Below are 137,937 nucleotides of genomic sequence, written 5' to 3'. Positions count from 1 at the left end.
CGGTCCAGCTGTTCCAGAGATATCCCAGGAGCTCAGAGCTGCACAGCTGAGCTTCTAGTCATGACCAGGAGTGGGACAGCCCCCCTCGTCCTGATGGGTGAGATTGGGCCCTGAAGAGGAGGTACTAGGGCCACCCAGGCCCACGGGAGCCAGGGCCCCGGACTGGGTGTCCGGCCGAGGGACCAGGGTGTGGGTAGGGAGAGACTCAGACATGAGGAGGAGGCTGGTGCACAGGGTTTGGGATCTGGACTTTGTGGAGGAGAGGATATTGAAGAACCAATTTGGGGGGAATTCAAGAGGTGCTGGAAGAGAGGTCAATTTTGTTTGCAATCCAGAGATTCCTAAAGTCCAGAGAACAAGTCAAACTTTTTTTTTTTAGGCAAGCATGAAAATGAGGTTTATTGAGGAGAGAAAGCGCTATGGGGCAAGAGCAAGATACAGGTTTACAGAGCATGGCACATACGCCACAGATGACGACCGGACCCATTGCTGCAGTGAAGGGAGAGCAAAAGGAAGGGTGGACAAAAGGGGCTGCTCATGGTCTGCATCTTGTTTTATAGTGCCTGGATTGGGACCTCCCTTGTGGTTCAGAGGTCACCATGGAACCACTTTGATTGGACAGTTGGGGGTCACATGACTGGAGTCTTACTGCACATGCAGGCTGTTCTAGTTCAATTTCCAGACTCTACGGTACCTATGCCGCTTGGCCCGTGGCCTAGAGAGTCCTCTGCATTCTTTTGCAGCTGGCGCACTGAGTTATGATTGGCAGATTCATAGGGTGTTCCCTCCTCCCCAGGTATGGCAGCCGCTCGGGGGATTAGGGTGGGGCAGGACCAAGATGGGGGCCACAGCACCCACTTTCATCACTAGCAGACCTGGAATCGCTCGCTGTCTAGCTGACATTCCCCACTCTCTGTTCTAGAGCCCAAACCACTGGATAGGGGGTCGACTTGTCTGGCTGCTTCGTGCTGAGGAGGGACGATGACCCCTATGAGGGTGGCCTCTTGTAGGTTCTCCAGGGATCTCTCCAGGGGACTTCGGTACATGTTTCTGGTAGGTTGTTGTGGTTGTAGGTGTGAGGAGGAGGTAGGCGCCAGGGCTGGCAAAGAACATAGGACCATTTGTAGCTTGATGGCCTCTAGATGGGATGAAATAAATTTAGTTAGAAAATTTATGAAGATCTGTCCCAATATAAGAATTCCCAGACTGCAGAGTAATGGGGTGACCAAGGGGATTATTAAGGACATCCACCAGGGCCTAGAGGTCTCGCCTGTGTCTGGGTCTGGAGGTGGACTCTAGGATGGCGTTGGTGTGGCCCTGAACCTGTCCTGACCTGTTAACAGAGAAGCAGCCCTGTTCGTTTAAGAGCAAGCAGGTGCCCCCTTCTGCTGTAGTTAGAAGACCGAGGGCCCCCTGTTTTGCAAGCGACCCCCGGCGATTCCAGCTGTTCCTGTAGGAGGACGAGCACGAGGCTAGTTTGCGGCAGGGCCTCACGGACGTGCAGGGCCCGGGACGCGCCTCCCGTGGCTGCTCCAGCAGTGGCCACTGTGCCCACACAGGCAAAAAGGGGCGGTTTGGGTTCCAGGGCCAAGTGTCTTGCCCATGGACAGTTTCGCTGCTCACCCGAGGGAGCCACAGCAGGAGGAGTCCGCTGAACAGGCCCGGAGATCCCCCAAGGGAGGGCACGAGTATTTGTCTCCGGTGTTGGAGTCCTTTTGTCTGCAGGGGCCGGATAAGATTCATTTTGGTCCTTCCATGGCTTCAGCTGGGAATGATGGCTCCAAGGAGGTATTCTGGGATCTTAGTAGTGGTTGGGGTAGAAAGTAAGACTGGATGAGGACCGTTGCTCACCAGGGCCTGCTGCGATGTGAGGCATCCCTCCTTCTATGGTGTGATAAGCACTAAGTTCCTGGCTAACAGAAAGGACCAGGGGAAGAAGGGGCTCTAGGCAGTAGCTTGTGTTCTTGCAACGCCTGCAAGAACTGAGCCACTTGAGGGGTGTGTTGGCATCCAGCCATTTCCTGGGAAGCAAAGGCAGGACCGTTGTCACTCTGTAAGGACCGGGGGAGGTGCAAACCAGATACCATGTGCTCCAGAAGTCTTTGGGAAAGCTCAGGAGCCTTTTCATTCCTGCAAGGAAAAGCTTCAATCCAATGAGTAAAGTGTCAATAAACACTAATAGGTGGCCTCCGGCAAGAGTGTAAATACATGGCTGCCATCGCCCCCAAACAGGCAGGCCATTGGGAATTACAAGAAATAAATGTCCAATGATCACGTCCTCCCACAAACAAAGCAAGGGGAGAGTAAAGAACTGTTTGGACCCCAGAGACTCTGGTGACCACACAGGATTGAGTGCCCAGTTTTCTGGAGTAGGAGAGGAGGACAGAGTAGGCAGCCCCAGTAGTAAGAGAATTTACTGGCCTGCTGCCACCAGGAGGGTCACCCCGGCTCCAGTCTGGTGATCGTCATTTGCCAAGGGGCTGACGGGAGTGGGCTCCTTTGTTGTTGTACCATGATCCGGAATGGGGACTGACTCCTCTCCTGGGAGGATCCCATAGGACAGAGTGCAGTCCGGTGACCTGTTTGATGACACTGATGACAAGGGGCCTTGGGTGGCCTGCTCCTGTTGGAACAGTTCTTGGCCCAGTGCCCTTCCTGCTGGCAGATGGGGCACTGGGGGTTCCTTCCTTTGGTGGAGGCTGTGGCCGTTGGTCCAAATGTGGGCGCTAATGCTGCCATTAACGGGGCATGCCGGGCCTCCTTCCTCCACCCCTTGCCCCGAGCCTGAGACTTGAGCTCAGAAGTCCTGTTATAGAGAACAGAATTAGCAGCAGCCACCACGTCGTCCAGGGAGGTGTTAGGGTTCTGGACAAGCTCCCAGGGCTTTCCTAATATCTGGTGCTGGTTGACTCAAGAGTTTGTCTTTTAACATCACTCCTCCCTCATAGGAGTTAAGATCGAGAGTGGTGTCTCCCCATTGCCTCCCAGAGCGGATCCAGGAAGGCTGTGGGGTTTTCCTCCGGTCCCTGGGTTACGGCGGTGACCTCAGAATAATTGACCGCCTTTTGCCTGGTGGCCTTGAGGCCGGCCTGGACGCATGCTAGAAAATGTCCTCTCTCCCACCTCTCTTTTGAGGAACTATTATTCCATCCTGGGCCAGTCACAGGCCCCGCTGCTTCACCCGCTGGATATCTGCATCTGAAAGATGTAATCTGATGGCAAACTTTTGTGCCTCCACTAACACTCTGGGTTTCTCAAAATCATTTAAAGTTTGTCTTAGAGTAACATGAACATCTTTTGATGCCAAGTTGCAGGCTAGACCAAAAGCCGGAATGCCTCTACATTCTTATCAGGGTGACTGGTGCAGCTTCTCAGATCCTGTTTTATTTGTTTTAGCTCTACTAAAGGGCTTATGGACCAGGGTGGGTCCAAACTCCCAAGCTGTTTCCACCAAGGGCAGGAGTGGAGCTGCATTTCCTCCTGGCAGGACAGAGGTGGAGGCGGCACTACCTTCCCTGTGTAGGGCCCCCTGCAGGCCTCCCTGAGTGTGGGGGCAGCTTGGAACAGGTGGGAACTGAGGAGGGTCTCTCTACACCATAGTCTCACTTGGCTCTGTACATACCTTGCACCACTGAGGAGTTTCCCATAAATAAAAGAAAGCTTATACATACGGTATTTCGGCCCATTCTCCTTTCCTCTTGCAAAAGAGGTCCAAGACGGTGGGGTGATTTAGAGTCCCATGTGGTGGCCACTGTTTTCTGCTGTCCAGCTTGTACTGTGGCCAGGTGGTTGTGCAGAAGGTTTAGCATTGGATCAAACCTGTGTCTGGATCAAATTTGTCCCAGTTTGAAGGAAAAAATGGGGGAAGGGGCCGGGCGCGGTGGCTCATGCCTGTAATCCTAGCACTCTGGGAGGCCGAGGCGGGTGGATCGCTCAAGGTCAGGAGTTTGAGACCAGCCTGAGCAAGAGAAAGACCCTGTCTCTACTAAAAATAGAAAGAAATTAGCTGGCCAACTAAAAATACATATAGAAAAAATTAGCCGGGCATGGTGGCACATGCCTGTAGTCCCAGCTACTTGGGAGGCTGAGGCAGTAGGATCGCTTAAGCCCAGGAGTCTGAGGTTGCTGTGAGCTAGGCTGACACCACGGCACTCACTCTAGCCAGGCAACAGAGTGAGACTCTGTCTCAAAAAAAAAAAAAAATTGGGGGAAGGGAAAGGGTAGCAACTGGGGTGAGTCGGGGCTGGGTCTCCCCAGGTGTCTACCTGGACCATGCAGCTAGCTGCAGTACCAGTCCAGATGTCTCTTTCCTGATTCATAGGAAGAGGGGCTGAGCACGACCCCTCCAACCTAGGAGCCTCTCATTGTTAAGGGCCAGAACAAAGATATCTATTGGTAAAACAACCTGGTTCATTTGTAAAGCACCAGTGATTGGGTGGCCATTCACAATCAGGAAGACACTTTATGGGACAGAATGAAAGAGGCAGCTTGAAGGTGAAGGAGAAAGGCCCGATGAAACCAGGGGTGTAGGTATTTAACTGTGCCCCACGTGGGAGAGACGTGGTGGGCATAGACGCAGGAGAGATGCCCCAAGGTAACCCAGATCTCTTCGTGCGCAGCCATGGCCAGGGGCTGCATAAACCCTCAGCTCCTAAAAGGACCCTGACAAAGTAGGCGCAGAGTCCCGCTTTGCTTATTAGCAGGTGTGCAAGTTCACTCCGAGCTTGAACCAGGCAGCGCTGATAAAACCAGGGGTGGGAACATCATTAGCCTTAACACAGGAAGGGGACTTTTCTTTCCCATCAGATTGGAGAGAGAAGTCCATTGCCAGAACCAACGGAAAGCCCGTAAATGCAAAAGTTACAGCACAAAGCCCTCTTCCCTAAAGAGAAACAGAATGAAAGACTTCTCCCCTACCACGAGGGATGAGTTCCCAAACTCCTCATCACGCACCCAGGGTTAGCCAAGAACTCAACTGTGAAGTCTGAGAAATGGCGATTGTGGAAAAGTGAAAGTGAGGGTGGCAAATCCCAAAGTAAGAGCCTCACGGAGAAAGCTTGCCTAGGCAGAAAGATCGAGTCACGGAAATGGCGGGACTGGAAAAGCAAGAGCAAAGGGCAGGAAGACGCAGAGCAATGTTTGCGTTTAGAGAAACATCTGAGTCACGGCACCAAATATGCCAGGTTTTAGTCTGAAATGTTGGTTCTTAGTGTGCTCATGGCCAAAGAATGACCAGACGCACCAAAGTAAGGCAAGCATGAGGTGAAGTTTATAGAGGGGGAGCAAGATGGGATTATAGAGCAAGAGCAAGACATAGGTTTGCAAAGCATGATGCGTACACCACAGATGACGGCCGGACCCATTTTAGCAGCAAAGGGAGAGCAAAAGGAAGGGCCCCAAAAGGGCAGAACAAGTCAAACTTGTGGTCTGCCCAGAGCATTGTCTTCACCCCCAGGTTTTCCTGGACTCTCTCTTGTAGGAGCCTTGGGGCGGGGGTGAGGATGGATCACTTTTATTATTTGTTTATTTATTTATTTTTTATTTCAGAGTATTATGGGTGTTCAAACACTTGGGTTACATAAATTGCCTTTGCACCACCTGACAAGCATGCCCATGGCCCTGTCAGCGCACACTGCATCCGTTAGGTGTGGATTTACCCATCCCTTCCTCCCCCTCCCCCCTGCCCAACACTCTATGAATGTTACTTCCCATGTGTGTACATTAATGTTGATCAATTAGTACCAATTTAACACTGAGTGCATGTAGTGTTTGTTTTTCCATTCTTGTGATACTTCACTTAGAAGAATGGGCTGCAGCTCCATCCAGGATAATAAAATAGGTAGTTCATCATTTTTTTTATGACTGAGTAGTACTCCATGGTATATACATACACACACACACATACATATATATATATATATATATACCACATTTTATTAATCCACTTATTGATGAGCACTTGGGTCATTTCCACATCTTTGCAATTGTGATTGTGTTGATATAAACATTTGGGTGCAGATGTCTTTTTAATAAAATGTCTTTTTTCCTTTGGCTATATACCAAGTAGTAGGATTGCTGGATCAAATGGTAGTTCTACTTCTATTTCTTTGAGGTATCTCCATACTGCTTTCCATAGAGGTTGCAGTCTCACCAGTAGTGTATGAGTGTTCCTATCTCTTTGCATTCACGCCAACATTTGTTGTTTTGGGGCTTTCTGATAAAAGCCATTCTCAATGGAGTTAAGTGATATCTCATTGTGGTTTTGATTTGCACTTCCCTGATGATTTGAGATGTTGAGCATTTTTTCATATATTTTTTGGCCACTAGTCTATCTTCTTTTGAAAAGTTTCTGTTCATGTCCTTTGCCCACATTTTAATGGGGTTGTTTGATTTTTTTCTTGCTGATTTTCCTGAGTTCTATATAGATTCTAGTTATACATTGGATGTATAGCATGCGAATATTTTCTCCTCTTCTGTATGTTGTCTATTCGCTCTAGTGATAGTTTCTTTGGATGTGCAGAAGCTTTTTAATTTGATCATGTCCCATCACTTATTTCTGTTGATGCTGTGATTACTTTTGGGGTCTTCTTCATAAATTCTTTCCAACATTTTCTTCTAGAATTCTATGGTTTTATGCCTTAGGTTTAAGTCTGTTATCCATTGTGAATTAATTTTTGTAAGTGGTGAGAGATGTGGATCCTATTTCAGTCTTCTACATGTGGCTATCCAATTTTCCCAGCACCATTTATTGAATAGGGCTTCTTTTCCCCAGTGTATGTTTTTGTCTGCTTTGTCAAAGATTACATGGCTGTATGAGGATGGTTTTATATCTGGGTTCTCAGCCCTGTTTCATTGGTCTATGTCGCTGTTCTTGTGCCAGTACCATGCTGTTTTGGTTATAGCCTTGCAGTATAGCTGGAAGTCTGGTAAATTGATGTCTCCCAATTTGTTCTTTTTGCTTAAGGTTGCTTTTGCTATACTGGATGTTCTCTGTTTACATATGAAGCATGGAATTATTTTTTCTAGATATGTAAAAAATGATTTTGATATTTTAATAGGGATTACATTGAATCTGTAGATCACTTTGGGTAGTATAGACATTTTAACAATGTTGATTCTGCCAATCCATGAGCATGGTATGGTTTCCCATCTGTTTATGTCCTTTGCTATTTCCTTCCTCAGTGTTTCATAGTTCTCTCTGTAGAGGTCTTTCACCTCCTTAGTTAAATATATTACTAGGTATTTTATTTTCTTTGTTGCTATTGTGAAGGGTATTGAGTCTTTGATTTGGTTCTTGCTTTGACTGTTGTTGGCATATAGGAATGCTACCGATTTCTGTACATTGATTTTGTACTCTGAGACTTTGCTGATTTTGTTTCTTAATTCCAGTAGTCTCATGGCAGAATCTTTGGGGTTTTCTAGCTATAAGATCATACCATCAGCAATTGCGATAGTTTGCCCTTTTCTGCCCTCATTTGGACGCCCTTGATTTCCTTCTCTTGCCTGATTGCTCTGGCTAGGAGTTCCAGCACTATGTTAAACAGAAGTGGTGATAAAGGGCAACCTTGTCTGGTTCTGGTTCTAAGCAGAAATGCCTTCAATTTTTCCCCATTCAGTGTGATGTTGGCTGTGGGTTTGTCATATACGGCTTTTATCATTTTGAGGTAAGTCTTGTCTATACCTATTTTGTTGAGTATTCTTATCATAAAAGGGTGCTGAATTTTGTCAAATGCTTTTTCTGCATCTATTGAGAGGTTCATATGGTGTTTGTTTTTACTTCAGTTTATGTTGTGAATTACATTTATAGATTTGCATATGTTGAACCATCCCTGCATCTCTGAGATGGAGCCCACTTAGTTGTGACGGACTTTTTTTGATGAGCAGCTGAATGCAATTTGCTAGGATTTTATTGAGAATTTTTTCAACTATATTCATAAGGGATTTTGGTCTGTAGTTTTCTTTTTTTGTTAAGTCCTTCCTGGATTTTGTATCAGGATGATATTGGCTTCGTAAAATGTGTTAGGGAAGATTCTTTCCTTCTCAATGTTGTGGAATAATTTCTGCAGGATAGGCACCAGTTCTTATTTGTAAGTCTGGTAGAATTCAGGTGTGAAACCATCTGGTCCAGGACTTTTTTTTTTTTTTTGGAAGGCTTTTGATTACTGTTTCAATTTTGGTGCTTGATATTGGTCTGTTCAGGAATTCTATTTCTTCCTGATTTAGCCTAGGGAGGCTGTGTGTTTCTAAGAATTTGTCCATTTCCTCCACACTTTCAAGTTTATGTACATAGAGATTTTTATAATGTTCAGAGATGATATTTTGTATTTCTGTGGTATCAGTTGTAATTTCTCCTTTTTCATTCCTGATTGAGCTTATTAGAGTTCTTTCTTTTCTGCTTCTGGTTAATCTAGTGAGAGGCATGGCCATTTTGTTTATCTTTTCAAAGAACCAGTTTTTGTTTTGTTAATCTTCTGTATAGTTGTTTTGTTATTGATTTCATTTATTTCTGCTCTGATCTTGGTTATTTCTTTTCTTCTTCTGGGTTTGGCATTAGTTTGCTCTTCCTTTTCCAGTTCTTTGAGTAGATTCATTAGATTGTTGATTTGTGATCTTTCTGTCTTTTGGATGTAGGCATTTATGGCTATAAATTTTCCTCTCAGGACTGCTTTAGCTTGTCCCACAGATTTTGATAACTTGTGTCCCCTTTATTATTAAGTTCAAAGAATCTTTTGATTTCCATCTTAATTTCCTCATTGACCTGAGTATCATTCAGCAGTAGGTTCTTTAGTTTCCATGACTTTGTGCATAGATTAGTGTTTCTGTTAGCATTGATTTCTAATTTTATTCCACTGTGGTCTGAGAAGATGCATGGAATAATTTCTATTTTTTAAAATTTGTGGAGACATGTTTTGTGGCCTAGGATGTGGTCAATCTTAGAGAATGCCTCATGAGCTGATGGGAAGAATGTATAGTCAGTGGTTTTTGCATAGAATGTTCCGTAAATGTCTATTAGGCCCATTTGTTCTAGAGTTCTGTTTAAATCCCTTATTTCTTTATTTTCTTTTTGGAGGATCTGCCCTGTTCTGTCAAAGGAGTGTTGAAGTCCCTGGCTATTATGGTGCTGCTGTTTATCATTTTGTTTAGATCGAGTAGGATTTGCTTTATGAATCTGGGCACACCTGTGTTGGGTGTGTAAATATTTAGAATTATTATGTCTTCTTGTTGAATTGTTCCCTTTACCATTACATAATGACCATCTTTGTCTTCATTACTTTTGTAGAGTAAGTTATCTGACATGAAAACTGCTACTCCAGCTTTCTTTTGGTTTCTATTAGTATTCCATTGTGGAATATTGATTTCCATCCCTTCACCTTGAGTCTGAATGAGTCCTTATGGGTTAGATGTCTTTCCTAAATACAGCACATACTTCCCTTGTGTATATTTATCCATTCAGCCAGCCTATATCTCTTCAGTGCGGAGTTCAAGCCATTCACATTTATTGAAAGAATTGATAAGTGGAGTGGATTTCTGTTCATTCTTTTGAGCAGGACTTTATTGCTTTGTTTTATCTCTTGAGCCATTGTAGTATCTGGCCTTTGATCTTTAGCTTTTGGGTGATTTTACCCGTGAATAATGCAGCTCTGAGTACTTCCTGCAAAGCAGGTCTTGTCTTGACAAATTCTTTCAGTGTTTCCTTATCTGCAAAAGACTTTATTTCCCCCTCATATATGAAACTTAGTTTTGCAGGATACAGAATTCTAGGCAGAGCATTATTCTCTTTGAGGAGGCTGAGAATGGGATCCCAATCCCTTCTGGCATGTAAGGTCTCAGTTGAGAAGTCTGCAGTTAGTCTGATGCGTTTTCTTTTGTAAGTTACCTGCTGCTTTCACGTTATGAATCATAGGAGTGTCTTTCACATTTATTTTTACCAGTCTGATAACTATGTGTTATGGTGTTTGCCTCTTTGTGATGAATCTTGCAGGAGTCCTTTGAGCTTCTTGTACCTGGATATCTAGATTTCTAGCAAGGCCAGGGAAAATTTTCTCAATTATTCCCTCAAATAAATTATCCAACCCGTGTGTATTTTCTTCTTTACTCTCAGGGATTCTTATGATTCTTACATTAGGCCTCTTTACATAATCAATGTTTCTTGTAAGCTTTGCTTGTTCCTCTTATTTCTCTGCTCTATCTCCATGACTAACTTTTTAAATTGATAGGTGTTGTCTTCAAGCTTCGAGATTCTTTCTTCTGCCTCATCTAACCTGTTCTTAAGGCTTTCCGTCTTTTGTAATTCCTTGAATAAGTTTTTCATTTCCACAAGTTCTGTTTGATTTTCTTTAATAATTCAATTTCTCTAGTGAATTTTTCATTCATTTCCAACACTGTTTTTATGGTTTCTTTGTGTTGGGTTTCTATTTTATCTTGTATTTCATTAAGCTTCCTTACAATCCATGTTCGAAATTCTTCATTTGTCATTTCAATATTCTGCTTTTGATTGGTATCTGTTGCTAGGGAGCTGGTGTTCCCTTTTGGGAGTGATCTTTTGCTCCAATTCTTCTTATTTCCAGAGTTCTTTCACTGATTCCTTCTCATCTGGAGCAGCTGTTACTTCTTACTTTTGGATATTCTTTTGTTTAGTTAATGACATGCCCAGTTTAATCTCTGAATCAGTATGTGGTGCTTGTGGGTGTGCAAGGGTCAAAAGTCTGTTCCCTGCATCTGGGCAAGGCTGCCCGGGAGGGGCTGAAGTGGCCCCACTCAATCAGAAAGTCTGGGTGTGGAGGTGGGGCTGTCTGAGACCCGCAATCCAGCAGTTTTGAGCAGGCCTCAGTCCTTTCAGCCCTCCCCTATTCCTCGGTTTCTCCCAGGCCTCTGCTAGTGGGAAGGACCTCAAGACAGCCAAGCTCCCCCATGATTGTGATACAGGCAGAGAGGTTCCCTGCCCAGGGTCCTGGCCTGAACTGGGAGTGTGGTCCTCCCATGGGAGGAGGAGTGCCCCACAAGCACACTGCAGCTAGGACCCACACTGTGCTCTCCCCCTTGATCTGCCCCCGCAGGCACCCACACCTCCTGAGACTAAATCACAAATATCCTCTCTGTGCTCCCAGGCTCTGCAATCGAGGCCTGGGTGCACGGGATCTGGCCTGCAGGCTTGTACCTGGGGCCCCAGAGATCAATCCCTGACCATGCCAGAGGTAAGGATGCTGGTCCTGTGTCACCCACAGGGTGCCCAAGGTGGTTCAATGTCCTTCTGCCTTGAGGCCTGTTTTGCTGTAATGGGGCTGCCAGGCAAGCAGCACCAGGGAGGGCTCATGGGCAGGGAGCTCACAGTCTGAGCACCCCTCAGTCTACTGCAGGATCCGGAAAGGAAACATCTGAGTCATGCTCACTATGGGAACCTCTGTGTGGTGGCTCCATTGTCGCTCTCTGCAGCTGTGGGTGGGGAAAGGGCAGGGGAGAAAAAGAGACTGGGTAGAGGAAAGCCAGCAATCAGCTCTTCTCCAGTTCTCTCTCTGGCAGGCAGTCCACCCAGAATGAGCCGGCTCTGGAGTCACGCAAAACACCCCAGGACCCACGGGACCCCTGTGGCTGCTGCATTCTGGGTAGCAGTTGAGAAATGTCTGTGTGGGGATAAGACAGAGCCTGAAGAGTTGAAGCCCCCTGGGGAGGACAGAGTCCGGGGTGGGTTGAGAAGCAATATGATGCCTGCTGTTTTGCTTGGGTCTGTAGCGTGGGAGGCCCCCTGAGGGGGCAAGAAGCTCCCCACTCACCGGTGGCAGCAGTCTCTGGACTTGTGGGGGTAGAAGGACTCTGCAGCTGCTCGGAGCGTGCGGATGGTGGGCGAACCCAACCTGGAGGGCGAGGTCAGGGCCACGCAGGCAAGACGCAGCGAGGGCCTGGAGGGCGGGCGCAGGTGAACACGCTGCAGTCTGCGTCTTCGGCACAAGGTTTCCCCGGATGCCAGGTCAGATGAGTGGAGAATGCAGCTCTCTCAGCCTGCCCAGAGCCCGCTGCAGCTGCTGCCTGAGGCCTCTCGGGGCAGAGCCTGCTGCACCCAGTGCCAGAGGCCCCAAGCCGGGACTGGGGTGAAGCTAGGAGCAAAGGCTCTGCCTGAGAGCCCTGAGGCCGGGGCCATGCGGATGCGGTGCAACCCAACCTGGAGTGCAGGCTCGGGCCAAGCAGGCTGCAGGCTGCCTCCCAGGCACACGGGTCCCGTGGATGCCACGTCAGATGTGCAGAGGTTGCAGCCCTCCCCTCCCCACCCAGAACCCGCCGAAGTGGTCGCCCAGAGCCCTTCAGGTGAGCGCGCGCTGGTCTCCCGTCAATTCCCGTGCCCAGGTCCCACTGAACGCTAGGGGCAAAGCTTCTGGGGTATGGCTCAGGGAAGCCGCCAATCAGTCCAGTCCCTCCCAGCCGGTGTGGTCCCGGCGCGTGCACCCGAGAGTTCAGGATGGCCCCGCTGTTGCCTCTTCCCCACGGAGGCTGCTGTCTAGTGCAACGCTCTGCGCTGACCCCAGGCACATCGAGTCTGAGCGGCAGGAGGGCTGGTGGGCGTTCTCTTGCGGGGGGATCGCGCTGCCCGGCGCTCTGCTCTCTGTTGCTCTCCTGGCGCTCTCCAAGCTCCGTACATATGCGTATCTCCCCGTCGCCCTTATTTCCGCACTGAGCGACCCACGTTGCTCCTCTGTGCATTCACAGTGCTGCTTAGAGCGTCCGCACGCCGGCAGCTGCCCGCACTCTTCCCCTCTTCCCTGCCCGCGGTGAGCGGGCTGGCCCCTCTAGTCCGCCAGCTTCTCCTCGGAAGGGTCGCTTTTGGAGCTTAGACACTGCTCTGCAGAAATGGAGAATTGACACTCGACAGCGGTGGGTGGAGAGTCTCTCTGCACCACAGGGAGGAGAAGAGCGGCATGAGTCTGGGAGTCCGGAAGGCCGGGCACTGCCAGGCCTGGGGCCTGCGGGGGCGGGGGGCTCGGGTCGGGACAGGGAGCCACGCTGCAGGGCGTGGGGCGGCTAGGCAGGAGGAAGCCCCTTCTCCAAAGCACCTCTCTCGCTCCTCCCCAGGCTTAGCATCTTCCCCCTGCTTCAACTTGGACGCAGAGCAGCCGACAACCTTCCGCATGGACAGTGCTGGGTTTGGACACGGTGAGGTCCAGTCCGCCCACTCCTGGTGGGGGCTCCCATCACTCCCCTACCTGCGCATGGCTGTCTTCCCCGCAATGCCCCCGTTATTTGCAAACCTTCTTCTCTGTCTGGTGCGGCAACTGTCCCCAGGTTATGAATATATGGACTGAAGGTAGGCACTGTCTTGCCGTCACAATAATTGCAGCTAACATTTATTGAGCACCGAGTGACAGACACAGTGCCAAGCACGTTGTATGTGGACGCTGATTAGTCCTCAAGACAACCTGGTGACATAGCAATCAGCCGTTCAGCAAATATTTACTGAGCACCTACTATATGTCTCAGGAGCTGGGTGCACACCAGAGAATAAAACAGACAAAAATCCCTCCCATGCAGAATTTAAATTGTCATTAATCTCCATTTTACAGATGAGGAAACTGAGGCTCAGAGAGGTAATGCCAACTTGCTGCGGTGGCAATGGGCTCTGCATCCACACTCTTAACTGCAGTGTTCTTTGCTCCCCACAGGGTTGTGGTTGGAGCCCCCCAGGAGATAAAGGCTGCCGGCCAAACAGGCGGCCTCTACCAGTGTGACTACAGCGAGCCCACCCGCCTGCAGGGCGAGTCATTGCCCCACCCGGCTTCATGCTCTGGGGCCTGTAGGGTTCACAGGAGCTTCACTTCCCAGCTCAGCTCTGTCTGCAGACCCTCACCTTCCGACAGGCCTCCCCGCCTGTCACACCCCTGCTGCCCTGAAGCTCTGTCAAGACCTGGAAGCCCACTCACCTGTCAGACCTCCTGGTCTCCCAGGTTGAGGCAACCCCTGCCCAGCTCTTACACAGCCTTCTCTGTCCCTGGGGCTAACCATGCACATATCTGTCCCCTCAGTCCCCCCAGAGGCTGTGAACATGTCCCTGGGCCTGTCCCTGGCAGCTGCCACCAGCCCCTCCCAGATGCTGGTGAGTTGCCCCGGGTCACAGGAGGGCCCTGAGGGGAGGAGTGGGGACCGGGGCTGTTGGGGCTGGGGTCTTGTGGGAGTGGAGGTGCTGGAATGGGAGGTGAGAGGGAGCAGGGGCAGTCTCCCCACCAGCCCCCTCTGTCCCCAGGCCTGTGGCCCACCATGTACTGTGCATGCAGGGACAGCGTGCACTTGACTGGGTTCTGCTTCTTGCTGGCTCCCGGCTCCCGGCTGCCCTGCAGGGTGAGCGTTCTGGGCCTCCAGGTCGTTTGAGGAGCTCACACATCTCACCGGGGCAGGAGCGGGGCCAGAGGCGCGCTTGCCAGAGCAGACAAGAAACAGGGGGTCTGGAAACAATAGTTACCGGATGGGCTAGTGGTTCCAAACATGGCTGGAGACTCGCCGCCGGCTTTCACGCCCTGGCCCATCGCCATGATGCCGCATGCCCTGTCCTATGACTGTACCTTCTCGAGCCTCAGTTTCCTCGTCTGTTCGATGGGGATAATAGCACACCCAACACTGAAGTAACATAAGGCGATCCGTGGCCAGGGTTTAGCACAGCGCCTGGCATGAAATGAGGGCTCAGTTAATGCCAGCTACTATTATTTTTGGAGAGAAAGGGATTCATTTTCATCCAGCGGGCCCTGGGATATAAGCACTGGTTTGTGCAGTCTGAGCAGCGTGCACAGGCACCTGTGTGTACATGTGCATGTGTGTGCGTGTGTGTGTGCACTGTGGGTGCGGCTCCCCTTGTGCTGATGGGGCCGAAAGAAAAGGAGGCGGAACAGTGGGCGTTCAGACAAGCCCATGGCGGATGGAGGCCAGTTTGGTTGCACATTTGCTCTTAAGCCCTTGGGGAGACTGACATCTGGCCGCTGATGGGGTGCCCCTTCCAGCACCTCCATGGGCCTAGACTCCACCCCAGGGCCTACGCACCCAAGAGAACACCCAGGACCACTCTTTCTGGTGGGGGCCCCTGGGGCAGAAAGGGGAAGCTGGGAGGGAGGAATGGAAGGGGTCTCCCCTCCACGAGCTGGAAGAGCTTCCTTTTCTGAGGACAGTTTGTGCCATCACCCAGACAGGGAGTGGGGCCCATATTTAAGCAGAGAATAGAATATGCTCAGTGTAGCTGTTGCCCAGGGTGACATTAAAACTAAACCTGAAGTACCATTCATCACTGAACAATGACGACACACACTGGCCAGGGGCTAGAGCCGGGTCCTGTCACTGCTGGATGGTGGGATGTTGGGAGTGGAGGAGGGGGTGGGTCCAGGGGAGGGGCACAGAAGGCCAAGGTGGGAGGAGGAGGCCCTCAGCTTCCCATCTAGCCCGGGGGAACTTTCGCTTTTTTATCAGCTAGGCTGTCTGCCCCAGGGAGCACAGCTTGGTCACAGCTGTAGGCTGTTTGTGAGGCCTTAAGGCACGGAAGGGCCTGTTCTAGGCAGGGGTTAGAGAAGGAGAGGGCCCAGGGTACAGGCCAGGACTCTGATCGCCAGACTAGGGGCTTAGGGGGAGGAAGTAAATTGGGGGAGTGACTTCTCGTGGCCCGGAGGCTAAGGTCCTGGAACAATGCTATCTCCATCCCCAGAGTGTCCAAGACAGAAGCATGACATTGTATTCCTGATCGGTGGCTCGGGAAGCATCTCCTCTGACAATTGTCATGAATAACTTCCTGACGAGCCAGTTCCAGAGGCCCAGCGCCCAGGTGTGCCCTTGGGGGAGGCAGCCGGGCACTGTGGGGGAGGCTGTCGGGGGAGGCTGGGGATGCTGGTGCAGGAGCCTCAGCCCCCAGCCCCCTGTGGTCCCGCAGTTCTCCCTGATGCAGTTCTCCAGCACATTCCGGACACGCTTCACGTTCAACGACTTCATGCACAGTTTACACCCCCTAAGCCTGCTGGATTCCGCACGCCCGCTGGGAGGGAGCCCTCACAGCCACAGCCATCCAGTCCTGTGAGTCCCCGCTTCTCCCAGGTGCTTTCCTTTGGGGCTCATCTGTCTCCACGAGGAAGGGATAGGCAGGGACTGGAGTCCAGCCGGTGGGACCCTTGCCAACGGGGAGCCTCTGGTGGGGACTGGAGGCTCCAAGAGGAGCCAGGGCCTAGTGTGGCTTTGCTCGCAGGCTCTGGGTCCTCTTTTCTCCCAACAGAAACCAACCGTTCACTGCTTCAAGTGGGGGCCACAAGGGTGCCACCAAGGTCCTCATCTTCATCACCAACGGCAGAAACTGGGCGACCGCCTGGATCACAGGGATGTCATCGCTGAGGCTGAGGCGGCAGGTGTCATCCGCTTCGCGATTGGGATGACACCCCCCCCACTCTCATCGCCTCCTGTCAAGGCAACTGCCCCCAAGCACAGAAAGCCCAGCCTCTCAGCCTTTCCCTGAACTCCCTGATGCTGTCTGAGCCTCGTTTTTCTCATCTGTACACTGCGTGTTCTAATATAGACCCTGGGGGTTGCTGGAGGGTGTCGGCACCCTGGACACACACGGGCATTTAATATATTATTTTTACTGAGTTGATCTTTGTTGGAGACAGGTCGGATCGGCTTTTCAAAATATGCATGCCCGGAAAGAATGAACCAACATTGCTTCGAAGCCGTCCCACGAACACATACTTGAGGTGGAGAACTTCGCTGCTCGGAGAGATGTTCAGAAGCAGCTGAAGGAGAAGATCTTTGCCACGGACGGTAAGTCGGGGCAGAGCTACTCGCTTCCGAATCCCTCAGCCGAGTCCCCCATGTCACAGGCACCGCCCCTCCCTGTAGATACTGCTCCCCAATCTCATAGTCTCCCAAAGCTGAGGTGTCCTTCCTGGTCCTGCCAAGCCCACCGTCCCCCCTGGATCCCCAGTGTCGCCTCCCCCAGGCCCGGAGACCACAAGCAGTAGTTCTTTGCAATTGGAGATGTCCCAGGAGGGCTTCGGCTCTGCGTTCACACCCGTGAGTGGGGCCTCCTTAGGCTGATGATGTAGGATGGGGGGAGGAAGGGAGGCAAGAGTGGGGGCTGGGTGGACGTGTGGGGCCGGTGGCGGTGGCAGGCATTCCTCTGCAGCAGGCTGTCTTCCTCCTCTGACTGCTCAGCCCTGGAACCCTTCCCTCCCAGGATGGACCGGTTCTGGGGGCTGTGGGGAGCTTCAGCTGGGCCGGAGGTGCCTTCCTGTACTCCCCAAACATGAATCCCACCTTCATCAACATGTCTCAGGAGAATGTGAACATGACGGACTCTTACCTGGGTGAGAACAGGCCGGGGGTGGGGGGCAGCCGGAGAGGAGCTGCCTGGGCAGGGCAGGAGCCTGGGGGGCTTCGTGCTGAGGCCTGGCCCCCTCAGGTTACTCCAGCGAGCTGGCCCTGTGGAAGGGGGTGCAGAGCCTGGTCCTGGGGCCCCCCCGCCATCAGCACACCGGGAAGGTTGTCATCTTCACCCAGGAGTCCGGGCAGTGGAGGCCGAAGGCCGAAGTCGCAGGGGCCCAGGTTGGGCATGGAGGCAGCCAGAGGGGAACCCGAGGGTGGACTCGGTGGCCAGGGGCAGGGAAGGAAGGAATGGAGGGGATGGGGCCCTTGGGGGAGGTCCTGGTGCCTGGGGAGAGGCAGGACCTGGCCCAGAAGGGGGTCCCTCTGGCGGGGCGGGCAGGATGACCTGAGGCTCTGCCCTCCAGATCGGCTCCTACTTCGGGGCCTCCCTCTGCTCCGTGGACGTGGACGGAGACGGCGGCACCGACCTGGTCCTCATCGGGGCCCCCCACTACTACGAGCAGACCCGGGGGGGCCAGGTGTCTGTGTGCCCCCTGCCCCAGGGGGTGAGGGGCTGGTGGCCCTGGGCTGGGTGGGGTCCGGGTGTGGGGTGAGGGGTTGCCCAGGTAGGGGCCTGGCACTGGTTTTGTCGTGCAGCCGAGCAGGTGGCAGTGTGAAGTCATTCTCCACGGGCAGCAGGGCCACCCCTGGGGCTGTTTTGGGGTGGCTCTGACAGTGCTGGGGGATGTGAATGGGGACAAGCTGACGGACGTGGCCATCGGGGCCCCGGGAGAGCAGGAGAAGCGGGGTGCTGTCTACCTGTTTCATGGCGCCCCAGGACTCGGCATCAGCTCCTCCCACAGCCAGGTGAGGCCTGCTCACTGTTCCTGTCACTGCAACAGCCTCCTCCTTGCTTCTCCCCCTCTTTCACGCGCCACCCGGAAAGCCTTCCGTTTTGCTCCTCTGACCTCCCCTGCCCAGCTCTGGGCACCTCGTAGGCAGCAAGAAAAATCTTGGAATTTGAGGAATGGGAACATCGAGGGGCACATACCCTGCTTCGTACCGGGACTTGACGCTTGGGTGGCTTCTCCCACCCGGGACTTTTAATCCCCCACTGGCCAGAGAGGGACGGGAGAAGTGAAAGTAAAAGGGAGGGGGCGGGACAGGTTTGAGAAGAGAGCTTTGGAAAGGAGACTGTAGCGGAAGCAGATCTGAACAGAAAAATCGGAAAGGAGAGACGAGGGGCAGGGAGCGAAGGCAAGCAGAGGCGAGGATCTCGGGGACGCCAGACAGAGAGAAGGGAGCTCTTTGTGTCCAGCTCACCACGAGGGCGCAGGTTAACGACGAAATAAGAGCATAGCACTGGGAATATCGTAGATGCATTTATTTGCTGGAGTCCTTCATAAATATTTGATGAGCGGAATGCTTGGTGCTGCCCTGCTATCTGTACAAGGAGCTGCTGGAGTTGGTTTTATCATTTCCATGTTTTGTAGAAAGAAACTGAGGCTCACAGGGGCTGCCAGTCCCTGCCTAAGGCCCCACAGCTAGTGGTGGCCAGGCCAGGCCGGGGGTGACCTGGGGTCTGGCCTCAAAGCCTGATCTGTCAGCCACTGAGCTGCCCACGGCAGCGTGAAGGCTGCCTGGAACCCAAGAGGAGAAGAAAGACGATCTGTGCTTCGCTGGGGTTTGCTGGGGAGCTACGAAAAGGAAGGGACAGGTAACTGCCAAGGCGAGTGACAGGGGACTGCCGCTGGTGAGCCCCAGGCATGGAAAGGGAGCGGGAACCAGAAGAGGCTGGAGACAGGGGCCTCACCTGGCTGTGGGAGGAGCTGATGCCGAGTCCTGGGGCGCCATGAAACAGGTAGACAGCACCCCGCTTCTCCTGCGTGGGTCCCAGCTGTGTGATCCTGGTCAGGTTCCTCACGTCTCTGTGCTCAGTGTCCTCATCTGCAAAATGGTGATAATAATAGAAGCAGCCTCCTTGAGCTGCTACTGTGAGGATCAATGGATTAGTGCACCAGATGCTTAGACCAGCGCTGGGCACACAGTGGGTGTTATACTATTAAATCTGTGATTGTTATAATTATTGTCAATATGACTTAGCCACTGAAGGGGATCTAAAGAAGAGGGTAAAAGATTTTGCTGTGAATGACGAGGGCTCGCATGTCATGAAACTGCAGGACGGCCACACCAACTTGCCACAGTGGCTTAGAGGTGCAGGTGCACAGACCCTGGTTACAGATTCCAGCTGGGTTATGCCTGCAAGGCCCGACTCCAGGAGGACGGCTTCTTGAATTTGCTGCCCCACTATGGTGTTCCCCTTCTTTCTCCTGCACCCCACTACACACAGGCATGCCTTGTTTTATTGTGTTTCACCTGATGGTGCTTTGCAGATATTGCATTTTGTTTTCTTTTTTTACAAATTGAAGGTTTGCGGCTGCCCTGTGTCGAGTGAGTTTATCAGTGCCATTTTTTCAACAGCATGTGCTTATTTCACGCCTCTTTGTCACATGTTGAGAGTTCTCACAACATTTCAAACCTTTTCATTTTTATTACATTTGTCATGGTGATCTATAATCAGTGATCTTTGATGTTACTGTCATAATTGTTTTGGGGCGCCATGAACCATGTTCATATAAGATGGTGAACTTAATCGATAGGTGTTATGTGTGTTCCGACTGCTCTGCTGACTGGCTGTCTCCTGTCACTAGTCCTCTCCTTGGGCCTCCCCTATTCTCTGAGACACAACAATGTTGAAATTAAGCCAATTAATAACCCTGCAATGGCCTCTAGGTGGTCAAGTGAAAGGAAGAGCCTCTCACTTTAAAACAGGAGTTAGAAATGGTTAACCTTAGTGAGGAAGGCAGCCGAAAGCTGAGACAGGCTGAAAGCCAGGCCTCTTGTGCCAAACAGCCAAATACTGAATGCAAAGAGAAAGTTCTTGAAGGAGATTAAAAGTGCTACTCCAGTGAGCACGCGGTTGATAAGAAAGTGAAACTTTCTTACATGGCTGACATGAAGAAAGTTTGAGTGGTCTGGCCACAATATTCTCTTAAACCAAAGCCTAATCCAGAGCAAGGACTTAAATCTCTTCAATTTGTTTGTTTGTTGTTTTTTTTTTTTTGAGACAGAGTCTCACTCTATCACCTGGGCTAGAGTGCCGTGGCGTCAGCCTAGCTCACTGCAACCTCAGACTCCTGGGTTCAAGCCATCCGCCTGCCTCAGCCTCTTGAGTAGCTGGGACTACAGGGGAGTGCCACCACACCGGGCTGATTTCTTTTTATTTTTAGTAGAGACGGGCTCTCACTCTTGCTCAGGCTGGTCTTGAACTCCTGACCTCGAGCTATCCTCCCGCCTCGGCCTCCCAGAGTGCTAGGATTACAGGCGTGAGCTACTGTGCCCGGCCTGTTAGATATAACTTTAAGGTAGATTCCAGGAAACTTTGTCACTACTTCATGGAGTCTCTTTGGAACACTAACAAATGCTCACTTGCCTTTTTTCACCTGCCTTTGCCTAAAAACAGCTGTGCCCGACACACGTCAGCTCCCCAGCTGGGGGCCAGGGCGCCAGCTACAGCCTCAACCACTTCATCTTCCGTGGAGGCTCCCAGGTCAGCCTGGCTTCCCCCCACCCCACCCCGCCCTGTCCTACTCCCCTGTGACACCCCTCCCCACCCACCGGTTCCTGCCTGTCCCTCGGATCACCTTCCTGGCTGCTTCTGACGCCTCCCCACGCTGTGCTGGGAGACCGGCTGCTGCCGACAGCCAGCGTGGGCAGGTGAGCTGGGCAGGGCCAGGCAGTGCCCTCACCCCCAGCCTCGTACCCCATCCTCCTCCTCTGGGGCACCTGGCAACTGGGCCTCTCTTCTTTCTCCAGTGAGATTAACACCCCAGAACCAGCACGACCACCGCCCAGCTGGAGCTCTGGTGCAGCCCGCCATCGGCCATCTGTGCAGGTGCCCCGCTGCGGCTTCGAAAGGGTCCTTCTCCATCACCCCCTGGGGGCTGGGTCTCACCCCTGCCGCAGCATCTGGGGTGTTTCAGGTTTTATCATCATCCTTTCAAGTGGCAGATGATACTGCTAGCGCGCTTATTAGTCAACAAGTGTTTATCGTGGGTTAGTTATGATAATAATAATTGTGATAGTATTATCATTATATCCTACTTCTAGTAGAGGTTACAGGTCTCAGGAGACTTTTTCAAAGATGCCAAGATTCTCTTGTGTTCCCTAGATGTGAGACATGTTCCTATCTTCCATGTTCATTTAACCGCACTGAGGAGCAAAGTTACTGTGATCCAAGCCAGACTGTCACCAAGGGCCAGCGGAGCGCTGCGCCCTGGGCTGAGGCGGGTTTCCCAGAGGAAACCTCCCCCTGTAAGGGGAGGCCTCGGCTAAACACTGCAAGGCCCACAGCATCGGGCGAGGCCAACCGCGATCTCAAAGGGGCCCTTGGCATTCGGACAGGCAAATTCTTCTCTGGAAGGAGCGAGCCCCCGGCGCCCCCCACCCCCCGTCCCAGTACCCTCGGGGAAGGATAGGGGCAGACAACCCGCCAGATGCAGAGGCGGGGTGTCAAAGAGAAGCTGGATAGAAAGAGCCTTCAAATGCTGCCCAAGGAGGGTGAAATGAGGTGTCTGAAACTGAGCCACGTGTTTTAGTGGCCCCCCATCAACGACGCCTTCCTAGCGCTCGCTGGGTCAGGCACAGTGCGGTGGCTACTGTCCATAAACTCACCCGCTACTCAGCAAAGATTTATTGAGCCCCTATTATGTGTACTCAAAACAGACATAAACCCCTATTCTTGTGGGCTATGCCTTGTCAGATGTTCTTTTCCTGCCTAGAGTTTCCACTCTCACTCGCACCTGCGAGTTGGCGGTTTCCAGCCAGGTGCACACTCTGAACTCGTCTGCTGGAGCGCACGGTGGAGGGGGGAGGGTTCTCACACCTCCTTGCAGGGGACCCACAAGCAGGGCACCTCCTCTCTAGGCATGTGTGGCCCCACAGCTCAGCCACACTCTGCAGACGTGACTCTGTGGGGTAGGGGACACTTGGAGGGGGCCCCAGGGCCAGGCTGGGGCATTTCTCGGGGGTCTTTTGGCAGAGGAGTGATGAGACTTTGGAGTAGGAGTGGTTAGCTGGAATTTGGACTATGCAGGCAAACGGACAGGTACATGACGACTGGAGCAGTGAGGGGTGGAGGTGAGACCAGCCACCCATGTGAGTGTCCCTGCTGGCCACTGTGTCCCCACCCTTGGACCCAAGTAGGCCTCAGGAGGTGTTGTTAAACTGAGACCCAGTGAAGAGTCTGCTGTTGGGCCCTCCCTCCCCTCCAAGCCCCAGGCCCAGAAAAGCCAAGGAAACAGGAGAGAAGGGCCCCCAGGAGGCTTGTGGGGGACCAGAACGGGGCAGTGCTCAGTAGCTGCTGGCCGACAGCATCAGCCTGAGTCTCTCCAAGTCTGTGCTGTGTCCCATGTGCCCCCAGCATCCTGCCTACCCACGAAGGACTGAAAGGAAAGCAGAGGTGCAGAGAGGGCCGGCCCTGGTCCTGTTCCCCTGCGGGTCAGTGGTGGAGCCCACAGCTCCATTCGCTGCACCCCTGCACAGCCCCCAGCAGTCCTTTCTGCAGGCAGCTTCTGCAAGCACCTCGCACCCATCCTGAAGCCCAGCCCTACTCCCTAAACCCTCCTTTAACCCAGGTCAGCCGCAGACCTCATTCCAGGTCACCGCAAGGTCCCACTGACCACCTGTCCCCTCATGCTCCAGCCAGAGCCTCCTCAGGAGGCCCCTGTACAGTCAAGCCCACTCGTGCCTCTCCTCTCTCCAGCCACGAGCAACCCACCAGGCCCCTCGACTTCTCTGCCTCAGAGGAGGAAATCAGCGTGGCCAGGCACGTGGTGGAGGCCCAGGGGCTTCGGCTGGGGTGGGGGAGGGACGAGGGCTTTGCTGTGGGCTCTGCTCTCACTGGCCTCTGTGCAGGTGACCAACCTGGGACGGAGGGACCTACCTGTCAGCATCAACTGCTGGGTGCCCGTGGGGCTGAACTGAGTGGCTGTGTGGACAGAGGCGAGGTCTCCCCTCCGCAGGGGCCCAAGGGCCACGCGTGGCTCCTGCACGGTGCCCTTTGCCCGGGTCCTGTGTGCCCTGTGAAGCCCTGAAACAGCTGTGTCTTCTCCTGGAACCTGCCCGTCAGTGCTCTGTGGAGAGAACGGTTGCCCCGGAGTCTGACTTCCTGACTCACTTGCAGAACCCTGTGCTGGCGAGGAGGGCTCTGGGCTGCGCCCCGCATGAAGCCCACGACAGAGGAACTTAGTCTGGGAATCCACGTTCCCTGCCATCCTGCCGAGCCCGGCTTGCGTGCAGACGCGGCTGCTTCCCTCAAGTCGCACAGTTCACGCTGTCTTCTGCCTGCAGACTCGTCTGTCTCAGCCCAGTGCTACTTCTCTGTCCCTAGGACTGCTCCATTGCTGGCTGCCTGAGGTTCTGCTGTGACGTCCCCTCCTTCGGCATCCAGGAGGAGCTTGACTTCATCCTGAAGGGCAACCTCAGCTTCGGCTGGGTCAGCCAGGTGTGTAGGCCCCACGGCACAGCCCCTGCCCCAGACTCAGTGGTGCCTGATGTGCCTGTGCCCGTCCTCAGGCCAGGGCTTCCCTGGAACTCTGAGCACCCCCCAGAGCCAATTCCACAGGTTCCCCCCCCGCCCCTTTCTTTTGGAGACATTGCGGAAGAAGGTGTTGGTCGTGAGTGTGGCCGAAATCACGTTCGACAGGTCCGCGTATTCCCAGCTTCCAGGACAGGAGGCGTTTATGAGAGCCCAGGTAGTGACTGTGTGGCGGGCGGTGGCCAGGCTGGTGAGGGGCTGCCGGTGCCAAGTCTGCAATGCTGGGTGGGGGCCTGCAAGCCTGGAGGGAGGAGGGAGGAAGGTCTCCGGGCAGGACAGTTGTCCCTAAGCACATAAGTGCTTCTGCATTTCACCCCTGGGAGCAGGGCCTGGGGAAGGGTTAAAGGTTTGGGAACTCTGGGAGGAGTCTGTGACAGCAAGAAGCCTGGCAGTCTGTGACGGGGTCACCTCCACTCTAGATGAAGATGGTGCCGGAGGAGTATGAGGTCCACAAGCCCGTCCTGCTCACGGTGGGCAGCTCTGGGGGGTCTGCTGCTTCTGGCTCTCGTCACGCCGCACTGCACGAGGCGAGTGCTCGATCCCGCTGCTGACAACAGCCTTGGAGCCGCTTTCTGCAGTGGAAGGAAGCTCACCCGGCATTAGACTCCATTCTCGCCAGGTCGCAGCGGGAAACCCCTCCCCACTGCGATCTTGCCGGTCCTGAGTGTGTCCCGACTGTGCCTCCCGTGTGATTCTCAGGGCTCCTCTAACCTCTCTCCCTCCCTTTCCGCGCTCTCCACCTTTCTACGTTTCCCTTGGCAACAGATTGTAACACAAAAGCATGGACCTGGCTTTGAACCCGATACCAGCACAGATTCTGTCTTTCTTTGGCCGCAGGCAAGTGCCTGGTCCACTCTGGATCTTGCTCTCTCAGTGTGGAGGTGATTCTGCCCAGCTGGCAGGATCCTGGCTGAGCCTAAATGACACAATGTGTATAAACTTCCTAGCGCAGTGCTTTGAGCACAGTAGGGGTCCCCGCAATGGTGGTCCCTCCCGCTGTCCCAGTCAGCTCTATTCCTCTTTTCTGCTGGGCAGACTTCGTGATTGTCTCCTCTTTCCTCCCACGCAGCTTGGCTTCTTCAGGCGGCAGTACGAGGAACTGATGGAGGAAGCAGCAAAGAGACAGATTGCCCCGGAAACGGGACCTCGGACCCCCTGCTTGCTCAGTGAGAAACTCCCTCCTGTTCTCCTTTGGAGCTGCCCTACCCTGAGTGGTTTCCTGGCTTTCTTATTCTCACCTATGTCAGGCCCAAGAAAGAGGAGACATTCCACCCGAGGGGGGCTGGGGTCAGTCTGCTTTCTCTCTGTGGGAGAATGTAGTGTTTTTGCACAGGGTGTCTTGCATAGGAAGGGCCATTTGTCTTGTCAAGGCTCCAGATGGAAACCTTCAGGACAGGGTCCTTGCTGTGCCTCCTAGAGGACTGGACTTGGAATTTCTACCAGGTACACGGACAGCAGCACCAGGCCCTGGTCTCTCTCCCTCCACTAGCCACCAGTGGTCTTTCTAAAGTACAGTACTGAGCAAGCCACTCGTCCTCATCCATGACTCTCATGGTAATGTCTGAACTCTGCAGCTTGATGTTGGAAGCCCAGTCCCACCTCTAGAAGGTGGGCTCCAGAGCACACAGTGCAAGATGGCCTGTCCCTCCTTGTCATCCTCATTGCTAGTGAAATGCTGTCAGCATCAGCTCTCAGCTTGGGGCTTTCAGTCCAGGTTTCCCAAACCAAACTGGGGATGAAGCACCTGCACCTTGGCATTTGCAAGGCTGGCTTCCTGCACTGGTCAGCACTGGTGGCTGGGAGGGAGGAGCATCCCCTCGGGAGGGACAGTGCCCCATGCTACTGCAGCTCAACCAGCTCCAGGGTCAGAAGGGCTCAGGTCGCTTCCATTTTTCTGTGGCTTCCAATATAGTAAATGAAGAAATGCCAAAACATGGTTATTACAAAGTGTGTATTTTAAATGTTTGCCTTAATAAATTAAAACATGCACAAAAGGATGTATGTGCCTTTGTTGGGAAATATGTCAAAGGTCTAAAATTAAGGCCTTTTATGGATATGAGTCCTGGACAATGACACCCATGGGCTCCCCTTACCATGTTGGACCCTGGCCAGCCCTGAGGCCTGGGGCTCGGGGTAAGACACTTAACCAGAGCAGAGGTTATGAACATCCCTGTGTTGGGGGGACCTGACCTCTTAATCTACTCACTCCATTCTCAGGGCTGTCGCTGAGAGGAAGCTGACAGAGCTGTCAGGTGCAGGGACGAAGATAGAGAGGGGCAGCCCTCAGGGGCTACTCTTCCTCCTGGAAACGTCCTTGGAGTGAGCCAGTACCCAGGTGCTTCTTACAAATCCTAGGCTGTGTTGCGGGGCGCACTGGTTGCATGTGGTTAGTGACTGGAGAGCACTTTGGAGTCCCATATCAGGAGCCTGCTGCCTCCAGCAAGGTCATTCTTCTCATTATGCCACCATCCTCCATTGAGCTGGCGGTCACCACGTGGAAGGTATTGGAGAGGTCCCCCTGCTGCTGCCACCGGCAAGGCACTCGGGCCATGTGGATGTTGTAATTAGAACAGAAGGGGGAGGCAGGCGATCACGGGATTTGAAGGGAAGCTGAAAAGTGGCCGTTCACCTCCATCCAAAAATATCTCCCCCACATATCAGCATAGGGTCCAAAATCCCTTTAGATTTTGAAGCTTTTGAGTCCCCAGAAGGACCAATTATTATATCCTCAGGTAGGGCCTCAGGAGATGAAGCTTTTGTGAGAATTTGATCCTAGAGTGGTGTTTCTCGAAATATATTCCATGAACCACTGGTGGTCACTGATGATCTCCTAACTGGTAAATTTTAGAGAAAGAAAGCAAGAAAATATTTAAAACTGGTGATTTGCACAGAAACAGTGTTACATCCTTAATAATTGTGTTCTTAAATGTTGCACATGGACCCCAAGGACTACAGTGGGCTCTTGCCTAACATTCAGGCAATAAGGTGCTATTTTCATGTACTTTTCCTTTTGTTTGTTATTGTTTACATTCATTATATTTGCATTTTCAGTTGCTATTGCATTATATCCTCAAATCACAAAAATAGATCAATGGCTCAAAAGCATCAAGTTGTGATAAAATAATACAATTGCCACAATTTAGAATAATGTCATCAAAATCAATATTGATTTTTAAAAATTGAGTCTAGTGCACATGTAGCGTAGAAATGTATGAATGCTGGGATAAGTGATCACGAGCCAAAAAGCTAAACTATATGTAGAAAACATTGTAGCACTTGAAAATTGGATTGTGTTGGTGCCACTATGTATTTGTTTCTATTCTGTTGTTCAAATAGTAGCATGAAGCTATCAAAGCTTTTGTGTCATTTTCAAACAAAGCATAATGACCTCTCAGGTAAAGCAATAGAGACTTCTTAGTACAACTGCAGCATATAGCTTTCCCATCCAAAATCAATTAATGTTATCACTAAATACAGCAAAACTACAATGACATAAATCTAAGTTGCTCTTATAGCAAAAGAAAGTGCAAGTAACATAATTTCCAAGGGGCATGTAGAAACAGCAGTGAAGATAATACCTGACTGGAAGGCTGGTTTGTGCTACAAGTAACAGCAGGGAAAATAGTGCACGAGAGTATAAAAGGCCTTTACACAACAAGAGGTCTAGGCACAAGTGTTGTTTAAGTGGCTCAGCAGTGACATTAAGATGCAGATTCTTCAATTTAATTCTATGTTTGGTAAAATTATTTTTAGGGCCATATTTATTTATGTCTGATTACATGGTTCTACATCTCATTTTATCTGACTTCATTAGTGCAGTTTCAGAGTTTATTCAGGACAGTTTATCTCATATGTATAAGGGAACTGGTAATTCAGTGAGAATTGTATTATGTTGATGCTTTTACAGATATCTAGAAAATAGGGCTAATGTAACTTCAATCATATTTTATCATAATTCTTTTCTTCTGTCTGCCACTGAGGTTCAAAATCTTGGGTTCGATTCTTGCTACTGGAAATTTTTAAGATACTGCAAAGTTAAGGTATCGTCGTTTTCCTGAGATTTTTTTTTCTACAGTGTATAATACTTTAGAATAGATTTTTTCCTAAAGTATACTTTTTCAAAGTTATGAACTCTTTCCTGTCTTTAAAATTGGATTACTGTAATGCTGCCCTTAAAAGTTTCTAAAATAGATCTTATATAACTTCTTTTCTAGTCTGTATTAAATATCATTGTTTCCGGTGTGTGTGTGGGAAGATGCAGACTCTTTCCAACCTTCCAATCAGTCATACTTGAGTGACTTTTGTCCTTACCATTCCCTCGTGGTTGCAAGAGTGTTGCCATAGCTCCAGGCATTGTGTCCTCAGATAACTGCATCCAAAGACAGGAAGAGCAATTTCTCTTCATATCTCTCTGTTTCAGGGAGGTAAATCTTCCCCATAAATTCTCCTATTCCCCCTTAGGTCTCATTGACTAGGATTGAGTCAAATTTCGTCCCATTGGCTGCATGGACTGCTGAGAAAGTGAGCATTACTTTTTGCAGGCTTAATAACAAGAGGTAGCTCTGCCAGCCAGGAAGGTGGCAGGGCTGGGGGCTGTTGGACAGGCTACCTACAGCATCTGGCAAATGTTATGCTTGAAGAATAAGCTGTGGGCAAAATTCCTTTGTCAAGGAGCAGCTTGGACATTGTGTAATGTCAAAAGTATACACAGGAATAGCAGCGGTGGCTAACTCTCATGTGAGGGCAAGTAAATATGCCACTTTGTACTGGGAATAAGTCACTGATGTGCAAGGTCTGAGTCAGCTCTAGCCTCTGTGCAGTGCATGTGTGGGGGGATCGTATCACTGCACCCTGAGTAACGGAAGATGAGGTTTGGTTGGTTGCTGTAATTCATGTCAATCCTGCGAGCAGTAGGAAGGATGGGCAGGACCACCACTGAGGGTACGCCAGCCTCAAGAGGCCGGTCCTCGCGTGGCTTTATTCCCAGAGGACAGGCAGCTAACAATTTACCCCTCAGACTTGACTCTGCATTTAAGAAAAGAGAGAAAATTGTGACTCTGATCAAATCATGGCCATTGAGTGTTAATCTTTTCGGTGTTGTACGGAGAAGTAGGCAAGTACGAGACTGCTTTTCACATTAAAGGAATGTCAAAGGGAAAGATAGTCATTTGGGATTTTAAAAAACTAAAAAATGTTTAATTGTGATAAAATACACATAACAAAATTTACCATCTTAAACCATTTTTAAGTGTACGACTCAGTAGTGTATTCACACCGTTGTGTGACCAACCTCAAGAACTCTTTTCGTCTTCTAAAACTGAAACCCTATGCCCGTTAAACTACTCCTGATTTTCCCTGCTCCCTGGCTCCTGGCAGCCACCACTCCACTCTCTGTCTCTGTGAAGTTGGCTACTTTGGTACCTCATATAAGCAAGTGGAATCATACAGTGTTTGTCTTTTTGTGACTGGCTTATTTCACTTAGCGTAATGTCCTCTAGGTTCACTCATGTTGTAGCATGTGTCAGCATTTCCTTCCTTTGAAAGGCTGAATAATATTCCACTGTATATACATGTATATATCACATTTTGTTTATCCATTCACCTGTCAACGGACATGTGGGTTGCTTTCACCTTTTGGCTGTTGTGAATAAGGCTGGTATAAACATGGGTGTACAAATATACTTCGAGACCCTGCTTTCAATTCTTTTGGCTATATATGCAGAAGGAGAACTGCTAAATCATGTGGTAATTCTATTTTTATTTTTATTTTTTATTTTTTTATTTATTTATTTTTTTTGAGACAGAGTGTCACTTTGTTGCCCGGGCTAGAGTGAGTGCCGTGGCGTCAGCCTCGCTCACAGCAACCTCAAACTCCTGGGCTTAAGCGATCCTACTGCCTCAGCCTCCCGAGTAGCTGGGACTACAGGCATGTGCCACCATGCCCGGCTAATTTTTTCTATATATATTTTTAGTTGTCCAGATAGTTTATTTCTATTTTTAGTAGAGACGGGGTCTCGCTCAGGCTGGTCTCGAACTCCTGACCTCGAGCGATCCACCCACCTCGGCCTCCCAGAGGGCTAGGATTACAGGCGTGAGCCACCGCGCCCGGCCTGGTAATTCTATTTTTAATTTTTTGAGGAACAATCATACTGTTTTCCATAGTGGCTGTACCATTTTACATTTCCACCAACATTGTGCAAGTTCTCTGCTTTCTTCACATCGTCACCAACAGTTATTTTTTGATTTTTGTTGTTGTTTTTGTTTGTATTGATAGTAGCCATTGTCATGAGTGCGAGGTCATATCTCATTGTGGTTTTGATTTGCATTTTCCTAATGATTCCTGACACTGAGCATCTGTCCATGTGCTTGTTGGCTATTTGGATATCTTCCTCGGAGAAATGTCTAAGTTCTTTGCCCATTTTTCAATTGGGTTGTTTGTTTTTTCTTGTTGTGTTGTAGGAGTTAAAGTTCTTTAAATATTCTGGATATAAACTCCTTAACAGATATGTGATTTGCAAATATTTTTCCCATCCTATAGGTTGCCTTTCACTCTTGATTATACACTTTGATACACGGAAGTTTTTAATTTTGATATTGTCCAACTTACCTATTTTTTTCTTTTGTTGCTTATACTTTTGGCATTATATCTAAGAAATCGTTGCTAAATCTAGTGTTATGAAACCTTTGCCCTATGTTTTCTTCTAAGAGTTTTACAGTTTTAGCTATTATGTCTAGGTTTTTGATCCATTTTGAGTTGATTTTTGTATATAGTGTAAGGTAAGGGTCCAAATTCATTCTTTTGCGTGTGGATATTCAATTTTTCCAACCTCTTGGCTCTTTTTAATTCCTTCCCCTCTTCTACCCAGGCAACTACTGATCTGCTTTCTATCACTATATATTGGTTTGCATTTTCTAGATTTTATATTAGTGGAATCATGTAGCATTTGATCTTTTTTTATTTGGCTTCTTTCACACAGCATAGTTATTTTGAGATTCATTTATATTGTTGCATATGTGTATTTTGGGAAAATCCCTGAACAATATAGAAAAACTGCCCCCCAGACTGAGAGGGAGCCAAGAGACCAAAGAACGGCTCAGACAAGTCCAGCTTGATGAGTTAGATGAATACTGGAGGTTACTTACACGGGCACTTGCTCCTGGGCAGCCTAGGAATTTCTTCCACTGGAGTTGTCTTGCATGCAAAATCCACGCCTGCCCACCTGTGATGTTGCTTTAAATGTCTTTTCAAGAGTAATGTAAAGTTTTTACATTGTATCTTTGCTTGTTGGCAGTGAAACAAATCACATGGGAGCAGTAACAATATTACAATTTCCCACTGGGCTGGGGATTTTAGTATTACAATTAACTAAAGGGCACTATAGGACAACCAAAGCCACTCTAAAGCAGGCAGGGCCAGTTTGAACAGGCTGTTTCAGGGCAAGAAAGTGCTGAGGCATCAAGGAAAGTGCTGGGCGCTTTGTGGCCCACTCCCACCAAGCCCAGCAGTTATCTTGTTACCTGCCTGATCTACTTTGTAACAACTTTGCTGAGCACTCCAGGCTAGCACAGTGTTTCTGTTACGTGATAGAGAACTTGCATTTTCTCCTGGTGTGAATACTTCATTCCTTTTTATTGCTGAGGGGTACTCCGTTGTGACCACATGGGATTGAAAAATGACTAATGAGATTTAAGACATTTCACCAGGCCGTGATGATGACCACTAGTCTAGTTTTAAAATTCTAAGTGATTTGTTCAAGCTGCACATCTCAGCAATATATTGTTTAGTATCTTAGCCTACACTTGCCTCTCTAGGGCTCAAATATTATAATTTTAAATGTTAAGGAAAAACTGCTGAGATTTCTTAGCATTGAATTATGTTATGAAGGCTGGGTACGGTGGCTCATGCCTGTAATCCCAGCACTTTGGGAGGCTGAGGTGGGAGAATTGCTTGAGCCCAGAAGTCTAAAACTGGCCTGGTAACACTTTTTTTTTTTTTTTTTTTTTGAGACAGAGTCTCACTCTGTTGCCCGGCTAGAGTGCCGTGGTGTCAGCCTAGCTCACAGCAACCTCAAACTCCTGGGCTCAAGCAATCCTCCTGCCTCAGCCTCCTGAGTAGCTGGGACTACAGGCATGCGCCACCATGCCCGGCTAATTTTTCTGTATATGTATTTTTACCTGTCCATATAATTTCTTTCTATTTTTAGTAGAGACAGGGTCTCACTCTTGCTCAGGCTGGTCTCGAACTCCTGAGCTCAAACAATCCTCCCACCTTGGCCTCCCAGAGTGCTAGGATTACAGGCATGAGCCACTACGCCCGGGCATGGCCTGGTAACATAGCAAGACCTCATTTCTACAAAAAAATGGAAAAAAAATAGTCACATGTGGTGGCACATGCCTGTAGTCTTAGCTACATTGCTTGAGCCCAGGAGTTGGAGGTTGCTGTGAGCTGTGATTGAACCACTGCAGTCCAGCCTGGGTGACAGAGCAAGACCCTGTCTCTAAAAAAAAAATTAATAAAAAATATCTAAAAATTAAAAACTAAAAAATGGTGTTATGAACTTTTTCCTGACTAGAGGTTGTGTTTTTAATGTGCAAATATTAATATATCTGTGTGATACATTAAAATTTTTTTTTCATTTTTTAAAATTGACACATGATAATTGCACATATCTATGGGGTATGTAGTGATGTTTCAATATATACATTGTATAGTGATCAGATCAGGGTAATTAGCATACACATCACCTTAAACATTTATCATTTCTTTGTGTTTGTAACATTCAATATCGTCTCTTCTAGCTATTTGAAAATATATGTTACTGCTAACTATAGTCATCCTACATACAGTGCTATAGAACAATAGAACTTATTCCTCCTATCTGGCTGTAATTTTGTAACCTTTAAAAACTCTCTCCCTATAGGCCCCTTCTCCCTACCCTTCTCAGCCTCTAGTAATCTTTGTTCTACTCTTTACTTGAAGGTGTTCTTTACTCATCAGAGAAAAACAAATAATAACTGATGTGTTGTTAGGCATAATCAAATGCTACCAAAAACAGGATTAGGAATCCATTTGCCACTGTCCCTGAATGTTAGTATTGAACTCCCGCTGTGGAATGCTCATTGACTTGGCACCTGATGAAACTCTGAAAGTAATCTGAGAAGCTTCTGCACAACTTACGGGTTCATGTTTTATCTGAAAATCCAGACCTGTCATACACAGCCATCAACACATGCTGGTGACATCAACACGTTCCTGGTGACCTATGCTTGTGAATTAAAATTTTCTATTTTAGTCAAAATAAAGACTAGGAGGAATAAAACAAAACAAAATGCTGATGTGGCACTTAAGCTGTGGGGGCCTGTGAGCCTTGCTCTCCAGTCCTGAGCAGGCACAGATCATTCTGCAGACAGGTTGCAAAAGTCTCCTCCCTTGCGCTCATTAGAGAAGATTATTCAAATATGCTGTTTTATTATTTTTTAAGTAGACATTTTTAAAAAATTATTGAAGGATGGTGGTTCTTGTAAGCGTGGAGCCCCCAGTGAGTCCCCTGAGGGTGCCGGAACCCGAGGAGCGTCTTCTACCACCGCTGCAGGAGTCGGAGCCTTGGCAGCTGGGAAGGGCCTGGGAAGAAGACGCTTTGGTGGCAGTGAGTGGTGCTCACAAGCATTTGAATATCTTATTGCCTTTTGCCCTTGTTGTTCTCTAAAAATGAGTGCAAAACAAACTTTTGCTGAGATAAGGCATAATATAAGTAAGACAAAGTTGGAGATTTTTATAGTTGCTAAAATCAGCAAAATACTAGCCTCAAGCATGGAAGGAAGTCCAAAAGTAAAGATTGTGCATGAAACTTGATACCATTCAAAATCATATCTAAAAGATGAGGTATGGTGACTATGGAGGAAATGAAGAGATCTTTAAATTTTTGGATTAAGGAGATTCACTTAAAAATTACTTTGTGATTCCAAATGCAGAGAGACGTTCACAGATCCATGGAACTAATGATGGCCTTCTGCCTGCTACATTGCCCTCAGCACAAGAGGGAGAAGGCTGTCGCCCAACTTGACCTTGACAGTCTTTGCAGAGAAGTAGGTAATGCAGCTTCACAGTTAGCAATCACAGCCCTCGGCCCAGTTTCCTGCAAGGGCATTGTCAGTGCTTCACATTTAATTTCTTCTGTCAAGCTCAAAGTAAGTAGATATAAAATTTTTGTATGGAAAACTTTTATTAATATATTGTTTGCAGTTGAAATTTAATCTATATTTTATATGTTTTAAATAACTCTCACATATATACGCAAAATAATTTATGCTATAGGAAGGGATTTTTTTTTTATATTTTAAGCTTCAAAGTCTGTTCTTGGGCTTTACATTAACACATAGGACCCTTTTTTCATGTTTTTATGTTTAACTGTGAAATGTTTCAAATACACGGAAATTTACAGAAAATAAATGACAACCACCCACCCCCAGTTTAACAAATGGTAAAATATTGAGTGTTTTGTTTTGTTGTTAGAGACGGGATCTTGCTCTGCCACCCAGGCTGAAGTGCAGCAGCCCGGTCATAGCTCACTGTAACCCCGACCCTCCCACCTCACCCTCCCGAGTGGCTGGGTCTACAGGCATGAGCCACCAGGCCTGGCTAATATTTTTGTAGAAATGGTGGGAGGGTCTCTGTATGTTGCCAGACTGGTCTCAAACTCCTGGCCTCAAGTGATCCTCCATCTTCAGCCTCCCAAAGCACTGGGATCATAGGCATGAGCTACCGTGCCTGGCATTCAATGGTAAATTTAACAAATGTTAAAAGTTTCCCCCACCCCACTGGAGGCAATCACTCTTCTGATTGCTACCTTTATAGACTAATTTTGCCTGTTCTTTAACTTCACATGAAAGGAGTCAGACACTATACATTCTGATGTCTGGCTTCTTTCACTTGAGATAAAACATCTGTAGCCTGTTCTTTTCTTTTCTTTTCTTTTCTTTCTTTTTTTTTTTTTTGGAGACAGGTTTTCACTCTGTCACCTGGGCTAGAGTGCAGTGGCCTCATCGGAGCTCACTGCAACCTCAAACTCCTGGGCTCAAGTGATCCTTCTGCCTCAGCCTCCCAATAGCTGGGACTACAGGCATGCACCACCAAAACTGGCCAATTTTTCTATTTTTTGTAGAGATGGGGTCTACCTCTTTCTCAGGCTGGTCTCGAACTCTTGACTTCAAGTGAATCTCCCACCTCGTCCTCCCAGAGTGCTAGGATTACAGGCATGTGCTACTGCACCCGGCCTTGTAGCCTGTTCTTACTTATTTCTGAGTAGTAGTCCATTGTATGAATTTACCCTTCTGGTTATCCATTCTCCTATCTAGCGGGTCTGCTTTTTTAAACACCCTGACCTAGCCCTCTCCTCCCCCTTCTCCATCTCCGAGGCTCTGAGGGGGCTCTGCCTCTCTCACACCCACCTGCCAGGTCCTCTAGAGCTGTCGGTTCTGCTTCCTCCCTTTCCACTTGCAAGCAGCCCCAGAGAGACCCCCTGGGTAGCACCTGGCTCAAAGGCCTGGGGGAGGGTGGTCCTCGGGAGAAGGAAGGCAGATCTTTGCAGGTGGTGGGGGGAGAGCATGAGGCCTCTGCCCGCCCCCCGTTCTATGATTAACCAAGGCCCTCTTCCCCACTGTGCCCCTCCTCCTGCCACGCCGAGGCCCTGAGTCATTGTTTTAACTACCCCCCAGGATGCTGAGCACCCTCAGTGCTGCTGCCCAGGCTTCTGCTTCCCCCGCGACGTGCTGCTCAGCGATGGCCTTTGGCATGGTGCTCCTCCTGGCTGGTACGTGGGGACCCGCAGGACTGGGGAGAAGCTTTGTGGGGGTGTGGGGGTCTCTGTCTGGTAGAGCAGGCGGGGGCTGGTGGTCAGGAGGAGCTGAAGGCAGGGGAGTGGACTCGTGTCCAACAGCCTGGAATGGGAGGAAGATGGGCTCACTCAGGTGGAGAGTGAGCTGCCTACCCAGACGGCCATGTGGACCCAGGCCCCTCCCACACGTGTTCATGGGGGCCCTGGTAAGCGTGCTGTGTGGGTCAGAGGCGTCTGCCCCAGCACCCCCCGGAACAGAAGGCCCAGAAGCCATGGGGGGTGCGGAAGGTTGGACGCCACCTCCCTTGGCCTGGCTTTACCTCCAGTCCTGATTACAGGTAGGCTGTCCACTGCTGCCAAGAGACTAGCCCACAGGTTGAAAACTGTATAGGACCACATTCATGTGCCATTTAAAAATCAGATTTCACACAAAACCCCAGCTTTCTAGCTTATTTTGAGAAACAAGGTGGTCTGGCAGCTCTGGATACTGGTGCCTGGCAGTGGCTGCCCCCTTAGAAGGGGCAGGAGCTCCCTGGGTCCCCCGCTGCACTCACGGGCATCGCCTGCCTCGGCCAGGGGGCACTTGTGTCTGAGCCCCTCGGTCTCCTGCCCCCCCGTCAGACCACAGGGGCTGCTCTCAGGCTCAGAAACATGATTACTTGAGGAAGGACAGTAGAGGACCTAAGGCCCCCTTGCATGTGGCTGTAGTAGGGTCCCAGTTCCCTGCACGTCCGGCCTCTTTCCAGGACACCAGGGTACAGGTGTCTGGACCTCCCTGTCACTCACTACCTGGCCACACACCTGACCCCCTTAGGGCTTCCCCACTCTGGGAGGAGTTGACTCCTCAGCCGAGGGGCAGGTGGGGATTCTAGCAGAATGGGGAGGGGAGATGGCTGCCTGGGAGTGGAGGAGTCAGGAAAAGCCCATGAAATGTAGGGGGTCCCCCCTGAGGCTTTGGAGCTTGGCCACCAGTGAGGGGAGGGGAGTGTGACTTGTCAAGAATCAGGAAAGTGAGCTGGAGTCCTGGCTGTGCCCATGGCTTGCTGTGCAGTTCTGGGTCTGTCAACAAACAGCAGTCAGACACCTGCTGAGCCAGGCCCTGCCACGGGCAAGGAAGCACAGGGCGGATGGGGTCCTTCCCTCTTAGAGCCTGGTACCGAGAGGGGGACACGAGAAACACGCAGTGGCACATAGTCGTAGACTTGTATGTCTGTTCCCCGACTGGACCGTGTGTCTCTGTGTACCGAGAAGCTGGAGGAGGGCGTCTCTATAGGGCGCTCAGGTGCACTGGTTTGCCGGGGACAGTCCCCGCTGTAATTGTTAACGGTGCCCCTTTCACTCTCAGAAGGTCTCAGTTTAGACAATAAATGTTATGGTCACCTTGTCTTTAAGCGACATTCCTGATCTAACATACAGGAGACGACTGGCCTAATTTCATATCCTGGATGTCCCTAGCAGTGTCTTTGAGGGGGCATCTGCCTGGACTGCTGCCCTCTGTACTGTGGTTTGGTTACCTCTGAGGGAGGGAGAGGGATGGGGACCACACAGATGGCAACTCAGTCAACAAGGTAAAGGAGCGGGCTTGTCCTTCTGGGCAGACGGGAACAAAGGCCGACCCCTGCCCCCATGTTCCTCAGTGCTGGCTTCTTGTCATGGATTCAACCTGGATGTGGAGGAGCCCACCGTCTTCCGAGAGGACGCAGACAGCTTCGGACAGAGTGTGGTACAGTTTGGCGGATCTCGGTAGGCCCCCCTCCCCCTCCCCCCAGGTCCTGCAGGCAGATGGCACCTGAAGCACCTGGGGAGACGTCCTGAGGAAGGGCGGCCTGGGCGAGAAGGCTTTCCACGGCTCCTCGGGGGCCTCTGACACTGCTGCCTGTGACTCATGATCCCAGGAAGGGCCATAAAACTCTAGGCAAGATGCCGCCTCTGGAGGAGGCCTTGAACCTGCCCGCCAGGTGGGCCTCTTCCTGGCAAGTGACCTGTGCAGTCACAGAGGGTCCAAACTCATTAAACTTAGAGTTTGACGTTCTGCACTTGGTCTCTTCAAAGTCTGGATGATTTTATCTTTGCATCTGTTTTGTAAGTAAAGACTGGCGGGAGGATGGAGATACGCCAGGGGCTTGGAGGCTCAGTTCACAGGCAGCCCTGCCTCCCCCCTCCTCCCTGGGCAGGGGTCTCAGCTGCCTGTTCCCCACCAATGCACGATGCACGGTGACTGCTGCTGCCCTCTGCCCCAGCCCCAGCTGGTCAGGGTCTGGTGCATTCACCCTGGGAGTATCCCTGAGCCTAACAGGAGTGTGGCACTAAATTGCAAATAGAAAACACCAAGATAGGGAGAAAGAGAGAGAGGGAACACAGAAGAAAAGAGCAAGCTCCCTTTAACCCCAAGAGACCCCACATTTTCATTTTTGCATTGGGGCCCACAAATTATGTACCTGGCCCTCTCTAGGAGCTCACATTCTCATGTCCCAGAGAGTTCAAGTCACGATGTGATGCGGCGAAACCAAACTCCGGGAGGCACAGGAAGGGAGAGATCAAGCGGGGGAGGGGTAATTCCTGGAGGCTCCCCAGGGAGGTGGTGTTGGCAGTGAGCCCCAGAGCACAGACAGGTTCAGCTGGCCGACGAGGAGCTGCAGAGGTCGCAGTGCTCTGACTGCCTGTCCCTCCCCTTCCTCACCCAGCTGGCAGCTCGGGGTGATGGAGACAGTTGCCAGGCACCAGGGTTTTGTTTTTTCTTTGTTTTGAGATGTAGCAGACCGAAGCGCACAAATCTGAAGGGTCCAACTGCATGAGTTATGACATTGTGCACACCCAGGGAGCACCACCTACGGCAGGCTGATCCTAAGCAAAACTCACAGGCACCGGCTTCCCTTGTTGGGTCCCTCCTCATCACCCCACAAATACAAAGATAATCTCTCTTCTGACTTCTGTCACCATCAATTTGTTTTCAGGCTCCATTAAAAAAGAAAAGAATACGACACTATTTATTGATCACCATTCACCAGTCTCTATAATAAACTAATATATATAGTTGATATCATTCTGATTTCTACAAAGTTATTGTTTTGCCTGGATTCTGTTGAATCCTAGCCCAATATGGGAAAGATTGAGCCCATGTGGAAGGAACGGGTTGGGGTAAAGAAAAAACAAGCAGGTCGGTAGTTGAGACTCAAAGTCTGTCCAGTTTGGCTGGCAGGTCCCAGACTGCTGCTCTCTAGCCATTGTTCAGGTTTTCATCACCAAAGTCTTAGACTTTGTTTTAGATTTTTCTTAGAAGTCTTAGATTTTTCCATGAATCATGACACGCAGGGATAACATCTTTCTGTAAGGCAGTGGCTCTCTAGAAGGAACCCCCAAATGCCCACTTAACTACGCCTTGCTTGGCTAATTGAAGTACACCAGGATTTGTCTCCTTTTCTCTTCTGGGTGGGGAGATTGTTGGTAGTGATAAAATGTTTCCAAAGTTAAAAGATTTTTTTTTTCCCCATTCAGGAAATTTTGCAAATAAACTGCTGCATTTGTATAACTATAGATATAAACATGGATTCTGACCCAGCTGCTTTCAATTGTGCAATTTAACTGTTTACATCATATTTAAATTTATCCAACTAATTACAGAATCAACTGTTTATTTTGAAAGCCTCTGGCTTCAGGAAATTGTTCCCTTTAACTTGGGATGATCTGTTTCTTAGGCGGCTCACAATTACGGCATTTCAGAAGCACAATGCACTCACCCATGATTGGGAAATGCCATTTTTGTTTTTAAAGAGTTTTATTGTTGGTGAATGGTGAATGTTAAAAAAAGTACAAACCATTTATATGCATAAATACGCATATTCTTAGGTATGCACACTCGGAAACAAATGAGGCCACAGCATGGTCCTCAGGCTCATGTGGGTTAAACTCGGGGCCTGGGTTTTGGACAGCCTCCAAGTGGTAAAAGTCTCAGTTCCCCATCGCAAGAAGCTTCCTGTCCCCACAGTACCCCTGTTCCCACCTGTCCTGAGACTGTGTGCCACGGTTGTGCCTCCAGGCTCGTGGTGGGAGCCCCCCTGGAGGTGGTGGCAGCCAACCAGACAGGACGGCTGTACGACTGTGCGTCTTCCACCGGCATGTGCCAGCCCGTCCCCCTGCACAGTGAGTGACCCCACCCAGGAATCGGGACCCCTGACCCTCCTGGACCCAAGCGCTCCCCTTTCAGCTTCCAGCCTGGACTCTCCCCACAAATGAAGTTGTGCCCATGAGTGTGACCATGTGTGTCTGCCCTCTCAGTCCCCCCAGAGGCCGTAAACATATCCCTGGGCCTGTCCCTGGCAGCCTCCACCAACCACTCGTGGCTGCTGGTGAGTAGTCCTGGGCCACAGGAGGGCTGAGCAGGGAGGGGCAGGGGCTGGAGGTAGCTGGGGCTGGGCTCGAGGAGGAGGGGTGCCCTGGGGACCCCCTTGCTCACAGCCTCTGCCTCCAGGCCTGTGGCCCGACCATGCACAGAGCCTGTGGGGAGAACATGTATGCCAAAGGCTCCTGCCTCCTGCTGGGCTCCCACTTGCAGATCATCCGGACAGTCCCAGCTGCCCTGCCAGGTAGGTCCCTTGTAGACAGCGGTTCTCTGTGGGGCACATGTTGGCACTGAGGTGCGGGCAGAGCGGGAGGCCTGTGTCTCGGCCCCTTGTGCCCAGGTTCTCTTCCTGGAGGACTGAGTGTGGCCAAGAGCCTCCGTGAGCCCAAGAGGGATGTGAGCACCAGGGTGCCGGCTGGGGTGGACATGAGGGCCTTACAGTTGCCAGCAGGTGCATGGACACTTCTTGAGGCCATGACCAGAGGAAGGGCCTTGGGGTGGCGAAAACTCGTGGTGAGGATGAGAATCCATGAGGGAGGCGGTTCTGTGTGGTCACCATGGAGCTGCCAGGATCCCCCAGGCTCACTCTCCTCTGAGGGGGGCAAGCAACAGGGCTACAGAAAGCGTGAGGCAGTTTTGTCATGGCCAACGTCTTCCACAGAGAACGGGGCCTGGGGACACTGCAGTGGCGTCTCTCCGAGAGTCAGTCTGCATCATGGCGGGGCCCCAGTTTGTTTTCCGTGTCCATGGGCACACGGCTTCATTCCCTGAGCCTCAGTTTTCTCACTGGTAAAAGAGGCTTAATAACGGGGGTGGTTATGAAGATTAAAGGATTCAGTGTGTACGAAATGCTTAGAGCCCTGCCTGGACATGGTATGTGGTAGACATCCTGACTGGTCTTCCAGCTGAGGACCGTGCATTTGGCTGAGGAGGAAACACAGATAAACTGCCTCGTCTGTGGCATGAGCGGGAACACTGGGGCCACTCAGGCTGTGACTGAGAACAAGGCTTTAGACCCGAGGGGCCATGGCACCAGGCGTTGGGCTTTTAGCCAAAGGTGGGACAGCAGCAGAAACACCCCCAGACCAGACTGTGAGGACAGAGTTCATGGAGGGGCAGAGGGAGTGGAGAAGAGGCATCTGTGGCCCTTGGGGGTCCCACGCCCAGCCTGTGATGTCTGTGAGGCCAGGCTGGGTGATGTGGCACTCAACTGCAAGTAAGTAAATGTCTTCTCTTAGATGTCTCCAGAACTCACAAGGTAAAAACGGGACATGACAGCGTAAGCCTAGGGCAGGCGAGGCAAGCTTGGGTCAGAGTGGAGGGAACTGGGCAGCCAGTAGGAGTCACCTTGTGTCGTCTTCACGAGATCCTGGGTGGTGGTGCAGGACGACTGTCACCTGTCAGACGAGAGAACCGAAGTTTAGAGATACGAGTTCCCACATAGAGAAAGAGGCTGAGCCCAGAGCTTGAGCCAACCTTGCCTGATAGGTGTGGTCCCTTTTCAAGAGGACACATCCAAGGCACCTGCTGTCGGAAGCCCAGTGGCTGCAATAAAAGGAGCAAGAAACCGAAGGGCCGTGATGGGAGCGCCTGCCACAGCCCTGGGCAGGTAGAGGGTGGGGGTGGTTTCCTGATTAGGCTGGACGAGGGGGGACAGGGCAAGGTGTTGGCTGCCCCAGTGTGGTGGGCGCTTGGGCAGAAAGGGGCACCTGTGGGGTCCTCAGCCTGCCCTGGGGACAGCTGCATTCTCTGGGCACGGCAGAAGCAGGAAGGGAAGTGATCTTCTATTTCTTCTCAGCACCCGCGAAGCCCTGGCTGGTTGAGCTGGGGGATGGGGGCGAGAGGAAAAGGCACTTTTTTATTCAGTGGTGGACAGGCGGCAGCGAGCCGGCTGTGGGGTACGGGCATCGCACCTCTGCGCTGTGGTGGCCTGATCTCCCGCCGCCCTGAGAGAACACAGGATGTGGGTGCTGGTGGAGGCCCGACTGGGTCCTGCACACAGGCCCCCCCCCCACTAGCCTGGGGACAATCTGAAAGTCTCATTTGTTTATGCGCGTATGGTGTGTCTTTCCCACTGCAGTGTGAACTCCACAAGGGCAGGGGTGGTATCTTTTTTGAAGCTATGGTCTCAGGTCAGATTTCCCCAGAAACGGACTCCGAGCTGGTTAGGGAATGTTCTTGGGAGCAACACCCATGACAGCACGAGGCAAGCGGGCTGGAAGGCGGGCAGGATGGATGTGACATAACCATACAGAGGCCTCAGCTGGCCCTTCAGACACGAAACAGGCGTGGCACACGGGTTGCCTCCAGGTGCAGGACGCACCCCTGGGCGAGACAGCTCCCTTCTGCCCAGCGGGAAGGGACCCGGCCGAGAGCTGCCAGCAGCCAACTCCATTTAGCTGGAAACGAGCGAGCGCCTCAGACCTGGAAGGGGGTGGGTCTGGGTGGCCCCCCAGCACCCCCTAGTGGTGTATCTTACAGGCCTGGAAAATGCCTAGGACACGCATAATAGCTAACACTTGGAGGGACAGGCCCTGTCTTAAGCACCTATATACATATTAATTTGTTTTATGCTTGCAATAATCCCATGTGGAAGGCACTGTTCCTATCCTCATTTTACAGATGGGGAAACTGAGGCCCAGAGAAGTTAAGCAGCTTGCCTGAGTTCCCCAATTAGTGGGTGGCAGAGCTGGGATTTGAGCTTAGGCACTTGGGTTCCAGAATGCACACTCTGAACCACTTTGCTAAACTGCCTTCCTCGTGCTCTGTGACATCCCTAGAGTATGTGTTTCGTAAATATTTGTTGATCAAGTGAACGAGGAGCCCACCTGGTCCCTGTCCCCTGCTCCTCCCCTGCTTCCCAGGCCATGGGGGAGGGGAGGGGAACAACAGGGACTCCGCTAAGGCAACGGAACTGGGGCAGAAGACTTAGCCTCGTCCCTGGAGGGGTGGGAAACCAGGTGGGAATGCCAAGTCTGCCGCGACCCTGTTGAGCAGGAGGGTCTCTGTGCCCCAGGAGGTGCCTGGAACCCACAGTGCGTTTCTGATGTCCCCTCCCTCCCTGCAGAGTGTCCCGTTCCAGAGATGGACATTGTCTTCCTGATCGACGGCTCTGGCAGCATCGACCAGAGTGAATTTCTCCAGATGAAGGCCTTTGTCAGAGCTGTGATGGGCTGGTTCAAGGGCACCAACTCCTCGGTGGGGACTGGGCACCCGGGCCTGGGGCGGGCGGGGGCAGACCTGGCACGCGGCTTAGGGGGGCTTTGCTGGTCCAGGGTCAAAGGAAGGTCCCAGTGCAGGGCCGATCTGAGCTCTGACCTAGAAGGTTCCCCCATGGTGTGTAATATATGTAACCAAAGCCACAGGAAACACAATGATTTTGCTATTTAAAAACATTGAAAAATATTTAAAAATAATTTCGCTGTGAAATTTGACTGAAGGTAACTCAACCAAATGATGGATGATGTCTTTATTATGTTTTCTTGGTCACTCCTGGATCCTTTATCTTTCTATTTCCCAGCCACTAGTGTGTATGTGTGCACAAACTCCTAAAGAGTGAGCATATGAATTGAGTTCATGTGTTATAAAATTTTTAAAAAATTTAAGCATAACGAATATTGTGGTTGGTTGGCAGGTTTATTCTTTGCAAACTATGGCCCTGTCACCTTCTCCTTCACTCTGAATGTCCCCCATCACTTCTCCAGTGACTTACAACGCTCTTTCTAAGCAGGTCCATCCGTCTGTAGGTGGCATCCACCTGTGACTTCCGTTCTCCCCCTTGACAGCGGTGCCCTCGGGCTGCTCCCAGTCCACCATCCTGCCCCTCCCCCAAATCCTCATTCTTTGTAAACTATGAGGCAGCATTATCTGGTTTTGATTTTCCTGTTTTCTTTTTGTATTTTTGGGTGATTTTTTTTTCTGGGTCTCAGTATATTATCTGTAGGAGCACCAAAACATATGGGAAACGGTTTGCAAATTCAAATGCATTCCAAAATAAAAGGTTTATTAAAAATAACAACAACAATAACAACCTCTGAGCTACAGGGCCCTCCTTGGCCTTTGCAGTTCTCGCTGCTGCAGTACTCAAACCTCCTGAAGATCCATTTCACCTTCGCCGAATTCCACCGCAGCTCAAGCCCTCAGAGCCTGGTGGATCCCATCGTTCAGCTGAAGGGCCTGACCTACACGGCTACCGGCATCCTGAAAGTGGTGTAAGCTTCCCCTCCTGCTGCCTGCGGATGTGGCTGCCACAGGCCACCGGCCTCCCGCCCCGCTGAGTCAGCACAGCCCCCCTCAGAGGCCCAGGCAGGCTCTAGGGAAAGGCGCTAAAAGGGTAGTGTAGGGTCTGCGGGCAGAACCTTCCCTGGAGTGCTCCTGGCCCCCTCGCTGCTGGGTCTCCCCGATATAGGACTAGACTCCCCTCTGCCTGGTTCTGGAGGGTCTGGACCCTGGGAGCCAACCTGGGGTGGCCCAAGGCATGAGCTTTGGTTCACACACATCTGGGTTCCCATCCTGGCCCCCCACTTTCTACTGGAATAACCCTGGGAGTTACTGACTCTGAGCCTCGGTGCACTGTCAGATGAGGATGAGCTCACCACCAGGTTGTCAGGATTCAATGAGATCATGTGTGGGAGGTGCTCAGCCCGGGCCGTGCAGCAGGTGCCGGACACATGGACGTGAATGGTGCGGCCCCTCTTTACTTCCCTGGCAGGGACTCAGGAGTTGCTGCCAAGTGTCTGTGCTTTCTCCCCACTCACCCCACTCCACCCTCAGTCCTTACCCATGTACACCCTCTGTGTTAACCGGGTGCTCACCACGTGCCTGCCCGGCACTGGGGGCCAGGCGGTCCATGCAGACAATAGTTTCGGTCCTGGGCTAGAAAGAAGAGGACGTGGTTCTTGTGGGAAGGAGCTGGCTGAGTGTCTGGGATCCTTGGCTTCCTGCACACCTCCTGAATGCTGCCCTGGGGGCAGTGATAGGATTTGGTGGGAGCATACAGAACAAGAGATGTCCCCACCAAATGTACCTTCTTTATTTCTGGGTGGCTCTTCTGCCTTGAACACTGACCCCTTGGGACTTGGGCCTCTGTCCATAAGTTTAGAGTCACATAGGAGTACCCCCCCTGCAGTCCCTCACCTCCCAAGGTTCTTCCAGTGGTAGGGCCTGGGAGGAAAGGCAGGTGAGGCCAGGGTGCCCACGTGGTTCTCACCAGCTCCGCCCTGCTCCTGTAGCCCTGCAGCAGCTCCCTGCTCCGGAGCCACGCCCGGCTCAGGGTTAGATCGGCTGCTGCTTGGACCTCCCTGCCACTGACTAGCTTTCTTTCTTTCTTTCTTTAAGAAGTTCATTTAAAAAAAACCCAAAAATTACATTAGGGAAATTTTTTAAAAAAGGAGTATTACCCACAGGCCCTCTAGTCTACCACCTTACAGTATTTTAGCAAGAAGTGACATGTACACATGAATCAATAAATCCCACCAGCATAGGACAGTGCCATTTCCATCCTTGTCTTTTTCAGGCTTATTTGACATGGTCACATTCAGGGCAGAAAGTATTTTCATCCTCCTTTTTTTTTCCGTCTAGATCAGACAAACCTGTTGTTCCATGTTTCTCTACAGTTTGTATTGTTTTCCTTTGAAATGGCTAAGTACTTTCCCACCCAGCTAAGCCGTGATTTGCTAATCCCTTTCCCTAATGTTGGACATTTAGGTTATTTCCAGTATTGTATGTGGCATATGTGTGTTGTTTGGTATGTGTGTGTTCGTTCTGAGTTCATAGACTTGCATGAGCATGTGGTTACATTCGTAATCATTCATTACAGCTATTATCTGCTAGTGCTTGCTGTAGGCCGTTCGCTGTTGTAAAAGCTTGAACTCATTCAATCTTCAGAATAACCTGGTATTATTGTGCCAGTTATCCATCACTGCCTAACAAACCATCCCCAAATTTAGTGGCTTTCAGCTCTTTCATTATTTTTTATGATCCTGGGGCTCAGCTGGATGGTTCTTCTGCTGATCTTGCACAGGGTCTTTCGTGTAGCTGTGGTCCCACGTGTGAGGCTGGAACCCTGAGAACTTCGTTCGTATGTCTGGTGCCTAGGCAGGATCGGCTGGAAGGCTGGGCTCCGCTGGGGTGGCTGAGCCTCTCTCTCGGGGAGGCCAGTCCATTGAGTGCCTCCAGTAGGGTGGCTAGACTTCTTTCACTGTGGCTCAGGGCTCCCATGCAAAAGCAAAAGATACCAAGGCATCACCCATAAGTGTCATGATGTCACTTCCATTGTATGCTACTGGTGAAAGTAAGTCACAGGCCAGGCCAGGTTCAGTATTGGAGGGAAACTAGGTATGGTTCATTGAGGGCCGTCTTTAGAGACCAGCTCCAGCACAATTACTATCCTCAACTTGCATGGAGAGAAACTAAGGCTCAGGGAGGTTATGTAACTTGCCCAAAGCTGACTCCAAAGCTACTGCCTCCCGGGAATGAAGTTCCGTAGTGGATAGAATTTTAGAAACATAGAATATGAGTACCTTTATTATTATTGCCAGGATGGCTTCAAAAAAGGCTGAATTGATTTCTTAACATGTCTGATAGAGTCTGAAGTTTTCAAGACTCCCAGCCTCTCCAGATGATCTTCTAGAGCTGCAAATGATGTCTTTCCAGAATCAACCAGCCTCAGTAGAGTCATCTCCCCTTCTTACCTGACAGGACAGAGCTATTTCATAGTAAGAATGGAGCCCGTGAAAGTGCCAAGAAGATCCTCATTGTCATCACAGACGGGCAGAAGTACAAAGACCCCCTGGAATACAGTGCTGTCATCCCCCAGGCAGAGAAGGCCGGCATCATCCGCTATGCCATCGGGGTGCGGCCCCCTCTTCACTGCTGTCCCAGACTCAGCCTGCGCCTCACCCAGGCAAAGGGCTGGTGGGCTCCTCCTCCTCAGCGGCCTCTCTGCTGCAGGTGGGCGACGCTTTCCAGGAGCCTGCTGCCAGGGAGGAGCTCAACACCATTGGTTCAGTGCCTCCGCAGGACCACGTGTTCAAGGTGGACAACTTTGCAGCACTTGGCAGCATCCAGAAGAAGCTGCAGGATAAGATCTTTACAGTGGAGGGTAAATCGGGTAGCAAGGTTGGGCCTTCGAGTTAAAGGGGTCCTGACCCAATTGTCCCCCACAGTCCTGATTTGGTGCATCCCTTTTCACAACTCATCCAAAATTGCTCTGCAGAACCCAAGCCCCAGACCATGGTCTCCTCCCTCTGCTCTGAGTCCTCATGGTCTCATCGTTTCTGGGAACCTAAGTGACCTGTTTCCCACAGGAACCCAATCAAGGACAAGTAGCTCCTTTCAGCATGAGATGTCTCAGGAAGGCTTCAGTTCAGTGCTCACAATGGTGGGTGGAGCACGCACTTGATAAACAGGTCTAGAGGCCAGCCCTGGGCGGGGAGTTGGGACCCAGAAGTAAACAAGAAGCAAAGCCCATCCCCAAGTTCATGTCTGGTGGGGGAGAGACATCCAAGCAGTGTGTCGGGTGCTGGGAGCACAGTGGGGAAGAGGGTAGCCAAGGTTTCTGCTTTCACAGAGTGCATATTCAAGTGCAAGAAGTCAAGAAGCAAACAGACTTTCAGAGGGGGCCAAGCATTGGGATAGAGAAAAACAGCTAGTCAGTAAAGGCCCGGTGGTGAAAACGGGCCAGCCCTGGTAAAATCTGGGGAAAGATTGCTCCAGATAGAGGAAAGGCAAGTGCAAAGGTCCTGAGGCAGGAACAAGGTCACCATGCTACAGAGATGGAAGGCCTGGCACAGCTGTAGTGGAGTAAGCAAGGGGCAGCATGGAAGGAAAGGGGTGGAGAAGTGAGAAGGAGCAGACTGTGTAGACCAAAGAGACATGTTGGGAAGTCCATGTGTGTGCAAAGTATCCAGAGGGATTTGCTTCAAAATAATTTGGGGGTGCATGAGAGGTGGTAGAAATGAAACAAGCTGGTAGGTCATGGGTACTTGGAAGTTCATTATAGATTTCTTTCTACTTCTCTGTGTGTTCTAAATTATCCATATCAAAATTTTAAGAAGGCAATAAACAAAGTACACAGAGGAAATGCCTCTGGCTTCCTAAGGGAACCGAGGAAGACCTCAAAGAGGTGACTTTAAAGTTGACTCTTCCAGAGGGAAGAGCTGAGTCTCCGAAAGTGAGAAGGAGAGAGAGGTACCCAGGCCAAAGGCTTGACGTGTTCTGGAACAAAGCAAGACTCCACGGGTTAGGTTGGGAAGGGTCCTCGGAGCCATCCTGAGGGGCGTGGTGACAGTTTCCATGGTTTTCCAGCAGGGCAGTGGCTGCACATCTGGGTTTGAGGAAATCTAATGCCGGGTGGTAGAAGCGGGGCAGAGGAGAGCACTGGGAGGCAGAAAGGGTGGTGGGTGAAATGGGACAGGGCTGACCGGGACAGTGGCAGGGATGATAGGTGGAGAGACATTAGGGGTTGGGAACGCAGGGACTGCTGGCAAGGGCTGGTGGCAGGCATTCCTCTGCAGCAGGCTGTCTTCCTGATCCAGCTGCTCAGCCCTGGAACCCTTCCCTCCCAGGATGGACCGGTTCTGGGGGCTGTGGGGAGCTTCAGCTGGGCCGGAGGTGCCTTCCTGTACCCCCCAAACATGAATCCCACCTTCATCAACATGTCTCAGGAGAATGTGAACATGACGGACTCTTACCTGGGTGAGAACAGGCCGGGGGTGGGGGGCAGCTGGAGAGGAGCTGCCTGGGTAGGGCAGGAGCCTGGGGGGCTTCGTGCTGAGGCCTGGCCCCCTCAGGTTACTCCAGCGAGCTGGCCCTGTGGAAGGGGGTGCAGAGCCTGGTCCTGGGGGCCCCCCGCCATCAGCACACCGGGAAGGTTGTCATCTTCACCCAGGAGTCCGGGCAGTGGAGGCCGAAGGCCGAAGTCGCAGGGGCCCAGGTTGGGCATGGAGGCAGCCAGAGGGGAACCCGAGGGTGGACTCGGTGGCCAGGGGCAGGGAAGGAAGGAATGGAGGGGATGGGGCCCCTGGGGGAGGTCCTGGTGCCTGGGGAGAGGCAGGACCTGGCCCAGAAGGGGGTCCCTCTGGCGGGGCGGGCAGGATGACCTGAGGCTCTGCCCTCCAGATCGGCTCCTACTTCGGGGCCTCCCTCTGCTCCGTGGACGTGGACGGAGACGGCGGCACCGACCTGGTCCTCATCGGGGCCCCCCACTACTACGAGCAGACCCGGGGGGGCCAGGTGTCTGTGTGCCCCCTGCCCCAGGGGGTGAGGGGCTGGTGGCCCTGGGCTGGGTGGGGTCCGGGTGTGGGGTGAGGGGTTGCCCAGGTAGGGGCCTGGCACTGGTTTTGTCGTGCAGCCGAGCAGGTGGCAGTGTGAAGTCATTCTCCGCGGGCAGCAGGGCCACCCCTGGGGCCGCTTTGGGGCGGCTCTGACAGTGCTGGGGGATGTGAATGGGGACAAGCTGACGGACGTGGCCATCGGGGCCCCGGGAGAGCAGGAGAAGCGGGGTGCTGTCTACCTGTTTCATGGCGCCCCAGGACTCGGCATCAGCTCCTCCCACAGCCAGGTGAGGCCCCTGTCTCCAGCCTCTTCTGGTTCCCGCTCCCTTTCCATGCCTGGGGCTCACCAGCGGCAGTCCCCTGTCACTCGCCTTGGCAGTTACCTGTCCCTTCCTTTTCGTGGCTCCCCAGCAAACCCCAGCGAAGCACAGATCGTCTTTCTTCTCCTCTTGGGTTCCAGGCAGCCTTCACGCTGCCGTGGGCAGCTCAGTGGCTGACAGATCAGGCTTTGAGGCCAGACCCCAGGTCACCCCCGGCCTGGCCTGGCCACCACTAGCTGGGCATTAGGCAGGGACTGGCAGCCCCTGTGAGCCTCAGTTTCTTTCTACAAAACATGGAAATGACAAAACCAACTCCAGCAGCTCCTTGTACAGATAGCAGGGCAGCACCAAGCATTCCGCTCATCAAATATTTATGAAGGACTCCAGCAAATAAATGCATCTACGATATTCCCAGTGCTATGCTCTTATTTCATCGTTAACCTGCGCCCTCGTGGTGAGCTGGACACAAAGAGCTCCCTTCTCTCTGTCTGGGGTCCCCGAGGTCCTCGCCTCTGCTTGCCTTCGCTCCCTGCCCCTCGTCTCTCCTTTCCGATTTTTCTGTTCAGATCTGCTTCCGCTACAGTCTCCTTTCCAAAGCTCTCTTCTCAAACCTGTCCTGCCGCCTCCCTTTTACTTTCACTTCTCCTGTCCCTCTCTGGCCAGCGGATCGCAGGCTCCCAGCTGTCCCCCAGGCTGCAGTATTTTGGGCAGTCGCTGAGCGGAGGCCAGGACCTCACACAGGACGGACTGGTGGACCTCGCTGTGGGGGCCCAGGGCCACGTGCTGCTGCTCAGGTGACAATCCCCCCCTAATACCAGCCTTGCCCACTGTGTGTGATTCACCACTTCTGCCCTCCCCACCTTGTCCTCCTCCCAAAGACCAGTGTCCTGTCCTCTGTCCCTGCCCATGCCCTTCAGGAGCCTGCCGGTGCTGACAGTTGACGTGACCATGAGATTCACCCCTGGGGAGGTGGCGAAGGCCGTGTACCGGTGCTGGGAAGACGTGCCCACCACCCTGGAAGCTGGGGAGGCCACAGTCTGTCTCACTGTTCACAAAAGCTCACTTGACCAGTTAGGTGAGTTTCCTCCCTAAAAGTGTCCTCCGCCCTCACCCCATTAGAGGCCGCCAGCACCATCCTCAGGACAGAATGGGCCAGAGTCCAAATCTCACCTCCACACCCGCTCAGCTGCCCGGGTCAGAAACCTGGGCACCTTCTCTCCCCCTTCCTCCCACACCCAGGCCGACAGGTTCTGTTTCCAGGATGGATCTAGAGTCTGCCCACTTCTGTCCCTCAGCCCCAGCCCCTGCCTTCCTCTGGGCCCCCAAGTCTCTTTCCTCCCGACACCAAAGTAACGACACTGAGCGGTTCTTGTGTCTATTCCTGCACACTCGCACCCATTCTGCACAGAACTAGAGCTGATTGGTCCTAAAATCCAAACCCAGGCTCCTCACTCCGCTGCTTAATACCCCTCAGCGCTCTCCTCCCTTTCACAAAGACCCCTATCCTCCCTGAAACGCCTTCTCTGACTTGGCCTCCCTGCCTCTCTGGTCTCACGGCATCCCCCTTACTAGATACGCTTTTTATAAACATGCCAGCCTCCTTCTCCCTCCTGGTCTTAGCCTCTGTACCCACCGTCCGACGTTCTCCTCCCCACTCTTTGCCAGACTCCTGCTCATCCTCCGGGCCGCAGCACAGACATGGCCCGTCTAAGACGGCAGCCCTGCCAGGCGCGAGTCAGCCCGCCCTCCTTAGTGCCACCAGAAGATCCTCCCTTTGCTCTGATCATGCTGTGACATTAAGGCCCATGCACTTGGCTCCTTTCCTAGACTGTGAGCTTCCTGAGGGCAGGAGCCACATCTCCCCTTCTTCTCCGTGTGCATCCCAAGCACTGGGCACAGTTCACGGCCCATAAAAAGTGCCCAGCGAATATTTATTACACGAACAAATAAATGAAAGCAGAACATTCTAGGTTCTCTCAGCTTTTCCATTTTCCACTCCCTCTTCCTCTTCAGGTGATGTCCAGAGTTCTGTCAGGTACGATCTGGCACTGGACCCAGGACGTCTGATTTCTCGAGCCATTTTTGATGAGACCAAAAACTGGACTTTGACTCGAAGAATCACCTTGGGGCTGGGGGATCACTGTGAAACCATGAAGCTGCTTTTGCCAGTGAGGACTTTGGGTTCTGGGCAGGGGAGAGGGAGGAGGAGCCAAAGTCAGCCTCTAGCACCCCTGGTTTCTGCTGAGTGAGGTGGGAAGGGTGAAGATACCAGGGTTGGAGAAAGGAAAGTTGGGGCTGGAGACCCTGGCTGCAAGACAGCTTGGATGGGGAGCTGTCTGGACAGTGGGGAATGGACACAGTGGAGAAGCCCCAGTGGTGGGAAGTGAGGGGAATGAAAATGGGTTCTTGAAAGCCCATCCTCCCTCAGGACTGTGTGGAGGACATGATGAGCCCCATCATCCTGCGCCTCAACTTCTCCCTGGTGGGAGAGCCCATCCCCTCGCTCAGGAACCTTCGCCCTGTGCTGGCTGTAGACACACAGGACCTCTTCACAGCCTCTGTGAGTCTTTCAATGAAGTCTCAGGGATGTGCTGACTCTCACTGGGTCCCCACGTGCTTAAGGGCCCACAGTAGCACCCAATAGTCCACCAACCTCGTCAAGTGCAGAACGCCTCCACCCAGGCACCAAGGCCCTGCCTAGCTTGGCCCCCTGCACACACCCCGGCCGGCTCCCTGCTTTGCCCCAACATACACTCTCTGGTTCACATTCTGTAGATCCTCCCAACTTTTCCAATTCCCACCTCTGTGCCTTTGTCCATGCTGTAGCTCTCATTTGGAAACCACTTCCTTCTTCTCTCCACCTCAAGGATCTTCTCCAGTCCCCAAAGCTCCAATGTCTTTCGAAAACCACACTCAGCAGCTGCCACTTCTTTTCTGGCCTCCCATTGTGCCATGGTGATGCCAGACCAAATGTCACATGACTGGAATCATAACAGCCTGCATCTACGTTTGTGGCTCTCCTGGGATTGTAGGGTCCTTGAGCCTAAGGACCATGTCTAATTCACCTGTCGTTTTCACCTTCACCAAGCCCCCAGCCAACCCAGAACCTGTCAAATTATTGGCACTTAATAATGTTTGTTGAATATTGTTCCAGGATGAGTTGGATTTGACTCAACTGAACTTTATGCTCCTTGAATCCAAGGATCTTGTCTTATCTTTCTTTTATATTCCAACCCCCAAACCCCACCTGCACTCCAGGGTCTAGCAGAGTGCTGGGAGCAGAGGCTCGGTAATACTCAACATCGCTGAGTATTCCCAATGGGGGGGCTGGGGAAAGATTAAGACATGAAATGGGAAGGGAATATACTGTTTCACTACAGCTTCCCTTTGAGAAGAACTGTGGGCAAGATGGCCTCTGCGAAGGGGACCTGAGTGTCGACCTCAGCTTCTCAGGGTGAGCTCTGTCTCCTTTCGAGCTTCTAGGTCTCCCACTCTCATAGGATGAGGAGTGTTTGTGCTCCCTCTTGGCTCTCTGACAAAAATGATTTTGATTGGAGTGTTATTCACCCATAGCTCATGAGTTCCCATAATTCCGCCCCTGCCCCGATCCAATTCCAGCCTATTTCCAGAAGAGTCGCACTCTCATTCCTGTCCTTCCCACTTCAGCCTGAAGACTCTGATGGTGGGGAGCTCCCCGGAACTCAATGTGACAGTGACTGTGTGGAATGAGGGCGAGGATTCCTACGGAACTGTGATCAACTTCTACTACCCGGCAGGGCTGTCCTTTCGACGGGTGTCAGCAAGCCAGGTAAGCAACCCCCTTGGGCTCCACTTGGCTGGGGCCTCTCCCCTGCCCAAATCTCCCAGAGTTATGGTAGTTTCTTTTAAATTCTTCTTCTGTGATGATATGCAAACACACACAAAGTACAAAAAGCATACGTATAGTTTAATGAGTAATATTAAGCAAACCTCCACACAATTAGCATCCAGGTCAAGAAATAACACACTGCTAGCACCCCCAGAAGCCCTCTCACCACGTGCCTTTCCCCACCACATCCCCACCCTCTCCCCAAAGGTCACCACTATTCCGACTTTGTGAGAATCATTTCCTTGAATTTCTTTATAGATTTACCACTCATGAGCGCCTCCCCAAATGATACTGTTCAGTTTTGCCAATATTTGAATTTTATGTGAATGGAAACATGTGTGTAGGGTTTTGTGTCTTACTTCTTTCCCTCAATATTATGTTTCTGAGATTCACTCATGTTGTTGCAAATGGCTGTAGAAATTTTCATTTTTACATAGAATCTCTTTTATATCACCATCTATTTACCCATTTTATAACTGATGACTGTTTGAGTTGATTCCTGATTTTGGCCATGACCGTTCTTGAGAATGTACCCTGGTGCACTTGTGAGAAATATTTTGGAAGTATATAACGTGTGTGGAATTGCTGAGTCATCGTGTATGCGTATCTCCAATCCTAATAAGTGAAGTCAAACCATTTTCAAATGTATTTTCGCCTATTTACACTTCCATCAGCAGCATATGAGAGTCCCCGTGGCTTTCCATCCACTCCAATACTTGGGATTCTCAGACTTTTTAATTTTTGTAAATCTAGTGGGTTAGTAACAGAATTTCCTTAGAATTTTAACTTGCACTTCTCTAATTAGGTTGATCAACTTTTCATATAGTTCCTGGTAGTTCAGATATTTTCTTTTGGGAAGTGCCTGTCCATGTCCTTTTTCTTTTCTTTTCTTTTTCTTGAGACAGATTCTCGCTCTGTTGCCTGGGCTAGAGTGCCGTGGCATCAGCCTAGCTCACAGCAACCTCAAACTCCTGGACTCAAGTGATCCTCCTGCCTCAGCCTCCCGAGTAGCTGGGACTACAGGCATGCGCCACCACGCCGGGCTAATTTTTTCTATTTTTAGTAGAGACAGGGTCTTGCTCTTGCTCAGGCTGCTCTCAAACTACTGAGCTCAAGTGATCCTCCTGCCTCGGCCTCCCAGAGTGCTAGGATTACAGGCATGAGCCACTGTTCCCGGTCCATGTCTTTTATCTGTTCTTCAATTGGGTTGCCCATTTTTTCGTATTGATTTGTCAGAGTTCTTTACATGTTCTGGTTACTAGTCCTGTTCCAGTTATCTGTGTTCAAATATCATTTCCAATCCTATTGCTTGTCTTTTCAGTCTTTTTATAGTGCCTTTTAATAAACAGAATGTCTTAATTTGATCATGGTTGATTTTATCAATCATATCTCTGTATTTAGTGTTCTTGTATGTGGGTCTTGTTTGAGAAATGCTTCTCTACCCCAAGGTTGTGAAAATAATTCCCTATATTATCTTCTAAAGGCTTTATACTTCTTTTTTCTCTTTTAAATATTTTTTGAGATGGGGTCTTGCTATGTCACCCAGGCTGGAGTGCAGTGACACGATCATGGCTCACTGCAGTCTTGAACTCCTGGGCTCAAGCGATCTTCCCACCCTAGCCTCCCACGTAGCTGGGACTACAGGTGTGCACCACCATGCTTGGCTAGCTTTGGTTTTTCACACTTAAATCTTTAATCCAACTGGAATGTATTTTAACATATGGAGTGAGGTAGGGATCCAATTTCTTTCTTTTTATTTCTCCTACTTCATTTTTTTTTTTTTTTGGTATGGGCCAATTTCCCAGCACCATGTATTGAAGAGTCTGCCCTTTCCCCTACTGCTCTGCAGTGCCACCACTGTTATATCTCAAGCCCATATGTGCTTGTAGGTAACTTTTTTGAATTTGTTCTCATCTCCTGCAAGCAACCTCATCAGCGCCCACTGCGCCTGGCCTGTGAGGCAGTGCCCTCCAGAAATGAAGGCTTGAGGAGCAGCAGGTGTAGCATCAACCACCCCATCTTCCAAGAGGGTTCTAAGGTCAGTGCCTCCCCCCAAATCCTCATAGCTATTCTCCCTCATCCTGACCTGTTCCCTTCCCTCAATCCCCCATGACCTTCCCTATCCCCATTCCTTCTTGCTCCTTCCCTCAGGGAACCTTCATAGTCACATTTGATGTCTCTCACAAGGCAAACCTAGGAGACAGAATGCTTATGAGGGCCAATGCAAGCAGGTAAGTCCAGGCCAGGTGTGGTGTGTCCTTCACCCTCCTGTCTCATGCCTCAGTTGGAGACCACTCTCCTGGATTCCTTCCTAGTTGGGCCCCCTTTCTTCCTCCAGTGAGAATAATAAGCCTGCAACCAGCAAGACAAACTTCCAGCTGGAGCTGCCAGTGAAATATTCCGTCTACACAGTAATCAGCAGGTGCTTACTCCCCGGCCCTCCCCTTGGACCTCTGACCTTCCTCCAAGCCTGGCACCTCCTTAACCAGCCATACATAGACATGTGCCACTTACTGTCTGTGATGGACCACATATACTATGGTGGTCTCATAAGATTATCATAGAGCTGAAAAATTCCGATTGCCTAGTAACATTGTAGCTGTCATAACACTGCAGTGCAATGCATTACGTTTTCTACATTTAGGTACACAAATACTTATCGTTGTGTTACAATTGCCTACAGTATTCAGTACAGTAATGTGCTGTACAGATGTGTAGCCTGGGAGCAACAGTCTACACCATATTGCCTAGGTGTATGGTAAATTATACCATCTAGGTTTGTGTAAGTGTACCCCCCCCATGATGTTCGCACAATGAAATCACTTAATGATGCATTTCTCAGAATGTATCCCTGGTGTTAAGTGATGCATGACCGTATTTATACCACAATATTATATACCATAATTCTTGTCTCTTCTCTGATCATTTGGCCTTCCGAAGGAACATACATCTTGCCACCACTGTGTGTTTCCTCCTCTCCCTAAAAAATGCAGGCCTCTTTTAAAATGAAGCCAATCCCGTCATTTGCGCTAAACATGAATGTGCCCAAGCAAAGGTACTAGATTGAGATCGAGGCTTTCTGAGGCCAGGTGTGCTGGCTCATGCCGGTAATTCCAGCACTTTGGGAGGCCAAGGTAGGAGGATCACTTGAGCCCGGGAGTTTGAGACCAGCCTGGCAACATAGTGAGACCCTATCTCTACACAAAATAGAAAAATTAGCTGTGTTGTGGTGGCAGGTGCCTGTAGTCAGAGCTACCTGGTAGACTGAGGCAGGAGGATCGCTTGAGCCCAAGAGTTTAAAGTTGTAGTGAGCTATGATTCACTGCACTCTAGCCTGGGCAACAGAGTGAGACCCTGTCTCAAAAAAAAAAAAAAAGGTTTTCTGAGCACTCTGAATTGGAGAACTTGTACCCAACAGGATATGGTCTGTCACCACTCAGAGGAAAGGAAAGGTCAAGTTTCTACAAAACTCAGAGGAGGGCAGAGGTGTGAGAAACTGTTGGAAAGGTCTCTAAGAGCCCAAGATTGAGGCAGGCCACCGGAAAGGCAAGGGCAGGGCTGCTGCTCTGGGTTATGAAGGCGGGTTGACGAGGCAGAGGCAGGCCAGGCTGGAAACAAAGCAAGGATCCCACACGCTGGGTTAAGCTTCAGGGGTTTACAGAGTTGCTCAGAAGCTTGCAACACTGCCATGGGACCGAGTGTGCTGCTGTTGCTGCAGCTGCTGATGTATGAATTTTTAGGGGAACTTGGGGGAGGGGATCAAGCAGTGTCATTGCCCTTTCAAACCACACGTGTAAGTTTCCCTTTCTATCCACAGGAAAACACGAAGAACTTGCAGTTATATATACTTATGTCAGGCATTGTTTTATGTTGTTGTTTTGGCTTTTTTTGCATTATTTTAAGCACTTTACATGCATTTACATTCATTTAATCCTGTAATTCTACAACTGTATTGTTATCCCCATTTTTACCAACAAAGAAATCAACAGATTAAATAACTTGCCCCTATCATTCACCAAGTGACCAAACCAGGAATCACACCCAGATGGTTCAGCTGCAGAGTCCATGGCCACATCCTACGAGCCTCTCTGAGGACTTGGGAAAGCTGGGTGACTTGCTTAGATTTGAAAAGAGGTTTAGAACTGTAAGGTTTTAAGGTGAGAAAATGGAAGCACAGAGAGAAGGGGCTGGGATGGGGAGCAGAGAGGAAAGCTAGCACAGTAAGGGAAAATAATCTCTAACATTTATGTAGGGCGCACTACGTGCTAGGCACTGCTGGAGCCCTCATCACAACTCTACCATAGGTAGGCACTATTATCATCCTCATTTTAAAGAGGAAAAACTACGGGGCTCCAGAGAGGGTAAGTAGCTTGCTTGAAGTGGCTCAGGTAAAAAGTGGTAGACCTGAGATGTGAACCCAGGGAGTCTGGCAGCAGAGCCTGTGTGTTCCTAATCACCACGCTGGGAGGCTGACAGTGGGGGTACCGCTGGGCCCATGGAGTTTCTGTGCGGCTGGCCTGGCCACTGTGTGCAGGCTGCGGGTGAAAAGGACAGCCCCTCTGCTTGTCCGCTTGATTCTACTGAGACCTTAGACACGAAGCTCTGAGAGGGCAAGGGTTACGGCTTAACTCTTGCCTCTCCAGGGCCAGTCACACAGCCTGCATTTGCTGAAGGGCGCCATGGAGGCATGGAAACCCACCTGCAGCCCAGGCCCTCATGTCCCCTCCATGGGCTTGTGTTCATGCACCATCTTCCTTCACATTTACTTACTCGCTTCAGGGTGGCCACATCTATTTTCTTCCTCCCCACCATGGAGGGGCTCTCACTCCACTTTTTCCAGAGTGATCCAGCCATCATTCCCTGGAGTCCCCTTGAGCTTATTGCTCCGGCTACAGTCTCTGCAAGCATTACCTGATACTTAACCATGTATCTACTAGATGAAGCAACGTGGATGCCTTTTTCTCATGGGAAAATGTTTAAAAGTTAGGAGAGGAGATGTTTAAGTTGAGCCTTTAAGTGTAAATTTCCAGAAGGGGTGTGGGTAAGGACATTCCAAGCAGAAGAAAGAGCTTGAGCAAAGTCGTGGGGGTATGAGGGAGCCAGGGGTGTCAAGGGCAGAGCTAGGGGTGCTGGGTGACTGGGGCATAGGGCGCTGGGGGCAGAGGGGCTGAAGCCAAGGCTGCAGAGCTACATGAGACCATCGATGTTTCCTTGAGTCATCTGTCGGCCAGACAGAACTCTCTGCAGCAGGCTAGGGCACAACTGGGGACGGGCCCAGCACTGTTCTTCACCAACAGGCCCTCTCTCCCCAGGCAGGAGGAATCCACCAAGTACTTCAACTTTTCAACTTCTGATGTGAAGAGCACGAAAGAGGCTGAGCATCGATATCGTGTGAGAGGCTAGGGACTACCCACGTCTGCCCTCCCTCGGTGCAGATGAAGCTGGAAGTTGGCGGGGAAAGATGGAGAGAAACCTTGGGCTAGGGCCAGGAGAGAAGTGGGATTTGGGGTGCTCCAGAGACCACAATAATGTTCTGTCTTGATTTTCTGCAGGTGAATAACCTGGGTCAGCGAGATCTGGCGGTCAGTGTTCATTTCTGGGTCCCCGTCCTGCTGAACAGTGTGGCTGTGTGGGACGTGGCCCTGGAGGCCCCTGCACAGGTACCTGCCTGCCTTTCCTCCTTCTCCAGGGTCTGACCCCCGCGCCGCACACCCTCTTCTCAGGGATATACTGACTGTTCTGTGGCCATTTCTCTCTCTCCCTAGAGCCTCCCCTGTGTGTCAGAGAGAGAGCCGCCCCGGCATCCTGACTTCCTGACCCACATTCTGGGGAGTTCTGTGCTGGTGAGAAAGGCCCCAAACCCCCGCTGCCAGACCAGCCCGCACTGGGGGATACGGGGACAAGTACTGCTAGGTTGCGAGTTAGGTACACATCCTGCAATTGTTCACCTGTGCCCTACCCCAAATCTGACAGACCTGATTTCTCTTATGATTCCTTCCTAAGTGAGGACCCTCCTCAACCTCATTCCTCTCCTGTCCCTAGGACTGCTCCATTGCTGGCTGCCTGAGGTTCCGCTGTGACGTCCCCTCCTTCGGCATCCAGGAGGAGCTTGACTTCATCCTGAAGGGCAACCTCAGCTTCGGCTGGGTCAGCCAGGTGTGTAGGCCCCACGGCACAGCCCCTGCCCCAGACTCAGTGGTGCCTGATGTGCCTGTGCCCGTCCTCAGGCCAGGGCTTCCCTGGAACTCTGAGCACCCCCCAGAGCCAATTCCACAGGTTCCCCCCCCGCCCCTTTCTTTTGGAGACATTGCGGAAGAAGGTGTTGGTCGTGAGTGTGGCCGAAATCACGTTCGACAGGTCCGCGTATTCCCAGCTTCCAGGACAGGAGGCGTTTATGAGAGCCCAGGTAGTGACTGTGTGGCGGGCGGTGGCCAGGCTGGTGAGGGGCTGCCGGTGCCAAGTCTGCAATGCTGGGTGGGGGCCTGCAAGCCTGGAGGGAGGAGGGAGGAAGGTCTCCGGGCAGGACAGTTGTCCCTAAGCACATAAGTGCTTCTGCATTTCACCCCTGGGAGCAGGGCCTGGGGAAGGGCAGGAGGGAGTTAAAGGTTGGGGAACCTGGGAGGAGACTATGGCAGCAAGAGGCCTGACATATTCTGATCCCTAAATCAGATGGAGACGGTGCTGGAGGAGTATGAGGTCTACAACCCCATCCCCCTCATGGCGGGCAGTTCTGTGGGGGGTCTGCTGCTTCTGGCTCTCATCACAGCCGCACTGTACAAAGTGAGTATTTTCATCCCACTCTTGACATGCCCAGCGTCCAACCCAGTCCTCCCACAGACGGGATGGTGTAGTGAGAACTCAGACAGGCCTGGACACACATTTGTCTCCATCACTTACTCGCCATTTAATGTTAGGCAAGTTGCTCAACCTCTCTGAGCCTGTTTCTCATTTTTGAAATGATAATAATTCTTACATCATAGAGAGGCTGAAGTGACACAGAAATGAGGCCAGGATATGTGCACAGACCTGCCTGACTACGGAATCTGTTTTTCTGCTACAGATGATGTGTCTAACTACTGTGTTTGCACACAGTATATTCTCAATACATGATAGCTATTATTCACAAAAACATCTGGCACACAGATCTGTTAGCTTAGTTCTCCTCTCCCCTTCTTTCTCAGCTTCTTCCTACTCCCAACTTTCTTACCTGTCATCTTACCCAGCTTTTCTGATTTACTTTCTCTCATAGCTTGGGTTCTTCAAACGTCAGTACAAAGAAATGCTGGGTGACAAGCCTGAAGATGCTGCTACCTTCAGTGGGGAGGATTTCAGCTGTGAGGCTTCAAATTTGCCTTTGTCCTAATAATCTAATGTCCTGTTCATCTCTGTCCCCATGGGTTGGCCTTGCCTCCACCTATAAATCTACTTCTGTGGAAACAACCTCTGCATAGATCCGAACCGGCCTGAACAACCTATCAGGTGCAAAGCCACCTTCCCAAAGAGGTAGAGATTTTTATATTTTTACGAATCCAATTTCTTCAGGAATGACCCACTTTTTACAGAAGCAGGCATGATGCCAGCATAAATTTTCATATGTGTAAGAATTGTCACATTAAAGGAGGATGTTCACAACACATCTCCCTTGTGTGGAAGAGCTCTAACCCAGGGACCTGAGTATTGTTCTAGTAATAGTTGGGAGAAACTATTTGTGGGTACAGAAAAAGTTCTCTCACTTCCTCAGGTGACTGGGGCATGAGGTTATGTTTTCTCGATGGCGCTGTGGGTAGCGTGAGGGCGGAGGGTCAAAGGAAGCGTGCGCGTGCCTGGCACGGCTCCAGCACGGCTTCAGTTTCCTCAGTAAGGGCGAGGGCGCGGGCTGTCCCCGGCGGTGAGTGGCACGTCCTGAACTCGTCCGAACCACTGTGCCCCTGGAACGGGCTCTCCAGAAGCCGGGAGAGCCAGGCTTCCGGGAAGGGGCATTTGATTTCCCAAACTAATAGAGAAGACCCATTAAAGATGGTCATATGGAATGACCAAAATACTCCGAATCCAGAATCGGGTTCACATACAGGACCGTAGGGCCCACGTTTGGAATCCGGCTCTCTCCCGCCAGCTGTTCGCGCAGCGGGCGTCAGACGAGGGTCGATGCTCCGGGGGCCGCAGCCCGGGCGCCGGGGCGCCTCGCGGTCCCTCAGCCGCTGGGGATCTCGGGTTCCTCAGGGAGCCAAAATGACATCTTGCTGCCAGGTCACGGTGAGGATTCGGTGTGTGTGAAAGTCCTTTGCAGCCTGGAGTCCTGATTAGTAATAGGTGTGTGTGTGAGACCTGACTATCGATGAGTGAGGGGGGCCGGGAGCCCCTCCCTGTCCGGGAAGGCGGTTGCCGCGCGCACCTCCCGCCCCCGCGACGCGGGAACGCGCGCGGCGCGCCGGCCCACTGTGCGCATGCGCGGAGGCGGCCCGCGCCCGCCCGCCCCGCACGGAGCCTGCAGACGCGGCGCTTCCTTCCGCACTTTATTGCTCGCCGGGCGCCCGCCGGCGCCTCAGGGGTGTTCGTAGCCCGTGGGCAGAGGGTTGACGCGGGGATTGTGGAAGAGAGTGTGGTTGCCGTCCCCCCAGGAGTAGGGCTGTGGAGAGAGGGCGGCGAGAGCGAGAGTCAGCGGCGTCCCGGCCCGGTCCCGCGCCCCCTCCCGCGCCCACTCCCGCCCGCTGCCGAGGCGCGCGTACCTTGGTGCGGATGCGCAGGTGGTGGTAGGGGATGAACTCGGGGCGCTCGTGGCGGGCCCCGTGGAGCCAGCAGTTGAGGGTGCAGAGGGCCACGCTCGGGAGCGCCAGCGCGAAGGTCAGCAGGCGCCAGGTTCTGGCTGGGCGGGGAGGGGCGCGGTGAGGGAAGCGGGAGGCCGCTGGGCCGGGAGGTCTGCGGGACAGCGGGCAGGTGGCGGGTGTCGCCAGGACCCCGGAGGCGGCAGGGTGCGGGGGTGGGGGGGACAGGCGGGCAAGGTCGGGTAGCCCCCGGGTCGGGCCGCGCCCCACTCACCTCCTGCCCCTCCGTGTGCTCCCTTGGCTGCGCTCGCCAAGCCGCGACTCAGGGACCTCAGAGGCAGAGCCATTGCGGTGAGGGAGGCTGCGACGACGGCACTGTCCTTCCACTCTCCTTCACTGAGGCCTAGGCTCTCCTCCCCTCTTTTTGGGCCAATCACCTGTTGAGTCGGGAACACGAGTGGCTATTTTTAGGGGTTTTCTATATTTAAATGGGGCCTGACTGGCATGGCCCTCTCCAGACAGCTGCTGTACTGTTTCTCTTATTTTGGCAAGGGGACATTTAAAGCACAATATGCCATTCTTTTTTTTTTTTTTATAGTTATAGGGAACTATTTTGTTCAATACTCTATTCCTGGTGGCTGGCATACGGTAGGCCTTTAATAAAAGAATGAATGAAGTATCTTGTTGAGTCTCAGTTTTTTCATCTGTAAAATGTATAGTAATTTGTACCTTAAACTAATTTTACGAAGTTTTAGTAACAGGAATGTGCCAGCTTAGAATCTGGCATGTAACAGTAGTTCAGTGTATATATTAGTTATAGTTCTTTGCAAAGAGCAGAATTCAATCTCACAAGTTTTAAAAGATGAGCAACTGAGAATCTTAGGTAGCTCACAGTGTCTCTGGTCCAGCCAGTGGGGCCTACAGCCTGCACAGCCAGAACCAAACCATCCTGGGAGCCAGCTGCAGCGAGACCACCACACTCACCCTGCAGGACACTGGATGCCGAAAACTTCATTAATGCTGCCCCGGAAAGCCAGATTCTTCCGCCCTCCGCCCCTCCTGAAAATGGATTGTTCGTGAGGCTTGTATCCTGGGTTGTTTTTTCTGTATCAGAGAATCATGCGGGTGCACCGATTGGCAACAAGGTGCTCTCGCTGCAAGAAAGGCTGGGAAATTGAGTACCGGCTTCTGCCTTGGGAGGCGGGAGTTGTGTTGTGGGGAAAATTCCCAAGTATCCAAAAAGTATTCAAAAGATGCTGAGCAGCCACAAACCTGTCAAGTGTCTACTGCAAAGAACTTTATTTCAGGTTGAAAAATATGATTACTGGGAGGGGAAAGAAGAAAGCCTAGGCAGGTCTGTATGAACCCTGCATCAAAGCAGGCTGCTGGAAAACTTCAAGCCCTGGCAGAGACGACGTCTGCCTTGCTCACTGTTCTATCCTCAGCACCCAGCATGGACCTTGGCACGAAGTCGGTGTTCTAAAAATATGTATTTAGCCGCTCACCCGGAGGGACCGAGCTGCTGCGAGACCCCGTCTGCGATGAGTGGCTTTAAAAAATAAATAAATAAATACAATAAAAGTATGTATTTAATGAATGCTTGAACCATATTACTTTGGTTAACCCTATAGAAATGCTTTCTCAGAACTACAATCCAACAGGATGTCTCCAGCTTTCATCCAGGGCTGATGTACCTAATATGAATTTATTATGCAAACTAAGAATGAATTGTGTATATGTATAATCTAAATTTAATATATAAAAGAAAAATGAGGAAGGTACATTTTTAAGAAGGGTCCCTATGCCTGTTTTTCCTGTTGGTATTAATATAATAAACTGAACACTAACTTCCACCTAACTTTCTTAAGCTGCTGCTTTTTTAAAAAAAAACTCTATTAAACAAATGTCATACAATGTTGCTCAATTATTCTTGAGCCTTCCCTGAGCTATAATGGCCTTCCTCCTACAGCTGCGTTTTTCCAGGTGGACTTTGGATTTGCTGCCCAGAAGATGGGGCTCTATTCCAGTCAAAGTTACCTGGCATCTCCCACACATAGTCCCCTCCCTCCTTATATAAGACAATTACTCCTGGAGAAAACAAGTATTTTCCCTTGAAAAGGTTCTAGGCTCTATTTCTCCTCTAAGTAGCCCCTCAGAGTTTTGCTAGTCATTGCCTCACAATTCCCTGGGAATTCCCATCCCTTTGTTCTCAGCTTGGACACTCCCATGCACTTTTCCTGCTGGGACTTGGTGAGTGCCCCGAGGGTCTGCGACTATCCTCTGCTGCTGTCGCCATCATGTGGTGCATTTGCCCAAGGCCCATCATGGTTTTGTCTTAACTGCCTCTCAGTAGAGGCCAATCAGAGCCATGGCCTGCAGGCTGGGTACTCACCATTGTTTCGTAAGTTCTCACAAAATTTACTGGGCTGCTGCCAAAGCTTCCAGTTTCCAGAGGTTTAGTTTTTTTTTTTGCTTTAGGTAGAGGGAAGAACAAACTCACCAGCTGTTAAATAACCCCCAGTGGGCAGCATCTCAGCCCCTTTTCCGATATACCTCAGCTTTTAGTGGTGAAGGATGTGGAGGGACAGTTTCTCTTGTGCCTCTTTCGTGGGACACTACATACCATGACCATATTTTCCAAAGCAAATTTCAATCACAATATGTGATCTCCTAAATATAAAATTTTGTTTATGAGGGACAGAATATTTGAAATTGGAATTGTTCTGGGGCATTATATATGGTGACACAGGACAGGTTAGCTAGAACGAGTGGTAAAGGGAGTGGAGATAAGACAGAATGAGGGTGGGGCTCACCAGTGGGCTGATGGCAACATGATGATAGGGTCTAAAGAGGGGCTCTTAGCTCCCTTTGCCCTTGGCGAGGACTAGAAGGTTGTTAAGTGTGTTGTTTTGTCTTGTCTGCCCAATACATCCATGCCTTCTTCTGATAGTAGCATTCAGGGTTTTCTTTGTGAAATCACCCCCACTCCCCTTATTTTCTGTTCATGGAGTTGATTCCCTCCTCTAGCTCCAAGAGGGGCCACATGATCCAGACATAGCCAATCAGAACATTCTGTTCTCTGGGCCCTGTGTTTGTTTTAGGGAGGGGCACAAGTCCATAAGTCTCAATTTTGGGACTTCTTTCTTGGACTATTGAAACACATCAGTACTTCAACTGTACTTGGAGCTGCTGGAGCCTCAGGCTGGGACCTTAGATTGAAGCTAATATTGCAGCCATTCTTCAGAGCAGACCTGAAAGATAGGGAGAGATCTAGACTTGTTAATATTATTCGAACCCCCTAGATCATGATGCGCCAGAATTGAGAAAGGCCTGTACCCTTAGACTTTTCAGTTACATGATAAACAAATCCTCCATTTGTAAAAGCCCGTTTGAGATGGGGTTTTAAGTCTTAATTTATTGCTAAACATTTTCTGTGAAACTAGAGTGTATCTCCAAACTTTTACCAGCAAATTTCTGATTTCTGTTCTTCTGTACTGTGATCCATGTTTTATTGAAGCTTTTTGGCCTTCTTTTGTACATATGATAGGTATAAGTGTCTTTAATTCTGGAGTAAGTACAGCTTTAATGAATTAAACCTAATGGTCACTTGAAGTGAAGGGATTTAATATTTGTTTAAATGAAGTTAGTCAAATAAATTACAAATTGAGATATAGTCCAAGTTGCTAAAGGTGTAATGGTTGAGTATCTGTCCTTTTATTTTCTTCTCCATTGTGTATTAGCGCAGCGTGACATTAAAACAGATCTACACACTGTGACCTGGTTTCTCCCGAATCTGTATCTAGCGCTGGGAGCAGCGGCTGGGGAGGGGTTTGACTGAGGCCACCGCACTTGCACGCCCGTGTTCAGTCTGCTGCATGACTGCTGTGACTCAAGCCAGGACTGCGTCAGCTCGGGTCAGAGTGGGAAGCCCCCGCCCTCGTGTGAGACCTTCCTCTCACATCCTCTGGGCTGCGTCCCCTAGGCCAGCTGGCCTGGAAAGAGCGCCTAAAATGATAACCTATGAGTCGCAGATATTTTCTAAACTGTTAGGTCACTAAATGTGAAATGTCCGATTTCGAATCGACAGTTTAGGCGTCCCCTCCTGTCTGGGCTGGTCCTGGTTCGCGGCCACATGGCTAAATGCACCAAGAAGGTGGGAATCGTCGGCAAATACAGGACCCTCTATGGTGCCTCCCTCTGGAAAATGGTGAAGAAAATTGACATCAGCCAGCACTCCAAGCACACTTGCTCCTTCTGTGGCAAAACCAGGATGAAGAGACGATGGCACTGCGGTTCCTGCTAGAACACAGCAGCTGGTGGCGCCTGGACCTACAGCACCACTTCCGCTGTCCCCGCAAAGCCCGCCATCAGAAGCCTGAAGGAACCGAAAGACCAATGGAAGCTCACCTTTTCAGACGTGTCTAGCCTATAATAAATTGGTTAATTTATGTAACAAAAAAAATCGAATCAACAGTTTAGTACAATTAATCAAAGTATGCACCTGAACTATCGACACAGTTTTGCCATCTTAACGGTAGCTTGCTTATGCCAGCAGCAAAGAAGCGTTTAACACGGCTTGTTGAGAATTGGTTAGTCACCCACATGGCTCATTTTCAAGATTGAAATCACAAGAATGGAACTTCTCAAACCATCGATGTGCTGTGTGTTCATTAGCCACGCCCTTCCCAAGCACTTGGTTGATATTTTGAGCTATCTGTGCTGCATTGGTTCCACAACAGAACTGATTGATATTCAAAAATAACACAAATTTTTGACTTATCCATGGTTTCACAAAAATCACTCTAAAAAAATTTTGAAAGATAATCACAAGCCAAAATGTGTGTTTGAAAGAATGAGGACGTACCTTCACAAACAAAGAAAACAAAAACAAGAAGTGTCAAAGTGAAATGTCAGAGATATCAGCTGTCAAACTTAGTACTTAAGGAAATCAGACATTCCATACTTAAAACCTAATAGTATTTTGCCATCAGCAAATGCCAATCATCGAAAATACACTTGAAGGCCTTTCTGTACTATCACTGATGCTACTGAAAATTTTATGTGACCACTCTGGCAATTTGTGTTAATCTCATTACTACAAATGTGTGGATGAAATACACCAGACCCAAGTGAACAACATTGTTTTCAGTTGCGTTTCTCTGTTACCACTATAGAAATAACCATGGAATCACTGAATGACAGGCAGAGTAATCAGCAGCAAGACATAGGTTAGGTGGGGTCACTTTCATAGTGCTTTGGTTAAGTTTCCAAGTACATCCATGTTGTATCTTTTGAGGACTACAAGGATAAAAGAAACATGAGTTTTACCATAAAAAACTTGAGCAGCTGGAAGTGGTTCCTTCACTTAAGTAATGTTTATTGAGCGCTTACTGTGAGTCAGGCCCTGTGCCAGAGTCTCTGCTCCTATGGAACTCGCAGTCTGCTGGGGAAACAGACATGTCACCAGACGTTAATGATGACGTTCACAATTCCACGTGAGCAGGTTCCACATCCAGTGTGATATGAGAGTCTGGGGAAGCTTTCAATGGAGGTGGGGCTCCCATAATGAGCAGGGCAAGTTGGGAAGACAGAAAAGGGGAAAGGACATTCTGGCAGTTGAGGGAAATAAAGCAAGTGCCAAGGCACAGGGGTGTGAACGGCCAGGGCCAGTAAAGCTACAGAGGCAAAGCCAAACTGAGAAGCCACGTGTGCCATGTTGAAGCATTTGAACCCCTATTCTGTAGGCCAGGCTGGGTGGGGGAGATGCAGGGGATCAGCATCAGATTTAGTGCTGGAGTCTGGGGTTTGAGGCGGCATCTAACAGGTGGGTTGTATGGATGATGAACCAGAGTGCAGAGACTGGAAGCAGGTAAGACTGATTAGGCATCTTTTGCAATAATCCAGGCAATGATGACAAGGATTTGCACTTAAGGCAGTAGCACTAGCAACAGAGAAAAGAGGATGTTCTACTTCTGAAGTAGAACAAATGGGAAGTGGTGCCTGGTGGGACTTGGTTTGGAGGTGCCGCACTGTGGGAGAAAGAGGCATCAAGGACTGGGGCAGCAAGCTTGGAAACTGGACAGGTAATGCTATCGAGCACTTCCATGCAGTGTGAATTCTCACAGGGTTACTACTTTTGTTTTTACTCTAATAGCACATCATTAGCACAACCAACAAATACCTTTAAGAATACTTTTTTAAAAAGCACAAGAGAAATAATTTAATATTAGTCAATCATATTAAGACATCACTTATTATTCTTGTCCATGCCAAGAATATACCCACATTTCAGTAATGTATTTTTGTCTCCCACTGCCTGAATTCTTTACTCTGTAAACTGTGGGGTTTAAGGGAAAGGAGAGAGAAGGATTAGGGGAGAAAAACAAAAACCTCACAGTACAGAAGATCCACAGTATAGAAAAGCTTTCCTAAGCTAGTATGAGTAGACGGCAGGACTTTAAAGACGACGGGTCAGAGAGTAACTATGTCTGAAGCTCTTGCCACAACCGTTGCAGCTGTAGGGCCTCTCGCCGGGCGCAGGTTTCCTGTGGCCAGTGGGCTCACAGTCTCGGAGTGGTACCCAGCCCCCAAACATCAAGGGATTGTATTGCGATTTCTCTAATTTAAGATTCTGGGCAATATCATCTGAAGATGTTTCTTGAGACTCTTTGAGTCCAGGAAGAGATGACAGTGTTCTCGGCCATATCCCTTGATTTGCACCATCACTGGGTCCTTCCTCTTGAATAAGCTTGTCCTCGTTCCCAGTTCCTGTGGAAAAAAAATGGACATTTCAGATTCCTGTACCATAATTCTCTCCAGAGAGGGAGAGTAAACCACAGAAGGTAGTTTTATTTTAAAATTTATTTTAAAATATCCACTGGGGTTATAAGATTTTTAGTAGTCTTGGACATTGCCTACTTTTTCCTGAATGAAAGTGTAGCATGGGAGGATCATCGCCTTAGCCTTGAAAGTCTGAACACAAACCACCAAAAAGAATGAACTTCAGAAAGACATTATTGCTTTATTGGTTAAGGTAATTAATAGAAGTGTGTGTGTGGTGACTCACGCCTGTAATCCCATCACTTTGGGAGGCCGAGGCGGGAGGATCACTTGAGGCCAGAAGTTTGAGACTAGTCTGGGCAACATAGTAAGACCATGTCTCTGCAAAAAAATTAGAAAAGTTAGCGGAGTGTGGTGGTGCCTGCCTGTAGTCCTAGCTACTTGAGAGGCTGAGTTAGGGATCACATGAGCTCAGGAGTTTGAGGCTGCAGTGAGCAATCTTGGGCATAATAGAACAAGACTCAATAAAATAATGAAACGTTTTGTCACAAACCAGATTGAAAACTTTTTTATTTATTTATTTATATTTTTAATTTTTTTTGAGACAGAGTCTCACATTGTTGCCCTGGGTAGAGTGCAGTGGCATCATCATAACTCACAGCAACCTCAAACTCCTGGGCTCAAGCCATCCTCCTGCCTCAGGCCCCCAAGTAGCTGGGACTATAGGCACATGCCAACGCCTCTGGCTAATTTTTCTATTTTTTATAGACATGGGGTCTTGCTCTTGCTCAGGCTGGTCTCAAACTCCTGACCTCAAGCAATCCTCCCGCCTCAGCCTCCCAGAGTGCTAGGATTACAGGCAGGAGCCACCTTGCCCAGCCTGAAAACTCTTTTAAGAAGAGGATATAGATTAATCTGTAATTTAAAATCTCAACAATTAAATTATCTAAGAGTAGAGTTTGCAATAGGACTAGCAAATATTCCAGTGGCTTATGTTAATTCTATCTAATTTTAGGCCTATTAAGCCTGTCAGTCTGGATTTTCCATTACCTGGAAGTGGGGACTGGGGACAGATGTTGTTGTGGCCACTCTGAACCCCAAGACTCAATCCTTGGCCCTCACCTTGCTCTCTGGGGTCCCCATTTGTGCTTCACAGCCCTGATGTCTGGCCCTTATCTCAGGCCCTGACCTCCCTCCTGAGCTCCAAGCTTGCAACTCATGCTGCTACCCAGATATTTCCCCCTTGATGACCTGCCATCACTTCAAATTTGATATCCCTGTGCCAAAGAATCGCTGATTCCTAATTTTACTTTTCTTTGTCACTGGTACCAGTTTTCATTCTCTTGGACTTCTAAGCTCGAAGTAATGGAACTTCTTTTGACCCTCTCCTTCCTTCCCGACGAGTGACCTACCATTTAAAAGTGATGTCCTATCATCAGTCACCAGGGAAATACAAATTAAAACCACAATGAATATCACTGTGCACCCATTCGAATGGCTAAAATTAAATAAAGTGACAATACCAAGTGTTGCTGAGGATGTGGAATAACTGGAACTCTCACATATTGCTGGTGAAATGTCAAGTGGTCTATTTTGGAAAAGTTTCAGTTTGTTAACAGTAAATTAAATGTACACTTACCACATGACTCAACAATTCTAGTCTTAGGTATTTACCCAAGAAAAATGAAAGTCCACACAAAGACTTTTTTACAGATGTGCTATCAGCTTTATTCATAAAGGTGTAAGCTGGAAACAATTCAAATGTCCATCCATGGATGAAAGGACAAATTGTGGGATACCCATATAATAGAACACTACTCAGGAACAAAGAGGAGTAACTATTGTTACATGCAACAAATGGATGAATCTCAAAATTATGTTAAACCAGAGAAGCCAGACACAAAAGTGTACATACTATATAGTTCCATTTATACAAAACTCTACAACAGGGCCGGGCACAGTGGCTCATGCTTGTAATCTTAGCACTTTGGGAGGGTGAGGCAGGAGGATCACTTGAGGCCAGGAGTTTGAGACCAGCCTAAGCAAAGTAGTGAGACCCTGTTTCTACAGAAAATTTAAAAAGATTAGTAGCTGGGTATGGTGGCATGTGCCTGTCATCCCAGTTACTCCAGAGGCTTTGTTGGGAGGATGGCTTGAGCCCAGGAGCTAGAGGCTGCAGTGAGCTATGGTCATACCACTGCACTCTAGCCCAGGCAACAGAGCAATACCTTGTCTCTTATAAAAATAAAAAATAAATTCTACAAAAGGCAAAATGAATTAGAGAAACAGAAAGCACATTAGTGGTTATCTGGCGCTGGGTGGGTGGGGGAGGGAGCAGCAGACTGCAAAAGGGCATGAGAAAACTTTGAGGTGATAGAAATGTTCTATATCTTGGGTATGATGATGGTTACACCAGTGTATCTGAGTACATTCATCAAAAATCATCACACTGTACACTTAAAATGGGTGTGTATTTGCAACTTATACTTCAATAAGGCTGTCAGCACAGATACATTAAGCTTTTTCTGAGATGAGGTGGACAGGAGTTTCAGTGTTGATTGGCCAATTATCTTTAAAAGAGATTAAAATACAAGTAAAATAAGTTTAAATAGCTAGCACTTATAAAGTACTTGCTATGTTCCAGGCACTATTCTAAGAGTTTCCATATATACAACTCTCTAATATAGTAACTATTACCTCATTTAACAGATGAAGAAACTAAGGCACAGAAAGGTTAACTAATTTGCCAAAGGTTATACGTATGGTAAGTGGCAGAACCAGGACCCAAAGAGTCTGGCTCCAGAGAGCTTCTAACTACTATGCTATAATACTTCTCATTAAGACAATTTTGAAAAAGAAACCCCCTGTCCTCCATAATTCAACCTCCTCTTTGAAAACCATTTTCACGTTTGCATGTTTTGTTCAGGCTTTGCCAACATGCGTATGTATTTTAACTATTCCATAATCACAGTCTAGATATTTCCAAAAAGATGTGCATTCTTTTCAAACTTATGAACATTTCTAATTCATTCATATTTTCATAATGATCATACTTTAATGACCACAATTATCTTTAAAATATATTTTATTCATTTCCTTTACTTTTGAAATGTGTAATTAGTACAGATAATGCTGTAATGAGCATCTTCATGGCAATGCACAGAACTTATTATTTTCCCTGTTGAATTTTTTGTGTGGGAATCATTTCCGGGAGTGCAGCTGCTGCTGTGTATAAACGTCCTCTGGCCCCCATAAAGCAGAAGCTCTTGTAACAGGATGAACGCACTGCTGTTCTGTCTGCTAGCTCCTGAGACTGGTCCAGACCCTGGGCCATTCGTGGTCTTGAGGATTCTAGAAAGACCATAGCAATTCTGGCAACTCTCCTCTGGGAGTCAGGAAGGACATGTTAGCGGAATCAGTTCTTGTGACATTAAAAATGCCACAGCTTGCCAAAAACTGCGATCTAGTTGGCCACCACATCCCAGCATTCTTCCTGTGACTATCATAGCTGTCCCCCTCTATATTCCCTGTCACTAGTCTTGCCCAGGCTTTCCTTACCTCATCCCTAGGTTATTGTATGTTTTCTATTATATTAATAGTTGGCTTTGTTCGGTTTGTTTCCCCTCTTTTCCAATTATCTTACACAAGGCTGTCAGACATGCTCGTTTCTGTAGGGCACTGCTCCTGTTTTCACAGCATGGAACACAGAAAATTTGAGCAGCGCACTGGGATAAAGGCTGCCCCAGATGGAGGTGACTGACTCAGTGTTTAGGGCCACCCCAAGCCCCACCTACCTGCCTAGGGGTTAAAGCAGTGGCTCTCAACCCTAGCGTTAGAATTACACAGGAGCTTTAAAAAATTCTTTTGCTGGGGCTGCACCCAGGAGTAATAGCAATAATACAGTCAAGGCTGAGGACCTTTGCACTAAAAGGTTATCTCGGCGTATCCTTCTTCGATTCCAGCGCCTCCTTTCTGAGGAGTGGGTACAGGGTACAGTACTAACACACCAGGTCAACACCATGAACTGAGGTGTACAAGGTTCTCAGCAGCCGGTCTCAATGTCACATGATAAATTTTAACCTCACCAAACCGTCTCAGACGAGTGTCTCTAGGCTGGGGATACACAGCCTTTTAGTTACACTGATGTACCGGGAAGTTCTGAGAAAGCAAGCTGGGCCCCAGAAAAGGGGGTGTCTGCGCCTGCGCGCGCGGATGGCGGCGGCGGCGGCGGCGGCGGCGTAGGGGCAGAATCCGGCGGAGGATCGGAAACTGCAGCAGGAGGCTGGGATTCTAAGGAGGGGAGGGGGTGCAGTGCAGCAAACGTTGCTTGAGGGAATAGCCGGGAAAATGGGCTCTAGGAAGAGAATGGAGGGTGGAAAGGTGAAAAGGGCAGTGGAGATGTTTGTCCCGCCCCTTCCACTCCTGATGACACCAATGTATGTGCGGGGTTCACGGAGCGCCCCACCAAACCTTTCGGGGGGTCGGGGGGCTCGGCAGAGTCCTGCGGTCAGAAGCGCCCCCTCCTGCAGGTAGGAAGCAGCAGGCCCGGGCTGCTCTTACCCAGTGACATCCCGTGCCCGCAAGTCTCCCGCAAGACACCCGAGGGTACAGCCAAGCGGGGCCCAGTCACCCCACAATCTCCGGAGAGGGCCAGACCCCAGCTCCGGCAAGGCCATCGGCGGGACTGCAAAGGGCCCCAGCCCCGCGAGGGCCGCGCACCTCCGGCCAGGGGACGCCGCCGCGGGCCCCCGCCAGCCCCGCGGGGCCTGCTGGGAAACGTAGTCCCCGCAAGCGGCCGGGGGCGCGCGAGGCGCCTTGGCTCTGGCGGCCGAAGCCCGTGTCGTGGGAGACCCCACGGCCCCGGACTAGGATGCCAACCTCAGTCACGGAGCGCTCCATTCCCGGCTCTCCTTGCTTGCTTCTCACTCCCCCGAAATGCTGACGCCATGTGTCCCCGGCCCTTCGAAGACGGGGAAGCGGTCGGAGCAGTGAGCACGCCGCAAAGAGCCCCTTGGGAAGCGCTCCCCGCCCGGCCCTAACTAGAATGAGGGAGGAAACGGCCGGGGGCGATCTCGCCTTGAGCGGGCGGTTTTAGGTCCCGGCGCACCACGTTAGCCCAGGCCGCGCGGGTCCCGGATCCTGTCCGGCCGCTTTGAGCGAGCTCTGCACATGCGCGAGGGCGCGGGCGCTGGGAGTGCAGTCAGCCGTGCGCACGAGCGCGAGCACGCGCGAGCGCGAGCGCACGCGCACGCGCCAGCCCCGCCCCCGAGCCGAGCGCGCTCCTGCCCCTCCGCGCTCCCGCCTGGGAACGGAAAGAAAGGGGCTGAGCTGCCAAGGGCCGGACGACGGCGACCCCTAGGGGCGTGAGGAGCCCGGGCTGGAAAGCCGAGAAGGCGGTGGCGCGGCTTGCAGGGGGAAACTGGGTCGCTGGGCTGAGATTAGGGTGAGGCCTCTGGCACAGGATTTTTTTTTTTTTTTTTGAGACAGGGTCTCGCTCTGTCGCTGGGGCTAGAGTGCCGTGGCGTCATCATAGTCTCAGCAACCTCCAACTCCTGGGCTCAAGCGATCCTCCTGCCTCAGCCTCCCGAGTAGCTGGGACCATAGGCGCGCGCCATCACGCCTGGCTAATTTTTCTATTTTTAGCAGAGACGGGCTCTCACTTTTGCTCAGGCTGGTTTCTGACTCCTGACCTCAAGCAGTTCTCCCGCCTGAGCCTCCCAGAGAGCTAGGATTACAGGTGTGAGCCACTGCACCCGCTTGGCACAGTATTGAAGGAGGCGCCAAGAAACTTAGTAATTAAGATAACGTTTTAATGCAATAGTTAAAAAAATCAAAATTAATGCAAAAAATATCCACGATGAACAAAATATCCAAATTTTAATTAAAAACAGGATTCTACCCTGCACTTTCATGACTCCGCCTCACTTACCTCACCCTAATCCTGGCCCTAGTTTGAATAAAACTGCATTTACAAAAACAGGTGGCTGGCATGGGCTGTAGTTTGCTGATGTTTTTGCATTAAAATATTATTTATCTTGATTACTGAGTATTTTGGTACCCCTTAAATTTTTCACTAGAGACTAGTGCCTCACTCCTTTTACTCTACCCTCGTCTCTGCCAAGTCCTTTCAGCTTTTGCACCCACATCTATGCCCTAGTGCCAGGAGTCCAACTATATGATGGAGAAGGATCCTGGTAGTTCTAAAAAGTAGTGATTCTCACAGGATTAAACAGAAGAACTAAGAGGCTGGGTGTGGTGGCTCATGCCTGTAATCCTAGTACTCTGGAAGGCCAAAGCTGGAGGGTTGCTTGAGGTCAGCAGTTTGAGACCAGCCTGAGCAAGAGTGAAACCCCATTCTACAAAAAATAGAAAAATTAGCTGGGCACGATGATGCACACCTGTAGTCCCAGCTACTTGGGAGGCTGAGGCGGGAGAATTGCTTGAGCCCAGGAGTTAGAGTTTGCAGTGAGCTATGATGACGTCACGGCACTCTAACCTGGGTGACAGAGTGAGACTCTGTCTCAAAAAACAACAACAACAAAATAAAACAGAAGAACTCAGAAATTTTACCTGTACATGAGTACAAAATGGTCCTAGAAGAATTGTTCCTAGTGTCCAAGAATTGAAAACAGGGCCAGGTGTGGTGGCTCACGCCTGTAATCCTAGCACTCTGGGAGGGCAAGGCGGGTGGATCATTTGAGCTCAGGAGTCCGAGACCAGCCTGAGCAAGAGTGAGACCCCGTCTCTACTGAAAAAATAGAAAGAAATTAGCCGGACAACTAAAAATATATAGAAAAATTTAGCTGGGCATGGTGGCACATGCCTGTAGTCCCAGCTACTCGGGAGGCTGAGGCAGGAGGATGGCTTCAGCCCAGGAGTGTGAGGTTGCTGTGAGCTAGGCTGATGCCACGGCACTCTAGCCCGGGCAACAGAGTGAGACTCTGTCTCAAGAAAAAAAAAAAAAAAAAAGAATTGAAAACAATCTAAATGTTCATCGGTAGTTACATGGATATATAAATTAATGATATTTCACACAGTGAAATACTATATAACAAATGACTATGATCATAATGAACCACAGGGATAAACCTTATAAACATTGTTGCACAAAAGAAACAAGACAATACATACAGTCCAATTCCATTTCTATAAGGTCCCCAAATCAGACAAAATCACAATATATTATTTAGAAATCCATATATAGATGAGAAACTATAAAGACAAGCAAGAAATTATTATCATAAATGTCAAGATAGAGTTTATAGTCCTAGAGGGGAGGAAGAGAGTGTGAGGGGGGCTTTGGAGCTCAACATTTCTTGCTCTGGGTAGTGGTTATGGGGATATTGCCATTTAATTATTCTCCACCCCCCACTCTCTTAATTATTCTTTAAAATGCACATATAGGTTTTATGTAATCCTTCTGTATGTAGGATGTTTTTTAAATGCTAGAAAAGATAGGAATGTATTTAGAACAATGCCTGTCACATGGTAGATGATTAATAAATATTCCAGATGAATAAATGAAAGGATAGAGGAAAGAGCTGTTTAATGTGGCACTGCAGACACTTGGTCACACAGTGAAGTGGTAGAATCAGGATGGCTCTGAGGCCATTGCTCAGAGGCCTGGGCTGGAAGCTTGGTGAAAACAAAAATCTCATAGTAGTGAAACTTCATTGCTCTAAGCACGAAGAACAGTGGTCTCAAGTCCTTATCAGAGATACGTGAGGGCTGGTGTCCAGCTGAGCTCTTGACAAGTGCGGAAGAGGGAAATTATCAAAACTGCTTAACCCCCAAGCACATGACCCTAAAATTCCAACCCAATAGAAACTGTCACATCATCTAAATTTAACATCTGGGGTCTTGGTACAACTCCTTACTCCACCATCAGCCCCTTCTTCACCTTGTCCACACCCTATAATGACCAGACACTCTCCTTGTCTAGTCCTCTTGGGCTGATGACTGATTGGTGGACACAGGCAATTAGTTTAAGGCCAAGGAAAGACTACACCTGATGAGGCCACTAGGTTCTATAGTCCTCTTGTTCAGAAATATCTCCTGACTGCCTCTTAGTTGCACCAGGTCCTGAGGATGCTTGAGGATCAGGTTCCTCCCTGGAGAATGTACACTTCAGTTAACTCTTTCAAAATGCAAATTCCCTTGCAAGGTTACAGTAAATTAATTAATAACAATATATTATCAGCCAGTTGCTCTTCTTGGAAGGTTCACATTTCTAAGAAAGTTGCTGTCATCAGATAATAATGACAACAGAGAAACTAAGGAGTATGAGCTGTGGTATCTTCTCTTTGAGCAAATGGATAACCAGCAGGCCTGGAGGGGGATGGTAAGGTGTGTGTAGACCTTAGGGTGGAGAAGGGAACATTTCAACAGACCCCCATCCTGTATGCTTGGTAGCCCTGTCACACTGTGCAGGCCCCTCTGTGAGAGTTGGTGTCTACCCCAGGTCCCAGAGCAGCCTGGTCATTGTGTGGAAGGCACAAGTGTTGTAAAGTACATTTTGTGCAAATAAAGTTATGATAGTCTGGCCAGAAGAATTCTTTTACAGATTCAAGTAAACCTCTTTAAGGAAATATATGCTGGGGGTTGTTTACCTTGTCAGGGGAACTTGGTGAGCTGAGATGAGGAAGGTGTTTGGATAACAGCTCTGTAAAAGGCCTAAAAGTAGAAAACAGCACAGCCGGGCTAGATGGGTTGGCCAAGGCTACTGGTTCTCTGCTTCTGTGCACAACCTCACCCTTAGCCATTTCTGTGGGCACCACTTGATTTCTAGTTGCTAGCACCAGTTTTCTCCCGAGGATGTTCTCTGCTGCTTGGCAGAGTAGAAATGCCAAAGAATTAATGCCCCTGGGAGCAGCTTGAAACCCATGGCTGCCAGGAGTTGGTGTATTAATAACCCAGATTCTTCCCTTCTCAGGAAAGGTAACTAAGAGGTTCATGTTCCGTGCAGTCTCCTGGAGTGCCCAGTGGGATTAAGCTCTAGTCGCCCACAGTTAATATACCCTTTGTTGTCTCCTTCCCTTTCTTGTCTCCTTTCCCTACTTTCTTCCAGAGTTTCCTGGAATCACCTCCTAAATAAGTTTGTTCCATTCGAATTCTTGCCTCAGGATTTGTTTCCAGGGGAACTCAAACTAAAACAATAGGATTACATAGATTTTCTTCAAAGGAGTGAAAAAGATGGGCAGGGGACCTAAAATTATTCTGTAACCACAATCTTTCAAGGCATAGTTCAAGCCACACCTTCTCCATTAGACCATCTCTGACCATTGGTGACTTTTCCTCTTCCTAGTACTGTTTTGGTACCTATCTCATCTGCCCTGTTGTGGCTTTTCTGTTATTGCTTTGTGACTGGGAACATGTGTTTATCTTGTCTCTCAAGTCACTGTGAACTTCCTGAGGGCAGGGCTGTGTTGTGCTTTTCTGCAACCTTCAAAGACAAGTACATAGACTTGGCAGTGAGAGCTGGAAGGGACTGTCCTTTCTTTACAGATGAAGAAAAGGATCTATACACTTGTCCAAGATTAAGTAGCTCAATCTTCTGACTTGTGGTCCAGTTTAGTGCTCTTTCCAAAATAATATTATGTCTCCTCTTTTTACTAAATTTCCATTCTTTTTTTTTTTTTTTAGACAAAATCTCACTTTGTTGCCCAAGCTAGAGTGCCCTGACATAAACCTAGCTCACAGCAATCTCAAACTTCTGGGCCCAAGCAATCCTACTGCCTCAGCCTCCCGAGTAGCTGGGACTACAGGCATGCGCCACCATGCCCGGCTAATTTTTTCTAAATATTTTAGTTGTCCAGCTAATTTCTTTCTATTTTTAGTAGAGACAGGGTCTCGCCCTTGCTCAGGCTGGTCTCGAACTCCTGAGCTCAAATGATCCAGCTGCCTCGGCCTCCCAGAGTGTTAGGATTACGGGAATGAGCCACCACACCCAGCCTAAATTTCCATTCTTGGCAGGGCATAAACCATAAAGCAAAATGAACAAGTAGGAACAGAACAATTTATGTTTTCCAAAGTTCATAGCATGCATATGAACAGTAGACATTTGATTTACCTTATATATAAAATAGAAAGCCTCAAACTGGCTTCAACAATAAAAAGGATAGATCTTAAGATATGTCAGGTAAGGCTTGATCCAGCTACTCAAACAGTGTTGCCAGAACCTGATTGTTCTTGTATCTCCACTCTGCCTTCATGATGTTGGTTCACCCTGAGGCTGTACCCTTAAGGTAGCAAATGGCCACTCAGGTCTGACCTCAAATCCTCTGCCTCATGTTCAGGAAAGGGGACATCTTTTCTAGTAAGTCCCAGTGGAAGACAGAGGAAGTTTCTTTGTCCCAGAAGTTCCAGCCCACATTTCCTCATATCCTAATACCTCTGTACCAGTAACACCGACCAAGGGGAATGGGATATATTGATGGGCTTAACTTAATCAGGGTCCATCTTTGGAGCCAGGGGTGAGATCAATCTCATCCAAATCATATGGCCAAGAATAAGGGGTAGGGGGATGTTTCAAAGAAAAAAAATGAGGTAGATTTCAAGTTTCTTGCCTGACTTGTGAGGAAAAAAGTAGCTGAGAGCAGTCTGAACTATGTGAGGCCCAGAGAGGCATGAGTATGGAATTTCCCTCATGCTACCCCACACCTATGCCCAGTGGCAATTGTTTAATTGGAGTATATCTACAGGGCAACTTGAATCTATGCTCCTTGGTTGCAGTCCTTGAACTTGGCCCAAATAAACTGTCTGCTTATTGTTAATGGAAAAATCCAAACTCTGTAAAATAATTTAAAGAGGTTTATTCTGAGCCAGTGTGAGGGACCATGACCTGGGGAACATAGTTTCAAGAGGTCCTGAGAAAATACACCCCAGGCATCTGGGTTACAGTTTGGTTTTATACATTTTAGAGAAACAAGAATTGCTGGTAAAATAAAAAATCAATACGTGGAAGGTATACGTTGGTTTGGCTCAAAAAGGCAGGACATCTTGAATCAGGGGCTTACAGGTTATAGGTAGGTTCAGAGATTCTTTATTCGTAATTGGTTAAAGAATCAAAGCTTTGTCTAAAAGGTTGGAATGAGCAGAAAGGAATGTTTTAAGCTAAGATAAGGAAGTCTACTAATCATAGACAAGCCACAATGTACTCAAAGTGATCTGTTCAGCAAATTGATGGCCTACAGGCACCTTTGCCTTGCGTGGCCTTAGGTCCTGTTTGTAATTTAGTATCTTATTTCCTTAAACAATCTGTTTTGTCATTCTCTATTTGTCAGTCTGTTTGTGATCTCTATTTTAACATTAATGCTGTTCAGTTCTAGTGGTATCTAAACTCCAAAGGGGAGGGAGTAGAAGGAGGCATGCCTGACCTCCCTTCCCTTTATGGCCAGGAACTCAGTTTTAAATTTTTTCCTGGGGTCCCTGTAGCCAAGACGGGGTCTGTTCAGTTGGCAGAGGGGCTTAGGATTTTATTATTAGTTTACATTATATTAAATTTGTCTCAGTCTTTTCCCTTAGGTCAACACATATAAGGAGCTTGGAAGTCATCAGTCCATCCTAACAACAAGTAAAAAGCTAACAGGCTAAAAATCAAGAAATTTTCTTAGCTCTTGCAGATAATTGAGGTCACAGGGCAAATCACTGCCCCCATATTGGAGAGGCAGCCAAGCAGATACAGAAAATCACATATTACCTGAGCGTACTGCTGGAGCAGGTATAAGGGTAGAAAAAAACATAAATTGTAATTAACAAATTACTACAGGCTCAATGTGGACAAGCTTGAGACTTAAAACCGCCATGTGGCGCTCGGTCTTAAGGATCCCCGAAACCTTTGTGAGTTTTACCTCCAGAGGCTCTACCAGGTTCTCATAGTAAAGGTCGAAGAAAAATTCCTTTTTGCTTCTGGTTCGGGGAGAGGAGCAAAGTAGCCATTTTAAAAATGCACCTAGAGCTTCTGTTCTTCATAAAAGCCCTGCCTTCAACTAAAACTATTTTAAAAGAGCCTAACTGAGTGGAGTTTCACCAGAGCCTGCCAACCTGGGGACAGGGAAATATCCAACTCCAGCCTTCTCTAACCTTCCTGTCTCACCTAAGGGGATGGCGTCGGGAAGACTGAGAAGTACTTTCGAAGGCCACAGACCAGAGGACAGGATCACTAAAAGGCTGAGACCTAATCACAGGACTATACTGTGCTTCTCTTCCCTCCCGTACTTTACCACCACATCAATAGGAATCTTGTGTATAATAACAAGAGAATACAGTGGAAAGAACCACATGTCTCAGAACTTATTTAAGAAGTCTCTGGAGAACCAAAGGAAAACAAGGTGAGGCAAAAACAAAGATATCAGAAGAAATTTTAGCCTCCAACACCTATAGCTAAAGCAAATAGTACACAGTAAACACAGCCTAACTGCTAGCTAGATAAACATTAAAGCTCACAGTAAAGGCTTATTTAACTTGGTTCCTTTTAGCAGGTACATCATGTATGTCTTTCAATAAAAAGTACAAGGCATACTAAAGACAAAAAAACAAAAATCAAACAAACAAACAAAAAAGCCCACAAAAACATCAACAAAAAAACCCCCAACCACAGTTTGAAGAGAAGAGAAGCACTGGAACCAGACTCAGATATGGAGTTATCAGTCCGGTAATTTAAAACAACTATGATTAATATGCTAAAGGCTCTAGTGGAAAAAGCAAACTGACAAATAATTTAAGCAGAGAGACTGAAACTCTAAGAAAATCAAAAGGAAATGCTATAAAACAAAAGACCATAACAAATGTAAGAATGCTTTTGATGGGCTCACCAATAGACAGGATGTGGTTAAGGGAAGAAGCAGTGAGCTTGAGGAAATGCTAATACAAATTTACAAAACTGAAAAGCAGAGAGAAAAAGGAACGAAAAAGGCAGAACAGAATATCTAAGAATTGTGGGACAATTACAAAAGATGTAACATGCAGGTAATGATAATATCAGAGGAAGAAAGAAAGAAAGAAACAGAAGAAATATTTAAAGTAATAATGGCTGAGAATTTTCCAAAATTAAAGACAGAAACCAAACCACAGATCCCGGAGGCTCAAAGAACACCAAGCAGGATAAATACCAAATAGTAACACCTTGGCACGTCATATTCAAACTGCAGAAAATCAAAAACAAAGAGAAAATCTTGAAAGAAGCCAAGGGGGGGCGGGACATCTTACTCAGAGCAGCAGGGATAAGAATTGCAGGGGGTTGCTCTTCAGAAACCATGATAACAAGAGACAAGTGGAATAAAATGTTTATAGTATTGCAAGAAAAGGCCCAGGAGACCACCTGAGCCCACGAGTTTGAGGCTGCAATGAGCTGTGATGAGGCCAGCCTGGGTGACAGAGCGAGACTTAATCTCAAAAAAAAAAAAAAAAAAGTGAGCAAGAAATAAAGACTTTGTCAGATAAAAACTGAGGAATTTTGTTGCCAGTAGACCTGCCCTGCAAGACATGTTAAAAGAAGTTCTTTAGGAAAAAGGAAAATTATTTAGGTCAGAAACTTGGATCTAAATAAAGGAAGCATGTTAGAGAATGAATAAAGGAAGGTAAGACAAAATATTTTTCTTATTTTTAATTGACTTAACAGATAACAGTTTGTTCAAAATAATAATAGCAACAATGTGTTTGGTGATTATATTAATAGCTTATGGGCAAATGAAATGAATGACAGCAATATTGTAAGGGACAGGAGGGAGGAATCCAGACTATTCTGTTGTAAGGGACTTGCGCTACTTGTGAGGTGATACAATGTTATTTGAAAGTGGACTTGGATTAGCTGTAAATGTACATTGCAAATTCTAGGGCAACCATTAAAATAAGGTTTTCAAAAAGTAGAATTTATAAGCCAAGAGAGGAGAGAAAATGTAAAACAAAAATGCCCAATTAAAACCAGAGAAGGCAGAAGAAGAGTAGAAGATCAAAAAAAAAAAAGAACAATAGTAATGAATAGAAAAATAGAAAGTAGAAACAAATATGGTAGCCAATTATATCAATAATCACTTTAAATGTCAACGGTTTAAATATACCAATTAAAATACAGAGACTAGGCTGGGCACGGTGGCTCAAGCCTGTAATCCTAGCACTCTGGGAGGCCGAGGTGGGCAGATTGTTTAAACTCAGGAGTTCGAGACCAGCCTGAGCAAGAGCGAGACCTGTCTCTACTAAAAACAGAAAGAAATTTTATGGACAGCTAAACATATATGCAGAAAAATTAGCCGGGCACGGCGGCACGTACCTGTGGTCTCAGCTACTCGGGAGGCTGAGGCAGGAAGATTGCTTGAGTCCAGGAGTTTGCGGTTACAGTGAGCTATGATGGCACCACTGCACTCTACTTGGGGCAACAGAGTGAGACTCCGTCTAAAAAAAAAAAATTAAAAAATGGATGGAGAAAGATATGTCATACTAACACTAAAAAAGAAAGCTGAGGTAGCTATATTAACTTCAGACAAAGTACACTTTAGAGCAAGGAAAATTATCAGGGATAAAGAAGAGCATTACATAATGATAAAGGGGTCAATTCTCCAGGAAGACAACAATCCTTAATGAGCACGCATCTAACAACAGAACATCAAAATACTCAAAGCAAAAAAACAAGAACTACAAGGAGAAATAGATGAATCCACCAGTATAGCTGGAAACTTCAGTACCCCTCTGTCAGTAATTGACAGATCCAGCAGATAGAATATCAGTAAGGACACAGTCGAACTGAAAAATACCATCAATCAATCAACTGGATCTAATTAACACTTACAGAATTCTTCATCCAATAACAGCAAAATACAAATTCGTCTCAAGCTCACACAGTACAGTCACCAAAACTGACCACATTCTGGGGCATAAAACACACCGTAATAAATTTAAAAGAATAGTAGTAATACAAAGCATGCTCTCAGACCACAGTGGAATTAAACTAGAAATCAATAACAGAAAGATGGCTGGAAAATCTCAAACTACTTGGATATTAAACAACACACTTCTAAATAACACATGGATCAAAGAAGTCTCAAAATAATTTTTTAAAAAGGTTATTACAGGCAGTAGGGGAAATGACTTTTCAATGTCTATCAGTCAGGAAGCTTTTGGTGAAAATAAAAACACTCAACTCAAATTGGCTTGAACAACGAGGGGATTTATGGTACCACATACCGAGAAACCTGGAGGCAGAGTGGTTTCAGAGTTAAGTAATTAAGTGGCTCTACAATGTTATCGAGACCCAGGTTGTTTACATTCATCTGCTCTGGTTTCATTAGCATGTTGGATTTTCTCCTCAGGCTTGTCCCCTCATGGTCACAGGATGGCTGCAACAGCTCCAATCACCACATCCTCCTAAAACAACGCCCAGCGTTGGCAGAGAGAAGTCTCTTTTTAGTGTTAGTGTCCTTTTTAAGAACAAAGAAGACTTTCCCATAATCTCTCACCATTTCCCTCAAATTTCATTGGCCAGAATTGCATCATATGCCATTCTTAAGCCAGCTCCTGGCAATTTAGGTGTTCATCTTGATTAAATTACTTATATAAATACATGCCTCAGGGATAGCATTGGCTTCCTCACGTACATAGCTGCACCAAATCTGAACCTATTTGCTCACTTTGGTTCCAAGAAAGCAGATCCTGTGGTTTCAATAAAGTCCTCAAGAAACAAGGCAGTTTTATCAATCAGGATTGTCCTTCTTGGAGAAGTACATTTGTTCCATAATCATAAGATTTTTAAGCAGGAAGGAACCTCAGAATTCTGGGAAGTTTTTTTTTAAATGAGAACTCTAAACTTCCCGGGCTCTATGGGTTAGGCTAAGTCAAAATTTCTATCACTAGGTCAAAACATACTATACTCACACCCTGCTGGGTTTGATTCCTGGTTCTGCCAGTTAATAGCTGTGGGAGTTTGGAAGTTTTGTGAATTTAATCTCTGTACCTCAATTTCTTCATCTGTAATGTGGCAGTAAAAATAGCACCCACCTTCTTCACACAGTTTCTGTGAAGATTCAAGGAGACAACCCATGTGAAGTGCTTGGCACAATGTCTGGCACAAGGTAAGTGTTCAGTGAATGTTCAGCCATTATGCCATCAGCTGTCTGCCAAGATCGTTCCCTGTGACCCTGCCCGTGGTATTCACACCCTTGTTAATCCTTCCCCAGTGTGTACCAGGGCTGGCCTGTGTGACCTATAGAATAATACAGAAGTAGTTATTTGTAATTTCCAAGATTAGGCTATAAAAGTCACTACAGTAAAACTTCCTAACTCATTCTATGAGGCAGTATTATCCTTCTATCAAAACCAAAGACATCACAAGAAAAGAAAACTGGAGACCAATATCTCTTACAAATATATACACAAAAATCCTCAATAAAATACCAGCAAATCAAATGCAGAAATATATAACAAAGATTATACACCAAGACCAAGTGGGATTTATCCTAGGAATGCAAGGTTAGTTTAACTTATGAAAATCAATTAATGCAGTACGCTACATCAATAAAATAAAGGGCAAACATCACATTATGATCTCAATTAGTGTAGAAAAGGCATTTGACAAAATCCAACCCCCTTCATTATAAAAATACTCAACAAACTAGGCATAAAAGGAAACTCATTGAACCTGGAAAAGGGCATCTATAAAAACCCCACAGCCAGTATCCTACTCAATGCTGAAAGACTAAAAACTTTTCCTCTAAGATCAGGAACAAGAAAAGGATGCCCACTTTTACCACTTATATTCAACCTTGTACTGGAAGTTCCAGGCAGAGCAATTAAGCAAGAAAAAGAAATAAAAGGCATCCAAATCAAAAAGGAAGAAGTAAAACTATGCCCATTCACAGATGAGATGATTTTATGTATAGAAAACCCTAAACAATCCACAAAAACCTTATTAGAGCTAATAAATGAATTCTGCAAAGTTGCAGCATATAACATCACACAAAAATCAGTTGTGTTTCTATGCTCTTGATATATTCTATACTCTCTTAGTACATTTTCTGCTACTATAACAGAATACCACAGACTGGTTACTTTTTTTTTTTTTTTTTTTTGAGACAGTCTCGCTCTGTTGCCTGGGCTAGAGTGAGTGCTGTGGCGTCAGCCTAGCTCACAGCAACCTCAAACTCTTGGGCTCAAGTGATCCTCCTGCCTCAGCCTCCCAAGTAGCTGGGACTACAGGCATGCACCACCATACCTGGCTAATTTTTTTTTCCTATTTTTAGTTGCCCATCTAATTTATTTTTATTTATAGTAGAGACGGGGTCTCATTCTTGCTCAGGCTGGTCTCGACCTTCCTGACCTCAAGCGATCCTCCCGCCTCAGCCTCCCAGAGTGCTAAGATTACAGGCATGAGCCACCACACCTGGCCCAGACTGGGTAATTTATAAAGAAGGATTTATTTGGCTGACAGTTCTGGACTGGAAATCCGAGAGCATAGTGCCAGCATATGCAGAGGGTCATCCCAGTGTGCTGGGGTGGAAGGGCATGCAGTCATGTGAGACAGAGAAACTGGGCTGAACTTATCCTTTCATTAGGGGTCTACTCCTGTGATAACTAACCCACTCCCACAATAACGACATTAATCCATCCATGAAGGAAGAATGCTTATGGCCTAATCACCCCTTAAAGGCCCCTTAATAGTGTTACAATGACAATTAAATTTCAACATGAGTTTTCGAAGGGACATTCAAACTATATAGCACTCTCAGTAGAGATTATATATTATGTCGATACTCACTATCTGAATGCAAAAGAATGAATTTGGACCCCTATCTCACAACCATATATAAAAATGGACTCAAATTAGATCATAGACCTAAATGTAAGAACTGAAACTATAAAACTCTTAGATTCTTCACAATTTTGAATTAGGCAATGTTTTCTTAGATATGACACCAATAGCACAAGCAATAAAAGAAAAAATATAGAAACTGGATACCATCAAAATTAAAACCTCTTGTGCTTCAAAAGACATCATTAAGAAAGTGAAAAGACAATCCACAGAGTAGGAGAAAAGTTTTGTTAATCATATAGCTGATAAGGGACTGGTACCTAGAAAATATAAAGAACTATTGCAACTCAATAGTAAGAAGACAAATAACCCAATTTTAAAATGGGCAAATGACCTGAATAGACAGTTCTTCAAAGAAGTTATACAATCGCCAGTAAATATATGAAAAGATCCTCAACATCATTAACCATCAGGGAAATGCAAATCAAAACCACAATGAGATGCCACTTCGTACCTATTCGGATGGCTATAATTAAAAAGACAGATAATTAACAAGTATTTGAGAGGATGTGGAAAGACTAGAACCCTCATACATTGCAGGTAGAAATGTAAAATGGGTACATCCACTTTGGAAAATAGTCTAGCAGTTTCTCAAATGGTTAAACATAGAGTTATATGATCCAGCAATTTCACTCCTAGATGTATAACCAAGAGAAAAACATATTCCACAAAAATCTCATTCATAAATATTCATAACAGCATTATTCATAATAGCTCCAAAGTGGAAACAACCCAAATGTCCATCAACTGATGAATGAAAAAATAAAAATGGTATATCTGTGTATTAGTCCATTTTGTGCCACTATAACAGAATACCTGAGACTGGGTGTGGGGACAAGAGTGACTTTAAAAATGCTAATTTGCCTGACTAACTCCGAGTCTGGGAATGCCTCCAAAATGTCTAGTTGATGTATTATTCTTGACACTGAAACACCTATTCGTTGCAAAGTTTCACCTCTCCTCCAAAACAACCCTGGATGTTGTTACATACGTCATAGGCAGTAACACCTGTAGCTATCTACACATTCCTTTCAGAGCCCATATTCTTTTCCCCGAGATACGAGCCCCGGGTCAGGGGAGTTGTGGTGTGGAGATCTGCCTGTCTTGCAGCGGCCCAAGACCATGCTACCGTCTGTAATTCCCCTAATAAGTCATCCTGTACGAACAAATGACTTGTCTGCCTCCTTTGGTTTCTCGGTTTCTTGGGCATTGGGGAGTCACTTTGCGTACACAGCCCTTTCACAGAACACTGGGTAATTTATAAAGAACAGGGATTTATTTCTTTCAGTTCTGGAAGCTGGAGAGTCCAAGGTTGAGGGGCCTGCATTTGCCCAGGGCCTTCTGGCTCATCATCCCGTGGCAGTAGGTGGAAGGGCAGGAGAGCCGGTGTGTGAGAGAGGAGGGATGGGGGCACAGAGCAGATCCTTTACTCAGGAACTCACTCCCTCAGTAACCACCCAACTCACGTGATACTGGCGTTAATCCATTCCCGAGGGCAGAGCCTTCATGACCTAATCACCTCTTAGAGGCCCCACCTCTCAACACTGTTGCATTGAGGATTAAATTTCCACTACATGAACTTTAGGGGACACATTCAAACCATAGCAATCCATAAAATGGAATATTCCCAATTAAGAGAAATAAAATGCTACACCATAGGTGAACCTTGAAAACACTATGTTATGTAAAAGAAGCCAGTTGCCAAGGCCCACACATTGTATGATTCCATTTTTATGAATGTCCAGGATAGGTAACCTATAGAGGTAAGATGTAGATTAATGGTTGCCTTGGCTGGGGGCATTGGGGTGTTATAGACTGTTTGTGTCCCCCCAAATTTATATGTCGAAGCCCTAACCCCCAATGTGACTATTTGGAGACAGGGCCTGTCAGGAGGCGATAAAGGTTAAATAAGGTCATAGAATGAGGAATTCCAAGTGGCTGCTGGCCATTAAGAGAACTGGGAGGACATAAGAAGAGAAAGGGCCAAGTGATCCATTTCTAAGCTTTGGGATTTTTTTTTTTTTTTGTTCTTTTTGAGGGGAAAATATGCGAAGCAATAAAAGTGCCTGTAGAAAAATAAATACAGTGATATTCTTACTGGGGGAAAAAAACAAACAAACAAACCTGTCAAGGGTGCTGACAAAGCTCAAAATCTCCAGGTTGCAGACACTTTCACATCGGCTTATTGTGAGAATCCAGGGATTTGTGTCCCGCTGCTTGGAGAACGTGGGTAACTGCAGGTCCGGAGCATCCACACCAATGGCCGTGAGGCAAAGCCTCTGGAGCGATTCTGTGCTCTGCCCTGGTCTCTCCCTGACTTCGTCCACACCCACCTCCTGACCCTCTCCCAGGCTTTCCACTCAATTCATTTAGGGTCTTTAGCCTTTACCATCATCCTAGGTTGCCCCACCCTGAAAGGTGGGAGCGAGGGGAGGGATGGGTGTGTGTGACAGACGCAGTTCACAAGGCTTGTGTGTGGTCAATGACGGTTCACCGGGACTGCGGTAGGTTGCCTCTAAGATAGTCCCAGTGATGTCCACCTCCTAGTAGTCACCTCCTCATAATCCCCTCCCCTTGAGTGTGGACTGGATTTGGTGATTCCCTTTTAGCAAAAAGTGCAGCAGAGTGAGGGGATGTCACTTCTAATATTGGGCTACAAAAAGACTGTAGCTTCTACTCTCTTGATTGCTTGGTCTGGGGAAGCCATGTTGCGAGCTGCCTCGAGAAGAGGCCCACAAAGCAAAGAACTAATGTCTCTGGTTAACAGCCAAGGGGGACCTGAAGCCTGCCAGCAGGTATGAGTGCACTTAGGGTCGGACCCTCCCCCAGCGAAGCCTTGATGTGACTGTAGCCCTGGCTGGTACCTTGAATGCAGCCAGAGGCACCCAGTGAAGCTGAGCCCAATTTCCTAACTCACAGAAACTGAGAGATCATAAATATTTGTTTTTTAATTTAAACAATTTTTTAATAGATACTGGGGTCTTGGTATGTTGCCCAGGCTGGTCTCAAACTCATGGCCTCAAGCAATCTTCCTGCCTTGGCCTTTCATAGTGCTGGCATTACAGGAGTGAGCCATCGTGCTTAAATGATTGCTGTTTTAAGTCTCTTAGTGGAAATGAGATGGGGTCATTTCTCAGCTTGCACCTGGATGGATCCATTCCAGATGCTTTCCGCTATTATACTGGCTCCGGCCTTTCATTTCCAAACTTGGCCATGTAGTCCAAGATGAGGTGGGTGCAAAGAGGGGTGCAGAAAACTCATTTTCACAGAATGCAATAAAACCCCAAGTTCCTGGCAGCTTTTGGGAGCTGTGTTTCCTTACAGAAAGTGTTTGCCCTTCTCAGATCTAAACCTATTTTCACTGCCATTATTTGGAATACTGACTTCTCTGTCTTTTTAAATGGAAGACAGAGAAAGAAAAGATAAAGATCTAGAGCCTTTCTGGTGAAGACCACTTCCTCTGCAAAGCCTGCCTATGTCTTCTGGGAGCTGATCCCTCCTCTGTGTTTCCCAACTGGTTGCATTTGTCACTGACTTGGAGTAGAGGAGCCCCGAGCCTGGGGGCAAGGATCGTAACTTAATCTCTATGAGCGTGGAGACCTCATTTATCTTTTCACTGCTGTATTCTCAGAGCCCAGCACAGAACCCTAGCACTTGGCAGGCATTCAGTAAAGGATTATGAATGAATGAAGTTACTTAGCATAATATAACTTTTTTGTTAATTCTGGGCCATCATTAAGAGCATCAGTTTTCTTGCCATATTTTAATGCAGCGGCAATTTTTCGTGTTTAGGTGCAAGTGCCCTTAAACATTCTTAAACCGTGAAACAAGATTCATGAACTCATCCATTTACTCTCTCATGATACAAAGTTTTTAGCTGAGTGAGGCCTTTCCTGGGAGTTGAGCACATGAGCTTTGGTGGATGGACTTGGAGATCTCCATTTCTTAAACTAGAGGCCCCGTTTTCTTTGCTGCTGGAGCTCAGCTGGATTCTGAATGGGGGAGGTTGGCGAGCCTGGGGGAGGTAACATAGCAAGCAGGACTTTAGTCTCTCTCTTTTCATCCTATCACATAAGAATCCCCTAGGATCTACCTCAGAGAGTCTGTGGTTAGCCCAGACTAGTTTATATAACGGTGGAGAGAGGTAGATTAGTTCTGTGGGTGAGACCCCGGGGTCCAGGAGGGGAAGGGATTCTCTGGTGACAGATTTCCTGAGCAAGGATGCTGGAATCCCAATCTTAGCTTCCTCCAGCCGATCCTAGGGGGAAACACTGTGAACCTTTGGGTCAGATTTTTGCTTGGAACTGATGACTGGAGTGGGGGTTACTAATTCATGATTAGTGAAAGTTCTCTATCCCGAGTGCTTCACAGCCATGGCCCCAGATGGAGCTTCCGTCTCTTCCCTTCTCCCTTCCAACTCTGAGCAGCTACAGCACAGGGGCTGAAGTGGGTCTGGGGTCAAGGGAGGTGAGAGGCGGCATGTCCGTGACCTGGAATGGTGTGTGCTCGGAAGCTGTGGCAGGAGGGAGGTAGAACAGCTCCATGGCCATTTCCCAGGAATCAGAGAGTCATAAGCTTTCAGTGCTACCCACTAAGCCACGACCTACCTCAGACATTCTCAGAGATCTTCACACCCCTGGGATCAAAATCAGCCAGGAGGTAAGGTGGAGAGGGAGTACCCTATTACATTAGAGAAGGATGTCATGTTCCTGGACTTCATGCTAAGGACTTCTCCCCCTCCTCCCACCCTTCATGGATAGCTGACGTCAGGGAATCCCTACGTCCTCTTTTTGCAGGCCTCGGATCTAGCCAGCCACCTCCTTCCCCACCGCCATTCTGTTCCCAAATGGACCCCTACTCTCTGCCCTTGCCTAGGGGTTTACCTGTCCTCATGCCTGAAGTTAATATCCCTGGGACCTTCAGCCCTGTGGCTGGGCTGTGGTAGGAGGGGGACAGGTCTGCCCTGAGTCAGCTCATTCTCCTCAGCCCTTCCTGGGACAGTCTCCCCTCCTCCTCCACACCTTTGGGAAACAGACCCAGATCCCAGGGGAGAGAAGCTGCAAATCATCTAGGCAGTGATGGGCCTTTCTCAGGGCTCTCTGTGCCTGTGCCATATGGGATGATGGAATTCAGCAGGCACAATGCAGATATAGTCTTTGTCCTCTGGGAGTATGCCTATGGGGATGTCCAGGCAAGGGAGGGAGTTTGGTCTGGGATGGGGGGCACTGCTCCTGTGTCCCAAGTACCCCTCCAAAATCACCTGCCACATCACAATCAACTGTATGGGTGGATGGGACTCCAGCTGCCAGGCCATGGCCATCCCCCTGCCCCAGCACCAGCCTCTGCATGGCCCACCAGGCTTAAAGGGAGGAACTTGAGTCCCAGGACTAGGTGAGATCACAGAAAGAACTGTGATTGTGTTGGAATAATCTCATGCCCAAAACTAGGCAGGAGTGGGGCCAGCCCAGGGGAGGCAATGTCACCGAGTGCCACTCTCTCCTCAGTCTAGCATTTACAGAGCATCTGCATACTTGTTTGCTGCCCACAATAGCTCTGTGAGGAATGTCTGCCAGGGACTAGCTCCTTGAGGCCCACAGGGGCCAGGGCCTAATACCCTGACCTCTGACCAAGGCACACGAGGGTTCGCCTTGCCTAGCTGGGCCTGTACACTCTGCCCTCACCCTTTCAGATAAGCAAGGAAGATTCAAATTAAGGGGTGATATCTGGGAGGGTTGGAGGTGGAAGTAGGGTGGCAGGGAGACAGGCAGGCTCAGGGAAGAAGGGTGGATCTGTCACTGAAGAGTTTTGTGGGAGGGGAAGGAAAATGGCAGGGTGGCGGGAGTAAGGGGTGAAGGAAAAGGTACATTTTGGCTTCACTGCATGGAAGTCCTTCCCACCCATGATAGGGTAGGCTGGGAATTGGAATCTCAAATCCTTTCTGTAGGGGTCAGGCAAGTAACGCAAACAAAACATGCTGAGTCAGGGATACGACAGGGAGTGGTGGGGACTGTCCATGTTCGGGGCAGCCACTCCACAACCAATCATTGCCATAAAGATTCAATGTTGCTAAATCTTCTGATTTAAAAACCAAAACAAACAAAATAGTAGAATCTAGATTGTGACATGAAATCTCCTGATTTAATTGTTGGCTCAATTGTTTAAACACACACACACACACACACTGTGAGGGCCAAAACAAATGTGTTTCCTATCTCTGGCCTAAGCGCTGGTCACATGCTTGGACAGTCAGGCTGCTTCTAAACCCAGCTCAGGGCACAGTGAACGCAAGGCCCAGGATACCTGTTGGCTTAAGCCCATCTCTCCTGCTTCTGTGGCCGGCCTGACTCCCTGTTCTGGTTAGGCCGGTTTTATGCAATTTGAGAGAAGGGGCCCAGGAATACCTGCCTCAGTGTGAGAGATTAGCTTATCTCTGAAAGGGATTTTGCACACAAATCCTTCTCCCATGCCCACATCTACCACAGACCTAATATCTGTGTGAAGGTAGACTTTGCAGAGTAAGTTTATAACACTTGACACTCACTCAGTGCAACTCTGAGGAAACTGAGGCCCAAAGGCCACCAGTAAGCAGTGTGAACAGGACCTGATCAGTATTCACAGCTATTTATTGAGTTCCTACTGTGTAAACGCTGGGCTCAGGCCTGCAACTCAAACCCTGGCTTGTGCTCTTTGAGGCGTCCTCGACAAGGAACATGTCAAAAACCCTTTCCCTCATCACTGACCCCCTGGGTCGGGGGCATTTGTTGCTTCTGACTTGAGGACACAAGTGCTATTCGTTAGAGTCACCTCATGAAGCGTCCCTGATTTGTTCCAGGCAGGGCCCTTCTTTACTCCCAGCGTCATTCACTCTGTGTTGTTACTCGTCCTCAGTCCCCGTCCTTCAGAGGCTAGCAAGCCACCCCAGGGCCGCAGCTGTCTCGCTCATTTCTGCAATCTTAGGGAGACACTAGCGCATGAGCTGGCATAGTGCTTGACAGGGGTCTAGACTCGAGGGAGAAAGGGGGGACCTGAGGTTTAGTCACTTCTCTGACCCAGGTGCTTCATGTAGATGTTCCCGTGGAGTCTTCACCACAACCTGGTGAGGCAGCCATCCCTGACGAAGAAACAGGCTCAGACGAGACAGACCTGCCCCAGCTCACACAGCCAGGAAGAGACCATCCCAAACACTCTGAGCTCGAAGCCGAGGGTGGGCTTACTCCATGTTCCTTCCCTTTAGCCCCTCCTCTCTGTGGGCACAGTCCTCGATGGGGCAAGCCTGATAAAAGGCAAAATTTGGGGGCAGGGAACCAGATGCCTGGGCTAATGGTAGGACTGTCCCACAGGCAGCTCCCTCCTCCAACCTCAAAAGGGCTTCAGTCTGTGGCTCTCCCAGGAACACGCAGCTGTGGGGAGGGAAGGGCCTCACAGTTTGGACTCTGCTCTGAGCACAGATTATGCAGTGCTTCGGGAAGCCTCCCCCGGCTCCCATATACACAAGTTTTACCAGTAGAAATACATTTGTTTGGGCAATGCCAGGCAAAACGGCCACATTCAGTCCCCAGTGTCCAGGCACAAGTGATCTTCACCACTTTTTCCTCTATTGACAGGGGAGCAGAGAAAGAGCCTGGGGAACTTGTGAGGGAAGGGGCTGAGGAAGGGGAAGGTACAGGCAAACCTTGAGCTTTTTGCCCCTGCCTAGAAATGCTGCAAAGCATCCCCTGAACTCAACAGACAGGTCTGTTCTGGGGCCCTACCACCCTGCTCCACCTGTAAAGATAGTTCTCGTGTGGTGAGAGGTCTTTCAGAAGGGTCACACACCCCAGAGCTCACAAAATGATCCCAAGTTCAAACTCTCTGGTCCCTTTGCCAGAACACAGTCTTCCTCAGGGTCCCCTCTTGAAGTTAGGTTAGGGATCCCCTCCCACCCCGCTGCCATTGCACTCCTCACAGGGGCTTGCCTGGCTCCTGGTCCCATTCCTCTGGGAAGAGGTAGTTGTTGCTGTTGGTGTGATTAACCCCATCACTCCCTAGGTGTGTGAAGAGAGCAGGTGAGCAGTTGCCAGAAGTGTCCTACATCTGCAAGCAGCTAGGTCAGTGCCAGACGGCTCCTGCCATCCCAAAACTCTCCCTCTAGCTGGCCAAAGTTTCGTCTTTGCAGCCTTAAAGAAAAGGCCTAAACCCGCTTGTCTGGAAGGATTCCCTGAAGACAGTGATCACAACTCTAGTGTTCTGATTCTTCCAGCTTGGGGTTCCTTGACTCAGCCCAGAAGGCCTGGCAAAAGATGTGGAGACCCTTCCAAATCCCATCATCAGCTCTCACGTCAACGGCCCTAGGGGAGCAGAAAGCGGGTCTGCGTAGAGACCCTAGTCCCTTCAGGCTCCTTGAACACTGGACCAAAGTTAGAGCTGAAATTTGAGCTAAAACTGAAGCCTGGGATATTTGCAGAGGCTGCCACCCTGGTGTGTCCGCTGGTGCTGGCCCAGGTTGGAACTTCGGGCAAAGGCCTTGCCACACTGCAGGCAGATATAGGGCTTCTCACCACTGTGGGCCACCTGGTGGACGAGCAGGTGAGAGCTCTGGCTGAAGCTCTTGCCACACTCACTGCAAGCATAAGGCTTCTGGCCTGTGTGAGTGTGCTGGTGCCGCAGCAGATTTGAACTGTCCACAAAACTTTTGCTACAATCAGAGCACTTGTAGGGCTTCTCACCTGTGTGCAAGCGTTGGTGTTTAAGGAGCTTGGAGCTATGGCAGAAGCTTTTGCCACATTCTGAACAGGCATAGGGCCGTTCACCCAGGTGGATGCGCTGGTGCTCAGTGAACTGAGTGAGCTCACTAAAGCCACGGCCGCATTCCGGACACCTGAAGGGCCCCTCTCCGTTGTGGGTGCGCTGGTGCCGAAGGCAGTCTGAGCTGTTGGTGAAATTCTTGCCACACTCACAGCAATTGTAGGGCTTCTCACCAGTGTGTGAACGCTGGTGCTTGAGCAGATAGGAGCTGCGCCCAAAGCTGTTGCCGCACCAGGCACAGCGGTAGGGCTTCTCACCAGTGTGTGAGCGCTGGTGCTGCAAGAGGTTGGAGCTAAGGCTGAAGCTCTTACCGCAGTCCCCACAGCGGTAAGGCTTCTCCCCCGTGTGCGTGCGCTGGTGTTGGATCAGGTTGGAGCTAACGCTAAAAGTCTTACCACATTCAGCACAGGTGTAGGGCTTCTCACCTGTGTGCACCCGTTTGTGTTTTACCAGGTCTGAGCTGCGGCCAAAAGCCTCCCCACACTCCGGGCACTTGTGGGGCCGGAGGCCTGCGTGGGAACGACGGTGCTGGATAAGGTTGGAGCTAAGGCTGAAGCAACGGCCACACTCGGGGCAGGGGTACGGCTTTTCACCAGTGTGTACCCGGTAGTGCTTAACCAGATCTGAGCCACGTCGGAAGCTTTTGCCACACTCTGGACAACTGTAAAGCTTGTCACCTGCGTGGCTGCTTTGGTGGTGAATGAGGTCGGGGAGGCAGGCTGCGGTCAGCCCACACTTCCGGCACTTGAAGGCTTTGGAGAGTGCAGGAAGGTTGGTCTTGGCAAAGTCTTCTTCCTCTCCAGGCCCAGAGCCTGGCCTACATAGGTACTGCAGGCCCAGCAGCATTTCCCGGGCGGTCGGCTGCCCCTGCCACACCAGGAAAGGCCGCTCAGGCAGAACAACCTCGTAATCCAGGGGCGACCTGGAGCCTCCCCGGTATCTTAATGTTCCGCTCCCCTGCTGCTCCGCCCCGTCCGGGTTCTCCCTCGCCACTTCTGGTGCCGCCGACTCCATTGCGGGGGAACAGCGCCCGGTTCCCTAGATGCCAGCTACTCAGCTCATAAACACAGCCAGACCTGGAGACACTCGGGACCCGGGGGTCCGGCAACGGAAACGGAAAAGTCCACAAGCCAGTGCCGCTCTAGGAAGTGGCAGCGAACGTTCTCGGTAGGTTTAACCCTCTCATTCACCTGACCGAGCAAGAGCTCCCATCTGCGTTGGTGTCAGGACTTAACACTTTCGGCCTGGCTCAGGGTACTCCGAGCCGGTCAGCCCGGACTTCGGGGCCCCGGCCACCACTGGGGGGCACCGAAGTAAGCCTGAAGGCAGAAAGGCGGTCCCTGCCAAGGACACGCCGGGGCAAAGCAGCACGGTAGGAAGACTCCATGGTTGGACATCTGGATCTCCAGGGGCGCCGGCCCGCTGGGAGACTCCTGGAAGAGAGTTTCCCATCCGCCCTGAGAGGCATGTTAAGCTTGGTGCGGACTACAAGTCCCAGCATGCACCGCACGCACCTCCTGGGCTCGCACAACGATTAGATAACCACCACTCCCGACGTGCCTTCTGCGACTGTGCAACCTCGATAATTACAACTTCCGACTCGCGGGAAAACTGCGGCGGCGCTATTTAAAAAGCGTCAGAGAGGAGGACCCCGGCCACGCCCCTCTCTTCCAGTTCCGCTCCCTCGGCTAAGCGGCGACAAGTGGGGCGGAGCTTTAGGCCCGAGCCAAGATGGCGGCTGCAAAGCCAGCCCTCACGGACTCGCTCTCGTTCTGCCTCGCGCAGCTCGCCGCGGCGGCCGGGCAGGGCCTGGGTGGGGAAGAGGACTCAGCTACCAACGAGACACCCCTGGGTTGTGCGCTCTTAGCTCTCCGCACGCGCCACATCAAGGCAGCGGGGGGAATCGAACGCTTCCGGACACGCGGCGGGCTCCGCCCCCTTCTCGCGCTGCTACGGCGAGCGGCTGCAGCGGGCCCCGCCCCTTCCCAGGCCGGCCCCGGCTCCGCCCCCTCATCGGACGTGTCAGCTACTGCTGGCCCTGCCCCCTCATCGGGCTCCGCCCCCGCCGCTGTGTCGTCGACGCCTTCGCCGCCAGTGCGCCTGCGCAAGACGCTGGACTTGGCGCTCAGCATCCTAGCCAACTGCTGTACGGAAGGGGCGTGCCGGGCTGAAGTGCGCAGACTCGGAGGCATACTCCCTTTGGGTAAGTGCTCCGCCCCCATTTCCTAGAAAGATTCCACCTGTATCTCCCTCTGTCTGGGCTTGGGCAGTCTTGAATTCTTTGTGTCATAGCTTGGAATAACGTGCTTTATGATGACGCAGTGCTCTCATTTCTCAAGCTGTCATGCCCCGCGACGTCACCGTTCTCTGTATAGATCACACGAGAGCTCTCCCAGACCAGATAAACACAGGCATGATCTAGGTATTGACTGGTGGGCACTTCCCTGGCATCTGGACTAGCAGAGCCCAAAGGGTTGTTTGGTGACTTTTTCAGATGATTCTTATCCTCCAGTTAAGAGGACACTCCGTGCCTACTATGTGTCTGGCCATGTGCAAGGGTCTGAAGCCCTACTTGATGAGCGGATGCCACAAGGTGTAGTGGTTCGGAAAGGGAGTTCTCTTACAAAAGTCACCTAATCCCTCCGAGGCTAAGATTCCTTGTAAAATAGGACAATAATAGCTATCTCGCAAAATTGGAGTGGGGAGAAAATGAAATACAAATATAGCACCCAACTACTCTAAGCATGGGCTCGGTACTTCACGTCATTATAATAGAAACGCACAATAAGAACAAATCCTAGCAAAAGAGAAGCTTTTCTGTTTACCAGCTCAATTGGTGCCTCCTAGTGGCAATCATGTGAACACAGTTTACAAAACATGGCTTGCCCTCCATGAAATTATGCTAGTTGTGATAAAATATTAATTTTTCTGATAAATGAAGTATTAATACATTTAACATTTACATAAGATGCATCTGGGTCATAATGTTTGACAAGATACCTGGTACATTAAGTGACCCCCATAATTCAGGTTCTAATTTGCATTTTGAATAGGTCCTGAATCCATCCATTTTTCTATCCCTACTTCTATCATGTGCCCAGAGACTGGTGCACCTGGCTTGGGTGGTGCTTATAGCTGAGTTGGTTTAAGAAGCTATTGTCCTTTCTTGCCTGGACTATGTGACAGCGTCTTCACCACTCCCCCAGTCCTATTCCTTTCTTCCAATGGATGCCAGGGGTCACTCCCCTTCTGAAAACCCTTGCATTGGTCCCAGTGTCTTCACATTCAGGTCCTGACCCCTGGCTTGGCATTCGAAGCCCTTCACGAGGTTATAGCACAGACACTGAGTCTCACCTCTGGGCCTTTGCAAAGACTGCTTCCAAACCAGAAATGTCCTTTAACACCCTCATCCACCATCCTTCTAGCAAATACCTACCTGTTTAGCCCTCTAGACCAGATCAAGTGTTAACCTCTTTTCAAGGCCTTCCCTGACTCTCAGGCCACATTCTTGAGGTGATTAATGAGAGAGACAGTAAAGGGTAGAACTCTCACGAGCCCAAATTCTCCTTGCAGTGACCATTCTCCAGTGCGTGAAGACAGACAGCATCCAGAACCGAACAGCCCGGGCTCTGGGGAACTTAGCCATGGAACCTGAGAGCTGTGGGGACATCCACTCTGCTGGTGAGAAGGCTGTGAGGGTGGGGGCAGCGGGGGCTCGAGGTGGGAGAAGGGCTTGAGTGTCTGTGCTTGCTCACCTTCTGTCCTCCACTTTCCTCCCCTTTTCAGGTGCTGTTCCCCTGCTTGTTGAGAGCCTGACAGCCTGCCAGGACTCACAGTGTCTGCAGAGTGTGGTGCGTGCCCTCCGCAACCTGGCGGACTCACCCCAGCACCGCCTGGCCCTGGCACAGCAGGGAGCAGTGCGCCCACTGGCTGAGCTCCTGGCTGCTACCCCGGACTCTGCACTGACCTCAGCCCTAGTCCGTGCCCTCCTGGAACTCAGCCGAGGTTGCTCCCGGGCCTGTGCTGAGCAGCTAAGTCTGGGTGGGGGACTGGGCCCACTTGTCAGCCTGGCTTCCCACCCCAAACGGGCAGTAAGCGAGGCCACCATTCTGATCCTTGCCAACTTGTGTGCCCAAGGCCTGGTACGACCTGCACTAGGCAATGCTGGTGGTGTGGAGGTGCTACTAGGTGAGCTCCAGCGACGCCGGGGCCCCAGTGGGGCCAGCCCCGCCTCCCAGCAGCCCCTGGTGCGGGCTGTGTGCCTCCTGTGCCGGGAGGCCATCAACCGGGCCCGGCTGCGAGACGCTGGTGGTTTGGAGCTGCTGATGGGCCTGCTGCAGGACCCTCGTGCCAGTGCCTGGCACCCTCGTGTTGTGGCCGCCCTTGTGGGCTTTCTCTATGACACTGGGGCCCTGGGCAGGCTACAGGCTCTGGGACTTGTACCTCTCCTGGCTGGGCAGCTGTGTGGTGAGGTTGGCGATGAGGAAGAAGAGGGAAGAGAAGCCGCTTCCTGGGACTTCCCTGAGGAGCGGACCCCTGAGCGGGCACAGGCTGGAAGCTTCCGGAGCCTCAGGTGAGTCCTCACCTCAGGGATTGGGAGGGTGGGCGATGCTGTGGGGTGGGGATTTGTGTCTCTTCTGGTCCTTTTCACTACCCCGTCCCCCATTCTGTCTCAGTAAGACTTTTGTTGACTAGGACTCCCGATTCCTTGTTCTTTCTGACATGACCACCTTCCAGTCCCCATTAAACATACGTCTTGTCCCCTGGATTTACCTTTTGGCTTTGGGTCCACACCAGCACCTCTGAACTTTGGTGCCTAGACAAGTTCATTGGGAGCTAGTACGTGTACGGTTAGGATGGTGCGCTCTGGAGTCAAGTTCTTATTCTGTTACCATCACTTATGCGGAGGAACAGCATGGGCAAGCGAATGAACTCTTTGGAGACTCTGAATCCTTGTGTGTAACATACGTGCCCCATGGAGTTGTTGTTAAGATTTGCTCGTTAGCTGACACTAAGTGTTGCTCAGTAAATGTCGCCTTGTTGTGAACTCCCTGACGTCATTTCCTAGGGCTTTCCCTGGTGCCTGCTACACACTGCACGCCTTCTAGCTAGATTTAGCACATGGTAGGTGGGCACCATCTCAGGGCCTCTTTGACTGCTGTTCTGTCTACCTTGAACACCCTTCCTCATACATGCCTCTATCTCTGACTTCCTTTATTTTTCTCAGTTGTCATTTTACACCACACTAACCTACCATACGGTTTACTGATACTGTTGTCTGCTTTCTCTCAATAGAACATCAGCTCCCGGAGGACAGGGACTTTGTTTTGTTTGGTGCTTTTCCCCAGCACCCAAAACAGGGGTTGGCACATGATAAGCATCAGTAATTTCTGAAAGAGGTTTTGGTCCCCACTCCCCAATTTCTTTTCTTCCCATCACCCCCTTATCCAACTTCCTCCTCTCTCCCACTTCACCTCCTTTCGTAAGAAGCCTCCTTTGACTCTGTTCCATCACCTTGGCTCTGGGTTCAATGTCCTCTGCCCTCTGCAGGTCATGGCTGATCTCTGAGGGCTACACCGCAGGCCCCGGAGACGTCTCTCCGGACTGGTCTCCCGAACGTTGTCCCCCACCAGAGCCAGCGGAGCCAGTCAGCCCGACCTTGCTGCGGACGCCACGCACACTGCGCACGCCAGGCCGCAGCCCTGCTGCCTCCACCGAGGAGCCCTGGGGACGTGAGGGGCCTGCGCTGTTGCTGCTGTCCCGCTTCTCCCAAGCTCCTGATCCCAGCGGGGCTCTGGTGACCGGCCCTGCGCTGTGCGGCCTACTGGCTTACGTGACCGGGGCACCCGGTCCACCAAGCCCACGCGCTCTGCGCATCCTGGCGCGCCTCACCTGCAACCCTGCCTGCCTCGAGGCCTTCGTGCGCAGCTACGGCGCAGCGCTGCTGCGGGCCTGGCTGGTGCTTGGCGTCGCACCAGATGACTGGCCCGCACCACGTGCCCGGCCTGCTCGCCGCAGCCAGCACCGAGAGCTGGGTAAGTCTCCTCCCCTGCTTTCCTGCCCACACTGGGCGCCCCAGCCTCCTCCTGTGCTTTCAGTGGGCCCAGAACCTCAGCCCACCACTCACCTGCCCCCTCACTGTCCTCCCGGCCCACCGTCGAACAACCCCGGTCACCGGGTGGAGAGTGGGGCACTCCCTTCTGCTCCTCAGGCCTAGCATGTGGAGTTCTGCTCTGTCCTCTGCCCAAGCCTTGGGGCACACATACCCTGACACCAGGTGTGGCCCCCGACAGCCTAGAATCTTGCCTGTCTGTTTCTTTACCAGCTCTGTTCTTGGTTCTGCCCTGTTCTGCCTACTCGCCCCACCACTGACTGGTGAACCCAGGCTCAGGCACCACGTCCTCCCACGCCCCACCACCACTTCCGGCACTGCCAGGGACTGCCCTGTCTTCCGGGCCCTGACTGCAGACTGTTTCGGTCCTTGAGGACCCAGACGTGCACCCTGACCATCCCACTTTCTGTTCTCGCCCTTGATTTCCAGTTCCTAGCCTCCTGACCCCGGCCCTCCAGGGCCTGCAGCCATCCCCCTCTTCCGTGCCTTAATTGCTTGCCCAGAGATCTTACCCTCCTTCCTTTCAAGGGCCTAGAGTCCTGCTTTGCCGCTCCCAGCCCAGTCTTGGGCACCAACTCCAACCTGAGCAGCTCTGCCCACCCCTGCAGGTGAGATGCTGCTGCAGAACCTGACCGTACAGGCCGAGTCACCCTTCGGAGTAGGCGCCCTCACTCACCTGCTGCTCTCTGGGAGCCCTGAGGACCGTGTGGCCTGCGCGCTGACCCTGCCCTTCATCTGCCGGTGAGGGGGTGTGGGTGCCTTGCAGGGGTCGGGGGAATAATGTTGCTATTTCCCAGTCTCGCTCTTTTCCACCTCCTAAAAGACTGCCTTTTGCCCCGTAGGAAGCCCTCTCTGTGGCGCCGGCTACTTCTGGACCAGGGCGGCCTCCGTCTTCTCCTCGCAGCGCTAACTCGGCCTGCTCCACACCCGCTCTTCCTCTTCTTTGCTGCGGACTCCCTCTCCTGCCTGCGGGGCCTGGTGTCTCCCGCTGTGAGCCCAGCTCTGCCGCCTGCAAGCCCCTTGGACCTAGACCCACCCTCCCCTTGCCTCTACGGACCTCTGCTGGGCCCAGCCCCCGTCCCGGCCCCTGACCTGCACTTCCTGCTGGACTCAGGCCTGCAGCTCCCTGCCCAGCGAGCTGCCTCAGCTACTGCCTCCCCTTTCTTCCGGGCTCTGCTCTCTGGCAGCTTTGCCGAAGCCCAGATGGACCTAGTGCCACTGCGAGGCCTGTCACCCAGTGCAGCCTGGCCTATCCTGCATCATTTGCATGGCTGCCGGGGCTGTGGGGCTGCCCTGGGGCCTGTGCCCCCGCCAGGCCAGCCCTTGCTGGGCTCAGAGGCTGAGGAGGCGCTGGAGGCTGCTGGCCGTTTCCTGCTGCCTGGGCTGGAGGAGGAGCTGGAAGAGGCCGTGGGCCGCATCCACCTGGGGCCTCAGGGCGGGCCAGAGTCTGTGGGTGAGGTGTTCCGCCTGGGCCGGCCCCGGCTGGCTGCCCACTGTGCCCGCTGGACACTGGGGCCGGGGCAGTGCCCAAGGAAGCGGGGCCTGGCCCTGGTGGGGCTTGTGGAGGCAGCAGGTGAGGAGGCAGGGCTCCTGACTGAGGCTTTACTGGCTGTGGTGATGGGGATTGAGTTGGGGGCAAAGGTCCCAGCCTAGACTGTTGATGTCCCCTGGGAGGGGACCCAAGGATAATTTGGCTGTGAAGGAGACCTCCCTCAGACTGGTCAGGGAGGAGGCTGAGCAGAAGGAGTCATCATCGAGAACTGATGAGAAGATGGAGCCGGACCCCCAGGATGCTGCTGCGGACTCCCCTTGCTGCCTGCAAGGCCTGGTGTCTCCGGCTGTGAGCCCAGCTCTGCCGCCTGCAAGCCCCTTGGACCTAGACCCACCCTCCCCTTGCCTCTACGAACCTCTGCTGGGCCCAGCCCCCGTCCCAGCCCTGACCTGCACTTCCTGCTGGACCCAGGCCTGCAGCTCCCTACCCAGCGAGCTGCCTCAGCTACCGCAGGATGAGGATCTGAAGACCCAGGAGTGAGAAGCCAAGGCCAGGGTCTGGGCTTGGGGCCCATGAGAACAGCCCAGGGCCCAGCCCTCTGGAGTTGAGATTAAAAACTTTGGGGTTGGATACCTCTGTTGTGTGATGTCTCTGCTTACTTTCCTGTGGTAGTACCCCCCCCCTTCCCCCACCAAGCGGAGTCTTATCTAGGTCTCTGTGCCTTGACACAGGCCACCCTCGGCATAAGTAATCGACCAGTGGTTCCTGGAGCCCCGGGATAGGGTAGAGTTCGCAGACTTCTTCCTAGGATATGGTTTTGAGCCCCCAGGGGAGTCTACTTCCTGCTCACAGGGCCCCATTGCTCAGACATAACACCCAGCTGGACACACAGACCTCGGTCAGGGCTGAGAGGGTTGTCTGCGGGAGTGCTGCGAGCCTGTGGATGTGTGTGGAAGGCCTCAGCGTTACTGTTTCCTGCTTGTCTTTTGCCCATCTTGGGCTCTTTGTCTCTGCGTTCATTTTCCTCTCTTGGGCCACATGTCTTACTGCTGTCTGCCTGAGGGAAGACCTGCTGTGCTCCTGGGGTCTTTGAGGCCCTGTCTTAATCATGCCCAGAGAGAGCCAAAGCCCTGTGCTGGCATTCAGGTGAGGGAAGGGTTCACCTGACTTCCAGATCTTTGACCATGTGGGTAGCAGCCTGCCTTCGAGGAGAGTGCCCAGCTGGGCCTGCCAGGGTCTGCTTCTGGGGAGCTAAGCCTGGTCTTGCTGTTTCAGGGCCTCTGTGGGTGTTCATCCAGGCCTCTGGTTCTCAGGCTATGTTAGGGCCATGCAGAGAGCTTTGAAAAATACTGATGCCTGGGCCCTTTCTGATTGAATTGGACTGTGGGATAACCTGGGCATCAGTATTTTTAAAAAGCTCCCCAGGTTCTGATTTGCTCCTGGGTTGAGACCCACAGTCCGGTGCTCCGATCTGTCTAAGAGTGGCTGCAGCACCGTTGTGTCCACACCCATCTCTAGGGAGTCTCCTTTCCACTCTGGTCTCTAGGGCCTCTGTCTGGGGAAGGAAGGCCTCTTGGTACTTTGTGGGTGGAGTCTGTGTCTCGCCTTCTCTGTGCTCATCAGTATGCTGGGAAATGGCTGTTTTGGAACAGGCTTGGGTCACCTCAGTGTTGGGGAAGGCTTTGGTCTGCAGGCTGGCTGAGGTCTGGCTGCCTGGAGTGTTTTCCCGGAGTCTCTGGGGCTTGGGCCCGGGTTTCAGTTTACCTGTGTCTATGTCCAAGTCTTGGAGGGAAGGTCCTGGCTTAGAGTGTGGGTGGGGTGGCTCTGTCTGCCTCCACCCTGAGAGATTTCTTTGTGTCTACTGTGTATGCCTCTTGGGATCTCTGGTTATTTGTCTGTCCCAGTCTCCGATGGAAGGTCTTTGAACCTGGGGTCTGACTGAACCTTAGAGCATATCACTCCTGCCCCCAACTCAAAAATTCTGTCTGGGACAAGTCTCTCAGGAACGGCCCGCGTGGGAGGGAGGCTCGGTCTAGGACTCGGGTGCTGGCTTTGGCGGCTGTGTGCTTGGGCCTCTGGGGCTTGGTTTGGAAGAGCCCCTTCGCTGGCTCTGGTCGCCTGCGGCTCCGTGCCGCTGAGGCCAAGGCTGGGGTGTGGCCGCCTCCGAGGCGGGCCGGCGGGCTGGGCTCGGGTGGGCAGAGGCGCTCCCTCCCGTCCACGCCCCCACCCCGGGTTCCCCCGTTCGCGGCCCCCCCATCCCCATCCCAGCGGGTCCCGGCTTCCTTACATGGTCACGCCCGGGCTCCCAGCTCCCGGACGTCCCCCCGCCCCCGCCCCCACCGGACAAGGCCCCCGCCCTGCTCGCCCCGCGCCACCCGCCTGCGCCCCGCCATGGAGGACCTGGGTGAGTGGGGCCCGGATCCCCGGGTCCCCAGCCCCTCACCGCCGCCTAGATCTGCTTCCCCGCTGTCGCACTCCCGGCCTCTCCCCATCCTCTAGCTCCCGCTTCTTGTCTCTGCCCGCGTCTCCTTTCCAACTCCGCGTCTCCCTTCCTGCCTCTCTTCCTGCCTTTCCCGGGCCGCCGCTCCCTCCCTTCTTCCCTAGCTCCGCGCCTTCGTCCCTGGCTGCGGGGGAGGAAATGGGAGGTCTAGTGCCGGTGGGCTCCTGGCCTCGGGGGCTCTGGGAAGGGAGGAGTTAAAGGGACCCTGGGCCCGGGGCCTGGGAAAGTAGACGGGAGGGGAGAGCATGACGTCAAGTTTTGGACAAGAACGCGGGCCTGGGCCAGGGTTTTGAGAAAAGAAAAGTTAAGGGCTCCTAAGGATGGCTGGGGTCAAGTCCTTGGGCAAGGAAGAGAATAATAGATGAGGAGTGTCAAGATGCCAGAGAGAGATTAAGGGTTTGAAGGGGGAAGGGGCAGGAACTTCTAGGTTCTGGAAGGGAAAGGGTTCGAAGCACCCGGATCTGGGGATGGTGTCGGGACCGGGTCGGGAGGTGTCTTGAGCTGGAAGGAGGACCCAGGTATCTTGTCCTCTCTGCTGAGACTGGGGCTGCAAGGCTGTGCCCACCACGGGAGGGAAGGGCTTCCAGCATCCTGCAGTAGAGGGTGCTCCTCAGTAAGAGTAACTGGCACGGGACCGTGGAGAAGCAGCCAATCAGAAAGCAGGTCCCAGCAAACTCGCTAATGAGGAGCATAGGGTGGGACTCAGTGGGGCTTGGAAGTGGGCCAGGCTGGGCGCAGCCTATTTAGGTAGGGGGAGGAATTGGAGAGTGTGGCAGAGAGTGCACCCAATCAGAAAGCTGGGTGCCAGGCTTACGTCCAATTGAGCAATTTGGAGTGGAGCCAGATTTGGCTAGAGTAGAGCCAGTTTTGACTGCATCGGGGAAGATGGGGAGGTTAAAAGAATCAGGCGGCTGGGTTTGTGCTTGACCCCCAGGATGAGCCAATTGGGATGTTCTGGTCATAAATATTCCTTGCTACACTTCACTTCTTTGCCTCTGTCTGGCCCTGTATTTCCTTCTGATTCTTGACCTCTGCTCTTAATACTGGCTTTTGTCCTTTTCAAATATTGCCCATTTGCTCTTATCCTCTGATCTCGTAAGGCCCTGTCTCTGCCCTAACAGTGACCCCCTCAATCTCTCACCCTGATGGCCTCTCCCTGCAGATGCCCTGCTCTCTGACCTGGAGACCACCACCTCACATATGCCAAGGTCAGGTGCTCCAAAAGAGCACCCCCCAGAGCCACTCACACCTCCCCCAACCTATGGCCACCAGACACAGGTGAGATCAGAAGCTGGGGACTGGAGCAGCTACTAGGGCACAGCTTGGCCCAGGCTAGGGGAATCTTGGCCTGAGTGGAGCAAAGTCCAAGCCAGTCATCCCACATATGCATCTCCTCTCTGTAGACAGGGTCTGGAGAGTCTCCAGGAGCCTCCGGGGACAAAGACCATCTGTACAGGTGAGGAGCCTGGGAACTGGGGGATAGGGAAGCCAACTGAGGCTCAGGTGAGAAGGCTTGGATTCCCCACCCCTGAACCCAGGCTCCCATTCTGTTTCCCAGTACGGTATGCAAGCCTCGGTCCCCAAAGCCTGCAGCCCCTGCGGCCCCTCCATTCTCCTCTTCCAGTGGTGTCTTGGGTACTGGGCTCTGTGAGCTAGACCGGTTGCTTCAGGAACTTAATGCCACCCAGTTCAACATCACAGGTACCAGGGTTACTGAGGCAGGCCTTGATGGGAGATGGGCAGGGCAGGGAAGGGCAGAGACCAAGGGGAATATACTTCCCAGAGTAGCAGTTCAAGGAACACAAAGCCTCAACTGGGAGGATGAGTTGAGCATGACCCTACGGCCAATATCTTTCTCTCCTGTCTCCAGATGAAATAATGTCTCAGTTCCCATCTAGCAAAGTGGCTGCAGGGGACCAGAAGGAGGACCAATCTGAAGACAAGAAAAGACCCAGCCTGTGAGTTTGGCATAGTTGGCAGGGCTGGGAGACAGGTGATGGGCCTTGGATGTCAGAGTTACTAGAGGGAGCATTACTCTGGGAGGCCCTGTGATGACACAAGCTGTGTTCTTTACAGCCCTTCCAGCCCATCTCCTGTCCTCCCAAAGTCGTCAGCCACCTCGGCCACTCTGGAGCTGGATAGACTGATGGCCTCGCTCTCTGACTTCCGTGTCCAGAACCATGTGAGTCAGGCGGGGTTTGGACTGGTGTCAATTTGTGGCTCCCCAACTCATTCTAGACCCTGCCATGCCTGCTGCCTTGCTGACTCAATTCTCATGTCCTCCCCACTGCAGCTTCCAGCCTCTGGGCCAACCCAGCCACCGGCAGCAAGCTCCATGAATGAGGGTTCCCCCTCCCCACCAGAGCCGACTAGCAAGGGCAGCCTGGACACCATGCTGGGCCTGCTGCAGTCCGACCTCAGCCGCCGTGGTGTTCCCACGCAGGCCAAGGGCCTCTGTGGCTCCTGCAATAAACCTATTGCTGGGCAGGTAAGTGGAGCCCTGAGAGAGGGGAGGCAGAGACCCACAGACCCATATTTACTGAGAGCCAGGCTTTGTGCTGTTCCCTTTTAATAAATAAGTCTATGAAGTGGGTATTACTGATACTCATATTTTATGGATGAGGAAACTGAAGCTCTGAGTCACACAGCAGGTAAGTGGTAGGGTGAGAATTCCAACCTAGTTATCATTTATTATGACCCTACCGTGTGTCAGGCACTGTTCTAGCTCCTTTACAAACTCCCATCTCAGTTAATCTTCAGAAGACTCATTGGCTCCACCCACCATTTCTCAGGCATCCAGAGACTGTCTCTCCTCTGTCAGAGTCTGGTCTGGGATTTCTGGTTTTTGACTTATTGACTAAGCAGATGTGATTGACAACAGCTGTGCCCAGTAGTTGGCCCACAGCCTCCTGCTAGATAAAGTACCTGACTTCCATCCCAGAATCACCAATCGTAGCAACGCAGGGTGTCATTATGACTTTCATCTTCATGGGTTCCTTCTTCCATTAAAAAAATTAAAAATTGTACTTTATGTCTGTGTTGGTATAAAGATGAATATATTTGTATTAGATATTAAATCATTTTCTTCTAGTTTATTTTTTTCTTTCAATTTTAAAAGAAATTAAAACATTTTCATGGGCCCCTAAAAGTATTGTGAGCACTGTGCCTGCCATGCCTCCTGAATAAATCAGTCAACCTTGGAGCAAGGCTGGGTTGAATCCCCATCACTCACAGGCTGCTTGGTCTTGAACATTAGAGCCTTCATCCTGGTCTCTCCGAGAGAAGAGTGAAAAATGCCACGTAAACCTTAGCTCACTGAGCCTGTGGCAGTCAGACTCATCCCCCTGAATCACAGGTGGTGACGGCTCTGGGCCGGGCCTGGCACCCTGAGCACTTCCTGTGCGGTGGCTGTTCCATGGCCCTGGGAGGCAGCAGCTTCTTTGAGAAGGATGGAGCCCCCTTCTGCCCCGAATGCTACTTCGAGCGCTTCTCACCAAGATGTGGCTTCTGCAACCAGCCCATCCGACACGTGAGCCCCGCCTGGCCCCGCAGATCTGTCACTGTCCCACTCAGAGAGCCTGTGGGATGGGCCCCATCCGGACTGGTCCCCACCCGCCCCTTGGCATCTCCATGGCCCCTTGGACTCCGCTCTCCTCTTTGGTTCCCAAACTCCTGTCAGACCTTCCGTCCCCTGGACTCCTTCCTCAGCCCAGTCAGGTTCGGAGCGGTAGAGAGGGGCAAGAAGGGATGGACGGTCACACTGAGTGTCCCCTTTCACTCCCCGCAGAAGATGGTAACCGCCTTGGGCACCCATTGGCACCCAGAGCACTTCTGCTGCGTCAGTTGCCGAGAGCCGTTCGGAGATGAGGGTGAGAGAGCTCGGCTTCGCCTGGAAAGCCGCGGGTCCGGGGACATCTCGCCCCAACCCTCCGACCTCCGGAGCCCTTGGGGACATGAATTTTCTCTCGGTCTCCTCTGGCCCCACCCTCTCGCACACGGGGCTCCCTCCCAGCCCCTCCCGCTCTGGCCACCTCAGACCCCGTCCTCCCTGCCCGCCTCTGACTGCCCCTTCTGCCCCAGTGTCGGATGTCGCGGGTCCCGGTCCCGCCCGCACCCTTTCCTCTCGGCCCACTCGCCTCCCGCCCCCAGGTTTCCACGAGCGCGAGGGCCGCCCCTACTGCCGTCGGGACTTCCTGCAGCTGTTCGCCCCGCGCTGCCAGGGCTGCCAGGGCCCCATCCTGGACAACTACATCTCGGCGCTCAGTGCGCTCTGGCACCCGGACTGCTTCGTCTGCAGGGTGCGCCGGGGGGCGAGGCCGCGGGGGGGCGAGGTCTGGGGGGGTGAGGCCTGGGGGGCGATGCCTGGAGGGGCGAGGCCTGGGGGGGGGCGAGGTCTGGGGGGGCGAAGCCTGGGGGCGTGAGGCCTGGGGGGCACGAGGCCTGGGGGGGCGAGGCCTGGGGGCGTGAGGCCTGGGGGGCACGAGGCCTGGGGGGGCGAGGCCTGGGGGGAGCGAGGCCTGGAGGCGCGAGGTCTGGGGGGGCGAGGCCTGGCGGGGCGAGGTCTGGGGGGGCGAAGCCTGGGGGCGTGAGGCCTGGGGGGCACGAGGCCTGGGGGGGCGAGGTCTGAGGGGGGCGAGGCCTGGCGGGGCGAGGCCTGGGGGGGCGAGGCCTGGGGGGGGTCCGAGGCCTGGGGGGGCGAGGCCTGGAGGGGCGAGGTCTGGGGGGGCGAGGCCTGGGGGGGGCGAGGCCTGGGGGGGCGGGTCCACGGGAGGCGGGACAGGCCCCGGTGGGGCGAGTTTTCCCGGCAGGTTCCTTCCGGAGCGGCGCTTCGCGTCTGGGCGGGGCTGCGAGGGTCACAGCGCGGCCCTGCGCGAGTGACGCGAGTTCTCTGGCCCGGCTCGGCCGCTGACCCATGCCGTCGCGGCCCCCCTTCCCCAGGAATGCTTCGCGCCCTTCTCCGGAGGCAGCTTTTTCGAGCACGAGGGCCGCCCGCTGTGCGAGAACCATTTCCACGCGCGCCGCGGCTCGCTGTGCGCCACGTGTGGCCTCCCGGTGACCGGCCGCTGCGTGTCGGCGCTGGGCCGCCGCTTCCACCCAGACCACTTCACCTGCACCTTCTGCCTGCGCCCGCTCACCAAGGGCTCCTTCCAGGAGCGCGCCGGCAAGCCCTACTGCCAGCCCTGCTTCCTCAAGCTCTTCGGCTGACCGCCCCCCGCTCGCCCCGGGGCCGCGCGCCCCCCGGGCCCGCCCCTGCGGAAAACACGGAGTCCTCCCGCCCCCGGGCCTGGCCTTGCTCTGAGAGCTCGGGGCTACCCCAACCCCGCTCTGTGAGGCCCCGGGCCCCGGAGAGACCCGCCTCTGAGGTCCTCTGTGTTCTCAGGGATCAAGTGCAGAAAGGGCGCAGCCAGTTCTTAAGCCACACGCCCCAAATGCGGATTGTCCACTGACAGAGATCCCGCGTAAATCCTTCACTCCAGCCCCGCCCTTGCGGGAGCCCCCTGACCGCAGCAGGGTCCTTGCGATTCCCAGGCCAGGGCTCCCCGCCCCCCACGCCCCCACCGCTCTGTGCACTTTTTTCTACCTGCATAAACACACATTCCACGTCTCACCGGTGCTGTGTCTCCTGCCTCCCGACGCCCCGCCCCTGGTGCTGGCTCTGACCGGCCGTCTCTAGGCCACCGTCCGGTCGGCAGAGCAGGACCTGGGGCAGGTGGCCCTCCCGTCCTTCGCACTAAAGATATCGGGTGAACCCAAGGCTGGAAAGGGCGGCGACCTGCACAGGATTGTGCAGACAGCGCAGCCAGGACAAGGACTCAAACTGGGGCTCCATGGAAGCTTCCCGCCCCCATTATTCCCTCCTCAGCTCCCTGTGTTCTTGGAATAAGCACTTAATGTGTCCCCACTTCCTGCCCTGCCTTTGTTTGGTTCTCAGATTTTTTTTTCCCCCTTAAAGGACCTTTAGGGATGGCTCTCCTTCCACAAGTGCCAATTTATTTATGCGCACCCTTTGGATATGGGCACTAAGGTACAGTTTCCCTCTGACTAGTATTGACCACAACGTCTCTAATCACCTGTAGCTCTCATGTAGTCAGGGCCCAGCTTAACCCTTTCTCCCCACACCCTCAAATATCCACGTCCAGGTAGGGCAGTCAGCACGTCCAGAGTTATTATTTACTTTCCCTGTTGGTTCGCCAGTCACTACCTGAGACTTTTCCTGGCTCAGCCCTGTGCTGGGTGGTGCTGGGTCCACAGATGAGTCAGGCCTAGGCTGTCACTGCCCTGGAGAGCCCCAGGTTGGCCAAGGAGACAGAGGATGACACTTGGTGTGGCCAGGGCAGTGACTGAGGGAAGCACTGGGGAATGTAGGGGCCAGAAGGAAGCTTCTAACCCAGATTGGGAGTCAAGGAAGGCTTCCTGGGGGAGGTGACACCTGAGCTAAGTCCTAGCAGTGAAGGGTGGGGCCAGGGTTTTCAGGTATGGGGGAGTTCAGGTTCTATCTAAGTCCTCAAGCCTCAAAGGGCCTTTTTGTGTCCCAGAACTTTCACCTTGGACCCTGCAGTTCCCTAGGGAAGGGGCCTAGACTCCTGGGTCCAGACAACAGGGGCTTTTGGTGCTGGAAATGATGGATCCTCAGAGGCCTTTCCATGCTAGCATCAGGAAGAGCTAGCAGCCAAGGCGAGCACATGTGGGCAAGAGACAAAGGTGAGGTCTCAGCCCTAGGTGCTGGCAGACCCCTAGACCTTTTCCTTTTAGAGGCTCCACTTCCTTGGTCTTCCAAGGTCTCCTGCTCTTCCCTTTTCACACATTCTCCTGGGCAATGCGCCCATGCCCTGGCATGGAACACCTCCCTATCTTGAGGGTGCCCAAATTGGCCACCTCTAGTCTTGATCCATTCATTCGCCAAGTGTTTATTGAGCACTTGCTGTGCCAGGCTCTGGGGAGGCAATGGGGAACCAGGTAGATATGCTTCTTGCCCTCAGGGAGCTGAAGTCTAATAGAGAAGACATGACAAACCAGTATACAAGTGACAAGTGTGATGAAGGAATGGAGCCTTCCCTGACCACCTAGGTAAAGCCAACTGTTCCCCTGATTTCCACCCCATGGCACCTCCCAAGTTCCTTCATAGCACTTATCACTATTGTAACTAGGTGTTTATTTGTTGATTGCTTATGTCTGATTCTGAAACGAACAAAAGCTCCCAAGAGCAGGCAACATGTTTGTTTTGCTGACCATTGTCTCTCCAGTGTCTAGAATAGTGTCTAATGCCAAGCAGATGCTCAACAAATGTTTGTTAAGCAAAGAAGGAACATGGAAGAAAGGAAAGGAGGAGTGAGAAGGAAAAAATAGAGAACTAAGACAGAGAAGGTGGGGAAAGGATTTCTTCAACCAGGTAGTCAGAGAAGGTGCGGTGAAATGCAGTGTCTAAGCTGAGGCTTGAAGGCTGAGAAGGGGCAGCCAGGCGCTCAGCCCGAGGAGAGCAGTCCAGGCAGAGGAGACAGCGAGCCCAAAGGCCAGAGGGCAGGACAGAGCTTGACATATTGGGAGAAAGGAAAGGCGGCCAGTGTGGCTGGATTAGAGCAAGAAATGGGGAGGGTAGGAGATGAGGTCAAAGAGGAAATAGATATCACATCTTCATGGGCCTTGTAGTCCACGGTGAGGGGATTTTATTTTAAGTGCCTATAACCCAAATGTGTCCTCTGACACTTGTTTCTGGATTTCTATTTTTTTTAAGTTCAGAAAATTACAGGGGTACAAAAATTTAGGTTACATAGATCACCTTTGCACTGCGTGAGTCAGAGCTACAAGCATGCCCATCCCCCAGACAGTGCACACCACACCCATTAGGTGTGAATATACACATCCCTTCCCCCCCCTCCCACCTGCCTGACACCTGATGAATGTTTTACTTTCATATGTGTGCAAAAGTGTCAATCAATTAGTACCAATTTAATGGTAAGTACATGTGGTGCTTGTTTTTCCATTCTTGTAATACTTCACTTAGAAGAATTGGCTCCAGCTCTATCCAGTATAATACAAGAGGTACTAGATCATCATTGTTTTTTGTGACAGAGTAGAACTCCATGGTATACATATACCACATTTTATTAATCCACTCATGTACTGATGGGCACTAGGGTTGTTTCCACATCTTTGCAATTGCGAATTGTGCTGCTATAAACATTCGAGTGCAGATGTCTTTTTTTCCTTTGGGTAGATGCCCAGTAGTGAGATTGCTGGATCAAATGGTAGTTCTACTTTTAGCTCTTTGAGATATCTCCATATTACTTTACACAGAGGTTGCACTAGTTTGCAGTCCCACCAGCAGTGTATGAGTGTTCCGATCTCTCCACATCCACACCAACATTTGTTGTTTTGGGACTTTTTGATAAAGGCCATTCTCACTGGAGTTAAGTGATATCTCATTGTGATTTTTTATTCCTGGATTTCTCTCAGGCACTTCAAATTCATCAACCCGTGAAGCAGACAGTCTGGGTGCCCTGTCCCTATCCACTTGGCCCACTTAGAAAGTCACAGACAGACAGTTCCCAAACACCCAGACTCCCCAGCTGCTTCCAGAGCTGCTTGTCTGAGGTACTCTCTGGAGGAGGGAGTGTGCTCCATGTACGTGGTATGCCTGAAATGTGAGAGTTTCCCAACTTTCAACTAGTGAGAAACAGGAATTGGTGAATAGCCCAACTTCCTGGCCCTTTAGGGTCATTTCAGTTGTGTGTCATTTATAGTGTCACGGGGGTCCTCACTGGGGACCTCACTGTTCAACAACATACTCTTTCCTGGCTTTTCTCCTTTTTTGTCCCACTTCTCCTCTCCCTCCCAGTCCTTACTGGGATCACTTCCGCAGTAAAGTCCTTGCACCCAAATTCTTGTTTCAGGCTCTGCTTTTGAAGGAACCCAAACTAAGTTACTTTCTAAACAAAACTCATCATTTTCCCCTAAAATATTTTTCTCTCTTTCCCATCTCAGGGATGACTGCAACTGCCATAATCAGACTGTTCCCCAACATCCAAGTCTGGTCAATTCTTCTAGAAAGGCAGACATACAGATATTATTAATAACCAATCCCCTCACTTCTTGTGTCCAGGCGTGGGCTGTGCAGTGGGACTGCAGAGGTGAATCAGATCAGTCTCAGCTCTTGAAGAGTCTCTAGTCTGTTGAGGAGACAGACCTGGATCCAACAAGGCCCGCACAGTGTGCTCAGAACTGTATCAGAAAAGTCGGAGAAGTCTTTCTTAAAGAGGTGACAGGCTGGGCACTGAGGGCTGAGGAGTTGGCCATTTGGGAGGCAGGTGAGCAATCTAAGCAGAAGGCACAGTTTATGCAAAAGATTGAGGGGAAAGGAGACAAAGAAAGAAGGAAAGAAAGAGAAGGAAGGAAGGAAAGAAAGAGAGAAAGAAAGGAAGGAAAGAAAAAAAAGAAACTATCTAGGCCGCATAGGTTCAGGGAATGGGACAGGAAATGTGACTTCGCTCTAGATTTGGTGTGGAGAAACAAGGGGAAGGGTGAGCAGGAGTCAGGGAGTGGCAGGCCTTGGAAATCAGGCTGAAGAGTTTGTGCTTCCTCCTGAGTGCGATGGGGAGCTATGGAGGGCTTCTGAGGACAGGAGTGACACTGTCAGATTTGGGTTTGAAAATGATTCTTCCGTATTAGTCAAAACCAGAGGGCTGACTCAGCCAGGCTCCCTAGGTAGAGGCTGAAGGTATGCATTTTTAGGGAAAGAAAGAGGCAATTTTGAGTCTGGGGCACTGGGGAGTGGGTGGAAGCTAAGGGCCGGGAGTAAGTGCTCCTGAACTTGAAAGGGCCCAGCTCCCCAGGACCAGCCTTGGGCCTTGATATGACCTGATTCAGCTAAACAAACCTGGGGAGGGGGGACGAGACCTGGGGGACTTGTCGGCTCACTGCCCCTGAGGTAACCATTAATCCTTCTCCTGGGGGAGCCCAGGGGCCAGTCCCGCAAGGGGCAGATCCTGGGTAGAATGGAGGAACACACGGAGGCAAGCTTGGCACCAGAGCCAGAGGTCCAGAGGGTCCTAATCGACAATCCTGCTGATATCCTGGTCATTGCTGCTTATTTCCTGCTGGTCATTGGTGTTGGCTTGTGGGTGAGAAATTGAGGGGGTCCTAATGGGGGCTGGGCTTTTGGGGTCTGGGAGAAAAGTCTCAGAGAGACTGCCTAGATGGGGGAAGGATACCTGGATCTTTGAGGGAGAAACCCAGGGCTCTGAGGGTCAAGCAGGTCTTTTGAGGGCCTCAGGGAGGCCCAGACAACATTAATTCCTTGTCTTCCCACCTTTGGATTGTGCTAGGTAAAGGGGTCAATGGGTTTTTGTCAGAGTCAGCATCCTTAGTGAGATCCTGGTTCCCATGTTCACATGATGGCTGACCAGCAGCCCACATCCAAGGCCCCCAGGAAAGTCCAGCCAAATCCAGCCACGATAAGACTTGGGTCATGCCGGGCGCGGTGGCTCACGCCTGTAATCCTAGCACTCTGGGAGGCCAAGGTGGGCAGATCATTTGAGCTCAGGAGTTCAAGACCAGCCTGACCAAGAGCAGGACCCCATTGCTACTTAAAAAAATATATATAAAGAAATTAGCTGGACAACTAAAAAATATATAGAAAAAATTAGCCGGGCGTGTGATGCATGCCTGTAGTCCCAGCTACTTAGAGGCTGAGGCAGGAGGATCGCTTGAGCCCAGGAGTTTGAGGTTGCTGTGAGCTAGGCTGACGCCACGGCACTCACTCTAGCCCGGGCAACAGAGCAAGACTCTGTCTCAAAAAAAAAAAAAAAATTATAAAAGACTTGGGTGCCCAGACACGGGATTAGGGCCTGGTTGCTCTGGGTGTCTGGGAGGAGGTTGGGGGTGGGGGTGCAAACAATCAGCGGAGCTGAGTGCTGGTTAATCTTCAGCCTGAAACAAGGCTGAGGAATGTGTTGAGAAGGTTAATGAGGTCCGAAGATGTGCCCCAAACCCAGGTCTCTCCCTGCCACTGTCCCCCAGTCTATGTGCAGAACCAACAGAGGCACTGTCGGCGGCTACTTCCTGGCAGGACGAAGCATGGCGTGGTGGCCGGTGAGTGGCGCTGGGCCATGAGCGGGAGCGGGCCTGCAGAAGCAGCCTGGCTGACAGCCCCCTGTGGCCGCACAGGTTGGGGCCTCTCTCTTCGCCAGCAACATCGGCAGCGGCCACTTTGTGGGGCTGGCAGGGACTGGTGCTGCAAGCGGCTTGGCTGTGGCTGGATTTGAGTGGAATGTGAGCCCCCCTTTCTGCCAATAGCCCCAGCCCCAGTGGGAACCCCTGGAAAGGTCACACCTTGGGGAAGCTTCAGGCAGGGGGGATAGGAGATTGGAGGTGGGACTTCCCAACTGTGGGTATGGTTGGGTTGGGAGTGAGAGTCACACATCCAGCTTGGAGGCAGAGGGATGCATGTGACGACCACTTTCTGAGCAGGCACAGGTCCTGCTCCTGACTTGCTGTGTGAGCCTGTACCAGCCATTCCCCTCTGTGGGCCTTGACTGACACCCCTCTGAAGTGGGGTGAGCCTCAATGATAGAGAAACACCTGTTGCTTGCTGATGCTGTGGTCTAGGAGGATCTCCTGGAGTTCAGAAGAGGAGACAAAGCTCTGGGACTGGGGCTCACCTCGGAGCGTTGGGGAGATCAGAACTTTGAGCTCAGGCTTCCTGGAGGAGGAGGCCTCTAAGCTGAGCCTTGAGGGACAAAAGATTTGGGTTGGGTGGAGAAGGGAGGGGAGGCAGCACTGCCTGGCACTGTGTGGCAGAGGCTGGGGTCAGTCTGAAGAGTCTGTGCTTGGGTTCATATGTTAGAGAGGGGGTGGGGGAACATAGGGACCATCTTGGGAGGGACTGGCCAGGGGTGATGGCCTGGGAGGGCAAGGAGGGCTCTAGTTAATTACACAGGAGGGTGCATTCCTTAATGCTCAGGGCCACTGACTGCAGTTGGGCCCCAAGTGTAACCTTCCCAGGGCCACTTGCCTTGGAGTGGGATATTCATGAAGAGAAGGTCTCTCAGATCCTTCAGGGGTGAAGGCAGGCTCATGGCAAAACCTCAGACACAGGGTCACCCTCAGCTGTCTTGCTGTACCCACAGGCGCTGTTCGTGGTGCTGCTACTCGGCTGGCTCTTTGCTCCGGTGTACTTGACGGCAGGTGTCATTACAATGCCGCAGTACCTACGCAAGCGCTTTGGTGGCCATCGTATCCGCCTCTACTTGTCTGTGCTTTCGCTTTTTCTGTACATCTTCACCAAGATCTCGGTGAGCTGCGGGCGGCATGGGGTGCTCGAAGGGCGGAGCTACCAAGTGGAAGGCTACAGAGAGCTCTGGAGGGTGTGGGACCAAGGAGAAATCGCTGTAAGAAACATGGAGGCAGGGCCTGGAAGCAATAGGTCTCTGGGGCCACAGCCACAGTGCCTGGGACCTGGGAAGGTCAGGCCATTGAAAAATAAGGGAACTTTTGAGGCGTGGCCAGTAGGGTCATGGCCTGGGCAGGTGAGCCTGGGTCACTGCCCTGACCCCTGGGTCCTGACCTTCATGCTTGCTCCTTCCCCCAAGGTGGACATGTTCTCCGGGGCAGTATTCATTCAGCAGGCTCTGGGCTGGAACATCTACGCCTCCGTCATCGCGCTCCTGGTCATCACCATGATTTACACTGTGACAGGTGCTGACAGGGGCTTAGGTTAGGGAAGGGAGCGGGCCTGGGATATGTGCTGGGAGCTGTGGGCAAGGTTTAGAGAAGCCACCAGAGGAAAGCGGGATGCAGAGGTTTGAACAGGTGATGTGGTCCAAGCAGGAGAAGGAACTAAATCTTTGGAAGGCAAACTCTTCGTCTCCCTACTTTCCATTGGATTTGCACTGCAAGTTCAGAGCTGAGAACCCATGCTGGGCCTGAGTGGGGACTGGGGGGAAAAGACAATTTAGCAGCTCTTGCCCTCCTTGAACACGCAGGAGAGCGGACTTGGCCAGTTTCTGAGATCTTTGGCCAATTCCAGTGCAGTTCAGAGGGTCCTAGGGCAGGACCTGAGGTTGGATGGGGACCACAGTAGGCAGGACCTGGTGCCCAGGCCAGCGTGAGGGGCCCCTCCGGAGAAGGGATGGAGCTGAGAATGGAACCTTGGGAATCACCGCCTCTTACCACACAGACCTCCCAAAGACACCGCACGTGCTAGGGCTAGGCTGCCTGTGAGATCACCAGCTGGGCTGTCCCCACTGACCCAGGCCTGTTGCAGGAGGGCTGGCAGCGCTGATGTACACAGATACCGTGCAGACCTTCGTCATTCTCGGGGGGTCCTTCATCCTCATGGGTTACGGTATGGGGCTCAGCCAATGGGGGAGGGCCGCGGAAGTCACGGGCCGCAGAGCTCGCAGCGTGGGGGCAGGGACATCCCTCGTCTCGGGCATGCGGGTCCCAAGGAGGGTGTTGGCCCTGGTGCCGGGTGCCCTGACGGCCTTGCCCGCCCAGCCTTCCACGAGGTGGGCGGGTATTCGGGCCTCTTCCACAGATACCTGGGGGCAATGACCTCGCTGACGGTGTCCGAGGACCCGGCCGTGGGCAACATCTCCAGCTCCTGCTACCGACCCCGGCCCGACTCCTACCACCTGCTTCGGGACCCTGTGACGGGGGACCTGCCGTGGCCCGCAGTGATCCTAGGGCTCACCATCGTCTCGGGCTGGTACTGGTGCAGCGACCAGGTGCGGGGTCAGGCTCGAGTCCGGAGCGAGGCTGGGGCAGAGCCGTAACCGCTGCGGGCGGAGCTGGGCGGCGGGCCCGAACCCACCCGGGGCTAGGTCGAAGGTGTGGTCTGCGGGGGCGGAACCCGGCCCGGGTGGGGCTAAACTCGATGGGGCGCACTCCAGTGGCAAGGTCTGAGAATGCAGCTGAATTTGGGGTACCACCGAGCCAGAGGCGGGCACAAGTTAGCGCGGAAGGTGGGGGGCTCGGCGGGTTGAGGCCAGGCCCAAGGGGCTGGAGCACTGCACGCAGGTAGCTGAACGCCGCTCCCTGTAGGTCATAGTGCAGCGCTGCCTGGCCGGGAAGAGCCTGACTCACATCAAGGCGGGCTGCATCTTGTGCGGCTATCTGAAGCTGATGCCCATGTTCCTCATGGTCATGCCAGGCATGATCAGCCGCATTCTCTACCCGGGTAACGTCTACACCCCCGCCCAGCGCGAGCCCTCTGTCCATCCAGCCCGTTTCTTGTGCGAAGATCCAGGTGCCCATCTTCCACTTCCATTAGCCTCCTAAGACTTGCTGATCTGGCAAGTCCTGCCTCCCACAAGGGGTCCCATCTCTCCTCTGCTAGGATTCCCAGTCCCCACTTCAGGGATCCTAGTCCCCGACCCCGGCCTCTTTCTTGCAGACGAGGTGGCATGTGTGGTGCCTGAGGTGTGCAAGCGTGTGTGTGGCACCGAGGTGGGCTGCTCCAACATCGCCTACCCGCGGCTCGTCGTGAAGCTCATGCCCAACGGTGAGGGCAGGCACCTGGGTTGCCCCTTGCTCACAGGTGCAGGGGCGCTGCGGCCACTGCTGCCGGGAGGGGCCACCCCTTGCCAAGCCCACACCGCCCGGGACACCGGTGACTCCAGCCACACGGCTCCTGTTGGCCTGCAGGTCTTCGCGGACTCATGCTGGCCGTCATGCTGGCAGCGCTCATGTCCTCGCTGGCCTCCATCTTTAACAGCAGCAGCACGCTTTTCACCATGGACATCTACACGCGCCTGCGGCCCCGCGCAGGCGACCGGGAGCTGCTGCTAGTAGGAAGGTGCAGCCTGGGTTGCCCCCTCCCCATCTCCTGTTCCATGGATCAGCACACGGTGGGCGTGGAGCAGCTGCAGGGCTATGGGGAGAGGACAGGAGGGTCCTGGTGAGATCTTCTGATGACCCCCTGCTGCAGGCTCTGGGTGGTGTTCGTCGTGGCCGTGTCAGTGGCCTGGCTACCCGTGGTGCAGGCAGCACAGGGTGGGCAGCTCTTCGATTACATCCAGTCAGTTTCCAGCTACTTGGCGCCACCCGTGTTTGCCGTCTTCCTGCTGGCGCTCTTTGTGCCCCGTGTCAACGAGAAGGTGAGTGGTGTGTGCTCGCTGCAAACTTGGGGCAGGGCTTGGACATCCTGTGCTTGCTGACCTTGTCTCCCTTGCAGGGTGCCTTCTGGGGACTGACTGGGGGCCTGCTGATAGGCCTGGCACGCCTTATTCCTGAATTCTCCTTTGGCACTGGGAGCTGCGTGCGGCCCTCGGCATGCCCAGCGCTCCTCTGTGGCGTGCACTACCTCTACTTTGCCATCGTGCTCTTCCTCTGCTCCGGCCTCCTCATTCTCATAGTCTCTCTGTGCACTGCACCCATCCCTCGAAAGCATGTAAGTGCCGGCTTCTGGATGGGCTGGGTGCCCTAAACAAGCACTGTGTGGGCTAGAACAGCCATCTCCACCCTCCCATGCCGGTCTGCTTCCAGGAACGCCCAGTGAGGACGGGCATTTCTCTACACTGAGGGTTGAGGGGAGCAGGCTGGGAGTTTCGTTGGAAGCTGCATTTGCAGAGCAAGCACATTTTAATTTAAATACCATTTATTTGAAGTGGTCTGGGGAGAGGTGGCTTAAAGATTTTGGTGAGTTGGCATCTTTGGCATGGCCTTTGGGACTCAAAACACAGGATCTGACTAGTGGCTGAGAGGGACAAAGTACCATCTTGAAAGCCCCCTAAACAGGTTTGGTTTCATGCTACTCTGGGGCAGGGCTTATGGTGGTGGGGTCGGTGCCTGCAAAAGACCTGGGCCTCGAAGGACGGACAGGATTCCAAGGCAGTAGGAGGAACTGTGAGCAAATACCCACAGGAAGGAACACTGTGTTGGCAGGACTGTAAGACCAGAGTCTAAAGTACCACACTCTGGGTGTAGACAGGAGACTTGAGGTGGGAACGGTAGGGGGAGCAGGGCCAATGGCTTTAAACTCCAAGCTGAGGAGCTTGGAGTTTAGCGTGAGAGGAAGGGGCAGCTATGGAAGGTGGAGTTCTCGAGAACTGAGCCTCCTGCTAGGTGAGCAGACTGGACAGAGTGAGGTGAGGGAAGGTAGGGAAAGGGCTGCCGTGCCAGTGTGGACAGGACACTTTAGAGCTTGGTGTGAGGGGACAGAATGCCCACTTGGTCCCTGCTCCCATCACTCCCCAGCTCCACCGCCTGGTTTTCAGTCTCCGGAACAGCAAGGAGGAACGCGAGGACCTGGATGCTGATGAGCTGCAAGGCGCGTCGCTCCCTGTACAGAGCGGGAGCCCAGAGCACGCGGTGGAGACAGAGGGTAAGGCACTGTCTGAGGACGAGGGCCGGGGAGATGGGGCAGCCAAATTCCTGCAAACTAACTGTGGAGCCTCAATTTCTCCCAGAGCCACAGTCCCCATCACCAAGCCTCCTCCGCCAGTGTCTGCTCTGGTTCTGTGGAATGAGCAGGGGTGGGGCAGGTGGTCCTCCACCCCCTACCCAGGAGGAGGTGGCTATAGCAGCCAGGCAGCTGGAGGATATCAGCGAGGACCCACGCTGGGCCCGTGTGGTCAACCTCAATGCCCTGCTCATGATGACCGTGGCGGTGTTCCTCTGGGGCTTCTATGCCTAAGGCCAACTGTGTTGGACAACAGGAACCACAGCAAGGGCAGGGCTCATCCTCACAATAAGTGGGAGTGGGTGGCCTGCAGTGGTCCCCAGAAAAGGGGAAAGGGCAGCAGTGGGGTGGGAAGCTCCTCGTTCTCTTTTTCTCTGCCTTATCTCCTCCTGGGGCCCAGTCTATCTGACTGGCAGTCACTTCCCATGAGGCCTTGGCCACTCTGCCATAGCAGCTCCCCTAAGCAGAAATAAAGCTGCCTTTCCCACAGCCTGCTGTGGTCAAGGTGTCCTTGCTCCAGGCTCCTGGCCCGAGCCCTGGGCCTCCATCTGGGCTGCTCACAAGACCTTCTTTTCTGGAGACGGGGGCCATGTGGCCCTCCATTCATCCACCTCTAGCTGGTGCTTTTCGGTCTTCCAGCCAGCATCTTGCAGTCCTAGGGAGAGATCATGGGGTGCTGCTGGGAATGCCGGGGAAGAGATTCCGGGCTGACCCTGGGGAGAAGGGGAAGGAGAGGCACAGGCCGGGAGCAGGCTCTGTGCACTACTTGGGCTCTCCTTGCCTCTGCTGGGGGATGTCTGGCCTAAAATGAGGCTAAAACCTCATCTGCTTGCAGCAAGAATTCACTGAGATAGCACATACAAAGGGCTGGAATGGAATAGGTGCTAAATAAAAGGTCATCACCAGTAAATGTGAGCCCCACCTCCCTTGATCCCCCCAAATGTTTCCTAAATGCCAACTAGGATTACATAGACTGTGGACATTGACACAGCTTCAGAGACCATCCTAACCTCCCCATCCTACAGACAGTGAAACTGAGTCCCAGAATCAAGATCACAGAGAGAACCCAAGTCTTTTATGTTCTAGGTGGAAGGGTAGGGGTAGGAGTAGGCAGGGTCCCCAGGGAGAAGGCTTCAGGGACCAAGGAGCCATGGGGCTGAAGGATGTTACCTTTCAAGAACTTTGGGAAAAGCTTATCCAGCACGTGGTGTACCTCCTTGACGATGACCCAGCTATCTTTCTCAGGACCTGGGGTGGAATGCAGAAACAGCTTTCCTGTCCTCTCTCCACCTCTGCACTGTGTCATCAGCAGTCTAGATCACGAGGCCTTTTCTTACCTGCTCGTACCCGGTTCCTCAGTTCCTGCAGCTCTCCTGGAAGGGGTCCGTCTCCCTGCAGGGCTCCAAGCACTAGCCCGTGCGTAGCGGCCCTTAGGATGGTCTCAGGGCCTGCCATCTGGCTCAGAACTACCTGTATGCGGTCTGGAGAGACCCAGAGACACACTGGTATCAGGGAAGGGCCACTTCCTCCGACACCCTCAACCCTATCACCCTGCTTCACCTGTCTGTCCCCAGAGGCCTTAGCCTGGCATGGAAGGCTGTCTTCCTCACCCTTTCCTTTCAACTTCATTTCCTGTTGCTCCCCAGTGCTCTGGTCAAACTGAAATGCCCAATTTCAAAATAAACCCACCTCAGTTGCTCACTGAGGTGGGTTTACTTTGCATTTCCTTAATGGCTAGTAAGAATAACCACCTTTTTTTTTTTTTTTGAGACAGAGTCTCGCTCTGTTGCCTGGGCTAGAGTGAGTGCTGTGGCGTCAGCCTAGCTCACAGCAACCTCAAACTCCTGGGCTCCAGCAATCCTCCTGCCTCAGCCTCCTGAGTAGCTGGGACTACAGGCATGTACCACCATGCCCGGCTAATTTTTTCTATATATATATATATATATATATATATATATATATATATATGTTTTTAGCTGTCCGTATAATTTCTTTTCTATTTTTAGTAGAGACGGGGTCTCGCTCTTGCTCAGGCTGGTCTCGAACTCCTGAGCTCAAACAATCCACCTGCCTCGGCCTCCCAGAGTGCTAGGGTTACAGGCATGAGCCACCACGCCCGGCCTAGAATAACCACCTTTTAACATGTGACCAGGAGACCAATAAAATCACAGGCTTGTTTACCCAAGAGGTGACCCAGAATGGGAGATAAGAGTGGTTCACCAGGGACAGCCAAAAGTCACTTCCTTATTTGAGGAAGTGTGCTGCAATGTACAAAGTGCTTTTGCATAATCACCTTATTTGATCCTCATAAAAACACTACAGATAATAAAGCAGGTATTGTTAGCTTCATTTTACAGAGGGGTAAAGTGAATTTCATTGGGACATGCAGCTATAATTTGAACGCATCCAAGTGTTACTCTAAACTCCAGAACAACAGGCAGCCTCCACACCGCCCAGGGCTTGGGGCCCTGGATTGGAGGGGCTGATCCCAGGCTGGGAGGATGAGGCACACTCACTTTGTGACTGGTCCCAGCAAAGGAGGTAAGGTTCTTGGTGCCCCTCAACCAGCTGCTGCAGCTCAGAGACGCTGGGAGAGAGAAGAGAGTGCAGTGGGGGAGGGGAAGAGCAAAGGCAGGGGTACTCATCCGGTCAACTGAACAGCCACCGAACTGTTAGCCATGACTGTCCATACTTTATCTGTACGTCACTCACTTCTCTCTCCCTCAGCCACTACCCACGCACCCCATATCCATCCTTCCTTTCTTCCTGTATCCGGTCATCCATTCTCCCACCCACCCATCCTTCCTTCATCCAACAAACATAACCCTTATATGTACTTTATGCCATGCACCCCTTCCTCCCTCCCAGACCCACACTGACCCCCAAGTCTGTTTGTGGAAATGAAGAACCTAGAACAGACAGGTGGGACCTTGTCGGGGAAGGCCAGTGTGTAACCGGAATAAGAAGCATGTGTGGGGAGTGTGGGTGGCAGTAGTCATGAGAGGGAGACACTAGGCCACTCACCTGGAGACCAGGCGGTGTAGGGGGACCCCCAGAGATAGAGACAGGGATGGCCAGAAACCTGCGGGAAGCTGGAGTCAGCATGCCAAGCCAGTGGGAGGGGTTGGGAGGGAGACACAGGACTTGAGCCCAAGGGGTTGGGTCACCTGTCCACAGCGGCTCCATCTGGTTGGCTGAGGTGGGGTCGAGTACCTCTCCCCTCTGAAGGAAGTGCTTCAGGACCAGCTGGAGCCGGCCTTCATTCAAGGTCTCCATGACAAGGGCTCGGACTGCCCGGTAGTTGGCATAGATGTGGAGGGCAGTGAGGAAGAAGAAACATCCAAGGCTGAAGCTAGGGCGAGAGAATGAGGCAGCCAGTGGGGGCAGAGGCCCAGCTGCGGGTCTCCTCCCCATCCTGCTCCTGCTTACCTGGGGCAACCCGACACCAGAGGAAGCATCAGGAGGCTGACCAGGAGCCCTGCCAGGTTCACCAGCGTCTCCTGAAAAACGGCGGTGGGGTGAGAGTTGGAGGGCTTCCCTCCAGGCCAGACTGACTAACCTTGAGTGCCTTTCACCACATTCTTCCCTGCTCCAGAACCTTCCAGGGCTCCCTATTTAGATATTTACAGTTAAATATGGGAAGAATGGGTGACTGGGTACAGGAGTGCCAAGTAAATATTTGATGATTTTGGTGACTGAGTTACCATTTATAAGGAGCCAGCTGCTTCTCTGCCCAGGTACATACAATGCCATTGGAACACCCTTGGGACATGCTTTTGTTTTGCAAGAGTCATGGGGTAGCCCCACACTCAGGTACTCACTGCTGTGTGAGTAGTTCCTCAGCGTGGGGAACTACTTTTATTTAGTGGTTTAAAAAGGCTGATCCCCTGCCAAACTCCTTAGTATGCAGTAACTGGCAGACAAATTTCAAAGGGGTCAAGGAACCACACAGAAAGAAAAGGAACAAGACCCGAACCTCTTCCCTTAGGAATCAATGTTATTGGAACCCTCTGAGGGCCAGACTGAAGTCACTCTAGGTGAAAAGACCCCAGGTCACCTGCCCCCAACTCATCACGAGGAAGGAGGAGTCTGGATTGGGGCCCCTGACTACTGGGGTCCCAGGGAAAACACGTACAACCCAGGCCCTTCACTTAAGGGTCTCCCAGGTGTATGCGTGCTCCTTCTCACCCACTCTCTCACTGGTCCCCAACCCTCCCCTACCCGCAAGCTGTTCTTCCCGAGGCTCCAGGGCCTCAGTCTACGAGGCAGTAAGACATCATAGGGACAGCCTGGGACACGTGCTTGGTCCTGCAGCAGGCCCCTGCTTTCTGCTGATGGCGCTTTGTTGCCACTCAATGTGGCTGCAGGAAATGACTGTTCCCACCTGAGAGAGTGGAGGACCCTTTGCTCCTGAACTCCCAAGGTCCCCGATCCTCAGTTTACTGCCACACCCACAGCCGTTACTCTCACAGCCCAGCCCCTTTCCAGAAGGGCTGGGTAAAAATAACTCTCCAGTCTCAGGTGCTCTCTGTGCCAGAAAACAGTACTGGACAGAACAGGGGTTTCTACAGTTCTTCAGTGTCAAAGAAAACCATCTCACACTTCTGGGACTTCCCTGGGCCTTACTCTCCTCATCTATAAAACAGAATAATAACAGTATCTACCTCACAGGATTACTGTGACAGTTAAATGATGCAATGCAAATAAGCACTTAGCACAGGGGCTGGGGGATTTAATACATGTAGGGTTCAGTCTTAGGGGTGTCCCTACCCTCACTCCAGGATCCTCTGGGCAAGTGGAGGGGCTGAGCCAGAGGGCTGCTAAGCTGCTGAGTGGAGTGAACCCAGCAACCCACAGGCCGAGCACCTTTTGACCTGCCAAGCGCCTTCATGTGTGGGGCCTCATGTGATCAGAACAGCCAGCTCCCAGGGCGGGGCTGTGGCGTAGAGAGGGCAAGGGCGAGGGCTTGCTCTCAGCCTTACAGGCAGCGGGCAGGACCTGAGAGGATCAGCTCGGACATGTTGTTGCCGGAGCCTGTGCCTCATACCTGACTCCGTGCCCTGAAAGTCAGAGCAGGGAGCACCTATGTTTCTTCCCGTGCGCCCCCTATCCCCCGGGACACTCAGGTGCTTCTCTCCATATTCCTAAACTGTGACCTGGCCTGGCCCGGCCCCATCCTCTCCCCCACACCATCCCTGCAACCCTGGCTCCTCACCTGGCTGCTGTCCTTGGCTGACACATCGGCCATGTTGTTTCTCCGGGCCTGGTGCATGGTCAGGGCGGCTCGAGTGGCCCCGCCAGCCACACTCACAATGCACTGGGTGGGGAAAGGGAGGAGTGAAGGTCAGAGCAGCCATGTGCTGTGGAAACACAGGCGCTCAGACCAGGCCTGGTGACCCCACAGCAAGACCCTGAATGCTATCCTTGGTACCTAGTTCTCACCTCGCACTTCCCTTAGGCCTCCCCACCCCCCCCCCCATCATGTTCCAGGAGAAAACTAAAGTCCTGCTTGCTGGGGATGTGGGCCCACAGAAACTCAATGTCCTTCCCCAAGGTGGAGGCCCAAAGACCATTTTTAGCCCAGAACTTCCCCACCCTTGTACTCCTACTCTGGCTACACCTCTCCCTTGCTGAGCTCCCGGGCCCAGCCTGCCTTCCCGCTGCATGCTTACATTCTGCCTGCAGTTCCTGTGCTCTCCTCCTGCTGCAGTGAAGGCCCATCCAGCCTTCCAGGCCAGTGAAAAAGTGACATTGGTGGCCCTGACCTCCTAGGGAACCTGGGTCTCTATCTCTGAGATCTCAGGCGATAAAGCCCTTCGATGAGGGTCACTGATCACCCTCATTCGTCCCATATTCATCAAGGTTCTTTTAGATGTCAGTCATAGATTTAGGTGCCATTATACAAGTCGGACACGGGCCCTGCTCTCATGAAGCTTATAGGTCAAGAGATAATAAACAAACAAGTTACTATATAGGCAGAGGAAATAGTTTGTTCAAAGGCAAGAGGAATGTGGTACAAAATGTGGACCTGACCATGTGAAGCCTTGCAAAGGTCTTTATCCTAAGAACTATGGGGCAGGGAAGTGACCTGATCCGATTTCCACTTTGAAAGCATTACTGGGCTGCTCTGAGAACAGGGGTGAGAGTGGAAGCAGGGAGACTACCTGGGAAGTAACTGTGCTTCTCCAGCAATGAGACGGTGGTGACAGGGAGACGGAGGAGTGAATGAACCGCAAAGACTTAGGAGGGAAAAATAATAGAACTGAGTGGAGGTTTAGCTGAGGGTGACAGCCGAAGGGGGATGAGGAGAAGGCACAGATGACAGTGCGGCTGCGGGATGGAAGTGCTGGTTACCGAGACAGGAACTCTAGAGAGGGGTTGTAAGGGGGAAGTTCATGGCCCTGTCTATTCCCTTATTTGACAGATGAACAGATGGAGGCCCCAAAAGTGGAGTTTAGTATAGAATTTAATGCACATGTCAGAGGTCCCAAACCTTGGTCTACAGCTATAGCAGTGTTTTCTCTGGGGTTTCCTACCCTGGGGTGGGTGAGTAGGGGTGCTCATAGCATTTAGTGCCTGTGCCAGGAAAGCTAAATGTCCTCCAGTACAAAGAACTGTTCCACCCAAAATGCCAGTAGTACCTTGTAGAGCAATGCTACCCTAAAGTGATTTTAAATAGATAGATGGGCCCTGACTTGGGCCTTACATGTCTTCTTGGGTCTTTACTCCATGCCAGGTACTTGACTCTAGTGAGGACAGGCTACGTTCTTTACTGATCCTTGCTAGGCCTCAGTTTCCTCATCTGAACGAGGCCAACCTGCAGGAGGTGCAAGGGTAGGAAGCCAGGCACAGAGGGAGAACCTGCATTCATCCCACTTACCCCTCCAGCCTCACTGCCTGGTCCATGCTCCGTTTTGCCTTAGGACTTTTACCCACACAGTTTCTTTTGCCCAGAACACCCACTCTGCACCTTCAGCTCAATCTTCAGGACCCAGCTCTAGGGGAGGCCTTCCTGCATCTTCTGATCATGCTGGGTTCCCCGCTGAGCCCTCTCGCAGCCCCCTACATTTCTCATCTGGAATACTTGTACCTATCATTCTGTAATTATACATGGCTTCCTTTCAAAGATGGGAGGGCCCATGTTCTATGTCGAGCATGTGGTAGGCACTCAATCAATATTTTGCTGAAAGAATAAAAGAGTAGTCAGGAAGCTGGTCCCAAAATCTTGACATTAAACCACTCCTTCTACTTCTTAGCTTAGAGTTCCCTCACCAGTCCTGTGGCTCTAGACTGCCTTAGACTGACAGAAGCATGAGAGGCTGTCTGGCTGGAGGAAGATCAGAAAACATGGTTGTGTCGAGTAGAAACATATGAACTTTCTTACTCTCCTAGAAGCACAGAGCCCAAGTGAGCCCACACACAACACAACCAAGGCTTGGGCGTAGGGGTGCCCCAGAGGTGGGTACCTTGGCCAGGTTGCTGGTGCACACGGTCATGGTGAAACAGATTGGGTATATGGGAGCCATAATCTCGAGGAACATGGCTACATCATTGAGGATGTCAGCAAAAAGCCTGGGGGTGGGATCAGAGGTTAGAGGTCAGACCTAAGCGACCTTCATAATAAAAGACTCTCCTACCCGTCCCAGCCCCGTCTTACCTCCACTGCTTGGCGTTACAGTCCAGTTTGCTCCTGTAGGGAAGGAGAGGTTGTTGCAATTTGGATTTAGGGAGAAAACATGTCCTATGGGCAGTGTGGAGAGTCTTAGGCTGTGGTAAGGTCTGAAGGGCTCAGGAAAACCCATACCCCCCATGCAGACATCTGTCCCCATAGCCTGTCACTGCTACTTGAAATGCCACCATTAGCTGGAAGGACCTTCAGTGATCACCTAGTGTTTCCCCCTTATTAACCATGACTTACCAGGGAAAAAACCTGACTGTCCTATAGCTGCTTCCCAATGTCTGGCCATCCTTTTGGAGAGACTATTCCTGGGTTTCTCTGCCTCTCCCCTCTTTTTCTCGCCTCACTGAGGGAACCCAGCAAGAAGTCCATACATTTTGGACTGGTAAACACTAAATTAAGTGTAACCTCTCATGCTACAGATAACCAGCCCAGACAGGGGATGTGGTTCCCTTGGAGCACATGGAGAGCAGGAGGAAAGGACAGGAGAAAGGGCTAGGCTGTAACATGTAGGCCTAGGATACTCCTGTTACACAACATTGAGTGACTATCTCATCTGCCCCTCTCTGTCAGGTCGTGACTCCCTGGCCTGTATACAAACACCTGGGGACCACTTCTCTAAGATCCTAGTGGCAGGAGATATTGCAGCCTCCAGCACAGCTCAGAATTTGCAACATTAGGCCTGAGCCTTAACTTGAAATCTCCTGGAGGGAAAGAGAACATTCCTGGGTGGTGTATCAGACACATGTGGGGAGCTCCTGAACACATGAGCCTGGTCTAGGGTTCTGCCCAACAAACCAGCCTGATACCATGCAAAGAATACAGGCTTCATGTTCAAATCCCATCTCACTAGTCACAAGCTGTATGGCTTGGGCAAGTAACTTCCCTTTTCTAGGTATGTTTCACGTCTGTCAAATGTACCACTCAGTGCTACCCTGCAAAGTTGTTATAAGGATTAGAGACAATATACAGAGTGCTCATGTGTCACAGTTAGAGCTGTTAACGGTAGCTAGTGTTTACTGAGCACTTATGTACCATACAACATGCTAAGCACTTTGCATAGACTATCTCACTGAACCCTCACGAGCACAGTTAATGGTTAATACTATCACTGTCTTCACTATCGTCACTCAGGAGAGTTGCCAGAAGTCTGCTAACCAGGAAGACAAACTCACCCCTTCCACCAGGCAAAGACGATGCGGCCCAGCATGCCAGTTGAATCTAGGGAAGAGAAGAAGGTACCAGTAAGAAACAAGAGGCTTGGGAGCTGCAGGGCCGGGCAGATCCTGGCACTGAATTGGCCGATTCACCCTGGATTACTGTCCTTGGAAGCTCAGTCCTATATGATAAGTTCTGTATAGACTCCGTTTTATGATGGGGTCAGAGTGCCTAGACTTAGCAGTTCCTCAGTAGGTACTCTGAGAAACATGAACAAGACATGTTCTTTGTAGCATTGTTCATAACAGCAAAAAACTGGAACTAATGCAAATGTTCACTGACAGACTACATAAATTCTAGTATATTCACTAAGAGGCATATTAGACAACAGTGAAAATTCAAAGAATCACAACTTCCCACATCAACATAGATGAATATTAGTATTATAATCTTGCATTAAAAAGTAACTTATGAAGACCACATACAATATATTTACTTTTCATAAAGCTCTAAAACAACTAAAACTAAATAACATAGTATTTAGGAATACATATCTATTTGGCAAAAATATCCAAAAAAGCAGGGAATCTTAAGTAGAAATTCAAAGGTTATTGCTGATGTTCTAGCTCTTAGGCTGGGCAGTGGGATCACAGGTGGTCATTATAGTACAAATAAATAAATAAAAGATTTAAACTCTCTGGTGACAGAGAGCTGGGGGTGCAGGGCAGAGGGAGAGGTCCTCTCAAGCTGGGCAGAGTAAGAGAAGTCTCCAGAACCAGCTGGACCTTCATTTGCATAATAAATGCTTACTGGCTACCTACTCTGAGCCAGGAACTTCATTAGGCACGGGAGATACTGCAGTGAACCAGAGTCTTGGTTCCAGGCTCAAAATCCAGCCTAAGAGAGCAATCAGTACAAAAAACAGATTTAAACCTGCAGGCTTCCAGGCTTCCACTCCCTGGTTTTGTAAATAAAATTTTATTGGAACACATTATGCCCATTTGTTTCCAGATTGTCTATGGTTATTTTTGAGATACAATGGGCATAATTGAGTTGCTGCAACTGAGACTGTAAGATCAGCAAAGCATAAAATATCATCTTGCCTTTCACAGAAAAGCTTTGCCAATTTAGACCATCCCTTATAATGAGTAGCACCCATTAAGGTCAGCAGGGGGACCACAAAGAAGGAATGTTTTAGAACCAGACAACCGGGAACGACTCACACAGCAGATACTGGAAAGGACATATACTGTGGGCAGAGGACTCCAACTTGTTTTAACTTGAGGGCATTGACCCCGAAGCGGGGGGATGTAAGAAGGGAAACTAGGTTGTGGGAAGACGGGTTGGGAGCTTCCCACAATATATAAAAGTAGTACAATATATAAAAGTAGTGACACAGGCCAACCTTCCCCATTCTCCACTGAAAACAGATGCACGCATTCCTTTCCAGAACTCTATTCTTGGGCACCGAGGTCTTCTCATAGACATGCTTCCCCAAGCCTGCACTGCAGGGAGACGCTAAGCCCTCTGGTGGATGCCTGAAATACCTATGCCTTTCAATCTTCACAACAATCCTGAGCTTGGGAGGGATCATTCCCTTTCACTGAAGCTCAGAGAAGAGAGGTGAACAAAATGGGGACATTTTACAAGAAAATTTGGATTTATAGCTTTTCTGTAAGAACCGGAAGACACGGCAACACTGGGCCCACCTTCTCTCACTGCTAAAACCAGCTGGAGCTGAGCAGTGTCATTCAAAGGAAGTATGTGTACAACACACTCCCACCTGGTCTGTTTGCTTCTCCATTTCTGTCCCCTCTCTGGCCCTGGAAGTAATACCCGCTAGGGTGGCTTTACAGGGCCCCTCCCTCCTATCACTCACCTTAACCTCTTCCCTTTAAGCACGTTATCTTTTTTTTTTTTAAACCTCTTTCTTTCAATCCCTTCAAGTTTCTTTCTTTCTTTTCTCTCTCTCTTTTTTTAGAGATGGGGTCTTGTTATGTTGTTCAGGCTGGACTCAAAGTCCTGGGCTCAAGCAATCCTGCCTCAGCCTCCTGAGTAGCTGGAACTATAGGCAAGTGCCACCACATCTGGATAAAGTACATTATATTCTACATAAAATTTTCATTGTTCCATTTAATATTGCAGGGCCCTCGTTAGAATCTGAAGGTTAGCACTAGGATGCATTAATGACACATACCCTTCCTATCATCTGAAAGTCAACACTGTCCAGTAGAATAGTAATCTTTTTTTGAGACAGAATCTCACTCTGTCACCTAGGCTAGAGTGCTGTGGCGTCAGCCTAGCTCACAGCGACCTCAAACTCCTGGGCTCAACCAATCCTACTGCCTCAGCCTCCTGAGTAGCTGGGATCACAGGCACATGCCGCTACTCCCAGCTCATTTTTTCTATTTTTAGTAGAGACCAGGGTCTCACTCCTGCTCAGGTTGGTCTTGAACTGCTGACCTCAAGCGATCCTCCTGGCTCTGCCTCCCAGAGTGCTAGGATTATGGGCGTGAGCCACCATGCCTGGCCTAGAATAGGAATCTTAATTCCCACCTGCTTTTTTGCTTCACTTACAATTAGCTGAGCTGTAAGATCTAGAAACTTCTGAGTCTTAGGTAAGGAATCAGCTGTCTACAAACCGTACTTGGCTCCACTTTAAAATCCTAACTGGCAAAAGAATGTGGCAGTTAAGAGTGTGACACAGGAATAAGTCTGCCTGGGTCTAAATCCTGGCCCCAAGTGACCTTGAACAAGTTGCTTAACCTCTCTGTGCCTCAGTTTCTCCAGGTGAAAAATGAATTAATAATGGCAGCTAATTAATATGGCTGCTGCAGAGATCAAGATACATTTTACATGTAACTGAGCAAAATGTCTGGCTTACCAAATTAGTTGCCAGTAGTATTATTATTGTTATGACAACACATTCCATTAAGAGATTTATATCTGAAAATGATCACATGAAAAAATTCCGAGGGAGTTTCTTGTATGAAGCTCTGCATACAAATTTCCCATTTGATAAATATGAGCTTGTAACATCCTTTCTAATTAAGAGGTCTTCTTTTAATACCAATAATAGGCTCTAAAAAAAGTAGATTTTTTTCATATCTTAAAATGGTTTTAATTTTTCTTAATAACCTGCCTGAGCTGAAGACATACATAGGTTCATCATCCCTAATCTGAAAATCCAAAATTTCAAATGCACCAAAAATTGAAACTTTTTGATTGCTGACACTATGCCACAAGTGGAAATAGCTGGTGGTTCCAAAATATCCAACATGGTTCTGAATAAAAGTGATTGTGATAACAGTGACAATGAAGATGACGTAGTTAACACTGCAGAAAAAGTGCCCATATATGACATGGTGAAAATGTGTGATGGGCACATTAAAGGACTACAGCAATGTGCATTCATAAGAGAACAAGAAATCATGTCAGCTTATAGAATCGAAGAGAGACTTCTAGGGTAAAAACCACTGATGATGAGGCAGATGATTCTGCCACCCAGCACAATGTCTCCTCATCCCTAGAGGACCCACTTTCTGGTCCCTCAGCTGCTTCTGATGTTTTTTCTCATCTAAAAAAATAAAAGACAGGGTACGACAATCTTTTAATCAAAACATTGTAGGTGGTGACTGAAAGCCTGTCATTTCTTGTTGCTGTTGTTTAACAGCCAATACTGGTATTCAGGTGATGCTACTGTGTAGCTTAGTTACTTACTCTGAACACATTATTTTTTCACTGTATTAATGGTGTGTCACATTTTATACTGTTGAACACTTATGTGTGGATATATGTAAGAATACGATTGTTTATCAGTAACGTTAAGTTCAGAGTCAGGAATGGTGATGTCAAACAACCAGACTGTCCACGTGGGTGGCTGAGACAGTGACACAATGTTCCATGTGCACAAACTTTATATACTGATGGTTCAATGTATACAAACTTTGTTCCATGCACAAAATTATTAAAAACATTGTATAAAATTACTTTCAGGCTATGCGTATAAGGTACATATGAAACATAAATGAATTCTGGGTTTAGACTTGAGTCCCATCCCCAAGAAATCTCATTGTATATGCAAATATTTGAAAATCCAAAAAAATCCAAAATTTGAAACACTTCTGGTCCCAACCATTTCAGATAAGGGATACTCAACCTGTACAGGCAACATGTTGGCCATTTGGCACAAAACCATCAACTAATGACCCGAGTTCCAAATGCATTCTCAAAACTCAGCCAACAGGAGAGCAATGCTAAAGATCCAAACTAAGCACAGTGCAGTGGTATGAAAATGGACTCTGGAGCTAAACCACCTGGGTTCCAATCTACACCCTACCACCTACTGGATATGTGCCCTTGGGAAAGTTACTATGCCTCAGTTTCCTCATCTATAAAATGGGGATAATGGCAATACCTATCGCAGAGATATTGTGAAGACTGAGTCAATACATATAAAGACTAGCATGTAATAAGTACTGTTTGTGTGAACCATTATTATTACTAAAAGAAGAGACAACCAGGACAACAAGCCACAGATCACCACCACCTCTCCACTAACATGCACTGTCAGACAAAGCTTCTTTCCAGAGTTGAGTCATGTCTGGCCAGTTTGCTGTCTTAATGGTAAAGGTTAAAGGTGTGAGCAGTAGGCTCGTCATTCTCCAAAAGATCCAGGAACACTCACCAGAGATGTGGCCAAGTGATACTGGGAGTGGAATGAACCTCTCCTTGGGTCTGATTTAAATATCCACTGGGAACAGCAGTGAAAGACAAAGTACAGTGGCAAGAGCCATGGGCCCTCCTGATGTGGAACACATAGCCGTTTCCCTTTTCTTCTCTGTGTCACTCTCTAGGTGGCATGGTAACAAATCATATATTTTTTTCTTAACGATTTTTCAAAAAGCTGTACACACTCAACAGATGGTCAGTGTATTATTTATGGCATCATCTAGTATCCCAGAGGATACAGAATACCTTTCATCCTTTCCAGAATCTCCTCTCTCCTACTCAGTACCAAATACGTATTTTTTTTTCCCTGGAACTAAGCAATTTCCCCCACCCTGGGCAGCTGGCAGTTTTAGTCAATAAATTGCATTCTCATGCGATCTTCCACAGACTAGCGATAAAAGATAAAGGGGGGGGATGGTTAACTTATGGATTTGGGATCCAGATGATTCAGGGACTCTGAAGTTTGCATGGGGAATGGTGTGTGGGGCTGAGGGCATTTCTGTTGCGGGCGATAAGACCGGGATACAAAACACTGCTCTAGGCACTGGGGAGACTTGCTTGTATTCTACCTAATCAGGCACCGAGTCCTTAAATAAACACACAATAGAGCCCAGAAGGGCCAGGGCTGAGAGCAGCAACAGATGGGGTCTAGCTCACCTTTCACAAGCCAGGTGGCCGTGGCAGCTGAAACAGAGGCTTTTGCGTTCCCCACCCCTATGCCCAGCAAGACTGCCTGGGTGGCCAGGGAGCCCGAGAGGCTGGAAGCAAAGGCCTGGAGAAGAAAAGAAGTGGGGTAAGGGGTGGGCGCAGGAGCATGGAGGTCTACGTTCTATTATCGGCTGTCCTTCTTGGTGTTTGATCCGGGACATGTCGGAGCCCCGCTCTGGGCCTCAGCCTTCCGTCTGTAAATGGGGGAGAAGCGTAGCCTGCAGTGTTCCCGTACCCCCAGACACACGCCACCCCGGGCCCCGGACGGCCCGGCTGACCTGCACGGAATCCCACAGCTGGTAGGGCAGATAGTCTGGGCTGACGCTGTCAGGGAAGCCCTGCGGCAGGAACACGGCCTGGAGACCGGAGAGAGGTGGCGACGAGGTCCCCGAAGCCCCCACGCCGCCCTCATCTCGTCCTTCGGGTCTCGCCGGGAAGGCCCCCGAAAGCCCCCCCCAGCGCCACCCCCGGGCCTCCCACTGCAGGGTTCCGTCGGCGGCCGCGCGGCAGCCCCGTGCGGCCCCGGAGCCGAACTGCTCCGAGCAGAGCGGGGCTTCCCGCCGCGCGGCGTCAGCCATGCCCAATCCCTCCGGCGGCGTCGGGACGGAACGGGGCCAGGCGCGCGTCCGGCGGCTACGGCGGCCGCAGAGGGGCAGCCTTCCTCCTCCGTGAAGGGCACCCGGCCTGCGCGCCCTCCTTTGTGGCGTTCGGAACTCGCGGGGCCCGGCCCTCAGGCCTCCCGGGCCGTTCTCGGCCTCGCCAGCACGGGTCTGGCCCTTCCTCTCTGGAGCGTTTGTAGTTAGGCGGCAGGTGCAGTGGGGCCCTTTGGCCCGCCGAGGCCCCGAGGCACGTGAATTCGTTGTGACCGGCAACTTCCAGGAACGGGGAGAAGGAAAGAGGGCGACCTAGGGGAACAGTTACGTTCAACACCCCGTTTGGCCACAGAATTTTTAGCTGTGTCTTTGGGCAAGTCAGTTGCCTTTTTTGCTGTGAGGCCAGGGACTACATTTTTACTCCTTATTTTGAACCCAGTACTACCTAACATAGGAGGTACACAAAAAATATTTATGAATAAATGAATGAATAAATGCATGATGAGAAGAAATTGGACCAGATGAGGCTCTGTTAAGCTCCCCAGTTTTTTGTTTTTTGGTTTTTTTTCTTCTGAGCGTCCCTGGCAACGACCAGAATTCTTTCAGCCTTCTCCGAGATGGGAGGCATACTCCTTCTGAAAGGATCCTAAAGAATCCGAGGGATGGTAAAGTCAAGGGATTGCAATAATGTCAGAAAACAAGAAAGATAGGAAGTTGGTGTGTCTTTTTTGGGGGAGAAGGTCCATAAAATTGAGTGGAGAGTGTAAAGAGAGAATGTTTCTCTGCCTTCCAACTCACCTTTTTCTCGTTCCCTTTCTCTTTCCCATCTAGTGCAATGTATT

The 137,937-nt window shown here is 50.7% G+C and overlaps 8 protein-coding genes, 1 long non-coding RNA gene and 1 pseudogene across 27 annotated transcripts; 6 read left to right on the top strand and 4 right to left on the bottom strand.

Moving 5' to 3' along the window:
* Positions 1–11,834: 11,834 nt before the first annotated feature.
* LOC123632034 (integrin alpha-X-like) lies at positions 11,835–25,954 on the top strand. Its single transcript, XM_045542169.1, is given in 31 exon segments — positions 11,835–11,914; positions 11,966–12,300; positions 13,063–13,258; positions 13,650–13,741; positions 14,010–14,084; positions 14,228–14,343; positions 15,670–15,734; positions 15,736–15,784; positions 15,890–15,999; positions 16,001–16,033; positions 16,226–16,296; positions 16,299–16,377; positions 16,613–16,764; positions 16,943–17,016; positions 17,180–17,309; positions 17,405–17,547; positions 17,733–17,873; positions 17,965–18,174; positions 18,289–18,301; positions 20,831–21,038; positions 21,040–21,084; positions 21,201–21,419; positions 22,763–23,207; positions 23,284–23,368; positions 23,371–23,405; positions 23,498–23,563; positions 23,759–23,872; positions 24,021–24,122; positions 24,385–24,446; positions 24,448–24,496; positions 25,035–25,954. Coding segments are annotated over 31 exon segments (3,942 nt in total). The 3' UTR covers positions 25,383–25,954.
* A 9,582-nt stretch (positions 25,955–35,536) lies between these two features.
* On the top strand, positions 35,537–61,237 carry LOC123632683 (integrin alpha-D-like). Of its 18 annotated transcripts, none has more exons than XM_045543241.1 (30): positions 35,554–35,775; positions 37,437–37,542; positions 39,836–39,939; positions 40,075–40,145; positions 40,268–40,382; positions 43,206–43,336; positions 44,204–44,349; positions 46,838–46,991; positions 47,090–47,240; positions 47,446–47,519; positions 48,658–48,835; positions 48,931–49,073; positions 49,259–49,399; positions 49,491–49,700; positions 50,397–50,527; positions 50,651–50,808; positions 51,747–51,901; positions 52,162–52,293; positions 53,114–53,187; positions 53,400–53,541; positions 55,526–55,639; positions 55,753–55,832; positions 55,940–56,023; positions 58,914–58,992; positions 59,154–59,261; positions 59,367–59,444; positions 59,644–59,757; positions 59,906–60,007; positions 60,271–60,381; positions 60,851–61,237. In XM_045543241.1, the coding sequence occupies exons 1-30, from the start codon at positions 35,682–35,684 to the stop codon at positions 60,962–60,964; spliced, it is 3,594 nt and encodes a 1,197-aa protein (XP_045399197.1). In that variant the 5' UTR covers positions 35,554–35,681; the 3' UTR covers positions 60,965–61,237. The 18 variants fall into 18 exon arrangements, 13 of the variants coding, with proteins under 13 accessions (XP_045399202.1, XP_045399198.1, XP_045399196.1 ...); XM_045543245.1 differs by having other exon boundaries at positions 35,555–35,775; positions 48,706–48,835; XM_045543237.1 differs by having other exon boundaries at positions 35,551–35,775; positions 46,838–47,240; positions 47,355–47,519.
* Positions 61,238–62,099: 862 nt separating this feature from the next.
* LOC123632685 (cytochrome c oxidase subunit 6A2, mitochondrial) lies at positions 62,100–62,787 on the bottom strand. Its single transcript, XM_045543247.1, has 3 exons — positions 62,638–62,787; positions 62,328–62,464; positions 62,100–62,227 (listed from the first exon to the last, which is right to left on the bottom strand). The coding sequence occupies exons 1-3, from the start codon at positions 62,708–62,710 to the stop codon at positions 62,144–62,146; spliced, it is 294 nt and encodes a 97-aa protein (XP_045399203.1). The 5' UTR covers positions 62,711–62,787; the 3' UTR covers positions 62,100–62,143.
* A 3,251-nt stretch (positions 62,788–66,038) lies between these two features.
* LOC123632682 lies at positions 66,039–67,027 on the top strand (annotated as a pseudogene).
* A 5,183-nt stretch (positions 67,028–72,210) lies between these two features.
* Positions 72,211–74,313, bottom strand: LOC123632681. Its single transcript, XR_006733424.1, has 2 exons — positions 74,022–74,313; positions 72,211–73,497 (listed from the first exon to the last, which is right to left on the bottom strand). It is a non-coding gene; the product is annotated as an uncharacterized LOC123632681 (long non-coding RNA).
* A 19,232-nt stretch (positions 74,314–93,545) lies between these two features.
* LOC123632680 (zinc finger protein 501-like) lies at positions 93,546–97,273 on the bottom strand. Its single transcript, XM_045543231.1, has one exon. It carries the CDS (start codon positions 96,736–96,738, stop codon positions 95,356–95,358), a length of 1,383 nt encoding a protein of 460 aa, XP_045399187.1. The 5' UTR covers positions 96,739–97,273; the 3' UTR covers positions 93,546–95,355.
* ARMC5 (armadillo repeat containing 5) lies at positions 96,768–103,960 on the top strand. Its single transcript, XM_045543230.1, has 6 exons — positions 96,768–97,927; positions 99,298–99,405; positions 99,511–100,297; positions 101,275–101,759; positions 102,445–102,577; positions 102,679–103,960. The coding sequence occupies exons 1-6, from the start codon at positions 97,456–97,458 to the stop codon at positions 103,487–103,489; spliced, it is 2,796 nt and encodes a 931-aa protein (XP_045399186.1). The 5' UTR covers positions 96,768–97,455; the 3' UTR covers positions 103,490–103,960.
* Positions 103,961–105,595: 1,635 nt separating this feature from the next.
* TGFB1I1 (transforming growth factor beta 1 induced transcript 1) lies at positions 105,596–111,433 on the top strand. Its single transcript, XM_045543228.1, has 11 exons — positions 105,596–105,732; positions 106,991–107,106; positions 107,232–107,284; positions 107,387–107,529; positions 107,699–107,786; positions 107,905–108,010; positions 108,122–108,316; positions 109,184–109,357; positions 109,616–109,697; positions 109,978–110,126; positions 110,767–111,433. Exons 1-11 carry the CDS (start codon positions 105,720–105,722, stop codon positions 111,031–111,033), a joined length of 1,386 nt encoding a protein of 461 aa, XP_045399184.1. The 5' UTR covers positions 105,596–105,719; the 3' UTR covers positions 111,034–111,433.
* Positions 111,434–111,530: 97 nt separating this feature from the next.
* SLC5A2 (solute carrier family 5 member 2) lies at positions 111,531–122,706 on the top strand. Its single transcript, XM_045543229.1, is given in 16 exon segments — positions 111,531–111,853; positions 114,929–115,133; positions 115,787–115,946; positions 116,845–116,916; positions 116,992–117,096; positions 117,954–118,118; positions 118,416–118,521; positions 119,090–119,170; positions 119,323–119,552; positions 119,869–120,004; positions 120,221–120,328; positions 120,472–120,622; positions 120,755–120,923; positions 121,001–121,216; positions 122,023–122,181; positions 122,183–122,706. Coding segments are annotated over 14 exon segments (2,103 nt in total). The 5' UTR covers positions 111,531–111,853; positions 114,929–115,133; positions 115,787–115,820; the 3' UTR covers positions 122,462–122,706.
* RUSF1 (RUS family member 1) lies at positions 121,406–137,097 on the bottom strand. Of its 2 annotated transcripts, XM_045543225.1 has the most exons (13): positions 136,781–137,097; positions 136,452–136,566; positions 131,081–131,126; positions 129,885–129,917; positions 129,694–129,799; positions 127,443–127,544; positions 125,657–125,727; positions 125,395–125,579; positions 125,252–125,309; positions 124,744–124,814; positions 123,565–123,708; positions 123,398–123,475; positions 121,406–122,882 (listed from the first exon to the last, which is right to left on the bottom strand). In XM_045543225.1, exons 1-13 carry the CDS (start codon positions 137,078–137,080, stop codon positions 122,785–122,787), a joined length of 1,407 nt encoding a protein of 468 aa, XP_045399181.1. In that variant the 5' UTR covers positions 137,081–137,097; the 3' UTR covers positions 121,406–122,784. The 2 variants fall into 2 exon arrangements, with proteins under 2 accessions (XP_045399181.1, XP_045399182.1); XM_045543226.1 differs by lacking the exons at positions 124,744–124,814; positions 125,252–125,309.
* Between the last annotated feature and the right edge of the window lie 840 nt (positions 137,098–137,937).

The sequence above is a fragment of the Lemur catta genome, chromosome 2 (genome assembly GCF_020740605.2).
Source record: "Lemur catta isolate mLemCat1 chromosome 2, mLemCat1.pri, whole genome shotgun sequence".
In the NCBI taxonomy this organism is placed as follows: Eukaryota; Metazoa; Chordata; class Mammalia; order Primates; family Lemuridae; genus Lemur; species Lemur catta.
Note: the sequence above shows the minus strand (reverse complement) of the source record. Positions and strands in the feature narration are given on the sequence as shown.

What these genes read in the sequence shown, in the direction of transcription:
- LOC123632683 (XM_045543232.1), top strand. Translation starts at nt 35,682, where the DNA reads ATGCTGAGCACCCTCAGTGCTGCTGCCCAGGCTTCTGCTTCCCCCGCG. An exon ending in ATGAGGGCCAATGCAAGCAG is followed by an intron (nt 55,833 to 55,939) that starts GTAAGTCCAGGC and finishes TTCTTCCTCCAG; the next exon opens with TGAGAATAATAAGCCTGCAA. An exon ending in GTCTACACAGTAATCAGCAG is followed by an intron (nt 56,024 to 58,913) that starts GTGCTTACTCCC and finishes CTCTCTCCCCAG; the next exon opens with GCAGGAGGAATCCACCAAGT.
- LOC123632685 (XM_045543247.1), bottom strand. Translation starts at nt 62,710, where the DNA reads ATGGCTCTGCCTCTGAGGTCCCTGAGTCGCGGCTTGGCGAGCGCAGCC. An exon ending in AGCACACGGAGGGGCAGGAG is followed by an intron (nt 62,465 to 62,637) that starts GTGAGTGGGGCG and finishes CTCCCCGCCCAG; the next exon opens with CCAGAACCTGGCGCCTGCTG. An exon ending in ACCTGCGCATCCGCACCAAG is followed by an intron (nt 62,228 to 62,327) that starts GTACGCGCGCCT and finishes CTCTCTCCACAG; the next exon opens with CCCTACTCCTGGGGGGACGG.
- LOC123632680 (XM_045543231.1), bottom strand. Translation starts at nt 96,738, where the DNA reads ATGGAGTCGGCGGCACCAGAAGTGGCGAGGGAGAACCCGGACGGGGCG.
- ARMC5 (XM_045543230.1), top strand. Translation starts at nt 97,456, where the DNA reads ATGGCGGCTGCAAAGCCAGCCCTCACGGACTCGCTCTCGTTCTGCCTC. An exon ending in CGGAGGCATACTCCCTTTGG is followed by an intron (nt 97,928 to 99,297) that starts GTAAGTGCTCCG and finishes TTCTCCTTGCAG; the next exon opens with TGACCATTCTCCAGTGCGTG. An exon ending in GGAAGCTTCCGGAGCCTCAG is followed by an intron (nt 100,298 to 101,274) that starts GTGAGTCCTCAC and finishes TGCCCTCTGCAG; the next exon opens with GTCATGGCTGATCTCTGAGG.
- TGFB1I1 (XM_045543228.1), top strand. An exon ending in ATAAACCTATTGCTGGGCAG is followed by an intron (nt 108,317 to 109,183) that starts GTAAGTGGAGCC and finishes CCTGAATCACAG; the next exon opens with GTGGTGACGGCTCTGGGCCG. An exon ending in AGAGCCGTTCGGAGATGAGG is followed by an intron (nt 109,698 to 109,977) that starts GTGAGAGAGCTC and finishes TCCCGCCCCCAG; the next exon opens with GTTTCCACGAGCGCGAGGGC.
- RUSF1 (XM_045543225.1), bottom strand. Translation starts at nt 137,080, where the DNA reads ATGGCTGACGCCGCGCGGCGGGAAGCCCCGCTCTGCTCGGAGCAGTTC. An exon ending in AGCTGTGGGATTCCGTGCAG is followed by an intron (nt 136,567 to 136,780) that starts GTCAGCCGGGCC and finishes TTTCTTCTCCAG; the next exon opens with GCCTTTGCTTCCAGCCTCTC. An exon ending in TTGCTGGGACCAGTCACAAA is followed by an intron (nt 123,709 to 124,743) that starts GTGAGTGTGCCT and finishes GGGTCTCTCCAG; the next exon opens with ACCGCATACAGGTAGTTCTG.